The following is a 144,179-nucleotide window of genomic DNA, read 5'->3' as shown; positions in this document are numbered from 1 at the left end:
GTTCCTGTTCTGCTAAATCTTCTGTCACATACTAACTTTATAAAGCATCGGGAAATAAATGCTAAGGTCAGACTTGATGGCTTTTTAGTAAACCCAACCTGGATGGGAGTAACCAGGCACTTTTTTATTGATTATAAGAGCCACTCCATGTGACAGAAACGGTGATATTTTCTATCATATGTGTCACTCAAAAGTAACTAGCTAATTAATTAATTTAAGTAAAATTGAAACACTTTCCTAAACCAAGCCTAGATGAGGAAGTTGTTTCACAGGAGCGGGAAGGACCTGGTTGGGATGGGGACAGGGAGTGGAAGAGGGGGATGTGATCAGGTATTGGTGGGGGGTTATGGAACAGGACTGAAGCCCCGAGGGCCAGCAGACAGAACAGAAACAGGCAACCTTGGGAGGTAGGAAGTAGGGGGACCCTTTAGAATGTTCCAGAGTCCTAGGAGGTGAGAGATCATCAAGACTCCATGGGAGGGACCTTAGATGAGATGCTTTACAGTGGGGAGAGGGATCTTGTGGAGTCCACCTCCAGTAGAAAGACAGGGCATCAAGTGGAGTGATGAGGTTGCCATCCCACAGTCAAAACCTCTAACCCAGAATTGTTCCTGCTGAAAGAACTGCAGGGTAAAAACAGAGAAGAGCCTGAGGGAAAGGAGGTCCAGTGACAGACCAAAATTGGTATCCAGCACAAGGGAAGGCCCCTAGGCCAGAGACTAATACTGATACTATGCTGTGCTTACAAACAGGAGCCTAGCACAGCTGCTCTCCCAAAGGCCTAACAAGCAGCTAAAATAGTCAGATGAAGATATTTGCACCCACCCAATGGAAAGAAGCTAGTGACCCTTGTGGTTGAATTAGGGTAAAGCTAGAAGAAGCTGAGGAAGAGGGTGACCCTGTAGAAAGATCAGCAGTCTCAATTAACCTGGACCAACAAGATTGTTCAGACACTGAGCCACCAACCAGACAGCATACACCAGCTGTTATGAGGCCCCAACACATATACAGAAGAAAGCTGTGTATTCTGGCCTCAGTAAGAGAATCACCTAACCTTCAAGAGACTTGAGGCCCCAGGGAGTGGGGAGATCTAGTGGGGTGTGGGCTAGGGGCTGGGGACATCCTCTTGGAGATGGGTGTTGGGGGAAGAAATATGGGATGAGGAATAGTCAGAGGGTGGACTAGGAGAGGAATTAAAACTGGACTGTAAAAAAAGATTAAAGAATAAAAAAGGAATAAAAGAAAAATATATAAAGAGAATGACCATTGGATGTCCATGAGGGGTGGGGAATAGAGGTTATGTGTGTGGAAGTATAGATGTACCTTGTTCTCTCTAGATGGGGGCCAGAAGGCAACATCACTCATTCTCTACCTTGGTCTTTGAGATGTAGCTGTAGTCTTTCACTGGACCCAGGGCTCAGCTAGGCAGGCCTGCCAGAAATCCACAGAGATCACCTGTCCCTACCTCTCCAGCACTAAGACTGCATGCATGCCACACCATGCCTAGCTGCTTTAGATCAGATCTGGGCAACAAACTCAGGCCCTCATATATGAGTAGCAAACACTTTACCAAGTGAGCTATCTCCTCAGACTCTCTGCTGAAGGTTTTAAAAACAGTAACAGTTCACAATATACTTGTCTTCTAAAATTAAAAATGTTAATATTATAATTTATTCATCAAACCAGAAAATACTACAAGTTTTACATCCATCATTTCCAAATGTGGGAAGTAAGACAGGGATGATCGGGAACAAGACACAAAGAAGCACAGGATGTTCTGTCTCACCACATGCCCAGAGCAATGAAGCCAAGTGGCCATACACTGAAGCCCCTGGAAATAGGAACTGAATCAAATCTTTCTTCCAATCTCCTGAATGTCATTTTAAAGGTACTTTAAGCAATGCGCAGCTAACACAGGAGCCTAGTACCCAGAATTGAGGTTGTTGCTATTATTACACCTGAGCATGAGGTTTTGAAACATTTGGAACATGTGTGTAAGAAGAGTTTGCATGTTGGAGATAGGATAGAAAAGTGTTTAGAACATTGTAGGTAGAGCTTACTATGTGATGTAGGTGATTAAGCTGTGAACACCAAAGACCAGCCTGCCAACAGGAATGTGGACAGTAAAGATTATGTTCAAGAGATTTTTAGATGGAAATAAACAGTCCACTGTGGATTAGACAAGCCTGTTCATGTTACCTGGTGGCAAATAACCCAGTGCCACTTGGGTGTAAACTGTAAAGTGAAAGGAACTAATTAATCTGGTAGAGATTTTGGGACAAACTGTCATCCACAGTCTCAAATATTGCTGGCTGGTTTTAGGTGATTTACAGTGAATTTATGAGCAAACAAAATATAAAGATTTGGGGGGATGTGGAACATCCAAAAAAAGTAAGTGTAAAGTTGTGAAGAAAGGAGAGATTCCTAGATATGCATGCCATTATAACGAAAAGCTAAGTACTTGGCAGAAATACAGTGAAAGAGCTGGCTTGTGGACATCTCAGGAACTGGTCCAACTGTACCCATTTCAAGCTCAAGGATATAAAAGTCCCTTGGAAGACATCAGAAAAGACAGTTTCTGAGTAGCCTTCTTGCACAGGGTCTCCTAGAGATGAGTCTGCCAGTGTGCCCAGCTATAAGAACATTCAAAAGATACCAAAACCACATTTGAAGAAGATCCTGTGACTGCTTGAACCTCAGCCTTTATCTACATGGTGCTGGTTTATGTAGTCACAAAGGCTGGGTTTTGAAGGAAGGTCCATTATCATTCCAGGTAATTAGCAACAGGCTCAGAATACTTAGAAGATGCCCCCCCCCCCGAGAGAGTAATGTATAAAAGCTATGAAGGTGATATCTTTGATACAAAGGAGATTCTAAGAATGTAGATCAAACACTAAAGAAAGAGTACTGCTGTGTGTAGTGAACACATTAAGACTAAAAAGGAGGCTATGTGGAGTGGAGCCAGAAAGACCATGGTGCTACCTAGACTTCTGGAGCTTGGACATAGATATGCAAGATATAATATTTGCCCTGCTGTATGGTAGACCCTTCCCTCAATGAATAAATATTTCAAGGAACCAATCACTGGGCAAGTAGGCGGGACTTTCAGGTCTGAGAGAGGAGGGGAGGCAGGAGAAAGATATTTTTGCATAGGAAAGAGCATGGGGACACAATGTAGGTAGTGACAGGACCCCGGTTTAGGTGGAGGATCCACCGGGATCTGCCATCGGAGGATTTAGAACTTAAAATAGCTTACAAAATTAGGATGCTAGTTTCTCCACCCAGCGATTGTGTTACCTGTAGAATCTAAACTAAGATTGTGTGGTGTTTCAACTGATTTCCAGAGAAAGGCAGCAGGGCACCCCAGCCAGATACGAGAATTTGGAAGCATGGGCTATGTGTGGCAATAGTCCACCATGGGAACTTAGCGAGCTGGGTGAAGAGATTTTGGAGCTCTGAGCCATAGAGTCTACCGTGCTGAGAACAGGCCAGCCTGTCCGCTGGTGCCCTTCTGGTGATAGCATAGACTGCTTCTTAATATTTTACACAACACTACTGTGTTTTACTCTTTAATCATCCTTTTCTGTGTCCCCATCCTCTTCTTTTGAAATGGCAATGCTAATTGTGCTCTTATAACACAGTCCCCATTGTACCAATATAAAATATAGGATTGTATATCCCAATATAATATACAGAATTAAGGCTAAAAGTTTGCCTTGAGTCTCAAGGAAGTTTTAAACTTGAACTTTTGAACAGTGCTAGAGTTTTTGGACCTATGCAGGCTAAGTGCATGTTGAATTTTGAGATGGACATGAGCCAATGGAGGCAAGTAGTGAAATACAACTATTATGATATGCACTACCCCATGTAAAGGCTCGCGTGCTGCAAGCTTGGACCATAACTGGTAGTGCTGATGACATCTGAGTAGATTATGAGAGTCCTAATTTCATCAAATCCATTAATAAGTTCATAGGTGAACTTATCACCCTGTCTCCCACCTATGAACACCAAAGTCATTAAATTTCTAGCCACAGTACTTTATAATGGTTCATATAGTCATAATTTAGCACATGGACTTCTTGGAACTATATTGAAGTGGAAGCTTCAGGTAGTGTCACGTGATGCTGATGTGCTTGGTGTTTTGCTGAGACAAGACCCATAGGGGAACATGTGATGTTTGGAGAGATAGAAATAGGACCCAACAGACAGTGACAGTGTGCTTGTATAGCTAGCTTTGCAACACTTTGTTGGTCTGGCATTTTCATTTTAGCTGATTTTTGCTTTATTGAGAAAGGCATACCAGAGAACTTCTGCTGGTGTTCAGGCTGGTCCTGGTTGCTCCTGCTGTCTCGTGTTGATTTGGCAGAGGCCTGGCTTTTTCTCTGGATCCTGACACTGCTGCTGATTCATGTTTGGTATCCTGACACTACTGAACTGGACTGTTGGTATCCTGACAAATGGAGATTGCAATTGCCTCACATAACTACTTCTAAACAGGTCCACATCCCCTTGTGCTGTTTGCAATCTTTTTTCCCCTACCTTTGGCCAGTGGGGTAGACCTGGGTCAAAGTATTTGTGAACTGTTATTAAAAGTAGGTTTTAGTCCCTGGGAGCTCTGGAGGTACTGGTTAGTTCATATTGTTATTCCTCCTATGGGGCTGGAAACCCCATTCAGCTCCTTGGGTACTTTCTCTAGCTCCTCCATTGGGGACCCTGTGCTCAGCCCAATGGTAGGCTGGAAGGATCCATCTCTGTATTTGTCAGGTTCTAGCAGAGCCTCTCAGGAGAAAACTCTATCAGGCTCCTGTCAGCAAGCACTTGTTGGCATCCACAATTGTGTTTGGGTTTGGTGATTTTATATGGGATAGATCCCCAGGTGAGACAGTCTCTGGATGGTCATTCCTTCAGTCTCTGCTCCATACTTTGTCTCTATCAGTCCTTCCATGGGTATTGTGTTCCCAATTCTAAGAAGGATTGAAGTATTCACACTTTGGTCTTCCTTCTTCTTGAGTTTCATGTGGTTTGTGAATTGTATCTTGGGTATTCTAAGTTTCTGGGCTAATATCCATTTATCAGTAAGTGCATATCATGTGTGTTCTTTTGTGATTGGGTTACCTCACTCAGAATGATATCCTCCAGATACATCCATTTGCCTAAGAATTTCATAAATTCATTGTTTTTTTTTTTTTTTAAAGATTTATTTATTATTATATGTAAGTACACTGTAGCTGTCTTCAGACACACCAGAAGAGGGAGTCAGATCTTGTTACAGATGGTTGTGAGCCACCATGTGGTTGCTGGGATTTGAACTCTGGACCTTCGGAAGAGCAGTCGGGTGCTCTTACCCACTGAGCCATCTCACCAGCCCAAATTCATTGTTTTTAATAGCTGATTAGTACACCGTTGTGTTAATGTACCACATTTTCTGTATCCATTCCCCAGAGCTCCCAGGGACTAGACCACCAACCAAAGAGTACACATGGTGGGACTCATGGCTTGAGCTGCATATGTAGCAGAGAATGGCCTGGTCGGTCATCAATGGGTGGAGAGGCCCTTGGTCCTGTGAAGGCTCTATGCCCCAGTGTAGGGGAATGTCAGGGCCAGGAAGCAAGAGTGGGTGGCTTGGTGAGCAGGGGTAAGGGGGAGTGGATAGGGGTGTTTTGGAGGGGAAACTAGGAAAGGGGATAATATTTGAAATGTAAATAAACAAAATACCCAATTTAAAACTATATATATGGGTTTTTAAAACTCCAATCCTACACTATATTTTAGCCATGTCTAATGCAACATCATAGCAATGGCCATGTTTTAAAGATTTTAGTTCTGGAACAATTTTTCATTCTTTGTGTTTCTGTACTATCTTCAATCTGTAAATATATCTGAGGACGTACACCCCAACAAGTTCTATTTGCTGGTATATGACTGACAATACAGTAATTTTTAGTACTAATTCCCCTTCCTAATCCAGATCACAGTAAATCAAAACACAGTCAGTGGTGTGGATAGTGTATTCATTGTGTAGTTGAGTGGAAAATTGTAGCAATTGCAAGAAAGACTGTAATTTGCTGAAGCGGTGCTTTAGAAAGGTTAATGCTACTAGGTTCTGGAGTTCTGAGGACGATTCAGGAAAGTAGACATTCTGCACGTAAAAGTTATTCAGCAAATCTCAATAATCATTTTAAATATCTTACTACAGAATATTGTAATGTAAAGGGGGAAACTATGGAATAATAAAGTGCACAGACCATAGATGTAGTCAATTCAATATACTTCAGAGGCTTAAATTCATAGACAACTAATACAAACCTTTTGGAATGTACTGTTACACATAGCTGGTCACTTGCTTCGGCTTAGGCTGCAGCTGCGATTGTAGTTACACCAGAAACACAGACCTTCCCATTCTGATGCCATTCACCTACATGATACCCCAACAACGGATTTGCTAAAAGAGTGGGTTTATGACTTTTATTCTGTGACTGCAAAAATTTATGCAACTTTTTCCACATCTAGACTTGTCATTCAAGGTAATCTAAAGTCATATTATGAGTCCATACTCCTCCATATTTGGCTAGGAGTAAGCCATCTTTGGCATAACAGTTGTGTTTGATGTTGACAGAGCAAGAGGCAGCTTTGTACTATAATAAAAAAAATCAACACAAAGATGAAATCTCATAACCTGCACACATAATCCTATCAGGTCCTCCATTAACCTAGAACACATCTGAAGCACTGAACAGTGAACACTAACTTTTCTGCACAAATGTTTCTATATGACTCCCAGGCATATATTTGTACTCTGATATTGTAGACAACTAGCATTACTGGAATGTTTCTAGTCTTTTTTTATTAGATATTTTCTTTATATACATTTCAAATGCTATCCCGAAAGTTCCCTATACTGTCCCTCCACCATGCTCCCCTACCTACCCACTCCTGTTTCTTGGCCCTTGCATTCCCCTGTACTGGAGCATATAAAGTTTGCAATACCAAGGGGCCTCTCTTCCCAGTGATGGCTGACTAGGCTATCTTCTGCTACATATGCAGCTAGAGATAAGAGCTCTGGAGGTACTGGTTAGTTCATATTGTTGTTCCACCTATAGGGTTGCAGACCACTTCAGCTCCTTAGGTGCTTTCTCTAGCTTCTCCATTGACGGCCCTGTGTTCCATCTTATAGATGACTGTGAGCATCTACTTCTGTATTTGCCAGGCACTGGCATAACCTCACAAGAAAGAGCCATGTCAGGGTCCTGTCAGCAAACTCTTTCTGGCATATGCAATAGTGTCTGGATTTGGTGGCTGATAATGGGATGGATCCCCAGGTGGGGTAGTCTCTGGATAGTCCATCCTTTTGCCTTAGCTCCAAATTTTGTCTCTGTAGCTCCTTTCATGGGTATTTTGTTCCCTATTCTAAAGAGGAATGAAATATCGACCCATTGGTCTTCCCTCTTCTTGATTTTCTTGTGTTTTGCAAATTGTATCTTGGGTGTTCTATGTTTCTGGCTAATATCAGTGAGTGCATATATAATGACTTCTTTTGTGATTGGGTTACCTCACTAAGGATGATATCCTCCAGATACATCCATTTGTCCAAGAATTTCATAAATCCATTGTTTTTAATAGCTGAGTAGTACTCCATTGTATAAATGTACCACATTTTCTGTATCTATTTTTCTGTTGAGGGACATCTGGGTTCTTTCCAGCTTCTGGCTATTATAAATAAGGCTGCTATGAACATAGTGGAGCATGTGTTCTTATTACCAGTTTGGAACTTCTTCTGGGTATATGCCCAAGAGAAGTATTGCTGGATCTTCCGGTAGTATTTTGCCCAATTTTCTGAGGAACCTGAAACTGACTTCCAGAGTGGTTGTACAAGCTTGCAATCCCCCCAGCAGTGGAGGAGTGAGTGTTCCTCTTTCTCCACATTTTCGCCAGCATTCGCTGTCACCTGAATTTTTGATCTTAGCCATTCTGACTGGTGTGAGGTGGAATCTCAGGGTTGTTTTGATTTGCATTTCATGTTTCTAGTCTTTAGCCAAAAATACATAATTTAGTCAGAATTAGAACTATATATTATCTAGTTTCTTGACCAGTGTGACTACAAAGATCCACATCTGGACTTGGAAATATAAATTCCCTTGCTCCACTCCAGATGCAATGAATGAGAGTCTCTAGGATGCCATAGTCAGAGACCCAGGAACAAATTCTCAGGGTCATTCTGTCCCATGGTAAAGTTGAGTTAGAAGTGGATAGACTTTCCTGTGTGGGCGTGTGTGTGTGTGTGTGTGTGTGTGTCTGTGTCTGTGTTTCTGTGCTTGTGCATATGTGTGTAAATAATTGTTCTAATGAGACCTAGGCCCAGAGAGACAAATGCCATGTGTTTTTTTTTTCTCATTCCTCAATGTTAGCTTTGAATTTTCAGCTATATGTGTTTCTTTTGGAAGACTCCCAGAGTCAGGGAATAAGTAAGGGGACACCGAAAGAGGTGAGGCCACAGTTCAAGGGTGAGGAGATAGTATACTGTAGTCCAAAGAGCTAAAGAGAGTACTGAAACAGAAAATGTTAAATTAGGTTTGAGAAGGGCATGGTAGATGCAGGGAATTCTCGAAGATTACATCACACTAATGACTTTTTGAAAAAGTCACATAAACCTACCACTGTAGAAGGTAAGCATCTTATAGCTCCCAGTTTATTAAATGAAAGGCTGAGGTCATAAAAATTAAAGTAATTTTCTAAGTGGCAGAAGTAAACTCGGAAGAAATTTTTTTTCATTATTCTCTTTAACATTCCCAAGATCATGTCTTAAAACACTCCCCACCCCAAAGTGCCTTTGGATCAATACTCAGTAGAATTTGGTTCTAAAACATAGTCTGCATTTTTGCAATGTGTCAATTTACCAAAAGCTGTATAATAAAAGGGATTTTAGTAGGTAGTAGTAGGTGGCAATTGAGAAGGAATCTTGGGCAGTATTCTTCTGACCCATCCCTCATCTGTAAGCATGCAGACAGCACAGACTCGCAAACAAGCATACATACAAGAAATCCCCTACAGATGGATGAATCTTGTGACAGGATCCTTTTAGACGATGCTGTGTCTGAGAAAAACATACATCTGTGTCTTGTTCCCACCCTTCCAAAGAAGCAGCAGCTCCATCACCCCAAGTACGACAACATCATCATCTTAGGTTTCTACACACACAATCTTAAAGAATCCGGTTAGATGCAGGGAGGTGTCTGTTCCTTTGGCTGGCTGCCTGCTTTCACTTTTATAGACGGGGTCTCGGGAAGCTTGGCTGACCTCGAGCTCTCAGCCAGACGGAGCTTTTATGCACTGTTGCACTTGGCTTAGAGGAGGCCTGGGTTCCTTCTTTGTCCCTTTTCCCTTCAGGGAAAGATCATAGAATTGTGCCTTTTCTGAGTTCATTGGGGTAAGTTACTTACTTTTTAGCCTACTCTATAGAGCAGGTCTTGATTAGAAGCAAACCATTGCTTCTATGACAACCCCTTTGGTTATTATGCATTATACATTTAAAATATTTTGGGCTCAGTTTTCTATAATGTGCTTGGAATATTTGTATATAAGTTCATTAATACTAACCCATAATTTTTTCCCTTTGGAGCAGTTCTTCTTCTTCTTTTTTTTTTTTTTTCTTTTTTTTTTTGGCAAGGGGTGGGTATTTTCTGTGACCAGTCTTGGTATCAGTTTTTTTTTTTAATGACCACATAAAACAAATTAGAAAATATTTTAGTTTTGTAAAGGCTTCTTTATGTTTGATAATATTTTCTCTTAAACATTTGTATAGTTTAGTAAGTAAGAAAGCTAGCCACAGGTTAACTTATGGGTATTTATGTAATAAAACGTTCATATATAAGAGATAATAAGGATATTCAGACTATCCATTTCTTCTTGAATCAAGATGAGGATGAGGAATATCTTTTATAGAGAAATCTGTCAATGTCCACATTTCGTGGCCTAGAAAGTCTTTTAAGGCATTGAACTACAAAGGTTGTAGACTCACCATTACACTTCTCAGAATAATTACTCTTCCTGAGACAATAAAGATAAGAAATACTTCAGCAATGTCATATTCCACATGGTTTGAATTACGCACACACATCTCTTACAATAATAATTACTCTTAACTTTCACACACTGTGCACACACACACAAACACTTGCCACCCAAGGAATCTACAACTTGTTAGAAACCTAAGGGTTCTACCTAAATCTAGCTGCACAAATATCAACTCCAAACAAATAACTTTTTCCTTCTCTTAATGACTATCAAATTGGGGCAGTTTTAATTAAATTTATTCTAAATATATTGTCCAATGGTTGAGAATGTGATCTGTCCTAGAGTAGTTCTGGATGCCTCAACCTTTTAGAGAGAATGTACTGTTTATCATCTTATGCTTGTTCATAACTGAGTATGCACATGATCAATAATTTGCCATGAGGGAGAACATTCACAATTGAGAAGTAGTGATGTAGTAGGTCAATCAACATAGAAAACCACTTAAACTGATCCCCTTGACAACCAAACTCCTATCTCTTGGACTACATAAAAAGAAGCCCTAAACAGTAGTTGTAGTGCTCAATACCTTCACCAATGCGGCCTGCTGTTATCTTGGCAGTATAGTTGTCATCTGTACCATCATTTTGTTTTGAATAAAGGCTTTTTTCTTACTTTTCATTCTGTATGAGCATTGGTTTTTTTGTTTGGTTGTTTAGTTGTTTGGTTGTTTTTTTCTTGAATAGGAAGCCAAGGATTTAAAAGTACCTGGCCTTGGTCCTAATCATTTGTCAACATCTCTCAGAAACTACTGGTGCTTTATTATATATGCATTTATATGTTGTTTCATATGAAAAGTTAAATACTATCCCTGTTTCTTTTTGTCTTTCTTTTGCTGGTTGGTTGGTTGGTTGGTTGTTGTTGTTGTTGTTTTAAAGAAAGCCTTCTGTTGCCCCAGCCAGTCTTGACATCTTTGCATTGCTAAACTAGTCTTGAACTCTTGATCCTTCTGCCACCAATCCCCAGATTGCTACAAATACAGGTATGTATTACCATGCCTAGCAAACTATTCACTTTCCAACTGTCCCATTTAAAGTTCTGTTCATCTGCTTACATCTACTGAGTTATATTTTTACTCTACTTTATTACTATTATTTATTGTGTATGTATCCATGATTGTATATATAAGATATCATATGTATAAATACATTGTATAATCATATATATATATATGTGTGTGTGTGTGTGTGTGTGTGTGTGTGTGTGTGTGTGTGTGTGTGTGTGTGTATTTTTATACCCAATTTTGGCAGCATTATTTGAAGTTTTAATATATATAAGACATTGGCAATGCAACATTAACCAATATATATTTTTAAATATTTGATGTTGAGGTTCAGTTTTTTGTTTTCTATTGTAATGCTAAATGTGAGTACCCAAGACCTAGTTGTCCCAAAGACAAGAATGTTCACAGGTAGACCTTGCCCCAAGTTATTTCAGATTGGTTAATAAAGATGCCAATAGCCAATAGTTGGGCAGAAGAGACAGAGGTGGGGTTTAGGTTTTTTTGGCTTGGGATCAGAGGAGGACCACAAAGGAAAAAAAGTTCAGTAGGAAGAAGGAGAAGCTGCATTGTCTTAGGAGTCAAGAAAACATGGCCCAGAGGGCTGGTAAACTGAAGTTAAGAGCAACCCAGATGAAATCAAGTAAGTAATAACTTAGGGTTACCAATAGGAAAGGAGAATCTAACAACATAGAGGGTGGGCAGCTGCCCAGCTCTTGTGCTGTTTAAGGTTACTTGTAAATATAAAAGTTGTGTCTGTTTTTATTGAAGAACTAAACAATCATAGGCATGGTAGAAACTCCAGGACAGGATTAAATAATTTCTACAGCAATTTTAGTTATATTTTTATTTTGTGTGTATGAAAGAGGGGATATAGGAGAGAGAGAGGGAGAGGGAAAAGGAGGGGGAGAGAAAGGGACAGTGTGCCATGACACCTGATAGAGGTAAGATGACAACTTGCAGTAATCAGTCTCTCCTCCTTACCATGTGGTTGGAGATTCTCAATTTCAGGTCAACAGGCTTTGTACAAGCAACTGCATCTGCTGAACCATTTCACAGGCTCTAGTGTTGTTTTTAATAGCATCTGTGTAGCCTGAGGGTCCTTGAACGGTTGACTCTCCTTCCTCAGGCTTGTATGCTTGTGTTACAGTCATGTGGCAACACTGGCAGGTTCTGATATTTTTAAGCTCATACACTTCACAAAGACTAGTAAGTTCACATTCCATGCCTTTGCTTTCTCTTATATTTAACTCTCACATTATTCTGTCACATATTTTAACCTACAAACACGTTGAATATCACAGCTAGCATGTTTGCTTCACACAGTTTCTATTTTTAAAGGTAATAAAAAATGCATGTAATAATAATAATACTGTTTGCACTTTTCGGAACTTCCTATTGCTTAGATTAAATCCGAGTTTCCCTCCAGTGATCCTTTCCATCTGCCCAGGAAAGAGTCTTTTATAATTCTTGGTGCACACATCTCCTGGCAAGGAATTCATTTAGCTTTTTTAGTCAGGAAAGAGCTTTATTTTGCTTTGGCATTCGAAACCCAGTTTTACTGACTTACAAATTGTGGGTTGACCATATTCATTTTCTGAGGTTTGATGATATTGCTCCATTCCGTTTTGGATCAAGAAGAGTCTACTGTTACTCTTAACTGTTCTTTGTAGTGTTATTTTTCTCTGATGGTTATTAGGAGTCTCTTTGTTTTTTGTTGCTGTTCTTTTACAGTTGAATTATGACGTGTTTGGACATACTTTGAATGATTTTTATTGATCTTCCTGAATCTTTGTATTTATAACTTTTGTTAAATTTGGTGGGCCATGTTTGTGTTTCTAACACCTCCTCCTTCACTTCTTTCTTCTAAAATGTTAAATGCTTCACTTTAAGTTACTACATATTATGCTACTGGGCACTGACTCCTGATGAACTTTCAAATCATTTTCTGTTTCCTCTCGGCTTTCTTGTAAATCACTTCCATCATTGTCTGTGTGTTTACCAGTTTTCCTTACAAAGTGCCTAATGGTCTTAATCCCATGTAGTGTATTTTTCATCTCACTTGATCACATTTTGCATCTAGAAATCCCACTTCTAACTTACTTGGCATTCCATGGCATGTTCTACCTTCATAAACACATAGGTTGGAGTACTGCATACATCATTACAGATCTTGTCATTGCTATTCTTTCTGGGTTCATTTCTTTTTCTCTTAGTTAAGTCAGGCTTTGTTGTGTGTGATTTTTAAAAGCATGCTTTCTCCTTGCCTGGTGCCACACACTGCTGTTAGCTCTGCTAAATAGCCCAACAACCACCCTTCCTGAGAATGCCTGCATTCCACCGACTGACTGCCTTGGCAGCCTGCTTTTTTCTCCTGCTGCCCTTATCTCCTTCTACCACAATGACTGGGTGAAGAATAGCTTGCCCCATCCTCCTTAGCCTTCGCTGCCTGCAGATGCTACAAACTATCAGTGCCCTGATAGACCTACATGTCTGCTGCTCCTATCTGCTCCACAGCCTCGTCCGAATTCCCTAATCTCTCCGAGTCCCCTTCTCTTCCTCCTGGGATCTAGAAAATCCATCTCTTTCTCTTTGCCCAGAGATTGGCTTCTGCTATCTTTATTGACTCAGTAAAGAAACAATTAGAGAGCCAGGTTTTAGTTATCAGCTCCTCCCCTACAAGGTTTTCCTGAACTTTGTGGTAAAATTTTCATTTTGATCCATAAAAAATATTGTGGGTTGTATAAAATTGACTTTTTCTGTCTCACATTTCTTGAAATTGTGGTAGCTTTGTTCTGGAATGTGACTTGTGTAATATGTAAGCTATAAATTAGTTAAGATTTTGCTATCAGCAGGGTATGTGTATATAGTATAAAATCTATATTTTCAAGTTCTGCCTCTGAGCCTCACACAGTGCCCTAACTGCTACGCAGTCACTTTCCTGTGTTATCATTAGCCAAACTTCTACCAGTGAAAAAAAATTGAGTTTCCCTGACATCACAAACAGCTGTATCCACCCTGTCTTCAACTTAATACATCTTACCTCATTGTCAACCCACAAAATCAAAGTCATCCATCACAACCTGGCTCAGGACCTAATAGACATCCCTCCAGCCTTCCTCTAATAGCAAAGCCTACATCTTACTGTGCCTTTGAGTCTCCTTATCCTCAAGACACCTTTCTGCCATCCCTGACACTCTTTCTTCCTGAAAACTCTTGAAGTAATTCTGGTTATAACACAACATCCTTGGGTTTGTTGTTATTGTTATTGTTGTTGGTTTTTTTTTTTACATTTTTATTGGTACTTTGCAAGTTTTACATCATACAGCCCAAGCCCACTCATCTCCCCTACCCTCATACCAACCCTTATAAGTTCCCCCAAACAGGAGGAAAAACTTCATTGTGGCTGTTGTGTGTCACAGTATAATCCACAGTATTCCCCTTCGTCCACACTTCTTTGCTCACAAATGCTTATTGCAATGATTCAGCCTGGTATGAGGCCTCTGGCTATCACTATCAGTATGGGATCCTCTCTGAGATTCCTCTAAGATATCCTGTTCTTGCTCTATGTCATGAAGATCCTATAGATTTGGATCTGTAGGACCAACATCTGCATATATTTCAGCAGTTTGTGAATGAGGTAGATGTTGTGGTGGACCAATTCAAACCCCTGGATCTGGGCCCAAGAAGTATCTGAGTTGGTCAACCTGCAATCTCTCTGTCTCATCACCCTCAAGGTTGAGGCTCATTTGCAACCCCAGCTGGCAGGCAAGGTGCAGGGCCTGCTCTCCCAGGTGCCTCTGTAGTTGAGGGGAAGGGTTAGCTCTCCTGCTCTTATGAAGCCAAGGCAAGCTCTTCTGTAAGAGGTGAGGGTGAGGGAGGGCATCTCTCCCTCTTTATGCTGCTGCACAGCAGACAAGTTGTGGGGCCAGCTCGCCTACATTCACTCTCTCAGGCATGAGCTATGGTGCCCCTGCCATCAGGGTCAGCTCTACTCTGCTGTCTAGGTGAGGTGCTGGCCCTGCTTCCCAAGTGCTAAAGCAGATGAGGGGCAGGAGCAGCTTCATGGTCTCATAACCCATTTGGAGTCAACTCTCTGTCTGTCACCAGTGGTGGGGGCAAAAGGAGGGGAGGAGACCTCTTCCTTCATGATGCTACAAGACAGGGCAGGCTATTTCACGTTCATGTCCTCAGAGCCAGATCTCCTGCTTGCCCCAGGTATTGAGGAGTAAATAGGGAGAGTGGTGATGCCAGCTCTCCTACACTCATATCCTCAAGGCAGCTTACCAGCAACTCCTGCAACGTGCAGGGCTTCTATCCATAGTACTGCAGCTGGTTAGAAATAGCTGTTTGGAGCTGAGACAAAAGGATGGACCATCTAGAGACTGCCATATCCAGGGATCCATCCCATAATTAGCCTCCAAACGATGACACCATTGCATACACTAGCAAGCATTGGCTGAAAGGACCCTGATATAGCTGTCTCTTGTGAGACTAGGCTGGGGCCTAGCAAACACATAAATGGATGCTCACAGTCAGCTATTGGACGGAGCACAGGGCCCCCAATGGAGGAGCTAGAGAAAGTATCCAAGGAGATAAAGAGATCTGCAACCCTATAGGTGCAACAACATTATGAACAAACCAGTACCCCGGAGCTCTTGACTCTAGCTGCATATGTATCAAAAGATGGCCTAGTCGGCCATCACTGGAAAGAGAGGCCCATTGGACACGCAAACTTTATATGCCCCAGTACAGGGGAATGCCAGGGCCAAAAAATGGGAATGGGTGGGTAGGGAAGTGGAGGCGAGGGTATGGGGGACTTTTGGGATAGCATTCTAAATGTAATTGAGGAAAATATGTAATAATAAAAATAATAAAAAAATAGCTCTCATGCTCCCAGAGTCAACTCTGAAGATGCCCTTGGTGAAGGGTGGGCCAGTTGTGCACAACCCTCAGACATCAATATGTCCCCAAAAAGCAGCCAGACCTTTGGTGGAGACAGACCCCTGCTGCTACAGGTCCATGGACCCAGCAACATTTCGGGCCAGGACCCCACGATGGTCTCAGGTGGCATCACCAACTACTAACATGAGGCTGTTCCTCACTACCCTTAAGTCTCTAGTTCTGTCTCTCTTCATTGTATCCACATCCTTCTGTTTCTCTTTCTCTTCCATCCCTCCATCACTTCTTACTTGCTTCTCTTAGTGGCACTTGGAGTCTTTGAGTGTCTGGGGTCATCTCAGAAGTGGTCTCAGGAGTGCTATGCCCTGTTCATGCATTATAACACTGGTCAGGAGTTATCTTAGGCACAGTCTGCCCACCAGGCCTACAAGGTGCTGGACTGGTGGTTGTCTCAGGCTTGTTTTTTGTGTTTGTTCGTTTGTTCGTTTGTTTGTTTGTTTGTTTGTTTGTTTTTCTCCCCAGGGAATATTAGACTCCTTTTCTTTCTTTTTTTTTTTTTCATTATTAGGTATTTTCCTCGTTTACATTTTCAATGCTATCCCAAAGGTCCCCCATACCCACCCCCCCAATTTTCTACCCACCCACTCCCCCTTTTTGGCCCTGGCGTTCCCCTGTACTGGGGCATATAAAGTTTGCAAGTCCAATGGGCCTCTCTTTGCAGTGATGGCCGACTAGGCCATCTTTTGATACATATGTAGCTAGAGTCAAGAGCTCCGGGATACTGGTTAGTTCATAATGTTGTTCCACCTATAGGGTTGCAGATCCCTTTAACTCCTTGGGTACTTTCTCTAGCTCCTCCATTGGGGGCGGTGTGACCCATCCAATAGCTGACTGTGATCATCCACTTCTGTGTTTGCTAGGCCCCGGCATAGTTTCACAAGAGAGAGCTATATCTGGGTCCTTTCAGCAAAATCTTGCTAGTGTATGCAATGGTGTCAGCATTTGGAAGACTTAATCATTCAGAAGTTCACAAGTCAGAACACTGAGGTAGACATAGCCTCTCCTCTGCCACCTACTGACAAACATGTGATACAGCAGCCACAACTGCAATGCCTCACCCAATACCAGAACAGGTTCCCTTCTATCCTGCACCCCTGACTCCCTCCCCTCCCCCTCCACTTTCTCTCCCGGGTTCTTCCCTCCCTCCCCATTTGTGATTGCTTTCTTCCCCCTCCCAAGTGGGACTGAGGTGCCCTCACTTGAGTCCTTCAGTTTTTTGACATTTTCAGTTCTATGGACTGTATCTTGAGTATTCTGTCCTCCCCCCCCCCCCCCACGTCCCAACATCCACTTATTAGTGAGTACATGCCATGCATGTTCTTTTAGGTCTGAGATACCTCACTCAGGATGATATTTTCTATTCCCATCCTTTTGCCAGCACAATTCAGGATGTCCTCGTTCTTAATAGCTAAATAGTATTCCATTTTGTAAATGAATCACATTCTCAGTATCCATTCTTCTGTCGTGGGACACCTAGGTTTTTTCCAGCTTTTGGCTATCACAAATAAGGCTGCTATGAACATAGTGGAACACTGCCTCTGTGGCATGATGGGGCATCTTTTGGGTATATTCCCAAGAGTGGTATAGCTGGGTCTTCAGGAAGATCTAGTTCCAATTTTCTGAGAAACTCCAGATTGATTTCCAGAGTGGTTGTACCAGTTTGCAATCCCACCAGCAATGAAGGAGTGTTCCTCTTTCTCCTCTTCCTCACCAACATGTGTTGTCACCTGTGGTTTTGATCTTAGCCATTTTGATTGGTGTAAGGTGGAATCTCAGGGTCATTTTAATTTGCATTTCTCTGATCACTAAGGACTTTGAACATTTCTTTAGGTGCTTTTCAGCCATTCAAGATTCCTCAGTTGTGGATTCTCAGTTTAATTCTATACCCCATTTTTTTTATTGTGTTGTTTAGTTTTTTGGTGATAAACTTCCTAAGTTCTTTATATATTTTGGATATTAGCCCTTTATCAGATGTGGAGTCAGTGAAGATTTTTATTGACTATGTTCTTTTCCTTTCAGAAACTTTCCAGTTTCATGAGGTCCCATTTATCATTTCTTGATCTCAGAGCATGAGCCACTGAAGTTCTGTTTAGAAAATTTCCCCCTGTGCCAATGAGTTCAAGGCTCTTTCCCACTTTCTTTTCTATTAGATTCAGTGTATCTGATTTTTATGTTGAGGTCCTTGATCCACTTGGACTTGAGCTTTGTGCAAGGTGACAAAAATGGGTCTATTTTCATTTTTCTACATACAGACAGCCAGTTAGACTAGCACCATTTGTTGAAGATTCTTTTTTTTCCCCACTGTGTATTTTTGATGTTTTTGTCAAAGATCAAGTGTGTATAAGTGTGTGGTTTTATTTCTGTGTCTTCAATTCTATTTCGTTGATCAACCTGTCTGTCTCTGTAACAATGCCATGCACTTTTTCTTACCATTGCTCTTTAGCAGTGCTTGAGGTCAGGGATAGTGATTCTCACAGGTGTGTTCTTTTATTGTTAAGAATTGTTTTTCCGCAGGGCGGTAATAGCTCATGCCTTTAATCCCAGCACTTGGGAGGCAGAGGCAAGCAGATTTCTGAGTTTGAGGCCAGCCTGGTCTACAAAGTGAATTCCAGGACAGCTAGGGCTATACAGAGAAACCCTGTCTAGAAAACACAAAAACAAAACAAAACAAAAAAGAATTGTTTTTCCTATTCTGTTTTTTGTTTTTGTTTTTGCCTTTCCAGATGAATTTGAGAATTGTTCTTTCCATGTCTTTGAAGGATTGTGTTGGGATGTTGATGGGGATTGCATTGAATCTATAGATTGCCTTTGATAAGATGACCATTTTTACTATGTTAATTCTGTCTATCCATGAGAATGGTAGATCTCCCTATTTTTTGAGATCTTTTTCGATTTCATTCTTGAGAGACTTGAAGTTATTGTCATATAGGTCTTTCACTTGTTTTGTTAGAGTTACCCCCAAGATATTTTATATTATTTGTGGCTATTGTGAAGGGAGTTGTTTCCCTAATTTCTTTCTAAGCCTATTTAACATTGGTATAAAGGAAGTCTACTGATTTGTTTGAGTTAATTTTATATCTGGCCACTTTGCTGAAGTTGTTTATCAGCTGGAGAAGTTCTCTGGTAGATTTTTTTTGTTGTTGTTGGTGTTGCTTGTGTCCTATCATATCATCTGCAAATAGTGATACATTTGTTTCTTCTTTGCTAACTTGTATCCACTTAATCTGTTTTTGTTGTCTGGTTGTTCTAGCTAGCTTTTAGAATAGACATGGACATCCTTTTCTTGTCCCTGATTTCAGTGGGATTTCTTCAAGTATGTTACCACTTAACTTGATATTGGCTGTTGGTTTGCATTAAATTGCTTTTATTATTTTTAGGTACAAGCCATGAATTCTTGATCTCTCCAATGCTTTTAACATGAAAGGGTGTTGTATTTTGTCAAGTGCTTTTTCTACATCTAAGGAGATGGTCATGTGATATTTTTTCTTTGAGTTTGTTTATATTATATGTTTATGAATTTTCATATATTAAACAAGCCTTACACCCCTGGGATGAAGCCTACTTGATCGTGGTGAATGATGGTTCTGACGTGTTCTTGGATTTGGTTTGGAAGAATATTCCTAATTGATATTCCTAAGCGAGATTGAGCTGAAGTTCTCTTTTTTGGTGGGGTCCTAGTGCAGTTTAGGTATCAGAGTGATGTGGCTTCATAGAATGAGTTAGGTAGTGTTCCTTCTCTTTCTATTTTTTGAAATAGTTTGAGGAAAATTGGTATTAGGTCTTCTTTGAAGTTCTGATAGGACTCTGCACTAAATCCACCTGGCCCTGTGCTATTTTTGGTTGGGGGATTTTAAATGACTTCTTCTATTTCCTTGTGCAATATGGGTCTGTTTAGATAGTTTATCAGCTCTTGATTTAACTTTGGTATGTGGTCTCTGTCTAGAAAACCATCCATTTAATCCAGATTTCCCAGTTTTGTTGAGTATAGGCTTATAGTAGGATCTGATGATCTTTTGAATTTCCTGTTTCTGTTGTTATGTCTCCGTTTTCATTTCTGATTTTGTTAATTTGGATACTGTCTCTGGACCATTTAGTTAGTTAGTTAGTTTAAGGGTTTATCTATCTTATTGATTCTCTCAAACAACCAGCTTCTGGTTTTGTTTATTCTTTGTATTATTTTCTTTGTTTCTATTTGGTTGATTTCAGCCCTGAGTTTAACTATTTCCTGACTTCTAAGCCTCTTGGGTGAGTTTGCTTCTTTTTGTTCTAGAGTCCTCAGATGTGCTGTTAAGTTGTTAGTGTAAGATCTCTCCAATTTCTTTATCAGGGCATTTAGTGCTATGAACTTTCCTCTTAGCACTGCTTTCATTGTGTCCCATAAGTTTGGGTATGATGTGTCAACATTTTCATTAAATTCCAGGAAGTCTTTAATTTCTTTCGTTATTACTTCCCTGACCAAGTTATCATTGAGTAAAGAGCTGTTTAGTTTCCAAGTGTATGTGGGCTTTCTGTAGTTTTTGCTGTTACTGAAGACCAGCCTTAGACCATGGTGATCTGATAGGATGCATGGTATTTCAATCTTCTTGTATCTGTTGAGAGTTGTTTTGTGACCAATTTTATGGTCGATTTTGGAGAAGGTACCATGAGGTGCTGAAAACAAGGTGTATTCTTTTTGTTTTAGGGTAAAATATTCTGCATATAAATGTTAAATCCATTTGGTTCATAACCTCTGTTAGTTTCACTGTGTCTCTGTTTATTATCTGTTTCAATGACTTACCCATTGGTGAGAGTGGGGTGTTGAAGTCTCCCACTATTATTGTGTGGGGTTCAATGTGTGATTTGAATTTTAGTAAAGTTTCTTTTATGAATGTGGATGCTCTTATACTTGGGGCATAGATATTCAGAATTTAGACCTCTTGATGGAATATGAAGTGTCCTTCTTCATCACGCTTGATTACTTTTGGTTGAAAGTCTACTTTATTAGATATTAGGATGGCAGCTCCTGCTTGTTTCCTGGACCATTTGCTTGAAAGAATTTTTTCCATCCTTTTACTCTGGGATAGTGTCTGTCTTTGTTGTTGAAGTGTGTTTCTTGTATGCAGCAAAATGCTGGATCTTTTTTGCATATCTAGTCTGTTAGCTTATGTCTTTTTATAGGTGAAATGAGTTCATTAATATTCAGAGATATTAAAGAGAGATGAGTGTTGTTTCTTCATATGTTTGTTTTTGTAGGTGGCTTTATGTGCTTGTGGTTCTCTCCTTTTGGCTTTGTTGTGAGATGATTGATATCTTGTCTTTTCTTTGGTTCAGGTACCTTCCTTGTGTTGGAGTTTTCCTTCTAGGATCCTTCGTAGAACTGGATTGATATATAGATACTGTTTGAATTTGGTTTTGTCCTGGAATATTTTGGTTTCTCTATCTATGTTGATTGAGAGTTTTGCTTGGTATAGTAGCCTGGGTGGCATTTGTGTCATGAGTCTTCATGACCTTGGAGCAGGCTCTTCTGGCTTTCATAGTCTCTGTTGAGAAGTCTGGTATAATTCTGATAGATCTACATTTGTATTTTATTTGGCCTTTTTCACTTGCATCTTTTAATTTTCTTTCTTTGTTCTTTGCCTTTTGGGTTTTGATTATTATGCGACAAGAGCATTTTCTTTTCTGTTCCCATTTACTTGGTGTTCTATAGGCTTCTTGTACCTTTATGGCCATCTCTTTCTTTAGGTTGGGAACGTTTTCTTCTATGATTTTGTTGAAGACATTTTCAGATCATTTAAGCTGGGAATCTTTGTTCTTTTCTATTCTGATTATACTTAGATTTGGTCTGTTCATTGTGTCCTGAATTTCTTTGATGCTTTGAGTTAGGAGTTTTTTATATTTTGAATTTTCTTTGACAGTTGTGTCAATCTATTTTAGTGTATCTTCTACACCTGAAAGTCTCTCTTCTATCTCTTGTATTCTGTTACTGATAGTTACATCTGTAATTCCTGACATCTTTCCTAGGCTTTCCATTTCTAGTTTTGCCTCCATTTGTGTTTTCTTTATTGTTTTTACTTCCACTTTTAGGTCTTGGGTCACTTTATTCAATTCCTCCACCTGTTTCCCTGTGTTTTCCTGTATTTCTTTCAGTGAGTTATTGATATCCTCTTTAAAGGACTCTATTATCTTCATGAGATAGGATTTTAGGTCAGCTTTCTGATTTTCAGGCGTGTTGTTATATTCAGGGCTTGCTGTGGTGGGAGAACTGGGTTCTGATGATGCCCACATATATTGGCTTCTGTTGCTTTTGGTCTTGTGCTTGCCTTTCACCATCTAGATATCTCTGGTGTTTATTGGTCTGGGTGACTCTCTAGAGTCTGCCTCTTTTGTCCCTGGGCTGCTTCAGGTCTCCTGGTAGGCCTGCAGCCTTGGCTGTAGCAGATCATTTATGGGGCCTTCCAACTGGGGGCTCTTCACAAGGTCAGAAAAGGTGCTAATCGATTGCCCTGGATACAGTAGATCTCCTGGGAGGCCTTCAGACTTTTGGGTCTTCAGTGGAGCAGTCAAGCTGTTTTCCAACTTCTCTGATTGCAGCTGATGCTCAACTACTCTGAATGTAGTGTATCCTCAACTGCACTGAATTCAGCGGGTCCTCTACTGCTCTGAGAGCAGCAATTCCTCAAGTGCTCTGAGTTTACTGAGTCCTCTAGGATGGGTCACTGTGAATATGATGTCTTCACTGAAACAGACCAGCTAAGAGTCTCTGTTCACCATTATTTACAATAAAGTAAATATGGAAGCTATAGGTCTATCAGAAGTCAAGTCTGGTGTCTTCCTCAACCTCTCCCCCACCTAATTTTTGGAGGCAAGATCATTGAATCTGAAGTTAATAAACTCTTAAACATATCTGTCTCTGCCTCCCCAGTGTTAAAATTGCAGGTACACACTGCCCTCCATGACTTTTACTTATATGCTAGGATATAAACACAGAGCCTGATGCTTATAAAAGTGCTCTACCATCTTTCCTGTCCTAAAATGCTTATTTGTTAAATACAGGCTTTGAAACCTTATAGTCTGTGTCATTTCACCTGGCTCTGTTAAGTTTGGCAAAATCTGTATGTAATTCTTGACAAATTTCCTCAGTTGGGGCTACAACATTCTTGATATCATATAGGAGGCATATAGCTGCAGTCAATTATGACTTTCTAAGAGAGAGAGAATTTTTCTTAGAGATGGTCACCCTACATCAGTGGGTCTCAACCTGTGTGTTGTGACCCCCATTGGGGAGTACATATCGTGTGTGTGTGTGTGTGTGTGTGTGTGTGTGTGTTTCATGAAGTTTCAATCTCCATTTCATTTCATATATGAGCTCAATGAGTTCAAACTAATTACTTTTCTTCCATCTTTGGCAAAAAAATTGTACTTACGTATATTGCTTTATTCTACCACTATTTCAAAACCCTACTGAGGTTTTTCTTATTTTGCAATAGTAATGTGAGCCACAGGCCCAATATTTTAAAACTGAGATATAATTTATATATTATTATTACTGTATATTAATCTTTTTGTAAATTTGCATATTATATTTATGTCATTTCCTTTTCTGTCAACTTCTCTATCCCACACTTCCCTCTAAAATTCACATTCTCTTTTTCTTTGTTATTGTTACACATGTATAAATGAATAAATATATAAATATCACTTGCCAAGTCTACTTAGTGTTGCTTTTATGTATATACTTTTTAGATTTGATCACTTTGTATTGGATAACCTAGGACAGTAGTTCTCAACTTTCCTAATGCTGTGACCCTTTAATACAGTTCCTCCGGTGATGATAGCTCTCAACTTGTTTTGTTGTTACTTCATAACTGAAATTTTGCTAGTGTTGTGAATTGTAATGTAAACATCTGATCCCCAATGGGGTCACACCCCACAGGTTGAGAGCCACTGGTGTAGGGTGATCATCTCCAAGAAAGAATAATTCTTTCTCTCTTAGAAAGTCATAATTGGCCGGGCAGTGGTGGCACATGCCTTTAATCCCAACACTTGGGAGGCAGAGGCAGGTGGATTTCTGAGTTCAAGGCCAGCCTGGTCTACAAAGTGAGTTTCAGGACAGCCAGGGTTACAAAGAGAAACCCTGTCTCAAAAACAAAAACAAAAACAAAAAAGAAAGATAGAAAGAAAGAAAGAAAGAAAGAAAGAAAGAAAGAAAGAAAGAAAGAAAGACAGACAGACAGACAGACAGGAAGGAAGGAAGGAAGGAAGGAAGGAAGGAAGAAAGAAAGAAAGAAAGAAAGAAAGAAAGAAAGAAAGAAAAGAAAGAAAGAAAGTCATAATTCCCTGCAGCTCATCTAGAAGTAGGGAGGTCCTGTGGGATTTCTCCTATTGACATTGACATGTCAATTGGTGTTCTCCTTACTTAAGGCTTGTTCAGGCCACCATACTGTTATGATTTCATGAGTACAGCTTTCAAATACACGGAAGATATAATCCCACAATAGGCATCCTGGTCCTCAGACTTTTATGATCTTCCTTCTCTTTCTTTCTTTCTTTCTTTCTTTCTTTCTTTCTTTCTTTCTTTCTTTCTTTCTTTCTTTTTTTCTTGTTGTTGTTTTTTGAGACAGGATTTCTCTGTATAGCCCTTGCTGTCCTGGAACTCACTCTGTAGACCAGGCTGTCCTCAAACTCAGAAATCTACCTGCCTCTGCCTCCCAAGTGCTGGGATTAAAAGCATGCACCACCACTGCCCAGCTTCTCCTTCTTTCTTAACGTTCCTTGAGCCTTAGGTATAGGAGTTTAATTATAGATGTATCAGGTGGCAGTGGGAAACCCTTGGTTATTTGTTCTCTGCAGTTTTGATCAGTTTTGGCTTCTTACAAAGGTCTCTGCCTAATGCAAAGAGAAAAGAAGCATCTTTGATGAGATGTCAAAACTATACTCATCTGTGGATATAAGAATGATTATTTAGAATGCATTTAGGAATTATACTTGTTTAGAAACTTGATAACAGTAGATTCTCTTATAGGGTTCATGGCTACATGAAGTCTGCATATTTGATTTACAGGACCTGTGTTTAGCTTATTATTTTAAGTTGCCTTGTCATATAGAAATTCTGCTTTAGTAAATAATGTTCCTCATATCTTAATATTCCACTATTTACCAAGTTCTATATTATATATGTTATAGATACACTTTATGAGATGAGTACATAGATATGCCATGTCATTTTTCATTTATGAATAGTTAACTAGATTAAAGACTTTGACAACATCATAACATACTGACTAATAACATTTACTTAATAGCTATACAATGACTAAATTCTATAGAAATTATATCAAATTTTCTTTTTCTTATAATATGAAATGTAAAGTTTAAGCACTTGACATACATAAGCAAAATCTTAACTAATTTTTTTTAAAGTGAAACAGACAGAAGCATAAGACAGATGGGAACTATGAGAAAAACATTCAAAAATATACCATGACTTCCACAAAGTCCCCACAGAGAAATCAAATTATTAAGTACTTTTATAAAAGTAAATAGGTAGAGAGAGAGAGAGAGAGAGAGAGAGAGAGAGAGAGAGAGAGAAGAGAGAAGAGAGAGAGAGAGCAAATGATAAAAAATCAATAGACAGAGATGGAAGGGATGAACAAACTTAACATTGGGCATTCTGTACAGTAAGGAGAATGGAGCCACAGGATTGGACACTACTGAGACAGCTTGTGTTTCCCTGATTCTCAATACTCTTTTGAGAAATGCTGGTTTAAATGCTTTTTAAGATGGATTATAGGACCATTAGCTTGAAAGAAAGAAAGAAACTTCTAAGACCACAGACATAGAGGTAAAGTAATTAAAAGAAAGGAAAAGGGAAAGCTGAGCTCATGGCCCACAGTGTGTTCAACCATTTCTCAGTGCTGAGCTCAGATTCACCAAAGAATGATGAAATAGCAAAATCTCAATACACTTCATTCAGAACTTGGTAGTTAAAGCTGACTGTTTTCAAGGCTTAGAAATGCTTAAACAGACTTTTATTGGTTTATAGAACTAAAGAATTCACCCTCTTTTCAACCTTAAGAAAGACCTTTCCAAAAACTGACTTACTTCTGAGCCAAAAAAGAAGAGTGCAAAAACCTTCCCCAAATAGATATCATATGTTTTAGTTAGGGGTTTATTGCTGTGAAGAGATGCTATGACTAAGGAAACTTTTATAAAGGAAACATTTCATTGAGGCTAGCTTACAGTTTCAGCGGGTTATTTCACTATCATCATGGCATAACGCTTGATGACACACAGGTAGATACAGTGCTAGAGAAGCAGCTGAGAGTTGCCAGAAAGAGACTGTCACACTGAGTGTAGCTTGACTTTAGGAGACCTCAAAGGCCGCCCCTCACAGTGATACATTTCCTCTAAAAAGACGACATCTACTCCAACAATGCCACATCTCCAAATAGGGCTACTCCCTATGGGCCAAGCATCTAAACACATGAGTCTACGGGGGCCATACCTATTCAAACCACCACACCATACATTCCACATTCCATGACTTTGCTATGAGATAAAAGGTTAGCATTGGAAAAGAGACAAGCTGAAAATGCACAAGCAGACCATGATCTGATTACAGATATCTGGACATATAAAGAGCCTATTATTAGAAAAGCTACGAAGGGCTGATAATTATTAAATATTCAGTTATTAACTACACATAAACTGCCTCATGGCAAAATTCACAAAGTACAATTAAGATTAACTTTGCCGAATAATCCAGTCTTAGAATGTCATGTAACAAAGCAAGAACAAGGTAAAGTTGATGGGCTAAACACGCACCAAGAGCTGAAAAGATAGAAAAAAATTCTAGGAAAAAAAGATAATAATAAAACTAAAATCAAATATAAATTAATAGAGAAACAAAACCATAACATAATTAATTAAATGTTTATAAGTTCACAAAACTTAAATATTTGTACGAGTTCTAATGGGATAAAAATAGTAATACAAGTAGGAGGGGAGAGAGAGAAAAAAGAGAGAGAGAGAATTATACTGGAAACTAGGTCTCTTGAGGGTGTTGAATCAGCATCTATATTGGCCTCTGGTTAATATTGTTTATATTTTTCTGTTGCTACTGACTGATTTTTTGGTTTGGTTTGGTTTGGTTTGGTTTGGTTTGGTTTGGTTTGGTTTGGTTTGGTTTTTCAAGACAGGGTTTCTCTGTGTTGTCCTGGACAGCCTCGAACTCAGAAATCTGCCTGCCTCTGCCTCCCAAGTGCTGGGATTACAGGTGTGTGCCACCACTGCCTGCTGGGCAGTGAGTGTGGGGGGAAGAGGGAGTGGAAAGAAAACCCACATCCTGCCAGAGATCCCATGCTCTGGGTGGGCAGATTCGGAAGACTACCACATGCTTTCCATGCAGCCCAGGTGGTGTCTGGCCATAGGAAGCCACTGGACCCCAGCTCGGTAGGTGGTGGACAAGGGGCAGTCTTAGGTACCGGGTTCTCAGCCTTGGGCATCTCAGACACGGTGGAAGATCTGAGAACAGAATGGGGGCACTGGGGGTGGCTTGGTCAGCCCGGGTCAAAGGGAGGAGAGGTTAAGGAGAAAGGGGGGAGCTAGGTAGTTCACACATGGGCAAGAGTCCTTGGTCCAGTCCGGTCCTCCGGTCCGTGGCTGGAGCACAGAAAAGCCTTCCAGCGGGAGGTTAAACAGGGCTCGTTAGGGGAAAGCCTGTCCCATCGTTCAAGCATTGCGGGCCTTGATGAGCAGAGGCAGTCTATGGTTTTAGAGCTTTATTGTAGAAAGACAGGGAGAAAGAGAGGAGGTAGAAAGAGAGAGAGAAAAGCTGGCCATGGCCACATGGAGAGAGGAGGGAAGGGAGAGAGAAAAGGAGGGCTAGAGAGGAGAGTAAGAAAGGTGAGAGCTAAAGAGAGCAAGGCGGGGCCAAGCAGTTCCTTTTATTGTGGGCTGGGCTATCAGGTAACTGTGGGGAGGATCATACCTGACTATAGTCAGGTAACTGTGGGGATGGAGTCTAGTCAGAATGCCAGAAGTTTGGGACATTGTCTGCGTGACTGATAGTCACACACCTCTTCTGTGAGGGTTGTGGGGGTGGTAACTTCGACAGGAGCCCGGGGTCCAGGAGACATGATCTGTCCCATGTAAGTGGAAATCACCACCCATCAGGTTCCCCAGGGTTCTAGAACTTTGCCCACTGCCCCACAACTGCCTGGCCTGACTCTGATTTTTATAACACCTGGTGCCCCTGACCATAAATTGCCTTGTGACATACAGATGATACTTGCCTCTGGTCAGCAGAAATCTGGGCAATGGGAACCAGGCAGACAACATCAAACACATCAAAGAAGAGCTCAAAAGTACATAATGGTAATAAAATTCAAATTATGGGGAACAGTGCAGTAATTGTAAGGGATACTCTCAATGATTATCCATTGAAATGAAGTGAGACAAAATAGACATATATGTCCTTCTCAAATAGACACCACCAAGGATAACAGAACAAGAAATGAATCATGAAGATGGTGATTAGTTTAAAATCTATGTATTTATCAAAACAAAATAACCATGCTCACATGATCTATAAATTTTACCAAATTTTAAATAGGTTCTTAAAGTCTAGATCCCAGCACAAAAGCATCAGTATCAGCTGACTGTATGTTATAAATGAAAACTCTCAAGGTTTAATTTATACTAAATTAGAAGCCCTGAGTGTGAGGCTGATGAATATGCACGAGGATTCATGCTAGAGTCTGAAGATTACTCCATCAAGGATATATCAACTCAAATTTATACAAACTGTTCCAAAGAATAGATCAGCCTAGTGTTGCCTCATTTTATATACATCCATTTCAGAATCAGACATGAAGTACTACAAGTAAGGAAAAATTATAAGCTGATGTTACATGGAATATAAACTTTGTAAAGCAAATGTTAGCAAATTGAGCTTCTCATACTTGATATGTGTTATGTGTCTGCTTGCCTATCTTATCTGTCAGAGTGTAGCATGACTGTTGAAAATACCCCAGAGGCAGTTTATTCATGATCAAATTGGAACTATCTATATGAAAAGGTATTTCTATATCAGAAAATATACTACTGTAACAATAAAAAAAAAAACAAAAAATTTAAAAGGTGATACATGGAGAAAAATGCATGCTACCAAATTTATTGTAAAGACAAAACACTTGAACTGAATAAATGCCTGCCTTCTCAACAATTTTCAAATGTTCCAGCTCATATGTTGCCGTAAAAGCTAGCTGTGTGGCAGCATATCTAATAAGAAGACTATTGCAAGTATTTACTGATGGGGAGTTTGTGAACCAGGGCAAATATGTTATACTCTGAAAAAAGTAAGATTGTGTTCTTGAATTTGCTTTGGTTTTGTTTGTTTGTATTTTATAATTGGGTTCTCCCATCAGACTATAGTCAGGCAAATTGAAGAAATTTGAAAAGCTCTGTCACTCTAGAGCTGATAATTTTATGTTTTGGTAATGAATGACACTATGCTGCAAATATAGCGCAACTTGCCATTTTGTTAAGAGTCATGGGTGACATAATGTCACTGGAGAGATGACTTTTCTAGCACCAACCAAGTCAAACATTTATGCAGAGTAGTAAGAAAATGTTAAAGCAATTTTCTTTGTCTGCTATATGTTGCTGATCCAGTTGCCAATGGGGTTCCAACAACAGTAGATATACATGAAGACTTGTTCAATTCACAGAACAGGAATTCATGCTAGAAGAAATATCACTGCACAGTCAATCGAGAAAATGTATTTTCATGCATGTTAACAGCAGGTGGTACTGTGCAGTCCTCATCAACACTGAAACTTTCTAAGGTTAAAAGATAAAATCTTTGTCAATTCCAGAAGATCCTTGAAAATATTCATGAGGACAATGATGAAATTATTTTCTTTTGAGAAAAAATATGATCTCTGAGCTCTGTGGTACATGTGTTTGTTCACACATTTGTGTGTGTAAATATCGGCATGCCCATGCTGCACTGTGCACGTGGAGGTTAGGAGACAGCCTTAGGTGTCAGTTTGTTTGTAAAACTGGGTTTTTGTTTATTTGCTTGTTTGTTTCTATTGCATCTGCCAACCTAGCTACCCTTTAAGCATCTTGTGATTCTCCTGCCTCCATGTGTTGTGTTACACTGTTCCTGGATAGCTGAGAAAATATATATATACTCATCTGAAATAGGGAGACAGGGTTAGACCAAAGTAGGAATGCTACCAAAGTTCAACTTGGAGAACAAATGAGTTTTATTTGTGTAACCTTCAGAAGTATGGGTAACTATGAGTAAGTAGTTATTACAGGCTACATGATTGGGGGTGTAGGTCACTTCCCTGTTCATTAACAGGGTGGCCCAAGAGGAGATAAGGAGGCCACAAGATAGGAGTGAGTCAGGAATGGTAGTCAGGGGAATTTTGCAGCTCTGACTGTGATAGGTTGCCTCTTTATTTATACAGGTTTTACAAAACAAAAACAGACTAACGACTGCCAAGAAGTACAGATTATATCATGTTGTCTCTGAACATGCGTATTATTTTTCATTACATGTTCAGAGTTACAAATTTAGTCACAATTAGAACATAGGAATAGAACACATTTTATATTTATTATGAGCCCTATAACTCCAATTCAAAGCATCTAAAAATATCTCTAGCAAAGTAAACATTTATTATATGACAGCCTGATTTACAGTCAAGCAAAATATTTCTGAACCAGTATTTTTCTGAATAGCAAATACTAATACCTAACTTCTTCTACTATGTGGTTTTATCATCAACATTATAAGGTAGCAAAGGGTTATTTTAGTTAATTTATCTTATGAACTGAGTTCTATTCCTCCAGGTGTGTACCCTGTACGATCACCTATCTAGAAACTACATTTTCAGAGCACTCTAAGCATGTTGTAGAAGACGTTGAATCTATTACTAATTCTCCTGGTCAGTCAGAGTTATTCAATTATCTCCGTTTACCCTGTGCAAATTATACTGTTTTAGTTGCATAGGAGTAGATATCCCAAAAAGATACCTGGAGTCATGGCCTCATTTAGAAATTCCTAGCTTAGTGATTATCTTGTGCTTAGCTCAATCTCTGTAGCACAAGGAATACTTCCAAATAAGGCCAGATAAAGTTATTCCTCTAAAAGGAGAAGGGATAGTATGACTTTCACTAAAAGACTTAGATACAATTTTTCTCTGGAAAAGACATAAAATGAATCACAGTGCAGAAAGTCCCCAAGAATGCAGCAAGCAGAGACCAAAACCTAAAAGTGAGAGACGGAAAGACAGTGATCACAGAATCCAGCTCAGCTTCTCTGCGATTGTATCAAAAACTTGTGCTGGCTTCAAAACTTTCACCATTTCCAGAGGGTGTGCCTATGCCACCTACCATCCAACACCCTTGTCTAGCTTCCATGGCACTGCATGTCCATGGTTAGCAGACATACTTGGAAACAAAGTATCCATGCATGTAAAAGTAAAATAAAAATAAATCCTTAAACAAGCTAATCACAAGTCTTTAATGTGAAAACCATTATTTATGCAATGTTTAAAGTATTAACAGCAATACAAATAAAACTGTAATTATGTCAAGCCAAAATCAAAATGAACCATCTTGTATATCCCAACAGCAAAACAAATATGTATCATTGCTTTTCTATTTGATGGAAGAATTTTTCAGATTTCTGGAAAAATAATCAGCAATTTTCTATGCTCATGACTGTATTCAGTTAAAATAAAAACATGTTAACTGGAAATTTTCAAATAGGATGTAATGGAATGCTTAGAGCTATAATCTGACATCATCATCATCAACAACAACAATAGCAACAACAAAAGTACTGACTCTTTACTTGACTTTCATAGATGCTATATTCTCAGAGACAAATAGTCCTCACTTTTCAATCATGTGTTATGCCATTGTCCTTTGGCATCAGTTCTACAAGTGAACAAATGTTTTCAAGTTTTCTTGAAAGTAAGTAAATTAGAACCAAATTATAACATATGCATCTTAAGAACTGTGACTACAACAGCCAAGTTGCATATTGGTATATTATTTTTTCAAATGTAAGGTCCAAAATCTCACTGGTTTTATGCTGCTAGCTTTCCTTTTACTTTTACAATAAAAAAAATGCAAGCTAGAAAAGAATATGAGTGAAATGATATCATAGATCAAGTGTTATATTTTGAAGTACATAGTAAAGACACACAAGGCAAGGAAAGAGACCAAAGTCTTATCTCAAGAGATGTCAGTACAGATTACTACACTCAGCAAAACTTTCAGTCACTATAGATGAAGAAAAAGATTCCACAATAAATCAATTTAAGTAGTATATCTCTTCAAATCCTACTCTACAGAAGGCACTAGAAAGAAAAGTTAAACCAGAAGTGCTTACCATACCCAGAAAACACAAGGGTTAAATAATTTCCATACTACCAAATCAAATGAGGAGAGAAAAAGCCCATATTATAACAACAAAATAACAGAAATCAACAAATACTGCTTACTAATAGCTCTCAACATCAATGGCACAATCCACCCCCCCACACACACACACAAAAACATACACATGAAAAGATTAGACTCAGAAAGAGAATCCATCCCTTTGCCCCATCCAAGAAGCACATCTTCATATCGAGGATAGACATCACCTCATGATAAAATGATGGAAAAGGACGCTCCGGTGAATGAACCCTCGAAGCAAGCAGCTGTAGCCATTTTAATAGCTGAACAGCACACAAATAGCACAGGTATTTAGACCAGCAATTAACAAATTGTTGATTTATTATCATGAAATAAATTCCATGAGATTGAAAATGACACCATCTTTCAGAGAAAGCAGAGGGATACAGGATGCAGAAAGGTTTTTACCAAATACACATCCAATAAAAGGTTAAATTCTGAAATATATAAATAACTCAAAAAGTGGACACAGAAATTTAAAACAGGATACAGATCAAATTAGTTCTTAAAAGTTGAGATACAAATGGGTGTAAATACTAAAAGAAATGATTAACATCCTTAGTCATCAGGGAAATGCAAATCAAAACTACTATGAGATTTAATCTTACATCAGTTAGAATGGCCAGTATCAATAAAGCAAATGATATCTTGTGCTGGTAAGGATGTGGGATGTGGGAAATATTCATCCACCATTGGTGGGATTAAGGTCTTGACAGCCTCTATGGGAAGCAGTGTGAGGGCTCCTCAGGAGGCGGCACTATCTTGCATGGCCCACTGGCTCACTCTATCAGATGGAACTTATGCCTCACCCTGCCTAGGTGTCCAAGAACCTGAGACTAGAAAGGCCAGAGGCCTACAGGGACACCAAAGGCTGTTATTATGCTAACGGAACATAGTAATAAAATGACATTCCACTATTTTTGCAGTTCAGTGCCTTCCTCAGCCATTACCGGAGAAGCATCCTCATGTAGCAATTTGAAACAAATACAGCAACCACAGCTGGAAAATGTGCAAAAAGTGAGAAAGCTTGGACCATTCAATCATAGGCAGTATGTCCTCATCAAATATCTTGCCATCAGGGCTCAGGAGATTCTGCCAAAAAAGAGGCAGAAAAACTGTAAGAGCCAGTGAAGACTAAAGACACCAAGGAAACAAGCCCTTCCAAACAGAATTGACACACAGATGAACTCACAGAAGCTGTGGCAGTATGCACAGAGCCTTCACAGGTCTAAGCCAGTAGACATAAGACCCTATCCCTAACCCCAGAAACTATGTCCAGTGGAAAAATAGCTTGCAAGGGAAAAATTTCTACCCCCTCCCCCCCGCAGTGGTGTCTCACTGGGTTTATAAATCACACTCAAGGCCAGACCCCAAGCCCAACACAAAATGAACTCAATGGTATTTTTGAAGGATTTTGTCAAACAGTGCTTTGCTGAGCTTGCTTGCTTTATTAGGTAGTTCGTTAGTTAGTTAGTAACTTAATCTATGTTTCAAACTTACAGATATTTTGCCCATATATGGTTTCTGATTTTGTGTTTATGGTGTGTCTGGTTGCGTATATCTGTGTATCTCAGCATCTGTGTATGTTTCTTGTCCTTTTTCTTCAGCTCCTTTTTCTGTCTGTTTTTTATCTTACTCTTATTGCTGTTATTATTTCCAGATGCCTGTTTATATTCCAGTGGGGGGGGGGGGATTTGGGTGGGTGGACAAGTGGAGAGAAACAGGGAGGAGTTGGAGCAGGGGAAACGGTAACCAAAACATACTTTATGAATAAAATCCACTTTCAATTAAATACATACATGCATACATACATACATACATACATACATACATACATAAAAGAAAAAATTAAGCTTGTCAGCCAGGAGAAATAAAGCAAAAACAATCAGAATTAATTCAATCAAAAGGTCAATGAAATAGACATCTCTCAAAAGAGAAAACACAAATGTCCTCATAAAATACTGTCAGGTTTATTAGCCATATGAGAAATGCAAATTAAACAACACTGACATGCCAATCTTACCCTAGTCAGAAAGGCAGTCATGAAGAAAACAATGAGCCAGAAATGTTAACACTCACCTTCAGTCCCAGCAATCTGGAGGCATAGAGGCTGGTGGATCTCTGTGAGTTCTAAGCCAGCCATTCAGGAATGCACAGTTAGATTATGTCTCAAAACAAACTAATTCAGTACCTAATTAAAACCCTTTAGAGAAAACAAATGATCCTGGTGGGAGAGGTAGCTTACTGATTAAGACGGCATACTTCTCTTACAGAAGACTTGAGAAGGGTTCCTAGCATCCAAAATGGGAAGCTCGCAACTTCTGGTAAATCCAGCTCCGGGGAATCCATTAGAACTGCACTCACCCCAAACCACACATGTGCACATAAGTAAAATAAGAATAAACCTGTCATAGTGGCACACACATTTAATCCTTTCACTTGGGAGGCAGAGACAGGTGGATCTCCATGAGTTCCAGGCCAACCATGGACAATAGTGAGACCTTGTCTAAGGAAATAAAAATAAAATATTAAAAATCAAAACAAAATCTTCAAACAAATAAAAATGATATAGACAAAATAATACATTTATATACTACTGATGGGAATGTAAATTAGTCCAGAAATTATGGAAGTCAGCGTGGAGGTTTCTCATAAAACCAACAATGAATCTTCTATGCTCCCTAGCTATAATTTTTCTTGGATATTTATCTAAAGGATCCGAGTTAACATGTCACAGAGAGACTTGTACGTCAATAAACATTTCAGTACTATGCACCAGAGATAAGTTATGGACCCGACCTAAGTGTCCAATGACAAATGTGATATACAAACAAATGTGGGAAGCTTTTCAAGCATAAAGAAGAATTAACTTGGGTCATTTTTAGGAAAATGCATGCAGCTAGGAATAATCATATACTGAGTAAGTTAAGCCAGGTTCAGAAAAACAAACATATGAGTTCTCTTATTTGTGGCTCCTAGATGAATATAGATACAGAAATTCATTCCCTTTTGTGTACGTGATGTTGAGGCAGAAGCAAAGCTGGGTAGGACAAAAAGGGGATTGATGACCGGCAGGAGCAGCAGAAGGAGGAGGCATGGACAAGATGCTCACTGGTGCTCAGCATGATCGGCACCAGTGTGAGAATGTTCTCATGTGACACAGCACCATGTACACGGAATGTCCATAATGAAAACAGTAAAGCTGTAAGTTATAATCATTTTCAAAGAAGAGGCCATGAACTCGGGAGAGAAGGGGAGGCAGGAAAAGAAGTACTGGGTAGAGAGAGGAGTGGAAATGATGAAAATACAGTTCTTATGTATGAAATTCTCAAAAACAAATTTAAGAAATCAGTTGGGGCCAATGGGTAAAAGGACCATCATAAATCCTGATGATACAAGTTTGATCCCTAGGGACCATATAGTGAAAGGAGAAATCTGACTCTCACAGGTTGTCCTCTGACTGCCACACATATGCTATGCCTAGTGCTTTCTTGTGCGCGCGCGAATACACACACAAATTAACTAACATATTTAATCAATCAAATAAACTTAACAAAAAATAAAATATAAAACCAATAGAAAGTGTCTGCAGAGTAGATCTCTTCAAGGTATGTTTAATCTTTCTAAATCTCTAGGGACTTACATTTAACAAAATTAAACAACATAGCAACTTTGTATACTATAAAACCTAAGAAGAAAGCACAATATATTTTTGAAGATAGTGATTTAATGTTTAATAAATCAGTGACTCTGATTTATTCTAATATTAGAGTTGCCCGATTTGGCAAATAAAAATACAGACACCAGCTAGGGATAGCAGTGCAAGGCTGTGACTCTAGCTCTTGGGAGGTGGTAAGAGGTGTTTGCCATGCACAGAAGGGAAAAGTAGGATCATAGCAAACTCTTCCTCGAAGCCAAAAAGCAATGAAAACCCAATCCAAACAATAAAAAAGACAGCCAGGCAGTGGTGGCTCATGCCTTTAATCCCAGCACTCGGGAGGCAGAGGCAGGCAGATTTCTGAGTTTGAGGCCAGCCTGGTCTACAGAGTGAGTTTCAGGACAGCCAGGGCTATACAGAGAAACACTGTCAAAACAAAAGACAATAACAAACAAACAAACAAACAAAAACCAACAACAACAATGGAAAAGAAAGAAAACAAAAACAGGCAAACATAAATATCAGTTAAAGTTTAACTTCAGGACTGGTGAGATTCAGGGCTAGCTAGTTCAGGCACTTGCCAACAAGCATGATGACAGTACTATTCCTGGTATCTACCCCTATGAAAGAAGGAAAGAACTAACTCTCCCATATTGTCACAGATCTCTACAGGAGCCTAGTGGCATCATCCACAAAAACCACACACACACACACACACACACACACACACACACACACACACACACAAATAAAATAAATGTACTAGCCATTTTAACTGAATTTTAGGTGAACAAGAATAAATTTTTAGTATTTCTACCTCATTCAAATTGAAATATTTCCACCCAGAAGAAGGAAGGAAGCTCATATGAGCCAGAAAGTAAGGTTACTAAAAGAATCAGGAAATTCACCAAACTTATAACTCATGAAACTCAGAAAGTTACATGACTCTCAAAAGCCTTCCCAAGGTTAGGAAGGGTTGATGAGGTAGGTGGGATTCCATTCATTTAGATCTGTCTGCAAGCTAGAGAGGGAACCTGAGGGGCAAATTCTGTAAGCCGTCACCTTTGTGGAGCTGGGTCTTTCAGTGAGTAATCCTTCACCCATGCCCCTATAAATAACCACAGTGGGCATCCTCATTCACCTAGGCAGACTTGGATGGGGCTGTTTCTTAAATTTATTTCTGTTGTGGTACCTGGGGTGAACAGACATTCACCCCTATTGTTCCAGGAAAAGTCACATGACAATAATGTATGATTCTATCTTGGAACAGAAATGAACCTCAGTAACAGGAAATTTGGGGCAATACATATCCCTATTAAAAATACATCCCGGGAAAACTTAGATCAGTTAGGATTGCTTGGGTGTAAATAACAGAATCCAACCTAGCCCATGAAGTGCAAAAGATAGGTAGGACAGAAGAATTCAGATCCCTGTATATGATTAGAGTCATTCTTGAAATCAGAAACTGACATGTTTAGAGGGAAAAAACCAAAGAACAATTATAACAGGCTGTGATAATTAATGCCAACTGCTTTTTATACCATTCTCCACATTCATTGTGAGCTCCAGATTTCAAAGAAAAGCAAGCACGGGATTCATATAGTTTGTCCTATATGTCCATCCCCTGGCTGGAGAAAATGAAAACATCCTGTTTAACAATCCCATGCTTGCATGCCCTAAGGAAGGGGCAGCCTTCCCAATGTGAGTCTGGGGCGCCATTTCAAAGGAAGGGGAAATGAATTTTTGGCAAACATAACCAACAGATGTCCACTGCGTGACTGAAGAACACAGATTATATGAAACGTGCCAATGTACCCACAGTGTTGCGATTGCATGCTTGGTGAGAGATCATTTATTTTTTTTTTAAGTAAAATATTCTGTCAGGATGAGCCATTCTTGGAAATCATTAAAGGTGGCACACAGATGAAGCTGGCCTTCATCTGTATGAGGATGTGGTTGGAGTCAATCTGATAAGACCAGAGTGTTATTTTGAAGCTGGAGCTGTTGGTGGTGGCTGCTAAGATCTCTGTACTAGGCCAGGAGTAACCTAAGTTTTCAGTATCCTTGACTGACTGTTCAGTCTTCTCATGTCAAAGAAGATACCTTTGAGGGAGAGGTCAGTATTTGGTTCACACCTAGACAACTTCCATCCTTCTGAAACGAGATACAAATGTCAAGTACGAAAAACATGTTACAATAATTAAAGTAAAGGTGATTATGAATTTAAAAGAGAATAAAAAGGAGTGGGGTTTGCACGGAGGAAAGGGGAGGGGAGAATTATATAATTATAATCTCCAAAACTAAAAACTACTTTAAAAATGAAAGAAAAAAAAAAAACAAACCCAAAGCAATAAAATGTCATTTGGCCTCCAGATGAAAGAGTTGCTTTGCTCAAAATCCAAGATTTGGTTCTCGAGGGGTGACCACAGCAAGGTCTGTGCCCAGCAAAATAACTGTCACGACAATCGACAGCAAGGACAGCAAATCCCAGGAGCTGGATGACAAAGCTAGAGCAAGAGGCAGCATCCATGCTGTGCTCCGAGAGACTCCCACTCAGGAGTGAAAGTGACCTTACTCCTTCCTCTTCCTTTGCTTACTCTGTAGTAATGGGGCTGGACCTGGGGCTTATGCATTTTAGGCAAGCACTGGGCTCCTGAGCTATATTCCCAATGGCCTTCTGCTGTTCTGAGACAAGGCTTTACGGCTAAATTGGCCGAGCTGGCCTTGAATTCACTATGTGGTTCAGGCAAGTCTCAAACTTGTGCTTCTTCAGCCTCAGCATACTAAGTACTGGGATCGCAGGGGTCGTCCCACCAGGCCTGACGCAATTTAGACAATCTTGTGAAAATAACCAGCACTAGAATACTGAAAGAAGAGCAGAAGCTGAGTTTCCAGCATTCTGGAGCCTGGGGGCACAAGAATTACCCCAGGTGCACAGACTCCATGACAAATAAGAAAAGCCAAAAGAAGCCGGGCGGTGGTAGAGCACACCTTTAATTCCAGCACTTGGGAGGCAGAGGCAGGCGGATTTCTGAGTTCGAGGCCAGCCTGGTCTACAAAGTGAGTTCCAGGACAGCCAGGGCTGTCAGAGAAACCCTGTCTTGGAAAAAAAAAACAAAAACAAAAACAAAAAACAAAAAACAACAAAAAGGAGGAAAACAGTAAGGAAATGTGGTGTTTGCATTGTTTTATTATGTACGCTAAAGCATAGTATAGATTTCACCTGGGAAATACTTGCTACTAGTATTTTTTAGCAGTCTTTAACTCACCTATCAGGTGCAAAACGTCACCACTTTTATTGTGTCGAACATATTATCTTATTCTTCTTAACTGGCTTTGATTGTTTTATGCTTGGAAAAGTATTTCTCTACAGAAGAGCCTACGATTCACTTTCATCTTACTGTTTGTTAACTTATTACAGTGCTGATCATCAAAACCAGGATCTTGGGCCTACTAAGCAAATGCAGTACCACTAAGCAGTGTGCCCTGTTCTCTAATTTACTTTTCCAATTCCTCATATGGAGAATGTGTCATTTTGTATGAGTACTTGGTTTAAAGTTTATATGGGATCTTTAATCTTCATCAGGTCTATGCATACAAAGACTGATCAGTTAGTATTTCAGTTAAAAGGCTTTTGTTATAAAGACTGCAATACTGTAGCTAATTAATCTCTGCTCACTATTAGACACTTTGGAAATTAGTACATGAGTAATATAAATAGGTTTTCTTTTATTAGTGAAATTAATACTTGTATACAATGTGTATACATATGTGCAAGTACATTATATATGTGTAATGCATATATAAGTCGTGTATGCATATGTATATATAGTACACACATTTATATACACACACACACACACATTAAAACCTTCAGAGTTATAAGATACTTCCTGTCTTTGTACAAGTAGTATTCAAGAATCCAGTAGGTCCTATATACATCACCTAGTAAGATTGTCCTGCCTGCTTTCTGGAGGTTCTTATATAGCTGAAATTGTTTAAGAATTGTTCTCTGTAGAGCTAACTAAAAAAGCATATAGGATGAGGCTTTCCCCCAGTTTATAAATCTCCAATCTAAACACTGTTGCTGGAGTTACTGGAAAGGGAATAGGAAGCAAGGAAACTTTCTTTGCAGTGCAAGTTTAAAACAGTGAAGTTCATATATAAGTGTTAACTGTCCCTTGATTTAAAAGATGTCAATGAGCTGGGTGGTGACGGGGCACACCTTTAACCCCAGCACATGGAAGGCAGAGACATGTGGATCTCTGTGAGTTCAAGACCAGCGTGGTCTACAGAGAAATTTCCAGGACAGCCAGGATTACATGGAAAAATCCTGTCTCAAAATACACAAAGAAACAAACAAATAAAAAAGTAAAAATAAATGAAAATAAAAACATTGTCATTAATATTCATCTTCTTCAAAATAGATCAGCAAGAATAATCCCAGAACTGTGTCAGATGACATGATCTCAGGCCGGTTAAATATCTACCTTTAGTGTCTTTTAATTTGTTTACGGTTTATTGTTTTATTTTTTTTAAACCCTTGACTTCCCTGGAACTTTCTGTCTCAGAACTCTACTGGAGGAGAGCTGTTTCCGTGAAGTCATGAGGCAAACTGACAGCAAACAGGCGGTTAGAAAGACTGTGCCGAGTTACAGATCCCCACGGGAGCTGCCCCTCCTGGGCTTGGGCCCGATGCTTCCTTCCGAGAATGAGAGTCCAGGATTGCTACTTCTACTGATTCCCCAGGTCTTCCAAGACTTCTTGAAGCATTTATATTTTGATGTACTCACTTTTGACTTTTAAACACTAGGGAACAAACTATACATTGTAGCTGCGAGCATGACCAGCTTGTCTTGTAACATAAGGGCTACATGTAATGTGCAATTTTCCTCTGTATTTATGATTTTTCTCCAAAATTTTCTGTGGAAAACCTGTAGCCATTAAATAAACAGCCTGAATGTATGTGCTAGGAGCTATACCCATGTTGAGCATCTCCCTTTATTATTTTCATGACAAGCTTATAATACTGAATGCTAAATAATAATTTTTACTATGATTAATTTTTTAACAGTTTAATATCTGAGACAAAATGTATCCGTCTGACTCAAAGCAATATCTCTCCATGGGTTCTGTTTTCCAATGTTGTCATGCCTATGACTATCTGTACATTGGAGGAAATTTTAAAATAATTTTGTTAATCTCCAACAATTATCTTCAATACTTTGATGTGAAATTTTATTTTCTATGCAGTTATTACTAATATGAAAATATGCTCTTATATATTTTTTGTTGATCTGAATACTTTATTTAACTCTCTTCTGATTATAAGAAATTTTAAATTTATTTTTTTAGATTCTATAATTATATAAATTAGTATCTAATTAGTATTTTTTGAGCTATAAAGCATTTTACATAATATGAAGAATTTTCATTCATTGGCAAATTGAATGTGCATAAGTTGTGTCATAGAACTATTTGGAGGTAATTCTATGGTGATTGGATACATGTTTTTCAATTCTAGTTAATTTTGTGTTACTTAAAAATTAATAAACCCAAAACATGTATTGATACCAAAGGTATGCATCTACTTTGTTCACAGAGGAAAGCAGACACATGAAACCCCATTCTCGACCAACCTTCTCTCTTGGAAGGGAAGACAGAAAATAAGCTAAAATTAGTAGAGTACTATCTAAACCTGTCAGCTTCCCAACAGCAACTCTTTTTGCTCACAAATACATTGCTTTCCTAATAAAATTTATCCAAGATGTCCTGATATATTGTACATTTATTTATTTTAAATCTATTTTTTATGACATGTATGTGCACATGTGTCGTAGTGCCATTGTGCTGTGGAGGTCACAGGAAAACCTTTGGGGAGCATTTCTCTCCTTCTGTTGTGTATTTGGGGGATTGATCCCAGGGTCTCAGGTTTGCACAACCAGCTCTTTTAAGGCAGATAAAAACACAGGAGAGAGTTCAGCCTGAGACCCTGTTTGATTATGGCCATGTGTAGCCTCATCCTCCTCTTTGTGTGTGTGTTTGTACATGTGTGTTGTATGTGAGTCTCATCTGTAGCCATGTGTGTGAGTTCACATGCATGTAGGTACATAGAGCTGTGAAGGTCTGAGGCTGATGTGAAGAAGTGTCCCTGATTTCTCTTGTACATTAATCTGACTCACTTGTCTACTGACACCAACTCTGTGACCATACTAGTCTCTGCAGCCAGCATGCTTTGGCTTAACTTTGTTTCTCTCTTCTGCGGCTGGACTCACAAGCAGGTAACCACCCACCCAGTATTTTAATGGGTTCTGAACTTGGATCCTTATAGTTGTACAGCAAGAGCTTAGCCACTTAGCCATCTTCCGAGTCTAGCTCCCCTCTTGCAATTATGCACTCAGCAGCCTAGTTCCTTCACCTACACATACTATGCATTTACTCCCCCAAACAACTCCCCTAGCAATCTCAGAACCCCCACCTTCATGCAGTCACAGCTTTCCCTACCCAATCAAATTTAGACACTTTTTGGTCATGTATATTCCCTGCGTATCTGGTAGGAAGAATGGAAAGACCCATCTGGCTTGGATTAGGTTTTTGTTGTTCTTTTGCAGCAAGGCAAAACCGTGTCCTCAAAGGAACTTTTAGGGAGAATGTTCTACTTACCGTCTTCCGTCTATGCATAATGGACTTGCATATGATTAAAGTGAGGGATGAGACATCTGAAGCAGACAAATAAAAAAAGAAGTATATGGTCTCAATCTATAAATCGATATAGGGAACTACCCAAGCTATGCCCCATTGGCAGCTAAACTCTTTCTCCTAACCACAATACAATGAACCCCGAACAATAACCCGAAGTGGTGAATGCCTCCACTCATGTATCCTGCCGTCAATCACTATTGCATATTCCTCTCAGGTCAGTATTATATCACAGTTCCAAACAAAATTATCATGATGCATTTGCAAATCTGTCTCAGCCACTATTTTTAACTCTATGCATAAGACATGAAGGCCCTGCAAACGCATAGCCCAACCACATGTAACACTTTTACCTGCTGAGCAGTCTCACCAGCCTTGCATCTTTGATTTAAAATCTAGATGAAAGTATTTGGGTTACCAATTCTACTTTGACTTCTATATTTAGTAGGGTTTTGTTCCTCTATTCTTTTTCCTTTGTTTGTTTGTTTGGTTTGGTTTGGTTTGGTTTTTCATGGTCCTTGTTTTTAGCAATAAATTACAACACTATAACATCTTATTTGAGGTTAACTTTTGCTCACATTTGAAAATTGCTAATGCCTTTTGTTCTTGTAATTCTCATTTTACTATAATCCAAAATTATGATATTGATTTGATTGCTGGCTCAGAGTTTGAGTTTAAATTTTGACAGAAATACATTTTTTTCTAATTCAATATTTTGTGATTACTAACTAGTTAAGATGCATTGTGGTCAAAATATATGACCGGACAAACTTGATATGAAAAGTACCTTTGTACATAAATTTCCTCCCTCCCCCTTTTTCTTCTTCCCTCACTCTTCTCTGGATCACTTTTATTTCTGTCTGTTTGGAGTATTTCATGAACATCTAAATATAGATTGTTCTATTGTGAACAGAAATTGAGTCACAAGCCTGCAGATTTAATCCTAACTTGTGCAATTTTTTTCTTATTCTCTTTCTTTCCTATATTATCAAAGACTGAGAGATGCCTCAATTTCTTAAGCAGTCTCCTTCCCCATTTACTTCATATTTCTAACATTTTAGTGGAACTGAGGACATAGGAGAACCAGGGATGTGCTAGTTTGGGTAAGCGTATGGGTTTGTTTGCAGCTGAGTACTGGACATGCACCAGGATGTTCCGTACAGCAAATTCTGCATAAGTGAGCCCAAACTCATGTAAACAACGCCTGGGATGGATTAGCTGGCTTTCCACTAGCATAACAAACTCCAAGAGGGAAAAATCAACTTACAAAGAAAAGCATATTTTGGTTCACAGTTCTGAAGGTTTTGGTCCATGAGTGGTTTCATTCCTTGCCTTTGGGTCTGCAGTAATAGTTATTCTAGAAGAGTATGCTCTTCACGGGGACAGGAATGAAAGAGCGAGTGAGAGAGAGAGAGAGAGAGAGAGAGAGAGAGAGAGGGAGAGAGAGAGAGAGAGAGAGAGAACGAACAATGTCTCTCTGTTCTTTGCAAAGCAGGCCTCCAATGACCTAAATCCTGTCAGCATCTTGCTCTTCTGAAAGATTTTTACAACCTTCCAGTCATACCAACCTAAGGCCTCAGCGTAAGCACATGGAACATTCCAGATATTTCCAGTGAACTATAGTAAAGATGACATGACCTCACGCAATGGTGGCACAGAAAATAAACAGCCTTTAGGCCGCTTTAGTGAGGCCTCCTTCTGTCAGTATGAGTTTCACCTTTCAGCCAGTTTTCCTCATAGTAGAAATATGATTGAGTCAGCTGCAGATATGACACCAATACCAACAGAGAATTTGTATCCTACATTCTCAGTAGAAGTTCTACACTTTTGATGACAGCCTTCCTTTTCTAAAATGCCCATATCTTTTCAGACATTAGCACACTGGTGTACAGTCACTGGCTTATTCCATTTTATATGCTCCATTTACAAAAACAAGTGTTTCCTAGAATTTCAAAGATCATAACAGAAATAAGGAACATGGAGGTCACAGGGTTCTCTGGAGAAAAGAACCAGAGGGATATCTATAGCTACAGAGAAGGAGATATATTGCTAAGCAATGGCTCACGTGCATCTGGGGGCTTTGATGTTCAATAATCTGTCATCAGCTAGCTCGAAACCCAGGACGTTGAGATGGTCTCAACCCCAGTGTGTGAGAACCAGAGTTCATTGGTGGTGACGATACAATGATAATAGCTACCTTCCTGGATAAGTGTTTTGTCAAAATAATGAGTAGTGGTAATAGCTTACCTCTGGTTTATGGCTACACACTGCAGGAGTAAAGTTTGCATATGTTAGTTAAATGAATGAACTGCTCTGCTGTGTTTGTTAATGACAGCTCTGGTCCCAGGACTCTCCATGTCCTTACTGCCTTGTGGTTGACTCATGCACAGTCTTCTCAGCCAGGCTCCCTGAGATGCCCTGGATTCTCCATGAGCTCATATTTATGCACTGGATCCCATGCTGAATTTTGAATATTCTTCATTGAAATTATTATCATAACAATTTCTGTGACGATAAGGAAAAATGCAAAATACAACATCCATTATTATGTTAGGTAAAAGAAAAAGAAAAATATATATACTGGCTAAATATTACTGACAACCTACTTCTACTTAAAGAAGTAAGCACTATTTCATGACAAGAGACATCAAGCCATAGTGTGGGTACCATGCTATGTATCAGTCTGAGAGTAATTCTTCAATTAAAATGGAAAAAATGGTTTTCCAAACTTCCCCTTTGCTTTATTCCTTTTCATCTGCTAGCTCTGATGACTGATGCATTCCTGAATCTGTTTTGTTCTCCTTCCAGACAAATGAGAAAGCCATATCCACAGCTATCAAAGGACTACTTTCATGTGGAAGGAAATCTAGCTCACAATTATTGGTACTTGAATAGATCCAGATTAGCACTCCTTTAAATACTTAAAAATTGCACAAGACCCTAAAGAACTTTTATTTGTATGTCAATATTTACCAAATTAAAAAAATCAAAACTAAGGATGGAATAAAATTTATTAATGCACTTACAATCATGCCATTGCTCTAAGTATATAAATAGCATGCTACAAAAATAAGTTTATTTTCAAAATAATGATAATTGGATGAGAAGAGTGGCACTATTTTACATTTTCCAAATGTCTTTCATGCCTCACCTAATAGAAACAGTTAAATTCTCACATCTGCATCTATTTATTTTTTTTATTATCTACATACATTTATTATTTAGCTCCATCCTATATTTTGTACATGCTGGGAAACACTGGATATTTGAACAAGGCCACTACAGTCTCTGTGTTATTAAGAAAAACTTCCCTTTGTAGATCCTCTGCAAGTGTCAGAAGAGGTTCTAGGGTTCAGTAAAGCTTCTAAAACCATTGCTTTCCACATGCATTCCACTGCAATGTACATAATTTTATCATGCTCATTTTATATGTCTTTGAGAAAATCAATTATTTTTTTATTCTTCAGTTAAACAAGCAATGTATGAAAATCTGACCCTTAGAGCCTTAGAGAGGACGATATCCAGTAGAATGACAACCTGAAGATGTTGGTATCCATGAGAGTCTTTTATGAACTGGCATGAAGAAGTAAATTCCAAACACAGGCTCTTCCTAGAAGCTGGCTGCAACCCCTTTATCTTTAATTCAGTGACACAAACCAGGATGCCAGTACCAGAACATTGTCATGGAAATGTCTTGCATCTGTTAGGGTTTACTTTCATTCTTCAAGTAACTAATCTGAATGCTTCCGCCTTTAATCCTGACTGGGAGGTAAGTCCTTTAAAAATACTCCTGATCATGTTGGAAAAATTGTCATTTTGTATTATGCAAAGGTGGGCATTCATCTGAATGCCTGAAATATCTTTCAGGAAGTGGATGTGTAGTAAATAGTACTTTATAAACTCAGTGATTGTCTGCATCTACAATTACTGACAAAGAATGAGTTCACCTTTTTCTTTTATTATTTTTTATATTTTATTATTCAGCACGTCAATGAGTATATGCATACTTACATACATACATTTTCTTGTGGGCATACTTGTATTCATTGAATCATTTGTTGCTTTTGTGGGAAACTTGTCTAAATAATGGCACCCACTATTCCTGCAATTGTTATATGTATTTGATATTTCTCCTGTTACTGTGATAAAACACCTTAACAAAAATTAACAAAAAAGCTTTTTTTTTTTTTTTTTAGAAAGTTGGTTTTGGCTCACAGTTCTAGGGTATAGTCAGCAGGCTGGGAAGTAACAGTAGCTGGAGCTGAACGTGGCTGATCACATTGTATCCACAAGCAAGAGGCAGATACTGTGACTGCTGGTGCTTGAATCTCTTTGTATTCAGACTAAGCATGACCCTTGCTCATGGAATGGTACTACCCACATTTAGGACAAATCTTCCCACTTTAATTAATCTAATCTAGATAATCCAGATAGGTATGCCCAGAGATTTATTTCCATGTTGATTCAAAATCCCAGGAAGTTGAAAAGATTAACTAACATGCCATACAAATTAGATCACAAAGTCTCACTCTTTTGAGTTCTATGCTTTGGCCCAGAGGAGAATGCAAAGAATTTGGGTGAGTTAAACATAACATCCATTACACTGCTGTACGTATGAGAGAAAATGGAAAGGAGAATAAGAAATGATAGTGAGTGATATGAAAATTTAAAACAGAGGCAGGGAGAGGAATGCAAAGGTATTTGAGCGCGCGCACACACACACATACACACACACACACACACACACACACACACACACACACAGAGAGAGAGAGAGAGAGAGAGAGAGAGAGAGAAGGGGGAGACGGAGAGGGAGAACGCAGAATGCATTATGGGAGTGATCAAAAGAGGGGAACTCTCAGCAAAGAATGTGCAGAGAGTTTGAGTAGGGGTGTTGTAGGAACAGAAAGTGGATTAAGAGGTATGGGAGATCATAAAGTAGGGTGACACACAAAAGGGGGACTTTTGATTTGTCTTTGTGTTGGTAAGCCAAAGGTGGTTGTATATGTGTATTCAGAAGTATGATATGACCTCACTTAGGTTTGGTTTAGAAGTCAGCATAAAACGTAGTAGGATCCTGAGTGTATTTTGAAGATGGAAAGAGGCAGCGAAGAAATTATTTGCAAAGTGTATATGCAGCAAAAGAGGAAGAAACTAAAGATGGGTTGGAACAAAGATACAGAAGCATGTTTTGACATGGTTGTGGGAAAGGGCTGAATCTGAGAGAGAATTTTATTAGGTTTCTGATACTTCATGTCTGTCTCAGGTTTTTCAGTAAGCAGACAAAATAAGACTCCAGGCACTTAGATATTCCGCGCCTCTTATGCACCCAGGGAGACTGAAGGACAACATAAAAAAGCTTTTCCCTAATAGACGTAGGGGCTAGGCAAGATATTTATGATCTGTCTGATTTTTGCTCTCTCAAACAGGACTTTCTTTATGGAAAATTTCCTAACCCAGAAATAAATCTTCATAGAATCTCTACCTGAATTCAAACCCCAGTTGTGTGTTAGATCTGTAAAATGGGAATAGCAAAGGATGACATTGGATTATTGTAGGGAGTAGATGAGCCCTCTCAGAATATTGTATTGGTATTACTGCTATTGTTTCTTCAAACTTGAATCTTGAAGAACAGGTCAAAATTTTGCTATTACTTTGCTACTATTATATACATATATTGTATACCACTGGAATTAAAAATAAAATGACATGATAGGGAACTAAGCTAAGATGGCATGTTTCTCAATATCTGTACATTAATTAAAGTTATAAAAATAGTATTACTTAGAAGAAAATGTATTGAAATAGCTGATACCAAGAGACATTTACACACAGTGTACCTGTTTCCCTAAAGAAGCCACAATTGTGTGGAAGATCCTGTGGACTGAATGGCTGGCTAAACTTTCTAACAGTGGTCCAGGAGAATGCTGCATACAAGAACATATATTTGTGTCCCTCCTCCCCCATAGCCCATAGTTGCCACAGTAACCATTTGCTACAAATTCCTGTATCTTCTGGCCTAACATCTTTGTTACTGTTTGGTATGCACTGTTGAAACCTAGCTAGCCAGTAGCTTCCATCAACATTTTTAATCCCCCCAACCCCTTCCCTCAATGGTACTAGGGATTGAACCCAGATCCTCAAGTAAGGTGAATCAGCCTCCTACCGCTAGATCCCTTTGAAATTAAGAATATTTTAACATCTGAAGCCTATGAAATAGACCCACATGCTTGCTCACATCGACTCACCTATTCAATGTCTTATCCCTTTCAACGTACATTGATGTACAACCTTTTCTCTTCAGGCTATAAAAGTTCATATAATATTTCCTATAACAACTGAATGAATAACCCGAACCCATGCTCTGGATTTACAGCTATTAATGTTAAGCAGATGAGCTCTTCCTTTGGATCAGTGGCCTTGAAACCCTATAAATAGGTGCACAGTACATTTTTCAGTCCTGAATTCAAACAGTGGATGTAACCTCAAAATGCAACATTGTTGCAAGCACAATGCAAACAGTTACAGAATGCGGAAATACTTTCAAAGGTGAAAAGGTTCTCTGGTCCATTTTGTGCAACTTCAAGTAGAGAAAACTGTTCTGAAAAAGATCATGTGCCGGTTAAAATGAACAAGGACTAGATTTTGATGTGTAACACCATATGCTTGCCATAAAACTAACCCATGAAATTTATTCTAGATTCGCGGGACGATTTCTTCTTCTAGCTTCCTATGCTGTTAGGGTTTAAAAGACACCCCAGCACACCCCCTCTCCCATTACATATCTGGCCATTTGTGAGGTGAATAAATTGGAGCATCTCGGGGACCATCCAGTCCACGCCGTGACTTTTCTTGTGCCTTTTTTGTATAAGGAACAAGCGGTAGTCTCTCCAAGGGCACGGCCAAAGGAAACATAGGACTTGACCCAAGGCTGAGTTTTGGAAAGGCTCTTCTTCCTGGTACTGAAGGTCTAGCTTCCTCCCACAAGCCACCTAGATGGACCTCCACCAGTTCAGAACCAGGAGGCCACAAGATGCGCCACGCAGAGGGTGAGGGAGGACCGGAACAGGGACAAGGAGCAGCCCGGTCGCAGCAAGGGACAGAGAAGAGCAGCAGCCAGCGTGGGGACCGCCAGCCAGGGCCGCCGCGCGCGGGATCACGGTGAGGGGGCGTGGCTTCCGCCGGCGCGGCCCCGCCCCTTGAGCGCCGGGCGGTCACGTGACGGCCGCGCGCGTCCCCGTCCGCTGCGGGCTCCGAAGCGGAGGAGAAAAGACTGCGAGGTGGCTGCGGCGGCGGCCGAGAGGTGGGCTCCGGGCCGGACCGGTGAGGAGCGCGGGGGGCCGTGGGCTGCGGGCCTCGGCGGGGCACTGCGGCTTCGTTGGCTGCGAGGCGGCGCTCGGAGTCCGCGGCGGGCGGCGGCGGGTCGGGGGCCGGTAGGACGGGGACGCCCTTGGCCAGCGCGGCCCGGACGGGCGCGCGGAGGGAGGCCGAGCTGGCGCAGCCCGGACTGTGACGGGCGCGGCCCCGGCCATTACTGCGCAGGCAGGCCAGGCTGCGGGCAGCTCCAGCGGGCTCGACCGGGCCTCAGTCGGCCACGGGCTGCATGCTATCTTCCGCCTGCCCTGCCGCCGCCGCCGCCGCCGCGGCTGTGCCTCTGGGTCTTGCCCAGTGCCCGGAGTCGTCCCCTCCTCCTCGCGCTGGCGGAAGCCGCCGAGCGTTCTTGTTTTGATGGCTCCCCAAACCCGAAACCAGCCTGAGGTGTCGGGATACCAGTTGGGCCTCCCAAGCCGGGTGCATCTTGAGAGCTCCGGCAGTCGCTTTGTTCTGCTTGCTGGATGTGGAGTTTTCTCCTTAACCCTCCACCCCATCTGAGAGCGCACGGGATCCCCATTGTTGTCACTGTCTTATTTTCTGGACTTTTTTTTTTTTTTTTTTTTAAAGAGAAAGGGCTATGTGACATTGTTTTTGAGGATGTGGAAATGGAACCGTCCTCTATAATTAGGTAAGATGTTTCCCCACTGTAAGTTAGCACACGCATTCTGACAACTACATTTTATCTGTGTATGTGTGTGTGTGTGTGTGTGTGTTCTTTTGCAAACTAGATGTGCACCTGGAGCTTGGGCATTGAAAGGCACGTATTGTCATAGAAGTTGAATGCGTAGAACATAACAATAAATGATCTGTATCATTAGACTTTTAAAGAACATGGCATATTAAAGAACAAATTAAGAAAACGACCCACACATACTAGCAGAGCGTGAAAAGCGTCTGGGAGCTGTAGAAACACTTGAAAATAGGTGAAGTAAATCTCATTTTAGAGAAAACTCAAGAGTAACTGCTACAGTAAAGATGGAGTTTTGGATATGTTTGCTTGGGTCTTGGATATCATAGAGTTTATTTATGTCTTAATTGGGCGTGTGTAATGGGGAAAGAATGAAAACCCTGTTATTAAACGTTTGAAAGTTTCTGTTTTGTGCTGTTTAAGAACTGAGTCGAATTGTAGTCATGGGGAAATGTCCCAAATAACTGTTCATTAGATAACAGGAATGCAAACATAAATGATTTTTTTTTTTTTGTAGGAGACATGCCATTTAGTAAAAGTGCCACTTTGAAACTGTTGGAGGGTTTGTTTTGTTTTATTTTTTGGATCCAACATGATTCCTTGACTTTGAAGAAGAAAATAATAGGAAGAATTTTTCATATCCATCTGTTTAAAACATATTTTCTGTCAGCCATATATGAGTTTGAAGGACTTATCACATTTCCCTATCAGTATGAGAGATGGAAGATCCGAGTCTTTTCTACCTCCTTGCTTGGTTGCCTTCTTGATCACAGAGTCTGAACTTGGGTAACTGCTGGGTGGATTAGAAACAGTCTTTTTGAGCATACACACTGTTTACACTAGTCTACAGCTTCCTTTGCTTCTTTGTATACTCTCATTTACCTTTCTAGTTAGTTAATACAAAGCCTGTTGTTAAAGGCCTGCTAATTAAAATGTTTGGAGTTGTCCAATTACAGAGGCTGGCTAGAGCAAAGTAACAAAAGCATAGGGATAACTTGGCAAAGGTCACTCACCAGTTAATAAGAGGACTTTCTTATTTATAGAATGTCTGCCAGCCTGAAACATCTGTTAGATGAGAATACATGTATTACATATAAATATAAATTGACATTTGTATCTCATGAGTTAATGAAATCAATACAACGCCCACTTTGCAGAGAAGGAATTTAAAGCCTTACACTTAAGTATAAGGACGGAGACAAAAGTAAATAGAGTCACAGGATGGGGCTTCTTAAGGGCAGTCATACACAAGGCAAGAAGATCCCTCAAAAGTATGGAACCCCACTTAACTGAACTGGGTTTTGACAGAACACTTATTTCCAAGCTTAACTTAGACTTTTAAAACTGATTTGATGATGAAGTATAAAAATTGACACATTGTAACAGTTACATACTTGTGAATTTGGGAATCTTTCTTAAGAAGTTTTAAGATGTGTTTGTTAAATCCCATCTGACCCCTACTCATTTTTCTTGTGTTTATAATAGAGACATATGTAAGTAAACAGATACACATAATAAGGTTTGTAGTCCCCCTATTGATATGTTTTCTATATAGTGTATTCTGTTTGAGTAACTCTTATTTCATTACACCTTAACTTTAAATAGGATAAGCAGAAAATGTCCAACTGTATATAATTTGACATTTATATTTTTATTTCTATTGTGATATGTTCATCTTTTTTCTTTGATTCGCCTTTTTTTTTCCTTAAAGAAACAATATTTTATTCAAGTTTATTATCTAGGGACGGTGGATCTTTAAAAAGTTTGGCTGGCTTAAAATTAATCCTAATTGTTTACATTATCAACCCTAATATTTATATTAGGTATTAATGTAGTCAAGTAATTATGATTTAAATTTCTTCAGTGGTTACAATTTTAAAGTAATAAAATATGACTATTTTTCAGTTTTTTTAATGTAGCTGGATTAATGGACTATTAATCCATTTTGTCTCAACTTAGAAAATTCTGTGAGATATAGAAATTGGAAAAGTCACCATAACCTGCAAGGTTTTAGAGAATATATGCACAATGCCCTCACAGAGACATTGTTTCCATCTTGCTTACATTTGTAAAGTTATCCCCAGATAGCTGCAGTCTGCTTTGTTGATGGAATACTTTGATAAAGTTTGTCTATGAGCACCAAAGATTTTTGTATAACTGGAATAAAACAGTTCTAAGGATGGACTGGTCCAAAATGCAGGTGTTCTTAAAGATTTATATGGGTTATTTCGAAACTTCTTTGTTTCTGTTTGCTTTGATATTTAAGTACAAACCAGTTGTAGAGATTAAATATTTATGGACAAGATAGGTAAGTGAATAGGCAGGAACAGTTGTTATTTATTAAAGAGAAGCAGTACGTAAGTAAATGCATGGAAGAAGGAGAACTAAAAATAGGAACAAAATTTTTTTTCACTGTATTTCAGTGTGAGGAAAAATTGGGTACACATTTCTTATAAAAAGAATTTTATAGGCAAGAACTTTACCTTATTCTTGGGGTTTTATCTGCATTCTGGACAATCCTTAAGTAGTCATTAGCCAGATGGATTTTGTGCTTGCTAAAAGATAGAAAGATGACAGATTCTCAAGCTGTAGCTCTAGTGCTCAGTTACATTGTAGGTTCTTTAAAGGATTCTCTAACTTTATGTATTTGGTAGTTTCCAGAAGAGCGTCTTCCTCTCAGAGGAAACTCAGGTATTTTGTGACGTAAGTATTGTGGTACTTAAACAAAGCAGTTGAAATCAACATAACTCGATTGGCAGTTTACCAGCCATTTAAAGATATAACATTTGTCAGGTCCTCATGATTCTGTGAAAAAAGTCAGTGCATAAATTAATAATGCCAATACTCATTCAATAGTAGAAAAATACATAAAATACAGAAGAGGGAAATAGTTTGAGTGACCATTCCTCTGCAGTGCAGTGAACATCATTGGGCATTTTATAAACTATAAAAGAGGAAGACTTTTAAAGGCAGGAGGATATACAGAATTATCAAGAGCTTTTTGGAGCATTGAGAACTTGGTATACCTTTGGTATAATGTGGAAGGCTGGTTGCCAAGGATAAATAAGAGGGACTTATTTAGATTCAGAGACCTACCTAAAGCCTTCGTTTTCCTGAGGAATTTGCCTTTATTGAATAGACTGGAGAACTTAGGTTTGGCTTCTAGTTTAGGAAGACCATGGTCCATTTTTTCCAATGTATTACTCATTACTCAAAGACTTCACGAATGAACTCAAGGCTGGTCACACAGTAGTCCATAGGAAATTCCCAGTCTGTCCAGTATGCAAGATGACAGTATTTGGTATGGCAGTATGTAGGGCCAGAGAAGTTAGTAATAATGTCTTCTCATTTTCTCTGACCATTAAGTGGCTAAGGCATGGAAACTGAAATGACACATTGCAAGGTTCAGCAGAGGTAGGTGCTTAAAGGAGGTGAAAACAGGGGTTTTGTTAGGGAAGAACTTTCAGATGATTCTAGATTGGCCAGGAAAGGAAATGACATCAGGAACTGTATAAAGGAAGGAAGATGGGGAAGTAGCCAGACGTCTCCATACTAAAGAGCAGGTGTGGGAATGGGAAATGATCTGGAAGGGCCAGCACTTACCGTCTGAGAATGGGATTGGGACTTGTTTTAGATGACAATGCCAAGTGGCACTTTATTGCTGAGAGGAAGTAAAGTGATTTGAATTTGGGAGTTTAGAAGATGAAAATAAAGGGCAGTTTTATGTTTTTTAAGACTTATCAATATCGCTAGCCTAGAATCTACAGTGGGAGGGCCCCAAAATGCATACTTTAAAGAAGTTATGTTCTTGTTTCTAATAAATGAATATTGGAGCATGGTTTAAGGACATCTGAGAAGCCGGGCTATTCATTCTCAGAGACAGTTAAGTAGGTGTGTGGGGCTGCTATAAGATGGCATGAAGAGGATGATATGGAGTGAAATGATGAAGTCAGCACAGCCAGTGGTAGAGTCTCAAAGGAAGCCATGTTGAGACAATAGAATGTTTCCCTCTGACCTGCAGATGGCATTGTGAGAAAATGGGCAGTGTCTGAGTAGGATGTGGGAGGGATTGATAATCCTGTGTGATACAACTGAACTTTTTCCCACCACAAAGACAGAGTATAAAAGCTGTTAGGAAGAATGGAATAGTGGCAGCCATGTTATCTAAAGCCAGAGTAAAGGGAAACACCTTTCCTAGAGGCCTCAGGTGCTGCATTTACTTGTGGCTATCAGAACCTTAGATAATAGGCTAGCCAAAGAGTTGCCAACCTTGAGAGCCTTATGGAACTGAAACAGAATCCACAGCTCTCCTCTCTCAGATTTACTGAGATTTACATTGGTCAGTGCTTTAGTGATCCTGTGCATGATGTTAAGTAAGTTTTACATGGAATGATGTGCCTCTTGAAGTAGGCAAACTGCAGGAAGGAATACTATATGGCAACAACTAGAGGCTGATGGTGCTTTGTGATTCCTTGGACAGGAGGTAGCTTGAGAAAAAGTTGCCATAAAGGTAGTAAAATAAATAACAGCATCCATTAGTTAATGTGCTAATAGCACCTGTGTAGGAAGGCAGTGATGCTCAGTATTAAGAATGGGCTATTGACATTTTGTTGCCACTTTGGGTTCATACAGAACTTGACTATTTTACTTAAAGCATGTGTTGTAGTAGAATTATAAGAAATAAAACATAACTCTTTAACCATTTGTAAATGTACACTCAACATAGCTAATTTTATCAACAATGTTGGAGAGTCATCCTTACTATGTATCTCTGGAAATATTTCATATTCCAGGCAGAAACTATGTACGTCTGAGTGAGGCAGGAGCTCCCTGCTCTCTCTTCTTGCTCTCTGGTCACCCCTTAAGTTGGTCTCTATGAAGTAGTCTATTCATGCAGGCCTAAATATAGTATTTCTCCCTTTGTGTCTGGCTCATGTGACTTTATAAAGATGTTTCCAGGTTGCATCTATATTGGACAAACTTCATTCTTTTGTTCTGAATACTGCAATGCCATGTTTCCTTTACCCATTTATCTGCAGAGACACTTGTATCCCATCTTTCCACTGTAATTCTGTTATGAAGTTTGGTGTATGAAAGTCTGTGAGTACTAGTTTTCTTTTGGTATAGATCTAGAAGTGGAATTGCTTGGGTATATAGCAATTACCAAGGACCCTCAGAGGTGACATTGTATTATACTTGTACTAGCAGTCACGAAAGGTCTGATTTTACTGCATCCTCAGCCACATGCTTATTTTCACTTTGTAAAAAAATATAGCTCTCCTGGTAGATACGTTGCTGTGGGTCTGATTTACATTTTCCTAATGACTACCAAGACTGAATACCTTTTCATGTGCTCATTGGTCATTTTCTTCTAAAAAATGATTTCTCAAGCTTGTTTTTTATTTTTGTTTTTTTCATTGAGTTGTAAGAGTTAAGTAGTCTGAAAATTAAGTCTTGATTTTCAAATCTGTTCTTCCTTTTTATAAGTTGTCAAATGTTCTTTATATTCTGATGAGGTCCAATTTATATATCCCTTTGTTCTCTATGCTATTGGTGTTGTGTATGCCAGTGCTTAAAGAGTTTGCATTCTATTGGCTTCTAACATTTTAAGGATTTGATTATGATAATTTAGTCATTGATCCCTTTGAGTTAATTTTTAGATGTTTTGTGAAGTGTGGCTTGACTTGGTTGCATGTCTAAATCAGGTTATCCCAGTATTTCTTGAGGAAATACTCTTCCCCTATTGAATAGACTTGATACACTTTCCTAAAGATCATTTGAACAGAAATATGTTTATTTCTAAATTTGGTGAAAATATTTATTTACATATTTTTATGAGTATGTGCTTATATAAGTTTATGTATATTGTATACATGTAACAGCCTGTGGAGGCCAAAAGAGGGTATTAGAGTTCATATAACTGACAGACTAGGTAGTTGTGAGCTGTTGTGTGGGTGCTGAGCCCCATCCCAAACCAGGAACCTCTGCAAAAAAACCAGTAGTGCTCTTACCTACTGAGCCATGTGTTTTCTTGGTTCATATTTTTATTTTATGGATGTATTTGTCTATGCATAATTCCATACCAAAGTATCGTCGTATTTCAGTTTTGTAGTAAATTATGACATTGAGAGGTGGCAGTTGTTGAACTTCACTCTTATTTCTCAAGATTCCTTGAATTTAAGGACTAACTTTTCTATTTATGCAAAAAGGATAGTAAGATTTTAATAGGAATTTATTCAGTCTATAGACCAGTCTGAGGAATATTTGTCTTCACTAATATTTTGTTGTTTTTTTTCAGAAGCTTTGGTTAAGTCAGTCCAAAACAAATGTATTACTTTCAATGGTCTTTTTCTTTAATTCCCATTTTGTTGACTGCTATTACTGGTGTGTTTTCTGTTGGGTGATTGCTTGAAGTGCGTGGTGTGTGTGTACGTGTGTGTGACTTACAATCTACAACTTTGTTTAACTTGGTTATTCAACTTCTTCTCCCTATAGAGAAATTGGTTTATTTTCATTTTCTATCAGCAAAGGTGAAAATGTATTTTAAAATCTTATTCTGTTACTTTGTACAGCGCTATCATTTCTTCAGTCTAACTTGTCTGCTAGATCCTCCATTGTGTTAATAGCAGTGGTGAAAGAGAGCAACCTTGTTCCTTGTCTTCAATTTTATTTTAAAATACAAATTGTCAGTATATTTAGTTAAACCGTCATACTTAAGTAATTCTGTTGACCTTAGTGTGTGGAGGGATTGCTAGAGAGACTGTTTGTCTTTTGCAGCACAGAGAATGAACCAGCAGCACGAGAGAGAACACTGCAAATTAGCTGACAGCTGGTGAAGAAGATGCTTTATTCTCGTGACCGGCGCCTGTGGGATCTGTGATGGGAATGTAAGAATAGCCTCTAGAGCATCACAGCTTCGCTGAAGCCAATGGAGTGAGTAGGATAAACGCAGAGAAAATGCTGTGTTTAGTTTTAATTGTGCAAAATGAATTTTTATTGACTTCCCATTGCTTTATAGAGAAAACAGTCCTATGCATACTAAATGATTACAATCAAGATTTCTAAGTTTCCACATAGAGATACTATGATTAGTCTAAAAATCTGGAGGCCTGTGTTTTCTACCTTTGCTTTGCATAGAAATTTACTTAAATAACCAAGGTAAGATATTTCAGATTTTATTAAGATGAGAAAGATTTCTGGAGTTTGGAACTAATCACTAAAAGTTTGTTTCATGAAATTTAAAGATTTTTTTTTCATACTATTACATTTGTGTTTAGATTTAGAAATGACATCATTTTTATTCATATCAATTGGTTTAATTTATATTTTCATTAGTTGTGTTTTTCTGTCATCTAGGCTTTGTGTAATATGCCGTCAGGGGTTCTACAGCCTTGAACCTGATCATATTAAAGTTCATTATAGTCATGAAATATGTCCTACAATCAGCATGGTAGTTTTAGATCATGGGAAATGAAACCTTGTTGCCTTTCAGTCTTGTTCATTACAGGGTTCAGATTCCTGGACCAGAGCAACTTCTGCAGGTACTATTTCATAGTCTCCAAGGTGGACACAAACTAGTTTGTTACCCCCTTTTTCAGTGTAATAACTCTGCCATTAAAAGTATAACTGTATCATTCTAAGTCAGTGTTGAGAATTGGGTAAGAGAAAATGCTGCCATAATTCGCTTTCTTTATATTGGAACCAGTGAATTTTGTGTATTGCATACTCCACACCCAACTCACACCTAAATGGAGATCACATTCGGACCTTGGCCTTTTGCTTGCTAGACAAACTCCCTACAGCTGAGGCAGATGCCTCCTTCCACCTATGTGTGTGCTGTACAGGTAGGGTTAATCTTGTATGTTTGTACACCATTTTCACCAGAGAATTTACTATAGCTTAGTAAATGAGATTTGACAAATATGTTACCAAATAAATGGTAGTACAGGTGCCAATTTGAGATAACAGTCAGATGCTTTTGGAGCTGAGAAGAAGAAATTAATATGTAAAGAACCGAGAGGGAAGAAGACAGGAAAGGGTACAGATGCCTAACGTTCAGGTGCTTCAGAGTATCAAGAACTGATAGAATATATATAAGAGTAAAGACGAAGAAAGAGCCATCAGAGTCAAAAGAATGAATGTTTATTTAATACTTAGTGTATTACCAGGTACCTGGTGTGTATTTTCCTTGGGTTGCTGAATTTAATCATAAAATTGAATTTCAGCAAAGCCTTTGCTATGATTGCACTAATCAGCAGAGGCTGAGAAATTGTTTTGAGACTGTTTGAACCTTGAGGAAATGTTGTCTCCCTGGAAAATCTGCACTTGGTGCTACGTGAGAGCTTGCAGCTGCACAGATCTTAGCCTTATCCTGGCAAACCTGGACTCCTTACTTTTGATTATGGCTAGCCATGGTCAAGAGACTGGGGTTTGTGTGGGTTGTCAGCTCTATTAGGCAGCAAGGGCAAGATAACTTCGGTAGTTGGAACTTTTCCCAGCACTGATAAACTTTGTGTAAGGTTTGAATAAAATGACTGGAGTGAGCTAGCTCGGGTCAGTCTTTTCCAAGAAGGCTGAACCCTCTGCTCCTTTGGGAAATGAAGTCTTAGCATCTTGGAGAGTTTCTCTTTCTACTGTGGCATCTATACCAACATCAGTCAATGGGCACTTATTTAAAAAGACAGACTATTGAACCCAAATCCAAACCCCTGGGCTCAGAAAGAGCATATTAGTTAATTCCTATTGTTAGGCAATTTTGGCAAGTGTTAACATAAAGGAAAATGGTATAACTAAGATTTTAACTGTTTTAGTGCAATTTTATGCTTGGTTCCCAAGCATAAAATTGGATTATGTATATAGGAGGAAACTCTTAAAGGTTGAGAGATGAAAAATAAGCATGACTGAGCAGAGGCGAAACTAGGGAGAGAGAAGACTGAAGTCTATTGGAAGGTTTCTATTTTGTTCAAGAGGTAGGTAGCTAAGGGTCAGGAATTAAGTTTACAGGTTTTGGAATGAAAAGGCAGACTCTTAAGGAGTTGTGGCTAGGGGTTATGTGAGCACTAATAATGGTAATTTATCCAAGGTGGAAAGGGAAAAAAAAATACAGGATTTAGGGAGCAGAAAGTTTGTTTTCAGTCACATTAAAGTTCAAGTGCCTAGAGAATTTTGAGGTGGAATTTTGGAATACTGAATCAGAAATACAGGTCTGAGGTGGAGCATTTCCAGATATAAGGTGCGAGAAGTCACACAGACCCATCAATGAGATACTCAGAATACTGACCAAGCTATAATGTATACAACAGGGAATACCTACAGGGTCTTGAAAGAGTACTGATATTGAGGGGGTAATAGAGAAAAGGGAAAAAAAACTTGGGGTGAATTGAGAATGTGCTAAAATCCAAATGAAAAGCATAAGGTTTTAGAAAAAGAATGGGTTCAATTTATTAAGGTAAAGGAGGTCATTTGAGTTGCTAGTCAGAGTTCTCAAGAAGTTAGAGTGTGGTGCTGATTACAAAATCTAAGGGGTTTTGCAAATGGCTGGCAGAACCCCATCTTGTACTTGAGGCAGAGTGCAAGCACAGCTGTTTTGCCAATGATTCTTTGGCTGTGTAATTGATCAGTGATAACAGTGTTTCGTAACTAAGAGGGGTGAGGAAATCTCATAACCCTCTTTGGGGCAACAGGAGATAAAGATGGCTAAGTTACTGGGAAGAAACTTGGTGATGTCTGGCAGTCAAAGCAGAATCAGTGAGTGGAGCTACGCAGCATAGCTTAGGGGTTTCTGTTTTTACTTGCTTTGCCTGACATCCCTCTTGCCTTTGGTGGGGATGTCTGTTTCCTGTCTTCCTCTGGGCATTTTTGAAATCTCTTACAAGTTGCTTATTATTTGAAGTGTTGGGTAACCCAAGGTTTTGTACCTGTTTTTCCTGCTCTTGCTACTTATTTCCATGTTTTTGAGAACATGTTTATGTGTTGCTGATTTGTAACTTGATGGTTATATATGGAGACCAATTTTAACCTTTTAAATGAGATTCCATCACATTCTTAATACGATTGTGAGCTAAATCTGTTTAAGACCTATTAGCAGTGAGAATAAGTATCTGAACTCATGGAGGGTAATTTTTTGCACACTTCTTACAAAGTACATGTTATACATTTAATGTGTCCCCTCCCTACAAGTAACCTTCTTTGTACTCATGTTCTTGTGCTCAGCTCATAAGTGTTTGCTGTACAAATGTAAGGACCATAGTTCGGTTCCTTGGCACCCACAAAAATGCAGGATGAGTAAGCTTGTAATTCTAGCACTTGGAAGGCAGAGACAACATCTCCAGAGCAAGCTGGCTAGCCAGACAAGCCATAATGGTGAGCTGTAGTTTTGTTCAGAGACACTGCCTCAATGAATAGGTGGATAGCAATTGAAAAAGATGTATGAAGCCAACCTTGTGTCTCTTTGTGCACAAGACCACATGCATGAGTTTACATGTGTGCACACACAAACACGGGAAAAGGAATTTCATTAAAATTAATTTCTTTGATTTGAATTTCAAAGAATGAAGATTTTTCAGACCGTAACAAAAGGTGTGCATGGTCAGTTCATTTGGGTTAGGCAAGGAGAGATAGATGGTGTTGGGTATTGAGAACTTAACAGGTATATGTTTATACTTTTAAACTCCTTTGTTTCAAATTAGATCTTTAAAAGCATGACAAAATAATTTGAAGCTCCTAGACTGAGAAATACATTAAGTTGTATTTGCTTAATTTATTTTGAATGAGTTAAAAGTTATACTTTACTGATTCCTATAGTATAAAATTTCTGGAAAGGGGGCTTGATACTATCATTAAAGGTTGAAAAATAATATATACAATAAGTATCTGCCACTACTCTCCATAGGTACTGTATGTGTCCTTTCCTTTGAGTTCAGTCTAATTTACAAATTAGTATAATTTTGAAAATGTGTCTCTTAAGAAACCAGTGTTAAAGGAAAAAGCAGAGTAATAGGATATAAGATTGAAAGGCAAAGGATCTTTTCTTCCGTTTTGAAAGCCACAGGACCTAGTTTGGAGTGATCTAGGATGAAAAGTACAAGTCCTTATAATAGTTTAGTTTGAAATGGTCTGTGTTTAGCATGGCAGAATGAAATGGGAAAGGCGTCACTCATTTAAATAGCAGTTGATTCGTGATTTCAAATGGGATTGTCAACTCCATTCTTCAGTCTTTTTTCCTGTGGCCAGTCAGCTGTTTTCTTTTTACCTGTGGTTTTCTATCTATGGAATAACAATTAAGTCATGTTTGTTTTCAGGCTGACTTCCATCTCCTTGATGGTTTACTTAATTCAGGACTTTATGTTTGCCTGAAATCTCCACCATCCAGGCCCCCACCTGCCCATCTCAGACTTCCTAACTTATATCTATTTATCTTTGCTCATTGCTTTTACTATCTTAACACGTTTTTTTCCTTTCTTTTTAAACAGGAAAGTTCAGCTTTAATTAATTTCTTCAGGAGTTATATACAGTTGAAGCTTTATACGCTTAAAAAAATACGGAACTCTTCACGATTTTGTCTGTCATCCTTGAGCAGGGGCCATGTTGCTCTTCTCTGTATCATTCCAGTTTTAGTATATGTGCTGCCGAAGTGAGCACTCTTAACACATTTCCAATACATCACGTTTGTGATTTTCTACATGCACATCGATGTGTTCTGTGTTCTGTCTGTCATTAGACTGCAGCAGTGTTAATAATGCACCTGTAGGTGTTAGTAGGCACTTAATAAGGCAAAGGATCTAAGTGTCCAGACTGGAGGGGTTCATGGTTTGCAATCCTTGTAGGGACCAGAGTTCAGTTCCCTGCCTTCACTTCTAGAAGCTCGAAATTAACTCCAGGTCCAAGTGACCAGGAGCCTTCAACTCACCTCTGCGCAGGGGCCTCTGCATGTAACACATACATCTACATAAATCAGAGTTCCAAAATTTTTAATCAGTGTTAAGTTTTAAGTTCCAAGTTGGCAAATCTTTTCCTCCCTCTCTTCAGAGCAAATTTTATATTTATATTTCTACATTAATGTGGAACTTTGATAGAACTGTAGACACTAAATTTAGAAATCATTTTTTTTAACCTGAACTATGTAATTTTCAAGTAAGGAAATTTAAGTTACTGGTTTATCTGAATGACTAACAGACATGTAGTTAATGAAGGACAGTGAGACTTGGGTTTTTGGATTTCATGTTTAGCATTAGTTTCACTGTCCAGTGATGGTATTATTTTCTCTGTGGGTGCTTACAGCCATCCACTATTTGGCTATTTGTTGTGCTTTCTCAGAACTGATATGTACCCTGACAGAACCTTTTCATATTAACAGGGTATATATAAGTACCTTGTATTGAAAAAGTTTTATCTAGATATTGGAGCTTAATCAAAATAGAACTTAAATTTCTGTTTTACAATATGGTATACTCATGGTTTTGCTTTTTAAAAAAGTGTTAGTAAACATTTGTAAGGTCGTGTGGGAATACACAGATCACACTGGAGGAAGTTCAGGGGATATCTCGATGCCTGACAAGAGGAAATCTTGATAGATGAAGTGGTAGCCTGACCATTTAAGGATCCTAAGAGATTCTGGATTATCAGAATCGCCTTTTGAGGAAGGAGTGTGGCTGAATTAAAAGGCATATGTGGTGATTTAGTAATTGATGTGTGATTTGAGAAAGGTGTAATGGGTATTATATGGTTTGGGCACATGCACATAGGAGGATGATAATAATATGACTTATTGGTCTTTTGAATGCATTGAGGCATAAGTGCTGTTTCAGAGCTAAATTACTGGCTTGAGTAAACATCTAGGAATGTCACCTGATTGCTAATTAAAATGAGGGCTGCAAATTGCTGTTGTCTGGAGCTATAATTTGAAGAACCTGTTTTCCCATTCCCCTTCATAGTGATTCTGAAGCCAACGTGTAATAGATTTCATGTTTTTAAATGTTTGCATTTAATTCTGTCTTAGTATTTAAGATGCTATATTTGCTTTGGTTTATTTTTGTTTTTTGTTTTTTTTTTTTGTCTAATAACTATACTTTTCATTGGTTCCTGCATCAACATAGAACTACAAATGTAAAAAGGTTTTTATGTATATCTAGTTTTTGCTGTTTTGTTTCCCTTTCCTACCCTTGTTTTTGCAATAGGAGCATTATATAGCCCAAGCCGGCTTTGAATTTGCTGGTCTCTTCATTTTTTTCTATCTTATATAGCATGTGGTTTGCATGGAATGGCTTACTGAATATTTTCTGGACTAGTAAATTAAAATATAATAAAAGTTTAAATCTGATTTCAATTTTTTTCTTCTCATAGGATGGCCGGCTGTGGTGAAATTGATCACTCAATAAATATGCTTCCTACAAATAAGAAGGCAAATGAGTCCTGTTCCAATACTGCACCTTCTCTGACAGTTCCTGAATGTGCCATTTGTCTACAAACATGTGTTCACCCTGTCAGTCTGCCCTGTAAGCATGTTTTCTGTTATCTGTGTGTAAAGGGTGCTTCATGGCTTGGGAAGCGATGTGCTCTTTGTCGACAAGAGATTCCTGAGGATTTTCTTGACAAGCCAACCTTGTTGTCACCAGAAGAACTTAAGGCTGCAAGCAGAGGAAATGGTGAATATGCGTGGTATTATGAAGGAAGGAATGGGTGGTGGCAGTATGATGAGCGCACTAGTCGGGAGCTAGAAGATGCTTTTTCCAAAGGTAAAAAGAACACGGAAATGTTAATTGCTGGATTTCTGTATGTTGCTGATCTTGAAAACATGGTTCAATATAGGAGAAATGAACATGGACGTCGCAGGAAGATTAAGCGAGATATAATAGATATACCAAAGAAGGGAGTAGCTGGACTTAGGCTGGACTGTGACACCAATACTGTAAATCTAGCAAGAGAGAGTTCTGCTGATGGTGCGGACAGTGGATCAGCACAGACTGGAGCTTCTGTTCAGCTTGCAGTGCCATCTTCTACAAGGCCCCTGACATCAGTTGATGGTCAGTTAACCAGCCCTGTAACACCATCCCCTGATGCAGGCATTTCTTTGGAAGACTCTTTTGCTCATTTACAACTCAGTGGAGACAGCATAGCTGAACGGAGTCACAGAGGTGAAGGAGAAGAAGATCATGAATCGCCATCTTCTGGCAGAGTACCAGATACCTCCGTTGAAGAAACAGAATCAGATGCCAGTAGTGATAGTGAGGATGCCCCTGTGGTAGTTGCACAGCACTCTTTGACCCAACAGAGACCTTTGGTTCCAAATGGAAACCAGACAGTAGCCGACCAGTCAGACCGATCAGGAACTGACCGATCAGTTGCAGGGGGTGGGACCATGAGTGTCAATGTCAGATCCAGAAGGCCTGATGGGCAGTGCACAGTGACAGAGGTTTAAGCAAATGTCTTCCGCACCACACTCAAGGGTAAAATGGATACCTGTAAATTTCTGCCCACGTAACATTATACTCATCCTTAGTAGTGCGTTGTGGGAGTTGGGGGGGAAGGGATATGGGAAAGACAGACCTGAAATTAAAATGTCTAACATGTCTCTGCTGAAATTTATTTAATGTGAGGAACTGGGGTGTTGATAGTTGAGAGCTGTTCAGTATAACACAGTTTTCTTGACATCTGTTTATAGTGTATTTTTTTAAGTTTTTAGTTCTTTTGGCTAGTGTGTCCCTGTGCATTAATGGTCCTCATCTGACTCTTGCACTACTTATTTTTTCTGCATGGATTGGTATAAAATCTTCAATAAAATTTGGCACCTGTGAGATATTTGATATCATTATGAGCAGGAAGCTTGATGTGAATTTGGGATTTTAAAATAGATGATTAACAACTATAGTTGGTCTTCTTGAGATAGAAATGTAAAGCTGCAGCTAATAAGTTTCAGAATCTGTAACGCACTTCATGGTGTTCCCTTCCATAAGATTTGCTGTCTTGTCCTTGTACTTGGAGGTTTCTCTTAGTCTGCATTTTTCTTTTTGATTAAAAAAACTTTATAATTTAATAAATACTAGAGTTTATCAGAAATAATTTGTTTGAGTCTGGAAAAGGGATGGGGACACTTTGGTATTTGTGGCTAAAGAGCTTTTTTAAAGGTGAGGTTTGAATTGATTGCATTCTATTCAAACTGTTCCTTACTCAAGAAGTAAGTCTGATTTCTTCAGAAGAGAATAAGGAAAGAGAAGCTATCAATGGGCGCTGTGTTTGGAATAAACAAATGTGGAAAAAGATCCATAGGTCGTGAGATTTAAATTTCTCAAGCAGCTAATATCATTTATTTACATTTACTTTACCAGGCTCCATCAGTGGTATTTCTGTCTGGGCTACAAGCATAGTGTTATAGAACCAATAAGCCCACTTTATATGGATTGACAAGGGAGGAAATACTGGCGAACACAGAATTGAGAATTTGTCCCGGAGAAAACACATCTGCCTGTGTTTCCTTTAAAAAGTGGGGTCCTGTATTTACACACTTCTAAATTCCCTGTATTCGAATTATCACGTTAACAGAGTGCGAAAACAAACAACAAAAAGGTGATTATTTTGAGTGTCTTTTACCTCTTGTTGAGACTGGTTAGAAGTTAATTCTTATACAGTTTTTATGGAACAAGTAAATTCTGGAATGGACATAAAGTTTGGGTTATGTGTTTCTATTAAATTTAGTTATTAAAAGATAGCCACACAAAAAGTTAGGTATTGCTCAAAAATCTGGTGAAAATGAAAAGGATGCTTCATGAGTCTTTAAATCAATACTACTGCTTTACTATTAACATGAAAATCTCAGAGACCAATGCTCTGCTACTTTGTATAGCCAGTAGAATGGCTTTCACTGTTTAGTAGGTCTTTTGAAATAGAAGACAGATGGTTGAAAAGGCCAACAAAAACTCCCATGACAGAGGGGCCTTTTTTTTCTTTAAATGAAGAACCATTTCACATCAGTATCCTATGTATACAGAACACACACACGAAAATAACTAATATTTCTTACATGCCTCTCTAGTCTCTCCCTGCCTTTTGCTTCCTATGAAGGATATATTAAGTTATTTTAAATTTTGTTTAACTTTGCTTTTGTAAATTATTTCGACTTAAGAAAGACCAAAACAGCCAGAAACAGCAGTATTAACAAGTGTTTGGGAGGCGGTAGCAGGAGTGTCAGGAATTCACGTCTACCCTTGGCGCTACATAGCAAGTTTAAGACCCTCTCTTAAAAGTTAGTATGTTACAAAGCATAAGCCTGGGCTAAGAATTACTACAGGAATGTAGAAATTGGTATATGTTAAATGATAAGAAAGACAACAGAGCACTGAATTACAATATGGAGAAGGCCCCCCGAGCCAACTACGCAGATTAGCAGTCCCCTTTGAATGACTTCCGCAGCTCATTTCTAATCATCTCACCTCCATGCATGTTCCCCTGCAGCTTCACCTGTACTACACTCATTTTAAAGGCTATTTAGTATGCTTTCCTTTCTTAGCAATAGCCTCTAAATTTGCAGGTCCACCCCACAGTGTTTCCAAAACGTCTCGTTCATTCTGTAACGCCTCCTCTATATACAGTTCTCGGGCAGAGCAGACAGATTTTTTTAAACCCCTAATGACTTGTGGAGGCCCACTGACAAATTTCTCCAGCCACTCTTGTGCCTGTTCTAGAGCCGTAGTTTCATCTGAGGGCTGTAAGACCTCATCAGTCAAGCCTATATTTAAAGCTTCCTTGGAATCCAGTTTGAGAGTCCCACTTAACACTTTGAGAGCTTGTCTGCTGCCAATGATTTCAACCAGACGGCTGGTACCACCCCAGCTTGGAACTATACCCATCTCCTTGTGGACAAATCTGATCACACTTTCCTCAGTCATCAACCTGTAAAAACAAAAATAAGAACTGTAACTATCCACATGTACGAGAACCATGGTCTCACAGGAAATCGCTGATCTTTTTAGGCAGACATAAAGTTGTTGGAAAATGTCCCCAGCTAGAATTTAACTTACCATGTACTGTTCAATAAACTCTTGCTTTTAAACGTAACATTTTTGTTTCAACTTTTCCAATCTTTGATAAGAACTCAGCCTCACATTTTAAGAACTTTATGTTAACCAATTCTCAAAGTATCTGTGATATAAATACTCTCATTTCTATGGTTGAAAAAACATGCAATGGAAGCCAAATAGCTCATCCTAAGTCATACAGCTTTAGTAACGCCAGGACTTGACCTCCAGATAGTTGGCTTCAGTGTCTGGATGCTTATTGCACAAATCAAAGCCAGACCAAAGCAGAAGCAAGAGTAACAGTAAGGAAGATGGCAGTAGCTTCGATTGGACTGACAGCAGTAAGTTCCTATAGGAGTTATACCCCAACTAGTGTTTTAATGGATAGGGCAATTCATAAAGAGAATAACCGGTGGATGTAGAAAGAGGCTTCACAGCCGGGCATGGTGGCGCACACCTTTAATCCCAGCACTCGGGAGGCAGAGGCAGGCAGATTTCTGAGTTCGAGGCCAGCCTGGTCTACAGAGTGAGTTCCAGGACAGCAAGAGCTACACAGAGAAACCCTGTCTCGATAAACAAAACAAAAAAGAAGCTTCACATGTAGTTACTTGTGTACTGAGGGTCCTGTGAAGTCCTAAAGTGTACAGTTGTCTTTAGGAAGAGGTACCCGTGCCACGTTTTTGTTGTACGCAGTAATGGAAGGCTTTTTTTTTTTTTAATGTGAAAACCTAATCTAGACTAAATGTCAAGCTGAAATTTTAACATTTTCCTAAGAACAGTCATTTTTAAAAACTACTCAGTAAAAAAGAAGAGCTGAAGTGATCTGCCTTTCCAACACATTGTACATTCAACTGTGGATGACTTAGTTCTCATAGTGCCAAGTGTCTTACACTTCAGCCTGACCTTGAATCGTGAACCATTACAGTGGAGAATTCCTGCAAAAGCCTACTAACCCACTGGGAACCTTTTTCCTCAGAAGATGTGTATCCCCCGGGAATGGGTCACAATGATGAGCAATTGCTTCTACAGTCAAGTATATGGAAATGGCATAGTCAACAGATAGTTTTAAATGGGTGTCAAGCAGAATAATCTTCCTCAAAAGGACCTGAATCTAATCCCATATGAGAATCTGCCAAAAAATTGGGAAGGAATTAAATTTGCAGAAGATAGTATCTAATAGTTGTGGAAATAGAAATATTTGCTACTCTTAAGTAGCATAATTACTTAACTATGCCAGTTTTAAACCAGATTCTGGAAATGACATGTGTTATCCTATATCCTAACTAATGACAACTGAGAAAATGATGATGTAAACAGTAAACTTATTTATAAATGAACTTAAAAATTAGTAAGCATTGGATGTTGGTACAATATAGATATAACACTGCGTGAATCCATTGCTTCTAAGAAATCTAGACAGCCATCCTTATGTATGTTTTGTTTCTTCATTTTACAAGGTCACTTTTGTCAGTTTTTAAAGATTTATCACATTTTTCATAAGTGTGTCAACACAATGCCATGGCATATGTATGGAGGTCAGTTGCTTCTCTCTTTTCAACACGTGAATCTTGCACATGGGACTTGGTTGGGTTGTCAGGCTTGGAGGGAAGTGCGTTCAGTCACCGAGCCAAACGCACTGCCCCAAGTTTGCCCTTTTTGAATCCTATTTTACAACTAGCAGATCCTCAAGAAATTTTTGTAAAAGCATGTACAATAATCTGACATATGTTCTTTATAAATTACATAGCTAGTATGCTTGTATTGATGTACCCTTTAGTATGCATTAAACATAATTTTGAAAATCCACTGGCGATAACAAAAGGTATTTCAACAGTGACAGATATTTCACACTCAGAAGAAAATCTTTTACAAGATTATTAAGTCTCACAAAGTTAAACTTTAAATTTTCAAGTCTTGGAAAATATAATTCAAGAGGAAATCAATGAACCAATAAGATGTACCTCAAAATAGAAAGTGCTTCATCATCTCCCAGGACTCTGCAGTAATTCTAGAGTTCACATGCAGTTACCTAGTACTAACTGAAATTTTTATTGCTAGGGAGAGTCTATGTGTCCATAAAGAATTAGCCCTTATAAAGTCATAATATTCTATTTATAAAACTATTGAATTCCCTTTCATATGAAACTTCTATGTGCCACTGACATATGTTAAAGAAGAGATGAAATTCATCAGGTGTTAGTATGTTTCTTACAGCTATTTAAATGGAACAGTTACAGAAAAACCTACCCACATTGGGCAAACTATTACTTTGTGTGCACACACAAGCCACAGCACACCATGCAGGTCTCAAGACAATGTGAGAGCTTTTGCCACGTGAGACCCAGAGATTGAACCTGGGTGCCTTTACCTCCTGAGCCATCTTTGTGGCCTGATTTGTACTTTTGACAGGGATGCAGACCTAAGGAAAGGCTACTCTGTGTGCTGCTACTACTTTCTGAAGAGTAAACCCCAAGTTTCAGGGTTAGTAAACATCCAAGAACATTTTTAAATGAACGTAACAAACTACTCAACAGAACGTGTTTTATAGCAAGAAAAGCAGTATTTAAAGTGTTCACTGATGAAAGGTATTATGACCTGTGATAAAAGGTGGATATGTACTGAACTAGAAGACTGCAGAGCTTTCTTGTGCAGTTCATGGAGCCACAGCCAGACCCTGGGGCTGGACCTCCTAACACAGTCTCTCTGGCTGCACACTGCACCCCATAGAGTGCAGCCAAGAAACAGGACACATAGAGGAAGAAGAATATCACTATTTAGACCCTAAGAAGTTACTTGCCCGCTCTTGGCCTGAGTTTGCTTGTCTATAAAGCAGTTCTCGTGTCATAGAACATTAGTTATCAAATGTGTTCCTATGTAATGAATATTCAGAATATGTACTTTCCAGTTCTTTATAAATAATATCAGAGGAACTATGTTTTATTTTAAAAATCTATATGACTGTGCTATAATGTACTTTTACTTAGAAATATTAAAGTATGTTTTGTAGCCTCACACATAATAAGCTTTGTGTATTAACTTTTATTATAATTTAGTTGACCCCTTAAACAGATTAGCACAGAAACACTATGTCTGTAGTAATCCTAAATTGTTCCTTGTCATATTATATAAACAACTATCTTTACACTGTGAAACCCAGTATGGTAGTGGGCCATCTTTCAACAATGATTACATTAATGGAGACCATTAGACAGACGTATGTTTTTGTCTTTCCAAATAACAAAAAATAATGTTTTGTTTCTCTAGACATGGAATTGAAGTAGAAGATTCAAACTGATTATGAAAGAAAGAAAAAGCCAGACATTTATGCCTTTAAGGTTTCTTCAAGGAAACTAGGAAATATAGGTAACAACATACATATTTAAAAAATGTATTGCATTGGTATTATGAAGGTTAAGTGGAACAGGACAATACATAACTAGTATATTTGCTTGAAGTAAAATTTGTTAAAAACTAGTATTAACTTGCTAATATTCATTTATCTGGGGTTATTTCCCTAGTCCTCAGCGTTTCTGGTTTTTTTTTTTTTTTTTTTTTTTTTAAGGCTTTCTCTTAGAAAGATTCACATGAAATGTCTGATCCAGGAGAATGTTTCTGGCAGTTGCATACACTGTATTACCAGCTGGTGACTGAGGAGTAGGGGAAGAGCTATTATTTATACTAAGTTATTTCCGTCTTCCTGGAAAGAGAAGAGGTGCCTGAGTGAAAATGTCAGCTGCATGAATTCTAAACAGTTATCAAGGCTAAAAAAGTTAAGTGTGCTAAAATGAGTCAAAATACATATTTGAAATAGTACCTTACCTTTTTAGTCCAGCACTATGAAAGGTTTTTGTGTTTTCAGATAGTCATGTAAATCACTGGATCACAGAGATAACTGGTAAGGCACTGGGAAAAACATCGACTAGCGTGACTTGGACTGCAGCCCCTGTCCTTGTTACTGGAGTGAAGCACACTCAGCCAGCTCCCTTCTGGAGCGCACACTTGTAACACTATAGCTGCTCTTGGGATGTGGAATTAATAGGGCTCAGAAATCCAGGGTGATGATTTTCAAAATTCTATGGTAAGAATCATATTTTTTCTTCACTTAAACAAAAATTGTTTTATTATCTCCCATTTTTCTACAAAAGGTAACACACCTAGTATCAGATCCTTATATAACTTCCCTAAACATATACACCAACAGGAAGGTTGATCTAATGAAATACAGCTAAAAATTAAGACCAGTAATAAAATATATCAACCTTAATTGTATACTGAAATAAGATTCCCAGTATCATTAATCTATAGAAATTATTAAGTAAAGTAGAAATTTCATTGAATATAAGTCCATGTGATACCATGACGGAGGCTCTCTGATAACCTAGATAACTACTAATGACTAATGGGCAGGTGTCAGCACTGCACAGTTCAAAGGGATAGCTCACCTCTAAGCAGACGAAGTTGAATGGCATGAGCTTTCACCAGGCCACTCACAAGAGCATGCAATCTGAATTAGAAAGGATTTACTCCCGTTCCTTTATATTTAATATTTTTAGGTTGTATTTTGACTACAAGTAATTTGTAACAAAAGATGCAAAATTCTGATGTGGGTAATAATTAGCTGTGGGTAAATTCTTTAGCAAATTACAAATACATACTACTAGAAAAAATTTAGAAACCAAAGACATGAATATTTTGTAGATGGCTATATCTGGCTTATAAAGGTGCCTAAAAATGTTGAACTAACTATGCCATCATTTCCATAAAAGTGGCCATGCTTTCACTGGAAAACTTTTAAAAACCTATCAGGTATGTTTCTGCATGTATCTGATAATAAAGATATAATCATGTATATCATAACAAATATTCAGTAAGATCCATAATATGCTAAACTCCAGAATAACACAGTATGTCAATGATTAAGTCTCTGATGGTCTTCTCTGATATTTTTTTCTTTCATTCTAAATCCTAAGTATTCCAAATTATGGAGAGGCAAATTAATATGAAAGATTATACAAAGATCTAGTAAACACTTGAAGAAGAACACCAGATAAAACATCAAAAGATTTTTGTTTTTATCAATGAACCTCTAACGTCTTAACTTGTGGTCCTATGGAAGAGCATTAAGTGTATTAGTACCTGTTTGCATATAGCTTAAAACTCTTTAAATGTTTTATTTTTATATAATTACATATTTGATTTCTATACTCTCTAAATACTTCTATCTCTGGATAAAATAAGGGAAACATCTAATCAAGTTAAAAACAAAGCTTTTCCTATTTAACTTAATTTCACATCACTCAAAGCCATGTGACTTATTTCCTCAAAGAACAAAACAGAGGCCCGTAATGCAGTCTGAAGTCAGAACAGCAGAGGGCGCTAGAGCATGAAATGACCTCTTTTTTCCATTGCATCTATGAATCCATTCCCTTATACTGGTTTTCAAAGAGGTTCAGATCTTGATAAATTGTCTCCTACATCAAAACAACTTTAAAGTTTCTGAGTTAAAAAAAAAAGGCAAAAAAACTGTTAACTGAAACAAGTCCTTAATTATCAAATGAAAAACAAAAATTTTCTTATTCATGAGTTTGCTTATGTCTATCACCCTATGTGAGTAAGCGCATTTTAATGCTGTGTGGAAATGAGAGGTTGTTACTAAAATGGTTAAGTGGGGGCTCCAGTGGTGTTGCCAGGTGCCCACCTTTGGCCGAGTCATGGGTTCCTAGGTTCTGATTGTGTAACAAATGAAACAGGACATTTGTGTTATTAGACTGCCTTATCAAAACTTCATTTCTAAACTAGTGAATAACATTCAACAGAATAAATCTAATGCTAAAGGAATTCCTTGTTAGGGAAGCTTTCATCTTCATTTACGACTTTAAAAAAAATATGTGACAAAAATCCATAGAGTGACTATGTGTAGTCTGTGATAGTTACTCTCCTCATTGACATGTCAAAATTCTAACAAGAAACTAAGGAAGGGAGGGAGGAAGGAGGGAGGGGAAAGAAGGAGGGAGGGAAGGGTTTATTCAGGCTCAGTTTTTGAGGGTACACTTTCTCCTGACAAGGAAGGTTATAACATTGGAAATGGGAGGGCTGCTCTGCACACTCAGAGACACTGAGGAAACAGAAAGCTGTAAGTCCTAGTGTTTCGCACACGTTCCCTTTTTTATACTGACCAGAACCCCAGGCCATGAAATGGTGCCACCCACAGAGAGAATCTGCTCACCTCAATTAATTTAATTTATGTATGCCCAATGATTTGTCTTTTGAAGTATTCTAGATTCTGTCTGGTTGGCAATCAATGTAAATCAACATACTGAAACCAAATATTCATTCTGATGGAAATATAAACAATTGGATGCTAATTTATTTTTATTATATATATGTATATGTATCTATATATATACATACATACACACATACATATATATGTATATATATATAAATATATATAATATTTATATATATATATTTAAATGATTGACTAAAGCAAAAATGTAGCAATGTGGCACTACACTGCATAGAAGCAAAATAAAGATAACATCTAAAGGTCAGGACACAAGAAATACACATAAAGTGTAATATCCCAATATCTTAACTTCAATCAGGTTAGGATTTTGCAGAGGGATGTGACCACTTTAAGATACATGCTGTAATTCAAAAGTAGAAGAAATCTGTCTCTTCCTCCCTCGCTCCCCTGTCAGTGTGTGTGTGTGTTTATGTAGTCAATAGAAGTAAATGGAATTACATAATCTACAATGAGGCAAGAAAGGAACAGTAAGAAAGAACAGACAGAATCAAGCCATTAGAAAAAATATTAAGATGATAGATTGATAGGGCAGGAGAGATAGCTTAGTGATTAAGGGCAGTTTCTGCTTTTGAAGAGAACCCAAGCTCAGGTCCCAGCACTGACTCACAGTGGCTCACAATGCCAATAACTCCAGTGCCAACATTTTATTCTTGAGAGCACCATGTGGTACATGTATACACATATAGCCAAAACACGCATACAAATAAAAATAATTTTAAAGAAGATGGTAGACTAAAATAAAATCAATAGCAACAATGAGTATAAAACAGTCAAATCTACCAATTAAAAGACAGAGGTTGCAATATTGAATAAAAAGTTTACACCCCTAACCTGGCCTGGTATGCAGATCACTAATCCTAGTTTCCTGAAAACCAGAGGCAGAAGTTGGATCAACAACTTCTTAACATTTTCCCCCAATGATTTAGTGAGAACCCATCTCAAAATTAAAGCAACAAAATGTCAGGGGATGCAGCTCTGTGGTAGGCAGATTGCCAACATATCCATGAATTCAGCACCCAGTACCATCAAAAACGGAAAGAAGCATCCTAAGTCACGTGATCTACTAGAATCTATGCTCAAGTTATATAACAAATATATATAAATGCTCAGGTTAAGTGCAAAAGGGTGACGGTGGCTACATCTGTAGCAAGCAAAATGGATTCTTGATCGGATCCCATATCAAAAATAAGGATATTAAAATGGTAACAGAAAAAACCTGAATGACATATACAGATTAGTTAGAAGCATTGCTTCTCTTCATCCAGCACTTACGTGCTTGTCAATAATGCTACAACATGGGTAATACAGGTATCTCTACTTTATGATGACTTAGATCTCAAAAGGTCTATCCACTGGACCAATACATATAACTAGATGGTATGGTAGATCTTTCTGTGTAGGCAAATGCATCTGAACTGGAATTCCTTCCACCTCATCCTCCCACAGGGCTCGATTATAGGCTTTTACCTCTCCACGAGTGGTTACATGGGTGTATGCAGTTGTCAAAATTCCTCTATAATGCACAATTAAAAATGGACGAATTTGATTACATGTAATTTAGATCTCAATATAAGATTATTTTAAAACAAAAGCCTTTGTAACTCTAATCAGCATAACCTAGATTCACAATGACGTCCAGAATGCTACTTACCAAAGCAGAAGGGACGTGTCCTTAGCTTTAGAAATTGGGTCAAAAATTGACTGAAACTTGTCTCTTAGTGTATGTGCCAACATTTGAAAAGATAAAGTCTACACAATGTGTAGAAACTAAGGAGTGAAGTACATTCACACAAAGTGACTTTAGGAGCTGGAGAGATGGTTCAGCAGTTAAGAGCATTTATTCTTCATGTCAGGAACGAGAGTTTGATTCCCAGTACCCACATCACAGTTAAAACCCTTTTAACTCCAGTTCCATGGGATCTGATGCCCTCTTTTGGCTTCCATGAGCACACATGAAAACAGGAAAAATATTCATACAAAAAAAAAAAAACAAGATAAAACAAATCCTTTAAAAAAGTGATTTTTGAAAAATGTATTCTGTGGGGAGGATTTTAGGATCTGAAATTGTGTTCTGTTTAAGATTTTATCAAATTATTGTATAACAGTTATTTAATATATAAACTGTATTGCTATAAAGTACTTTAAGGACATAAAAATAAAGTACTTTGAAAAACGTAAAATGAAATCAAGATTATTAGTGAAAGAATGTCAAACAAAAAAAGTAGTCTTAAAGAACGACAGATAATTATTTATTGACTTTTCTACTAAAAACTATAGTGGTAAAATAAAGTAACTTTAAGACCACTTTAATATTTTGTGTACATTAAGGGTAAGTATTATGTTGAAGTGATGCTTTTGTACACTGTGTGAATGTGTCTGTGTCCTTCCTTGCCTGCCTACAGCACCTTCTGACTTGCTAAAATAAAAAGCCTATGACTTATAAGGCAGGATAGGAAGGTGGTACATCCAGCAGAAAGAGGAACTCTGGGAAAGAGCAAAGCATGGAGCTTCCCTGCCTAGACTCAGAGGAAGCTGTACAAATAAAGCTGAGGAGAGGTAACTAGCCATGTGGCAGACAGAGAATGATACAGATGGATAAATGCAAGTTATAAGCTTCTGAGAACAGGCTTAGCTATGGCCTAGGCATTTAATTAATAATAATAAGTCTTTTGAGTTATTTGGGAACTGGGGCATGGGTGGAAAGGTCACCAATACAGTACACACACACACACACACACACACACACACACACACACACACACACACACACACGTCAGACAGGTAGAAGCAGCAGACAGAGGTGAGGACAGTATATCTGGTGCCAGGCTCAGGCTCTTTGTTGTCCTACCAGTTTAGCTCCTTATAATACAGAACATTTTTTGAACTGGAAAAGGATCCTTAAAAATCAAACATCTAACTTCCTTGAAAACACAATTCTTTGCTATGATTTCAAGCTCTGAGGACTTCTCAAAGCTGTCTACATGGAACAGTTCAATGTGATGCTGTCTTCCCCCGTGTTTACAGACCTCAGGACAAGCATATGAAAGAATACAGAGGTTTCCTCAGAGTTGTTCCTACAGTCTTTGGGACAGCACAAAGAAGCCTGTATAAAGCATCAGATGTTACGGCTTCTGTACTCACACAGCTATGAAATGCTGAGAATTTTAAGGAAAAACAATCAGCTCCCAGAGTTCCTGGCAACCCTGTTCTCCATGTGTTAAGTGGCTATGAACCCCAGACAGTGAAAACATGGCTCTCAGAACCCTCTTGATGAGAACCGCAGCACCACGCTCTTCGTGTCCAGTGGCTTTTCTTCTTGCGTCTTTCAGCTGCTAACTTCTGAATAATTCTCTTGGGTTTAGAGTTTCCTTTGTATGACTTCCATGACTTTCCTTCTTAGGATCATATGGATTTAATTTATGAATAGTCACTGTGTTCTGCTGCTTTTTAAAAGAAATTCATTATAATTGAGTAATAGCAGCTGTACTATTATCTACTTTAATGACTAGTAAAAAGAAAACATTCATTAATTGATTATCTTATTTAAGAATATATGAAATATTGAAATGGTAAAACTAAATCCAAGCATGTGCTAATTATTTTTATGCCTATAGCAATGTAATTTTTATCTTACCTGAAATCACATGCTGTAGTAAGTTCTGCTCCTCCACCCATTGCCCAGCCTTGAACCAGAGCAACACTTATTAACGGTAGTCTGTATATTCAAGGGAAAAATAGATGTGAATAATTCTAAATTTAGTATTCATTTATATACATCATCTTAAAATCTTCAACATTCCTCAATGTTAATAACAGGAAGTATCAAGGGCACCAGCAGAAGAAAAATGGCATGATGCCAAAAAGTAGCCACGCTCGTGCTCCAGGAAGTCAGCAAAGTACCTGCCTGAATCACTGCCTGGCTTTCAGTAAAGCAGACTCACCGTCTTCTAACTGAGGGACCTAGGATAGAACCTTTAGCTCTGCAGGTATCAGCTCAGTCACTGTGAAACTGCTTGCTTTATTTTATGGCTCTACTGTCAAGGTGTAGTTATTATGGTCATATCTGATGGGATAATCTGGCCTAAAACACAGAGCTGAAAAGTCAAGTACTTAAGATTTCCCTCAAAAGACTAAATGGCCATAGGCTGCTCCTATAATATTAACATTACTTATCATTTTAAAAAAAATCCTACTGTTTCTTTTTATAAAGAAACACACACACACACACACACATCTTGCCTTAACTCCTATTTGCTTCCACCACACTAGAACTTACGTTTTTTTCCCCCTATGTTAAAACTCTTTTTTTTTTAACGATTTTATATTTATGAGTGTTTGGCCTGGGTGTTTATATTATGTACTGTATATATGTGTCTAGAGCCTTCAGAGACCAGAGGAAGGCATCAGAAGGGGGGCAGGCATTAGTAAACACCTTCAATCCCAGTACTTGAGAGGCAAATGGATTTCTAAGGGTACAAGGTCAGCCTGGTCTAGTGAGTTTCTGCACAGTTAGAGCTAGAGTTGAAACTTTATCTTAAAAAATAATAATGAAATAAAAATAAACTGTGTCAGAGCACTGTGAGAATACTATTAGATATATTTTCAAAATATGCATTTTTTATTGATTCTAACCAAAATGGAAAGCTATTGGTCTAACCTAAGTATTTCCTTAATATGCCCTACTCCCACATAGAAAGGATTACGTAAATAAGAATAACTTTTAGCCAGATGTGGTGTTACTTGTAATCCTGGAAATGAAAAAAAAAAAAAAAAAAAAAGCAAGGTAAACAGAAGTTTGAGGCCAGGCTCAACTAATAAGTTTCAAACTGAGCTGTGTAATACCCTGTTGATTAATAGATAGATAAATAGATAGACAGACAGACAAGACAGACAGACAGAGAATTAAGAGAATGAAAAAAATAACCTATCTTGAAGAAAGGATATCTTGAAAGAAGGATAGCTTAGTGGCTTAGAGTACTTGCTCTCTTGCAGAGGACATAGTTTGAATTTCCAGCACCCAACATGGTAGCTAATAATTATCCCTAACTCCAGTCCTAGGGGATCTGATGCCTTCCTCTGGTCTCTGAAGGCTCTAGACAACCAGGCAAAACACCCATACATATAAAATAATGTTTAAAACAGGGTTTCAAACTAGAAAAAGCAGTAAATACCTGTGTAGTGGAGTAAACAGGAGCTAAGACAATGATATTTAAAACAGTAATATTATGATTGCATTTTTTCTAGACTCCCAAATGAGTACTAATACAGAAATGTCAAATAAGCATGCTTAAATATGAATATTCTTAGTTTTCATACTTTTAAACTGCTAATATTAAGAATAAAAATAAATCAGAAAGAGTGCTAGAGACATGGCCCAGTAGTTAAGAACACTGACTGTTCTTCCAGAGGACCTGAGTTCAATTCCCAGCAACCACATGGTAACTCAGAACACCTGTAATGGGATCTGATTCTCTCTTTTGGTGTGTCTAAAGAGAGTGACAGTGTACTTACATACATAAAAAATTAATCTTAAAGACAAAATCAGAAAGATTCAAAGCATACCGAGTTTGTAACCTTAAATGCACAGATTTTTTTTCTCCCTTTCCTTTATCTAGATGTAATGTAAACCCACTTTTAACAGAAAGCTTTTCAAAGTATTTGCCTATTCAGTTCTTCTGTCTTGTGGATGCAGTCTGCTCTCCTTGACTTCTCTCCATCCTGAGGAAGTCTTTGCATGTTACCCTGCCTCTCCCCTGGCATCAGACCTTGTCTTTCTCCAGAGCTGTTTCCTGTGGTAGCCAGTTATATAGCCACGGTCTTTTAAACTGTTTTCCTCTTTCGCCTTGTTATTTACAAAACTATTTCTATGTCACTACCATTTCACTCTAATGACTGTTCTCTATGGCATAATAATATTCCATCATCACAATACCCATTAAGCTCAGCTAACGTTTTAAAATGTACAAAGAATGCAATAGTAAGTTGTGAGACCCAGTCTGTTAGAAATGCTATTTTTAAAAGAAAGATACATTACCTCATAAATCTTGTTAACGTGTTTTGCATGAACATAGATAAGGCCACTCCACTCTTTAAATAAAATAAACAAAAAATATGATTATATTACATAAAGAGATACTTTTAAAACTCAGATTTTTAAAAGGAACAAGGCCAAACTTTTTGAAAATCAAAGTTTTCATTTCCAATTCTCTGAGACTGAAGTGTAAATTATGCTGTGATTCTCCCAGATCTTGTGCTCAGGACAGCAACACAAGGGGAGTCAGACTGTAAGCCAAATTAAATATTTTTCTCACTGATGTGGTAAAAGTTCTAAAGACAGATGTTTACAAAAGGAAGGAGGATTTGGTAAAATAGAGTGAGGCAAGCAGTAAGAGTGGCAAGGAAGTCATGGCAGCTGGGAATGTGCTGTCCTCAGTCAGGAGGCAGAGGTGAGTGGATGAGCTCAGTCTGCTTGCTTTCCCTCCGACCAGGACCCAGCCTGTGCAGTATCACCCACATCTATGGTGTTCTTCCAGTCTCAATGAGCTCAGTCTACATAATTCTTCACAAGAATGTCCAAAGCTTTATTTCCAAGGTGACGCTAAATCCCGTCAAATTGACAACCAAGCATGACAATTACAGCTTCCTAGAACAGAGTAGAGTTTCATGCCCAGTCACTTGGGGAAACATAGGATTCTCCCACCTGCTACTGCTAGGAAGGTATGTAAAATAAAGAAGTTAGAATGAGGTTTGTGATTTTGCATTCTACTGCTCTGATTCCTAGATTTTTCATAAAAGCCATACCTTCTTCAACCCAGTATAATCTGGCTTTCAACCTTGTCCCAAAACATTTTAATATTCCATTTGTCAAAATAAATGAGTTTTCCTTACTCCATATCATCTTCTCTTTGACTTAACACCAGTTTCTTGACTCTGGTCTCCTCTCTCTCTCTCTCTCTCTCTCTCTCTCTCTCTCTCTCTCTCTCTCTAAATTTTTATTGGATATTTTCTTTATTTACATTTTAAATGTTATCCCCTTTCCTGGTCCTGACACGCCCCCCCCAGAACCACCTATTCCATCCCCCTCTCCTGCTTCGATGAGGGTGCTCCCCCACCCACCCACTCACTCCCGCCTCCCCATCCTGGCATTCCCCTACACTGGAGCATGGAGCCTTCACAGAACCAAGGGCCTCTCCTCTGATACCCCACAAGGCCATCCTCTGCTACATATGCAGCTGGAGCCACCATGTGTACTCCTTGGTTGGTGGTTTAATCCCTGGGTGCTCTGGGAAGCTCTGGTTGGTTGATATTAGTGTTCTTCCTATAGGGTTACAGACCTCTTCAGCTCTTTGGGTCCTTTCTCTAACTCCTCCATTGGGGACCCCATTGGAGACCCCATGATCAGTCCAATGGTTGGCAGCAAGCATCAGCCTCTGTATTGGTCAGGATCTGGCAGAGCCTCTCAGGATACAACTGTATCAGGCTCCTGTCAGCATGCACTTCTTGGCATCCACAATAGTGTCTGGTGACTGTATATGGGATGGGACAGTCTTTGGATGGCCTTTCCTTCAGTCTTTGCTCCACACATCTCTGTATTTGCTCCCATGAATATTTTGTTCCCCTTTCTAAGAAGGAATGAAGCACCCACACTTTGTTCTTCCTACTTCTTGAGATTCATGTGGTCTGGGAATTGTATCTTGGGTATTATGAGTATCTGGGCTAATATCGACTTATCAGTGAGTGCATACCATTTGTGCTCTTTTGTGATTGGGTTACCTCACTCACAATATTTTCTAGTTCCATCCATTTGCATAAGAATTTCACAAGTTCATTTTTAAAAAAAAATTTTAATAAGGTATTTTCTTATTTTACATTTCTTTTTTTTTTTTTTTCTTCTCAACAGCCTTTATTGCAGGAACGCCTCGATGCTGCTACAGAGACCTTATTTTACATTTCTAATGCTATCCCAAAAGTCCCCCATAACCCCCACTCCCCTACCCACCCACTCCCACTTCTTGGCCCTGGTGTTCCCCTGTACTGAGGCTTATAAAGTTTGCAAGACCAAGGGGCCTCTCTTCCAAATGATGGCCAACTAGGCCATCTTCTGCTAACCAGGGGTACTAGTTAGTTCATATTGTTGTTCCACCTATAGGGTTGCATATCCCTTTAGCTCTTTGGGTGCTTTCTCTAGCTTCTCCATTGGGGGCCCTGTGTTCCATCCAATAGCTGACTGTGAGCATCCACTTCTGTGTTTGACAGGCACCGGCATAGCCTCACAAGAGACAGCTATATCATTTATATATTTTATATATAAAATCTTGCTGGCATATGCAATGGTGTCTGCGTTTGGAGGCTGATTATGGGATGGCCCCCAGTGTGGAAGTCTCTAGATGGTCCATCCTTTCGTCTCAGCTCCAAACTTTGTCTCTGTAACTCCTTCCATGGGTGTTTTGTTCCCAATTCTAAGAAGGGGCAAAGTGACCACAATTTGGTCTTCGTTTTTCTTGAGTTTCATGTGTTTTGCAACTTGTATCTTGGGTATTCTAAATTTCTGGGCTAATATCCACTTATCAGTAAGTACATATCATGTGAGTTCTTTTGTGATTGGGTTAACTCACTCAGGATGATGCCCTCCAGGTCCACCCATTTGCCTAGGAATTTCATAAATTCATTGTTTTTAAGAGCTGAGTAGTACCCCATTCTGTAAATGTACCACATTTTCTGTATCCATTCCTCTGTTGATGGACATCTGGGTTCTTTCCAGCTTCTGGCTATTATATATAAGGCTGCTATGAACATAGTGGACCATGTGACCTTGTTATATGTTGGAGAATCTTTGGGGTATATGCCCAGGAGTGGTATAGCTGGATTCTCAGGATCCTATGTCCAATTTTGTGAGGACCCGCCAGACTGATTTCCAGAATGGTTGCACCATTTTGCAATCCTACCAACAATGGAGAAGTGTTCCTCTTTCTCCACATCCTCACCATCATCTGCTGTCACCTGAGTTTTTGATCTTAGTCATTCTGATTGGTGTGACGTGGAATCTCAGTGTTGTTTTGATTTGCAACTCCCTGATGACTAAGGATGTTGAACATCCTTAGGTGCTTCTCAGCCATTTGGTATTCCTTAGCTGAGAATTCTTTGTTTAGCTCTAACTCTTGAGTTCTTTGTATATATTGGATATTAGCCATCTACAGATGTAGGATTGGTAAAGATCTTTTTCCAATCTGTTGGTAGCTGTTTTGTCCTTACTCAAAAAGAAATTAGGGAAACAACATCCTCCCAATAGTCACAAGTAATATAAAATACCTTGGAGTGACTCTCACCAAGCAAGTGAAAGATCTGTATAACAAGAACTTCAAGTCTCTGAAGAAAGAAATCGAAGATGATCTCAGAAGATGGAAAGATCTCCCATGCTCATGGATTGGCAGGATTAATATAGTCAAAATGGCTATCTTGCCAAAGTAATCTAGAGTTTCAATGGTTCTCTCTTTCTAAGAATATGTTCTACTCCTGCCTATTAGCCTGCTGGGTGACTGCTTCTTTGCAGTCTTCTCCCTTGAGTCCTCCTATTCAGCCAATCCATCCCCTAAATGCCTGGACTCTCCCAAACCCAAGGCATCGCTCTTTTTCTCTTGTTTTCATTCGCTTTCTTTTCTTTGAAAGCTTCAGCCACTCCTACTGCTGGTTTTATGTGAAGCAGTGGACTCTTGTAGCTATTTCCACTTTCTGCCAGTAGTTCCTTAGGCTTAGCATTGTTAAACTTACCAGGAGTAAAAGCACACTCTGGGTTCTAGTTCTGCCACTTAGCAAAACTATGCCCTTGAGCAAATCATGACTATGAGCTCATTTCCTCATTGACAGGAATGACGATAGATGCAGAAATTGTAGCTTTCAGTACAATGGGAAAGACAAAGACCTATACATTCTGTAAGTTCCACACACAGGCTGCTTAGCTACTAGAAGAGTTAACCATGGGCAGTAGGTTCAGAATGGTGATGCTATTACCAATTCCTCTAGCTCACAAAATCCTCATTATCAGAACCTAGCTGTGCCTCCTCAGTTCCTCTTTTGAATTATTGCCAATATTTACTTTCTTTCTTCATTTCTGTTCCAAATAAACTAGTCTGGACCTGTTCATCAGTTTATGGGTTTATAAGTTAAAAAAAAAACAAAACACTTTACCATTTCTTAGAAATGGGGACAAAACACCCATGGAAGGAGTTACAGAGACAAAATTTGGAGCTGTGACGAAAGGATGGACCATCTAGTGATTGCCATATGCAGGGATCCATTCCATAATCAGCTTCCAAATGCTGACACCATTGCATACACTAGCAAGATTTTGCTGAAAGGACCCAAATATAGCTCTCTCTTATGAGACTATGCCGGGGCCTAGCAAACACAGAAGTGGATGATCACAGTCAGCGATTGGATGGATCACAGGGCCCCCAATGGAGGAGCTAGAGAAATTACCCAAGGAGCTAAAGGGAACTGCAACCCTATAGGTGGAACAACAATATGAACTAACCAGCACCCCGGAGCTCTTGTCTCTAGCTGCATATGTATCAAAAGATGGCCTAGTCGGCCATCACTGCAAAGAGAGGCCCATTGGACTTGCAAACTTTATATGCCCCAGTACAGGGGAACGCCAGGGCCAAAAAGGGGGAGTGGGTGGGTAGGGGATTAGGGGGTGGGTAGGGGATTAGGGGGGTGGGTATGGGGGACCTTTGGGATAGCATTGAAAATGTAAAAGAGGAAAATACCTAAAAAAAAAAAAAAAAAAAAAAAAAAAGCTTTACTTCCTAAACAATTTTTCTTCTATTTAACTTCTTCTTAGATATAATTTCCATCCTACTTCCTGGTAATGCTTCCTGTAGGATAGTAATTTCTGGTCACTAGCAGAATAAATTCTAAGATCTTGAAAATACCAAATTGCACATTATCCCAAAGTACATTACCAACATCATTATTAACTCCTACCCTCTTCAACCAATAATCTTAAGTTCAAATATCTGGCAATCCTCTAAATACCATATGTATACCATTATATAGCATCTATAACAACATATAACACAGAGAGACAAACATGCATACACATATGTACTTATACTCTGTTTTGTTCATACCAGCCCATATCACTCACACACACACACACACACACACACACACATTCTCACATTCTCTCTCCCTCTCCCTCCCTCCCTCTCTCCCTCCCTCCTTCCCTCCTTCCCTCCCCCTCTCTCTCTCTCTCCCTCTCTCTCTGTTTTACTCTCACAAGCCTATCATTTACAAAGCTGTAGTGCCTTGTTCTTGTTCTATCTCCAGGAATGACCAGGTCAAATAATGTGATTAAATCACAACTTTCTAAATGCCACAATAGTTTCCTCTTTTGTGCTTTAAGGTACTTTTGTTTTCAATTTTTTACACCTTAACTATACTACTTATAAACTGTTTTATATGAACTGTATATTTGAATTAATTATTTGACATATTGTTTTTACAAAATAGAAGTTAAGGAATATAATAATTAAGTCCTCAATAATCTTAATGGAACAACCATTAAGGTACCATGTTCTCCCCCTGCCCACATTCTTTCATACTTGAAGTAACCAAGAAGAGTGCCAATGAAGAAACAACTAAACTCAATTGAGATACAGAGATGTGGGGCAACCCGACACAGGAGAAGAGGCAACAGAAAATGCTAGGCTTACACAATAAGTTACTTGAAGCTGACGGTATACTACCAATACTAATAAAGATCTCACAATGTAATGAGTGTGTGTTGGCTATAAATGTATTATAAAATAGGAAATTAATACTGGCCCCAAAGACCTAGGACTGAGATTTAATTTGGTCAGGCATGGTGACACACACCTTAATCCCCAACACTTGGGAGGCAGAGACAGGAGAATCTTTCTAAGGTCCAGGCCAGCCTGGACTATACTGAAAGAAATGAAGAAGCAGAACAGGAGGAGGAAGAAAATGAGGAAATATTATTAATTCTTCACCCAAAGCTACAGGTCAAATACTCATTTATTTTTAAGAGTTAAAGGAAGAAAGAGGTCAGGGGTCTAGAGATACAGCCCAGCAGTTAAGAGCACTAGCTAGTCCTCCAGGGACTCACAGTATGTATAACTCCCATTCAGGGGACTGACTGCCCTGTTCTGCCCTTCCTGAGCATGAAAGTGATACACAGGCACACATGTAGGCACACCACCCATAAACATTTTCAAAGAGTTAAAGAAAAGAAGTCAGCAACAGCAAACACTATGAGCCAAGCAGAGGACGGTACTATGGAGTAATTCCAAAAAACAAAGGCAGCAGTGAAGTGCTCGGGTACAGGCATCTGGGAAGCACTGGAGAAGGGAGTGGAGAGCTACAACAGATGTGGTTTTATTTGTCTGTATCCTGAGAGGTAGTTTCACCTTTCCAGGTCATCCCAGTAACAACTATGAGAAAACCCGTACAATCCTCAGTGTGTGTAAGCAAACAAGGAGCATCAACCCCCCTCCGCACTTGCATGCATCGTGAGTATAAAAACTCCCATCTTGCAAAGTATCTTATTCCATGACCATAAGTACCTGTTTTGTGGGATAAGGAATGCCTTCCAAATACACTGAGATATTTTTGGAAAATAAATAACTTGTCTATCTATATCTATGGCTAAAATGAAATTGTACCAGAGTAGCAACAAAATTAAAGCATTTATACAGAAGGCTGGGGGCTGCTGTAGGCATTTAAGCCACAAAGACCTAGGCAGTAATTTGGCAGAAGGGCACCAGGAGGCCAGGGAGAAAGGAGAGCACTCTGCTCCTTCTGGGTTAAGGCTGTGAAGCTTCCTAAGCATTACGTCTTTTCCTTGACACATCACACCTACTTGCTGCAAAGTAAGCAATTTTATATCTTCCTATACACTTACGTTTACAACTGTGGACTTTGATTCCTTCAGATCTCTAAAGAGATTTCTCAAGGTTTCTAGACCATCTGTGCCACAGAACCATAATCTTACAAATGAATAATATTTACACTTTTCCCCCTATGGTTTGCTTTACTCCTTTTCCTATCTCTTCAGGGCTAACCCTTCTGTGGCATTAGTCCATCTCTTGGTTTCCATAGCTTCAATTAACTGCCATATCCGGGGATCCATCCCATAATCAGCCTCCAAACACCGACACCATTGCGTACACTAGCAAGATTTTGCTGAAAGGACCCAGATATAGCTGTCTCTTATGAGACTATGCCGGGGCCTAGCAAACACAGAAGTGGATGATCACAGTCAGCTAGTGGATGGATCACAGGGCCCCCAATGGAGGAGCTAGAAAAAGTACCCAAGGAGCTAAAGGGATCTGCAACCCTATAGGTGGAACAACAATATGAACTACCCAGTACCCCGCCTCCCGCAGAGCTCGTGTCTCTAGCTGCATATGAATCAGAAGATGGCCTAGTCGGCCATTAGTAGAAAGAGAGGCCCATTGGTCGTGCAAACTTTATGGACTTTGTTTTTTCTCTTTTCTTTCATACCACTCTGACATGTAAAAATAAATACATATCTAATGTGTACCACTTGAGTTAATAAATATCACCAATTCAACGATCAACCCCCACTCAGATTACAGGTAAACCCCCCAATTAAAGTATTTTCTTCCCTCCATTTTATCATGACTGTAGGGTGTGTGTATAAGAACATTGATAGATATACTCTAGCACTGCTCATTACAGACACCATGGTATAGCACTAATTTGCCATGTGTAATGGAAACTAAATTTCCCATATTCTACCCTTAGTATCTGCGACATCACCATTCTACTCGTGCTCCAAAAATTTCTACAATTTAGAATTTTCTTAAAAAATGTTTAATCAAATTACACAAGAATGGCTGAGAAGCACCTGAAAAAATGTTCAGCATCCTTAATCATCAGGGAAATGCAAATCAAAACAACCCTGAGATTCCACCTCACATCAGCCAGAATGGCTAAGATCAAAAATTCAGGTGACAGCAGATGCTGGCAAGGATGTGGAGAAAGAGGAACATTCCTCCATTGTTGGTGGGATTGCAAGCTTATACAACCACTCTAAAAATTAGTCTGGCGGTTCCTCAGAAAATTGGACATAGTACTAACAGAGGATCCCGCAATACCTCTCCTGGGCATATATCCAGAAGATGTTCTAACTGGTAAGAAGGACACATGCTCAACTATGTTCATAGCAGCCTTATTTATACTAGCCAGAAGCTGGAAAGAACCCAGATGCCCCTCAACAGAGGAATGGATACAGAAAATATGGTACATTTACACAATGGAGTACTACTCAGCTATTAAAAAGAATGAATTTATGAAATTCCTAGGCAAATGGATGGACCTGGAGGGCATCATCCTAAGTGAGGTAACACAATCACAAAGGAACTCACACAATATGTACTCACTGGTAAGTGGATATTAGCCCCAAACCTAGGATACCCAAGATATAAGATACAATTTGCAAAACACATGAAACTCAAGAAGAACGAAGACGAAAGTGTGGACACTTTGCTCCTTCGTAGAACTGGGATCAAAACCCCCCTGGAAGGAGGTACAGAGACAAAGACTGGAGCTGAGACGAAAGGATGGACCATCTAGAGACTGTCATATGGGGATTCATCCCGTAATCAGCCTCCAAACGCTGACACCATTGCACAAACTAGCAAGATTTTGCTGAAAGGACCCCATTATAGCTGTCTCTTGCGAGGCTATGCCGGGGCCTAGCAAACACCGAAGTGGATGCTCACAGTCAGCTATTGGATGGATCACAGGGCCCCCAATGGAGGAGCTAGAGAAAGTACACAAGGAGCTAAAGGGGTCTGCAACCTTATAGGTGGAACAACAATATGAACTAACCAGTATCCCCCAGAGCTCATGTCTCTAGCTGCATATGTATCAGAAGATGATCTAGTCGGCCATCAGTGGAAAGGGAGGCCCATTGGTCGTGCAAACTTTATATGCCTCAGTACAGGGGAACGCCAGGGCCAAGAAGTGGGGCGGGGGAGGGTTTGGGGGACATTCGGGTAGCATTGGAAATGTAAATGAAGAAAATACCAAGTTAAAAAAATACTGCAAGAAATACTACATGAAAAAAAAATTACAAAAGAAGAGGTGGAGGAGGTACTGCTGGAAGGAGAGAGCAATACTGAAAGCCAGTGATACTCATTCTCCAAAACACAAGCACATCCAAAATTGCTCTGCTTGGACCACAAAGATGAGTTATCTCAGCATGCCAACCAAAATGCCTTTTATAGATACCCTGTAGGGAAGACCCTAACATTTCCTTCTTTTCCTTACAAATTCTTATTATTACCCTTATAAATCTTTATACTTTCTCACAAAACACAATAAACCAAATCAAACAAAAATTTCTTTTTGAAGAGTTATAGTACTAAGCACACAGGTAAGACGACTTTCTCAGGCATATCTGTTGTGAGCACCCGTGAGGACACAGGCTATGTACTTACTTCTGGAGTGGAGAGTGCCTTCACAGCATTCAGATCAGATCCTGAGCAGAAAGTATTTTTTGCTCCATGGATAATGAGGCCTTTCCCTTCTGTCCAATTTTCTAATTCAATTACCCTTTCCAAAAGTTGTAGCATCATGACACCTATTAGATGAGAGAGGAAAAACACAAACACATTTGAGAGATGATAAAAACAGATACAGTAAAGTGCTAAGCAAGAGTGCGAAGACAGATACTTTATAAATATTTACTGTAGATTTACCAAATGTTTATTGTTTTGATGTTTTGATATAATGGATTATACAAACAAGGTATATAAAACAGGCTCTGCTTTAAAATTTTAAATTCACAGAAATCAGACAAACGTATTTAGGTAGAAAAATAGGAATATATCATACATGTCCTAGGAATAGAAAAATTGGAATATATTATAGTGGATACAGTGATAAGGAAAAATTACTTCTTATGGTAAAGAGAGCAAATATATTCTGTCTCAGTGAACAAGGTCAATGGGCTCTATGAGCATAACACGACTGTGAGATATTATGATACACGAGATACAAAAAGTCTACAACAAAGTGAAATTCTAACCATCTCCTCAGCGGGACTACTGATTGTTCAGTTAAGTCTGGAAAGGGCTAATAAACACATAAATTAAGGTCATGGTTGCAAAACTGACACACCTGAGGTACAATATAAAATTGCTTTACAGGTCTACCAGCAGTAAAGCTGATGAATTACACATTAGATCGTTATCATATGGAAACAGCAGAAGTGTCATTTCAAGTTCTAATAAATAACCTGTATCTGTGCATATCATGGGTCATAATATATGCAGATATGATTAATGGGATTTTACAACATTTTTCATGGGACTTTGTTTTGGAAAAAAAAATCCTACAAGGTCAATAATTACTATTCTGCCATAACCAATAGTAATAGGGGCTACAGTTAGATGTTAGATCAATGTTATGAATTCACAAATAACTAACAAAATCATCCTTTCTAAGTACTACCTACTTAAAATAAAAGCTTCTCAAGAATGTCCTGCACACTTGAAAATATTCTTGCATGCAAATTATTTACAGTTTGGGAAACAAAAATAATCCATATATTTAGGGTAAGAATAAATCTATATAGACAAATCTATACCTTCAATCACAAATGATATTTAAACCTAAACAATAATGGTGACCATGAATATAAAAATTGTACCACTAGTTCATTTTAAACTCTCTCTTTTGACTTAGTACAGCAAACTTTAAGAGTTGGGGGGTATATTAAAAACTCAGAGCCTTAGAATATCTGCTTTGATGATATCTAAGCAAAGGCACTGGGGCTCATCGGCCCACGCATGTTAACAAAACACCATTACTTAAAGCATCTCTGCTTGTACTTGTTTTTCACATTATGCATTAAATTAATATACCCCCTACATAATTGAATCTATGGAGATAGTACCATTAATTACATGCAAATTTTGAACACCTCAAATGTGGGTGGTCACCTGAAGTATGTTCTAAATGTAATAACAGATTTCAAAGACATAGAATGAAAAGAGAAAGAAAAGTATTGTACATGAAATTTTTATAATCTTTACTTCAATAAAAATATTTTTATTAGATATTTTCTTTATTTACATTTCAAATGTTATCCCCTTTCCCGGTTTTCCCTCCGAAAGCCCCCTTATCTCCTCCCCCTGGTAAAAATATTTTAAATAAAGGAAGTTAAACGGACTATATTATTATAATTAATATTACCTATTTGGTTTTGCTATCTAAATGATAGCTGCTAGAATATTTAACATTATACATGAATCTCATTGTGTCTGTCATTCTATTTGTGTTGGCCAGCATTGCTGTAATCAAGACGGTCTCAATTCCTGAAGCAGAATGAAAGTAGCCTTTCCATAAAGGCCCAGTGCTGGAAACTCATAGTCTACAGTTGATTGAATTATGTGTAAATACATAAAACGTTGTAAAATACTTCTGAGCCTAACAATTTAAATGCTAAAAGTAAAAATGCAAGCTGGTTCAACCATTCTGGAAATCAGTACGAACATTCCTCAAAAACTAAAAATAAACCTACTGTGACTCAGCTATAGTACTCCTTGACATATACGCAAAGAACTCTAAATTCTACTCTAGATCCTTGCTCAGCCATGTACACTACCACCCAGTTCACAATAGATAGAAAACAAGAAAAGCAAAAACAAAACAAACAAACCAACAAAAAACCTAAATGCCCTTCAAGAGATGATGGGTAATGAAAATACTTTTCAGCTGTAAATATAAATAAAATTACAAAATATGCAAGTAACTGGGTAGACTTAGAAATTATTATACTCAGTCTTCCCAGACTGAGAAAGACAAATGTCACTTCTACATCTAAATCTTCAAATCAGAGTATACAACAAGGAGAAACCACAGCAATCAGAAAGTATGAAGGAATGAGGTGGGGTGATACAAATAGGAATAGGAACTAGGGAGGCTGGAGGGAGGTCAATATAAAAGAGAGAAAGGAGGAAGGACAAAGAACACCTAGGTCGTTTGATAAAACTTCAAGGAATCTTATTATTCTTTACTTATCTGAAAATATACACTATACATATAAGTGTATGCACACGCACACACACACACATATATACAGAGATACATAAACACACACACAAAGTAAATTATGTCTCTTGGGCTAATAATGCTTTCCATAAGAATCACAAACTAACAAAATGCCCAGTACCAGTCTTGAGAAATCTTTAAATGGCTAGTCAACATCATCCAAGTGACTCCCCAAACAACATAGACTATTGCTGTTCCTCTTACTTGACTTTCAAAGGTTGAAGGTAAACCTCTAATGCTGAAAACACTGGACACAGGACTTGGACTATTTGAGCTGGGTCTAACATGAAAGCCCTTTTCCTGTGGTCTAATATCCATGGGACCAAAAAACACTATGAAAGCTACCAAGGGAAGACAACAGTCAATAGTTCTATGCCAAGGTGACATCTGTGAGCCAAAACAACAGGCATGGCCAGCCAACCTTCTTATATGTACAGACAGTGGCACTCACATATTCGTATTTCTCAGAAACTATCCACTTGAACTGAAGGTCCACTCAACACGAGAAATCATGCCTGGTACTAGAAACTGAGCCAACTTCCTGGTGGTAGTGAAGTAGGTCATGAACCCCAAAATAAAAATCTACTATCATTATTTTGCTACGCCAGAATAATTCCTCACTATATTCTAAATGTTATCCTTATACTCACAGACAAATGTAGATACTATCTCTCATCAAACAGAACCAAACCAAACCAAACCAAAGAAAAGTCTCTTTGCTGTCAATGGAGGCCATCACAGAAAACCACAAGTGAACAAATTCAATTCAGAGATCAATGGACTGCAGTGATCTGAGTCACTGTGGATACATCATAGCTCCTGCACATCCCATTCAAGGGACACCAAGTAAGAGGGGTGGACAGCTTGTCAGAGAGAAAATACCAGGATGACTGCTGGGACACAGTGTTTCCTAGAAATGGTTGTATAAACAAGACCTGAAAAATGGCAGTACCAATAGACATGTAAAGTCCTACACAGTCTCACCCCTAACCAAAGACTATAGTCAACCAATTGCAGCCGAGCGAGAATTAGCTTCTGGGGTGGGACCAATACAAAGTGGTCAGTGTTGAAGCCATATAAATACAAACAACAAAAACACACTCAGCAGTTAGTTTGTACTTATATATCTCTCTCTCTCTCACTCTCTCTCTCTCTCTGTGTGTGTGTGTGTGTGTATGCGTGTGTGTGTGTGTGTGTGTGTGTGTGTGTGTGTGTGTGTGTGTAAACACAATAATAATTAAAGAAAATGATTCTATCAACCTGAGAGTGAGGGATACTGAAAACCACAACCAATCAAAATGCACAGTTGTATAGCCCAGTTCTAACTGTTATACCTACAACACCAACTCCTGCACCTAAGGCTTAACAAACATTGTAGAAGAGGGGAGGGGGAGATGCTAAAAGCCAGGAGAAGAGGGAGTTTGCTTTATGGTTATATCTTCTAGAAATATCAGAATATATGAAGTCTCACCAACATGACTGTCTAAATTTGACCTGAAGAAGGATGACACCAATAGCTATGCCAATGTGAATGTGGACAAGAGAAAGTTCATGAGGACTCAACCCTATACAAAGAACTACAGGTAATTAAGGAATGTTGGAAATGGAAGAAAAATCTTTCCCAGGGAAGAAAGTGTCTTTGGTTATCCATAACCAAGTGGTCAGTTCTGAAAACATAAACAGACAAGTGACTGAGTAGGTTACACTTATGTATTCAGGGATATAATACACACATGCACATACACAGAGAGAGAGAGAGAGAGAGAGACAGAGACAGAGACAAACAATGAACTTGAGAGAGAACAAGGCAGGGTGTATATGGGGGAGCATAAAAACATATTGACTTAACAGTGTCCATTTTTATCAAGATTTGTACTCATGACTTAAAAATTAACTTGTGCATAATTATAAAAATATTTCTGGTTCACATTATTAGAAAATGATATCAGTGTGCATATATTCTACAAAGAATACCAAGACTTTCAAACAAAATTTTCACTGGGAAAGACTAGAAAAGCTGCGATAGCAGACTATGACTTAGTGTCATTCTCTGTGTGAAGAAGGCAGACCTCTCCTACCTGAGAAGGCATTCATTTTATTGGGGTTGTTTAGCGTCAGAATGCCAATGCCGTTCTGCTTCTTTAGGAGGTCAATGGATCCACCAGGAAACTGCTCCAGTATCTTCTTCACTTCCTCCTCGTGGAAGCCATGACTCGTATTATAAAGCGACACTCCTGTTTGTAAGAGTTTTGTTCTTACAGACAGAGATGAAGTCAAAAGACATTTTGCCATTTCTAGAAAAGAAAAAAAAGGATACAGTTATCCCAATAAAAAGAGACATATTATTTTTATACTGTTGTGTTGGATATAATAAAAAGCTTTTCTCTTGAACTGTGAAAACCTTGCCAATGAAGGTAAGCTCCAGTTAAGTAGACTAGGCTAGCCTACAACTCGTTTTTCTTCAAGGTTCCATCTTTCGGGAGGGTTTATCCATGCTGGGCTGGGCTTTTAGTGATGCAACTAGCTTTGAGTCATCACTGCCCCTGTAGGTAGCTCAATCAGTCCACTAGTCCATCAAGCTGGCCTTCAGTGGAGTGATACTTTGGTGTCTTATCAGTTCTTTGGACTGAACCCACACTTGTGGTGTTGTATCCACCCCCCAGAACAGTATCTCATTAACAGTGTATGTGTGTTTGCATTTTTTATTGTGTTTGCATTTTTTTTATTTACTGTTACAGATGTTTCATTTAATTGCCCACAGTTACTTAAATTCTGTGAGAAACAAATCTTATATTCCTGGCCCTGATTCAGGCCTTACTGATACCTGGATGTCCCTATAATCCAATTGGGACATTCTGAAATTGACCCTATTTTTAATGCCTCTTTACTAACAAATGAATCATGTCTCCTTCATTTGGCCTTTACTTAAAATTTGCCTTTCTTCTCTCAAGATTCACCCTACATATACATACTCTCTCACACACACACACATAATATGGACACAAATAACCAGAGTCTTACAAATATAACATGCTATATTACTTCCTTCTTAAAATATTTTTTCTCCTTTTTCTGATCTGGTACATCAATAACAGAATTTCTAAGTTTCCACCCAGAAGTGATTATTAACATCATCCAATGTTAATATGTTACACATATCAGTATTTTTCTTTTCCTCTCACAAGGCTAATGGATGTTATGGATTAGGACTAATATATTCTTTCAGAGCTATAAGTAATTTACCAGTAAATACAAAAAAATTATTAGCAACCATAATTGAGAAGAGCAGTTTGACTGGTGTCGTCCTACTCATTTCCAGAGAAAGACTGAAATGTGAACTCTCTGTAGGAGGCAACAAGTGTGTCTGCTTTTACTGGTGTTGCTATTTTGACTTACTCAATTCTATTCTCCTTCATTTCCTCTCCGCTGTCAGTCTTATTCCTCACACAGCACCCTTCATGTTTTGAGAAAAGACACTTGGAGCTACTTTTACCCTCTCACCTTAAGAAGGGCACACAGAGTAGGTGTCACAGTTCTGCTGAGTCTACTTCTGGGCTAGGAAAACATAAGTTCTCAAGATCAAGGATTCATATTGAAAACTTGAGTCGCCTACATTTCCAGAAATAAGCCTAATGAGTTCAGTGCGCTTACCAAATATATAAATACACACATATACATATACATACATATATACACACACATACACATACATATATATACATATACATACACATACATATATATACACACACATATATATACACACATATATACATACATATATATATATATATATATGGCTATGTGTGCTCTGCAAATTGTTTGGTTTGCTCATGAGTATGTTTCAGTAGAGAGATAACTCAAATAGGAGATTAATTTGAAGCAAAAGTTCTTATCTTTCCCACACTGGTTACAACATCAAACGAAAATGCTACAAAAACCTGATTATGATTTAGATGGCTATTTAAAGAATATTAATTTGTCTGTATTTTTATAATGCTTTGTTTAGGAAAATAACAGGAAATTAAAGTATAAAATATAGAGTTAAGGCTCAGAAATCATTGGCATTTTAACAGTTATTATAGGTTAGTAGAATCTATATCCATATATTTGCATACATACACCTATATATACATATATGTATCTATGGTAAGGGGGTCTACCTATTTTACCTAGATATATTGTCTAGCATCCATCATTGAGTATGATTAGTATAAATGGTATCGGATCATGACCCTTCACCCTTAAACCACTGAACACTTATTTATGTAATGCATTGCTTTGCATCATTAGAAATAGACACTTTTCCAAGAAAGGCTTCTATTATGACATGTGCCCATTTTTCTATTAATTTCCCATTTTTTCTCTTCTTCCTTTGTTCTGTATCTCTCTTTCAACACTGAACCTTCTTTTCTGCTCTTCTTTCAGATTCCTTTCTGTACCAGTGTAATTCAAAGAACAGCTCAAGCCTGCTATTGGAAATCCAACTGTAACAATGTGCTAATAGTTTGTTGTGCATACTTTCATCTCAATTTTAAATACACAAACTCAATGGTTAAAATCATTTACTACTGATCCAGAGAACCTGAGTTTGGTTTCCAGCTAGTAACTCCAGCTCTAGGAGACCCAGATTTCTTCTGACCTCCCATTCTTGTGCATATAACCTGCCCACCGCACCCCTATATACATAATTAAAAATAACTTTTTAAAAGATACATGATGGCTAGGGTGTTAAGAGGATAAGAATGTTAGATATTGGTGAATTAGTGTAGTATCTGAAAATATAAGTAGAGTTTAAGATTTCAATGTTGTCTTAGAGCAGACACACATAAACAGATTATATTTGCTATATTCCTGGGAACACAAGGTAATGAAAATGGCTGAGTTACAATGTTAGAAACATTTCTTCAGGACAAAAATCCTAAATTTTGTCATGTGGTAGGACAGCAAAGCAGCTGTTCTATCAGGAAACAGACCATTCCAGGTGAACATGCTCACTGCCAAGCCACTGCAAAGCACCTCTGGCCATCTGGGACCAAAGGTTTCCCTCTCCAATTCTACATGCTAGTTCTTCCATTAAAAGTCCTTAAATTATACTAGAAAACTAACATAATTCCATATTTAAAACAATTAGCATAAGTAAACAAAGAAAAATCATAAGGTACTTTTGAATGAAATATATAACCTGTTTCTCAAGTTTTCACATTACACACCACCTACACCTCTCCCCACACAAACCAAAGAAAAGAACTTTTATTTCCTCAAATATTGATTTTTGTCATCCCAAATCTTAGCACATATACTGTTACAGGGTTGTTTTTTGTTTTTTTTTTTTTTCCTGACAGTAATTTCAAGTTATCTTCTCTAAGTTCCCAGACTACATAAAATCCATCTCCACTACCAACAGCTGTGGTCACATCAAACACTATCATTAACTTCTAGTTCTGACAAGTCGTCCTAGTAAATTTAGTTTCCAAGAAGGCATCCGAAGTGTTGAGAACAGTCCCTGGCAAACGGGGATTTCCAAGATTTTTCTTAAAACACATGGCTAGTTCACCATCTAGCTGGTTTCTTCTAATTCACTTTGTTGCACATCCTCTTTGCGCCTCAGCTAGCTGTCAACTAATTGGTTTTCAAGTCAAAAAGACAAACAAAACAAGCCTGTCTTGTTGCCATCTTCCTCTTCCCTCCCCAAGATTTCACTTTTTTTTTTTTTTTTTTAACCTGTCAGGCTCCTATGAGGGAGCTATTTCTTCAAACTAACTCTTTGATCAGTCTTGGTCACATCTCTAGCACGGAGAACAAGAAACAATAACAAGTTAGAGAATCCGATGTGGAAGTTAGGAAATTAAGAAATGCTAACGTGTGGTGATGTCCTTAGTGAGGTGTTCATAACTCCTTGAGATTTGATAAAAGTGGAGACAGAATAGGATAACTTTAATTGCTCCCATCAAAGTTGGGTTGCTCTTCTTGTTGAAAAAGTTGGCTTCACGAAACAAAGATGTAGGAAAAGTTTGAAATAAGCAAGATCATTTAGCTCACAGGTAGAGATCCCACGGAACATTACCTCGGTTCTCACAAGGGATTCCAAAATATTCAGAAATCGGCTTAGAATTGACCTCACACCTTCTCATCCTTTGAAACTGCCAATTTAGCGGATTTTCCCACGTTCTCTGCAACGCCTCAGGATTTCCCAGAGACCTGCAGGAACTCACGAGCCCACCTGCGCGGCGGCGCCTGCGCTGCGGTGCAGAGCCAGCAGAGGGCAGTGCGCCTGCGCGGTGAGCGTGTGCGCAGCCGCGCGCCCCCTCGCTCTGCATTGGCCCGCAAAGGCGCGCCACCCAATCACGCCACAGCGCGCTGGCCAGGGTGCGGGGGGCGAGGGGGCGAGGGGGAGGGGACATCTCCGCGGCCTGTCACTTGGCCGCAGCCTTACCGCCGGCCCGCAGCCCCTGGCTCTGACTTGCGCTTCCGTGTCCTGAGACCCTCTTCCCGCACCCCACCTTCCGCTGCGCGCGAGCCTCTTCCGGCTTCCACACCGCTCCGGGCCTGTTTCCGCTCCTGGTATGCTCCCCGGGATCCTTTGGCCAGAGCTCCTGAGTTAGCTGAAGGAACTCTGGCGACCCGGAAGTCCCGCCCCTCCCCATCAGACTCTTCATGTCTGGAACTTTCACCTCAACTGCTGTAAGCTAGAGCAGGGAGCTCAGGTTTTTTTCCGTGGTTGACATCTCCTTGGTTTAGGGTTCAGACAAGGGAAAGGAGGCCACCCAAATACTTCGTACCCCAATTGGCTGCAAATGAAAAAAGGGAACGATAAGACAAGAAGGCGAGAGAAAGTTAAAGAGCGCTGAGCCTTCTTGGATTTAAGAGCTGCTGGGGGCAGTATTTTATCGTTTGTCAAAAAATACTTAGCAGGTTTTGTGACACGACTATGTCATGTGCTCTTTAAAGACTCGAAGCAAAATGTTTTTGTTTTTAAAAACGGAAGGAAAGGGGAGAAAAGAAAGATGGGTGTCCAGAGGGGGTCAGTTTTGTCAGCTCTGTACCTTGCTTTGGATGGCACTCTGGTGTTCATAGACTTCTGCAGTTATCATACATAATGATCAAAGAAATAAAAACATGTTTTCTGGTGGGATGGATATAATGTGGCAAAGCAGTAGGGCAGAAATGGTGACCAGTTTATAATACAAAGGTGTGTTTAATAAGGAAGAATTAATAAGCCTAGGTTAGCTGAACTGGTAGGAAGAAATCGTTACTAGAAGTGTTTAATTCTAGTATTTTTCAAAAGGCAGAGAGTTTATTCTAAAGCCAAATATAAGTGAGGTTTGGGTTATCCCCAGTTCTTTGTTCCAATATGAAGGTGTTAGGGTAACAGACCAACAAAAATTATTTTCCAAATACACTGATGGGAATGTGAAAGCATGGGGTGAAAGGAACAAGGAGATTTTAAGTCTCAGATCTTAGGTCTCAGAATCTGTAGCTCTCAAATTATAGTTGACCGCATCCTTAGCAGTTCTACTGGTGGAAGCTATTAGTTTGTCTGTTCCAAAAGACTTACCCAGGGACCATTAAATTGTTAGGTCACAGAGAGGTGGTAGCAAATGACTATTAAGCTAATGATGGTCCAAGATAAATTATCATGTGACCCTGGACCTGTCACATTCCAGCCTCTACACAAACACTGAAGGCTTTAATCAGGCAACTGGCCTTGCAGACTCGTCAGTGTTCCCTGTGGTTGTTTCCAGAGACTTTTGTCCCAGTTCTCCCTGTTGAACTTCCTCAGTCGAGAAGCCACACACTAATTTTTATTTGTTGCTAGGAAGGCTTATTTCTAAAATCTGATGTAAATGGGTTGAGTAATAACCAGGAAATCAGGCTTTAGGAGAAAGGAGTATCTAGTAAAGCCACTAAGGCAAAACTCCAGGATCCTATTGCCAGAATATACCGGACATTATGATTTAGATCTTTTCAGTTTTTCTTTTGGCCAGCCTGATTTTCTTTCTTATGTAGTAAGCAGTATACACTGTTAGAGTGTTAAACAGAAAAACCTCTTGACAATAGTGACTTGACAGAAGTCATTTGCCACTTTTCTCCTTGATTGGATGTGTTTATTGTGTCCTGGGCAGCTGTCCAGTATTGGAAGCCTTTGTTCTTCTTGTGTAACTGTTTGCTACTCTCTTTACTAAGTCGACTCCTATGTAATCTAGATATTATACTACCCTGTCCTTTGTCAATTTTCCAAGTATTTCATGAGTTGCCACTTCTCAAACAATTTACCAGCAAGTTGAAATGGAATGGGTAAAATGGAGAAAAAGTTAAAAAGAATTTAAAAGCATCTTAGGAATTTGGGATAGAGAAAAAAAACTGAACACTTGGTGAACTGAAGTAGCCAAATCATTGTTTATATTTCATATACAGTCCCCTCTGTATGCATATATATGATTTAATCATTGTATTAATCAGAGTTCTTTGGAGTCATAGAATTTATGGAATATACACACATATATGGAACATATATATATATATGAATATACGTATATGGAACACACACATATATATGGAACACACATACATACATGGAACATATATGTATATATAAAGGGAATTTATTGGAATGACTTACAGGCTGCAGTCCAACTAACCCAACAATGGCCAGGTGTGAATAGAAAATCCAAGATTCTAATAGCTTCTCAGTCCCACGAGGCTGTGTGTCTCAGCTGGTCTTTTGTATATGTTGGAGTCCCAAAGAAGAAAGCTTCAGTGCCACTGAAGAAATAGATATACTAGCAAGGCAAAGGCAAGCAGGCAAAGACAGTTTCCTTCTTCTGTGTCCTTATATAGGCTTCTAGCAGGAGGTGTGACCCAGTTTAAGGTGTTCTGCTTCAAGATCTGGATCAAAAGGTTGTGCCTTTCTACCTTAAAGGATGGACTCACTTCAAACCAAGCAGACTATTTCTCACACATGTGCCTTCCTTTTTTAGATTGTAGTTTATTCCAGATTTAGTCAAGGTAACAACCAAGTATAACTATCACAGGATTTTCTTGAGTAAATTGGAATAAACTTTTAGACTAACCCACATAAAATGAATTTTTAAGTGCTTTGAGAAAACAGGAAGGTGACAGATATGTAGATTGACCCCAGATAGTTAGTTTGTACTCTCTGCAACCTTGTAGAAAGCCAGAAAGCTTGTTTCTATATACAGCATATCATTGTAGATGTACATCTTAGGGTGAAGACAGCTTCTATTGTAACTTTTGTGCTAAACAAGCAAATAGTAGGGAGGGCCTGGGAGACACTTCACTTAGTCCAAGTTCTTAGCTCATAAGCATGACAACCTAAATTTGATCCCCAGAAATCACATAAAAATACTTTGCATGGTGTTGTGTGCTCATAATCTCATCACTGAACAGGTTTGCTGGCCAGCCAGCCTGTCTTAATGAAACACCCTGTTTCAAAGGAGTGAGAAGTGTTCCAGAGAATAACATTTGGCTTCCATGTGCCTGTGTACCTGCACACTTGAACATTTATACTACACACATGCATAAAAATAACTTTCAGGGTTAATGAGCTATTTTATTATCAAGTCAACAACTGATCGCATATTAACACTTGACTCAATTGGCAATTAAATTGTTTCAGTTTTCATAAACACAGACTCAATTGCAACTGATATGCCCATCTCTTGACACTGTTAAACTTGTCCCCCTACCCCCTTGCCTTCCTGCATTTTTATAGTCAGAATTTTATTTTTTTTCCAAAACTGAAATTTCATGCCAGGGTTTCACATATGCTCAGCAAAGATTGTATCACTAGCTACACTCCAAATCATATATGCAGAGTTTTTCAGTAGCTACTTTCCTTAAGAGACTGACTCAAACAGTGTTGAATCATGTGGCTTGAAACTTTGTTACAGTGTGCCTATTTACTTTCTTGTGCTTTTCCTTAGCTTATCTTCCTCTTGACCATCTCTTCCTTTCTGTGGTAATAGAAGGCCCTTGCTAGTTTCTTTAGCTATTGTAAGAAGCACATGATTCTCCGCTGCTTTACTTCTCTGTTTAAAATAGAGAATGGCACTAGTAATAGTAGCTAAATTATAGAATTAGCAGAGATGTTTGTCAGCACATGAATGAACTGTGTAGATACACAATGAAGTCTTATTCACCTATAACAAAGAATGATATTGTGTCATTTGAATAAAGAAACATTCTCTGTAAAATATTTTACACACACCACAGAGGAACATTTTCTTTCTTTATGTGTTAGAGGAGACAAAGACATGAAACAGAAAGGGGACAATTTGGAGGTGAGAAGGAAGGTTAAGAATGAGTGACAGGTGAATGTAATGAAGACATGTCATCTGAACATATGGAGTCATCAAGAAATCTCTTCCTGTATATACTTAATATATGCAAATAAAAGAGAAAGTTTAAAAACAATACAAAGCATAATGCAACAGTAGCCACTAATGCTTATGTATTTTTAATGTAGTTCTAAGTATTCACTCCATAGCAATCTACACACCTATATAAAATCTTTATTCCTCTCTTTGCCACCTGTCTGCCATTGCATGATCAGCTCTGCCTTACCATGCTCTTATTCCATCATGTATTGCCTAACTACAGGCCAAGAAACATGGAGCCAAGCAACTATGGACTGCTATGAGCACAATCAATCCTTTGCTTTGCTCTGTGTCAGTTGAAAAGCTAAGGACAAAAACTGAAATTATACCTCCTTGTGCCTGTTCTTGGGCAGGAGACAGTCACATAGCTGGGGTTGGAGGAAGTGGGCTTTCAGGCATCTTTACATCATTATGTGGATTTGAGAGTCTTCTCCTGTAAAATGGCTACTAGAGAGACAATGAAGACTTTATTTTAAAATGTTATGTGAAATGACCAGAGTTAGTAAGGATCCAAAAAGTTCTACTACTCTTGAGACTAAACAGGTTGCTTGGGCCAGCCATGTGGCAAAACCAGACAAATGCTAAATCTTAATTCCACTGTAGGGAGTTTAACCATCTTATCGAAATGGAAGTTCACCAAAATATTGTGCATAAAAATGGTCACTAGTTAGTTAATTTTACCATCATTGGAGTTCAGATTTTTTTTGGTTTTGATTTTGTTTTTGTTTTTTTCTGACTGTTTAGTCTTCTGAAACAGTGTGTCATGTGACACAGGCTATCAAGAATCCACTCTGAAGACAAAGGTTTTTCAGGATCCTTGAAAATTTGGTTTTTTGTTTTTGTCTCTTGGATCTTTATGTGTTGATTTTGTTTTTCAGGCTATGTTGGGGTAATTTCATAAGAGTTCATCAAACCAACAGATCCATTGCAAACACTTAACTCAGACTTTTACCTGACAGTCTTTTCAGATGTTCTAAAAATAAACTCAGAAGGTTTAGATTGCTCTCATTAGGTATATTAATAAATGTTAGTAAAGAGTCTGACTTGAGACTCTCAACCCTAGCACCAGTTCCAGCAAGAATTGGGAAACCAGATTAGCAAGAATCTTGGAAAACCAGAGATAGCAGTTCCTAGAGGAGAGGAGGACCTGGATATTGTTGACTGTATAGAAAGAACAGTTGGCAAATGAAGATAGTTCCTAAGCAGCATATTTTACCCACTTGAGAAAGAAAAGAATCTTCTCACATCAAAAGTGGAAATTAATTCAGTATGGGTAAAAATAAGGCATATAACCATAAGACTACTAGAACACAAGAATGCAAACAGGTTCTTCACATTGACCTAGTAATTTTTATTATTCCCAAAGTGTAGGCAACTCAAGAAGGAAAGTAGATAGGATCATCAAGCTGAAAAGTCTCTTCACCACAAAGAGTTAAAAGAAGAGGTCTACAAGTGAGAGATCTTTGTGAACAATACTCAGACATTCAAAGTCCAAGTCCTACTTAACTTAATAGAACTGTCCTTATATTTTAAGAAAAAAAAAAGGTGAATTGTGTTCTTGAACACACACTTTCCAAAAGAATGTATACAGTTGGGCATGATCATGAATGCCTATAGCCCTAGTACTCAGGTTGTGAAGGCAGAAGGATCACCCAGCCTCTGCTACATATGCAACTAGAGACACAGTTCTGGGGGCTACTGGTTAGTTTTTACTGTTGTTTCTCCTATACGGTTGCAGACCCCTTTAGCTCTTTGGGTACTTTCTTTATGCCCCAATACAGGGAAATGCCAGGGCCAGGAAGCAGGAGTAGGTGGGTTGGGGAGCAGGGTAGGGAGATGGTATAGGGGGCTTTGGGGATAGCATTTGAAATGTAAATGAAGAAAATATCTAATAAAAAAAAACAATAAAAAAAGAAGGATCACCCATCAGGTTTGAAGCCAGCATGCACTACACAGAGAGACTGTGCCAGCAAAGAACAAAAACAGAACAAAGCCCACAAGCAAAATGAACACATACAAATACAAAAAAATATATAAAAAATGTTAAGCTCCACTAATTTCCCAAAGGCTAATTAAAACCCAACAAAACTAACACATCACATTTGTTTCAAATTGACTGAGGCAACAGGTTTTCAAAAGGAAGTGAAGGTAGAGAGAATTGCTGAACAATGTTTGTAGAAATTGAAGTCGTGTGACTGTGTGGAAAATAGCATAAAGTACCTTAGATCTATTGTATGACACACAACTTGTATGTCTGGGTTTTTAAACAAAAATCTCTTGTAGATACACAGAAGAAAATGAAATGTGTACATTGAATAGCTGCCTCTCTATTTCACTGAAGCACTCTTTGTAGCAGCTAAGATACAGAATCTGAATGTCCAGTGCAGGATCAATACCTAAAGAAAACTTATGAAAATTTTAATGTATGACTTTAATTCTTGGACTCGTTATGTATTCAGAGTGGCCATGAAATAACCCTGCCTCTGGTTCTTGTGTGCTGAGCTTACAGAGGTATCATACCATATCCAGTTTTAATGGGCAGTTTAAAATAGCAGTTATTTCAGTAAATAACAATTGAATCCCCATGTTCAAAAGAATTAATGTGTGCTACTTGATTGCTATACACAAAATAAACTCAAAATTAACTGTATCTTTGTATGACAGAAAAGCCACTCAAAAAAGATATGAATGAGTTGTTTTGAGTTGGTTATGAAATTACCTAGTATGATATATGAATATTAAAGTTTTACTTTTAAATTAGCTTTTTGCAGGTATTCTATTACATTTTTAAACTATCCAAAAATTTCCTGTTAAAAATTAGGGCTTTATTTAAAGTTTTAAATTTTTTCATAATTGTGGATAAGTTCCTTGTCAGATATATAACTTAATGTTATATTTGTGTTATGTTTATGTATGTTTTATGTATATACACACATATATATGTATATATATACACACACATATATTAAAAATAAAAATACCTTTGAGACCAGTGATATGGCTCCAAGAGTTAAAAACACTTGCCACAAAAAAGAAAAAAAAAAAAGTGGCCTGATTTTAATCCCTGGAACCAGTGATGGATAGGGAGAACTAATTCCCAAAAGAGGTTCTCTGACTTCTGTGCACCTTTCATAATATGCACCTCTCCCCACTTTCTCATGCTCTTGCTCCCTCTCTCTCTCTCTCACCCCCCTCCTACCTTGTAAGCTCTCACTCGCTCTCAATCTCTCTCTCCCTCCCTCCCCCTTCCCTCTCCCCTCCCCTTTTTCTTCTCCCTCACACACACCTTACTACAATAACAGTAAATAAAAAATGTAAAATATCAAAAACATTTTTTCTATAAAAAAGCAACTACAAAATATTTTTTAAAATACATACAAATGCAAATAATGAGTGAGTTCCTACCCTATGGTGCTTGCTATTATTTGCTTGCTTATTTGTTTGGTTATGAAAGATTTAGTGCAAAGCCTTTATTATTGCTTTTTAGAGTAGCTAACTTGTGTGCCATCAGATATCTGTATTATTCACTAAACACCTGGGGTAAAAAGAGGAAAGATTTATTATTTTGTCTTGTGCTGTTAAGGGTGTTAGTCCGTTATCACTTGACTGATGTTTCTGGACTTACAGTGAAGCAGAACTCCATGCAGCATTCAGAGAGTATGTTGGGAGTAGCTACTACTTGCAGGACAACAAAGGAGAAAGAGGGGAATAGGGGATGGGGTGAAAAGGGGAAAGGAGAGGAAAGGAGAGAAACCTGTTAAATAATTACAGCAATAGTAATATGGCTACAGCTTTATATACAACTATTTTCTGTACAAAGTTCACTTTTTCTAATCTCTCTACTTTGCTTTTTGTTCATGCTTCCCCTGTAAATATGACGAGAGGCAGTCAAGGGATAAAACCAATATCTCAGCCTGTATTTGAGGTGGCAAATCTTTTAAATTCAGATTCCATTTTAGAAAACATGATCTAAGTTTAAACAGGCTGGTACCTAGCATTAGTTTCCAAGTTACCCCTGGAAAAAACTGGAGCCTAGCTCCAGTCTCTAGGCTAATCCCCAACAAGTCCAGAGTCTCCAGGTTACAATCTCAACACAAGACCAGTGTTTCTAGGTTATTCCCCCAACAAACCTGTATGCCCAGGTTACAAGCCCACCCCATTCCTAATGACCACCAATGCAGAGGAGAACAAAAATTAAGTTTATGATATGACTCCCAGCACCAGCCAATTATGTTAAAGGTCACAGTAGCTTTCCAATTAGATGCTTGCACACATACTCCCTGCTTGCTGCTTACTATAAAGCCTTGCCGCAAAAGACATTCAGGGCTCCACCACCACCAAAACCATCCTGTATGATGGTGGTGCATGGGGGAAGGGGGAGCTATCTTGAATAAAATAAAGACCCTACTGTGAGTTGCTTCAGATTGGATCCTGTCTGTATTCGTGGGGATCACTAACATTTCCCTGGCACTACATATTGTGGGATCTCTTGAAATTTCTTTCACTGGGTTGATGATATTGGCACCTTTAATTTCCCCACAGTTCTTACAACCTGAAGAAAATGCAAACAGTTCTTTGTCAAAATTGATCATGCAAGACCTCTAATTTCTAATAAAATGGGCTGTAACAGAATACCCACAATAGAATTCTTAAAGAAGAATATGCTCAAGGTGCTGTTGCACACTACCTTAATCTGGTCTATATAATGGCTTCCAGGTCAGCCAGGGCTATGTACAGAGATCCAGTCTCAACAAAAAGAGGAAGAGAAGAAAGAAAAGAAGAAGGTAGAAGTAGTTGTTACCTTGCATTTCAGAGGTCTCTGTTAGAATATGCGGCACAATCCTGGAAAAATCACACCAGCTGCAGGTCTCACATGGGAGGATTTATTGACAGAGGTGGTCTCTGAGGGGATGTGAGAAGAAGAAGGAGAAAGAGAGGGAGAAGGAGGAGGGGCTGTGAGATGAGTATTTTATCCAGGCCAAGAAGCATCTACAAAGGGATGTATTGGGAGTGTCATGGCAGTGGACGCAGGAGTGGCTTTTCATCGCTTCTGGCTGTCCATAGATGTACCTCTGATTTTCTAAGAGAGGGGCCAGGAATAGGGTCATCAGAGGATCTCTTAGATTGCTTCTTGCTGTCATCAGTTTTGACCCTTACCATTGGGGCTCATTGGATAGTCATTCTCATCAGGTTCCTCTGTGGGCACTGCTTGGCAATCCCGTAAAGGGAACTAAGTACTTGTTTGGTTAGAATTTTTTTTTTTTTAATGTGGAGGAATGTGGATGAGGAGCAACAAGGTTAATGAGGCAGTGAGCAAATAGTAAAGCCAGAAAAATGAGAAGTGGGTTTAGGAAAGGCAGTATGCTCTTCCATTATAGGGTTTTCAAAAACCCAGGAATTAGAGGCATTATACTCTTTCCTATGTTCTTTGATGTCTGCTTGTAGCTGATAGATTTTATTTCTCACTATTCCGGACTCATTGACGTAGAAGCAGCATTCTTCTGGGAGGAAAAGGCAAAGACCATTTTCTTTCCCTGTAAGACCATTGGTTCTGAAGCACCACTGCTGCCAGGGGATCAATCTGTCTTTGGAAGGAGAACATGTCCTGAAGACATCTGGATGTGAATAGTAATTACTGGGGACCCAGATTGATTTTTTATGGTAGAGCTTACCAACAACACCTGTTTCCCACCTGGGATTCCATGGGTCTTGAATATAGAAGAAGAGGGTCTTGCATTGTTGGTAGAAGAAATGACTGTTCTGTGATCCTAACATATGTATTGAAAGAAAGATGAAATTTCAAGGCCTGTAAGTCATATAAAGTACTCAGAAATTGCTGGTTGTTTGTGAGCCTAGAGGCTGCCTGGGGCTGAGACAAAAGAAAAACAAACCTGGGTATGTCCCGTAGTTAAAACATTCCGGGAACAGCTTAACCTTAAAGATAAAGAGGAATGTGAGGACATAACAGGGCTATCTAAACTGAGTCAACAACTCACAGAACTCTGACACCCTGCACGTACATGTAATTTTTCTGCTGATGTTTGAATAAGCCAATAGTGTGTCACTATGCTAAATTCCACACCCCTAAGCCCCTTACCCCATAAAAACCCTTAGCTTTCGAGCCTCGTGGCCGACATCTGTTATCTCCTGTGTGGGATGCAAGTCGGTCTGGAGCTCCATAATTAAACGACCTCATGTAATTACATCAAGATGGTCCTTCATGAATTTTTGGGTGCACACCGAATCGGGAATTGAGTGGGGGTTTCCCCAGGTCAAGGCAGAAGCAAACAAAGAGGTCATATATTTAGGTGGGATGGTGGAGGTAGGGATGACAACAATTTGCATCAGGTCCTGGCATCCAGGTCTGGAGCAGTTTACCGACCTATTTGACTGTTATCAGTGGGGGTTTCTTGAACCTTGAATCTCCAGGTGTAAGAGCTACCCTGGATGAGAAACCCATATATAATTCAGCAGGGTTGAGTACAGCTGCTGGAGTGGAGTCTCATTTTTCTGGGATTGGTGGAGGGGTGAAAGATTTGAGACAGGTGGATACAATAAGAGAGTTCCTCAAGCTTAGCAGCTGTACGAGTCATTAGAATTACCTTAAAAGTGCCCTGCCATTTTGGAGAGAATGGTGAGGGTGGATGGTCTGGAGGGGATAGAAGGACTTGGTCTCCAGTGTTGGCTGGCAGTGGACAGGAGACTGTGTGTGGCCTTGGTAGACAGTGGTCATCAAAGTCCCATAGGAGAGAGCAGAGGTGGCAGAGTAATGGGCTGAGTAGATGATCCGGGAGGGGAGAGCATTTAGGTGAAAGACCAGGAGTTATGACTGGACGTCTACACATGAGTTTGAAAGGTGAGGCGAAAAGAGGTAACTTGGGAAGAGCCTAAAAAAAAGCCAGAGGTAGGAGTTTTACCCAATCAAGGTGAACTTTGTCTTAGAAGTAGTTGGAAGATTGCCCTGATCCCCTGATCCAGAAGTACTTCACTGATACTATCTTGTCCTCTTGGGCCAAGCTGCTGTAAGTCCTAACTTGTTGTCTTTCACTGCCTACAAACACCTGCATTGTTTTAAGGCCACCCTTGGCTATAATTCTCCAACACTTCATTTCAAATAAAGTTAATTCTTTGGTAGAGAACTTCAGCCGTCTCTGCTCCACTCTTTCTAGGGAAAAGGAATGGGCATTTTCCTGTGGGTTTATATCTCTATCCTTTAGATGGAGCATCTAAAGATGGGAGGAGATAGTAACCTACAGTTCTGGCTTGCTCTCCAGAGCACAATCTTCATCCCATGAATGTAATCTAGGCTTAAGCAACTACACACCTCCATTATGCCTGTCCACTGAGTAGATAGATGAAAGAAAGAATAAATAGGGGTATACCGGCTAATTTGGCAGCTGGAATTTTTCCTTTATAAAAACCTAGCCTAGCCAGGTGTGGTGGTGCACGCCTTTAATTCCAGCACTCGGGAGGCAGAGGCAGACAGATTTCTGAGTTCAAGGTCAGCCTGGTCTACAAAGTGAGTTCCAGGACAGCCAGGGCTATACAGAGAAACCCTGTTCCAAAAAACAAACAAACAAACAAACACCCTAGCCAAAGTATCTGAAAAAATGGCAGTATCTGGCACCTCACCTGGCAGCTAAAGGGAATGAAATGGAGACATGGGAAACATGTTCTTAGCTGTATTTGTTCAGAATGAAATCACCCCTGTGCTGAGCTAGCAGAAAGCAGCTGAGAAGGAGATTGTGATTCAAATGCCCCCTAAACCTCATTGTTCTTACTGAATTACAGTGATTTTTCTCTAACAATGTTAAAAAAAAAAAGGGTTGTCGATTCTCTTACATCAATTTCCAAACACAGTTGGTTATGTTTTTTCTGAATAATTTCCCAAGTATGCTTGTTGTTTACCAATTATGGGGTAGGCCTATTGCCATTACTTCAGAAGCGAACTCTTTAAATATGCCACTTTTGAGAAAGTAGCTTCAATCAAGGTGAAAAGAGTACAAATGATTAATAAGTACAAAGAGGGCTAGTAAGATGGCTTAGTGATTAAGAGTACTTGCTACTCTTCCAGAAGACCTGAGTTTATTTCCCAGCACTCATGCCTTTTAGAACACAACTATCTATAATTCCAGTTCCTGGGGATCCAATGCCTTTTGGCCTTCCAGAGCACTCTAAAACAGTTGATATAATTGATTAAATACTTGAGAAAGTATTGAGAAACATTGAGAAAGAAGGATAAAGTAGTATTTTTAGCTTATATTTGTTTATTTGCTTATCAGTTAAACTGATGAAAATTTATTAATGAGGTTAGGGTAATACTATGAATTATTTTTAGATGTTATTGTACAAACTAACAGTAAAATAAATTAAAAAAAAACTTTTAAAGAGAAAATAAAGAGGGAGAAAGTTAAATGAAGTCACTGTGAGTTTTGTTTTTGAGACTGGGTCTCAATCTGGTCTTGACCTTGGCTGTTGCACAGGCTAGGAAGGGTGTCAAGGGTAGATGTTACGGGTGTGTCTCACACGATTGTCCACAGTGCAGTTTCTGATTATGGAAAAGGTAGGACAACATTTACTAGCAGAGGAGCAATAAAAGACAAGGGTCAGTTCAAGCTGGACTTGCAGTCTTGCTGAACTACTGATCCCCAGCAGTATGTCTGGGGAAGTTATGTGTTAGAATGCTCTGGTTGTCTTCTGCTCTAGCTCTAGATCTCATTGCTGTGACTCAGTTGCCTTGATTGACATTTTGTAGGAACGTGCCTCAGGTGATCCTACAGAGGCAAAAAGCCACATAAAATTGCTAGAATTCCCAACCCCAATAAGCTCGTATAAAAAACCCACAATCCAATTATCATAATTGTAAGCTATTTGCCTAGATTGGGCAGATCTAACACTACACTAGCCTATTCCCCAGCTATAAGACCCCTTGCTACTTGCAGTTTCTCCTGGCCACGTGGTTCAGATCATTCACTGCTTCCTCCTCCTCTTCTGTCCTCTCTATTTCTCTCTTTCTGTCCTCTTTTCCTCTCCACTTGCCCCAATCTCAGACCTCCAGTCCCACATTTCACCCCTACTCCCCAATCACAGGTTCTAGCTTTTACTGATCAGTTAAAATGGGGAGAAGGTCCACATGAGATCACTTGAGTTTGGGATGGACTGCTCGTCAGAAACAACCTGTCTTGAAGAAACAGAATCAGTCAGAATACAAACATCATCAGGACAACCCACAACAACATAATATAGGCAAATGGAATCTGACACCACTTTCAGGTCTATGAAGTCATGTAGAACGTGCAAAGCATATTATCAAGGCAGTTAGTTTTCCACAGCAGGACATTGTGTAAGGTATTGTGACTAGGGGCTGTCAACATGCATGCACAGATAGCCTGTTGTGCTAAATTCCAAGAGTGGCTCAGTGACAAAGATGACTATGAGAAATCATGCTGCCATGTGTGGACATTATGGCTCTTAGGAGCACATTGCCAGTACCTGCTTCTGAAGAGAGGCTTATCAACAAAGAAACCAGCTTGGATCTTGCTCTTCTCCCCAACCTTCATCTCAAGCTATGGTTATTCTTGCTTATTGGACTGTAAAAAAGATGGAATATATCCATAAGGAAGTGTTTTGATAGCAAACAATTTCAGTTTTTTAGTTAGAGACTATGGAAGTTAGATGAAGAACCTAAAACAGGTTACCATGGAACTAGGAGTCAAAGGGGGAAGACAAAAGTAAAGTCAATGTCTCTTTGGCAAGAAGAAACAGTAAATAAATGTTGAAGTAAGAAATTACCAGAGCCTTACAAGATTAAATCAGGACCATCGTGATCCACATAATAAATACTGGCCATTCTGAGGAAAAGCAAAGATTATGAGCATGGCACCTATTAGACTTCAAGAGATGATTTGGGCAGTTTTGGAGATAAGGAATAAGATTCCAAAGGTGCTAGAAAGGAAAAACATGGGAATAGGTGCTCGGAGGGTTTTGCTGAACACATAAACTAAGGAGGAGCTAGTGTGTTACAGGGACAAATGCAGATTAAAGAAACCCAAGAACACTCGAGGATGAGGCAGTGACCTGTAATGGGAAAAAAGGAACAAGAAAAAAGAGATTAGGTGCAGAAGGAAGGAGACTTAGAAGTCATTCTTAAAACTGAACAGTATAGAGCTATCAGATTGAGATGAAATAGAAAGCAAAGGTCTTGAAGAAAATTGAACTTACACAATGCTGACTAGACTCCTGACAGTTGATAACAAGATGAAAAAAAATGTCTGGCATTAGTATGGAACACAAAAATAGCACAGTGGTCTGTATACAAAGATGTTGTCTCTTTGTGGTCCTGGCATTTGGAAAAGCTCTGTGTCTGCCTATACTTATAACTTCCAGTATGTTTATGGCATTCAGACTGTTATGGGTCTGAAGTCATTCAGAGATTTATCAGTCTGACCATAAAGAAATTTTAATAACAGGCTTATTAATACTGGCCAGAATAATGGATACTGGACAGCTCCATACCTAACATACCCAAGAGTATGACCCGGAATTACATTAATGAGGAACTTATAAAGGCAAACCTTAAGGTTATGTACTTTCTGCCTTTGTGTAAACAGTTCAATGTCAATATTTTACTTTGTTTCTTATTTTTTCAAAGAGGCCTTAAAGTTTAATTTTTCCTCATCTTTTGTCTCTCAGTTCCACAGAGAGACATAAAGGTAAAACTCACAAGGCTATGTAATTATTGCCTGCTTGTAATCAAGAACATATTCTGTGTATATGGCAAGCCAGCTTGTTTGCAGAAGCAACAACAGGCATGTTTGTTATCTGAAATGAAAAACACCCCCAGCATTCCAGGAAGTTATCTGTACTTGGGCAAATGGGGTTTACAGGTTAGAGGCATATTTTTCATAAGCACATCAATTTAAACTGAAATCATTAACCGTCACGCAGACCAGGAAGCAAATGGTTCAAAAAGAACAAAATAACTAAACTATGGTTAGGCACCAATGTAAAAAATAATATACTTACACACTGAAAATTTTACTCTACACATGAGCTGTGATTTCTTTCTAAAGAAAAAAATTATATCCTAAGACTTAAGTAAAGTGCATTTATTTCGTGGTGGTGGTGGTGGTGATGGTGATTGTGTGTGTGTGTGTGTGTGTGTGTGTGTGTGTGTGTGTGTGTGTGGTATGTGTATGTGTATGTGACATCCAATGATCCAATGGAGCTAGCTGTTTTCACTTTTACATTTGCAGAGATACCTATATGAAGATCCAAAGTATAAAGAAGAAAAAGAAATGACAGTACTGTTCTTCCCTCAGCACCAATGATCTTCCGCTTTTCTGATTTTTCATATTTAGTAACACCAAGGAGTCATAGTGAGATGCATTAATAACGCTGGCAGGTTTATATAGTAGTCTCTGAAGGCAGAAAATAAAAGGGGTATAGCAAGCATTTTTAAGTCAGGCCAGGGAAAACGTTTCAAATTTTTATCTGAAATATTTAGACAGTGCTTTCTAATGTACTCCTAACTATAGCAAATATTAATTTCCATTCACAAAACCCATGAAACCCATGATTTGATCTGCTTCTGGGGAGGGTGACAGGATTGGCTTGAGTTTACTTTGGCATCTTTGGCTTGCCAGCAAATTGTGGGAGCTTGGCTTCATTTTAATGGTGTGTATGCCTTTATATACACACACTTTTGACTGTGTACCAAGTCTCATAACTGCTGTACAAACAGTATGTGTGGAGTCCAAGGGAATTCAGCGGTGCTGGGTAAGTCATAAGCCTGGAGACAGAGCAGTTGGGCCCAGTACTTAATTATTTAAAGTCCAGAAAATAAGGCTCTGATCTTCAGACCTCCAGCATACAGTATTATAAACACACATAGCTCACAACATGTATTTTTTATAAGTGAAATAGAAATGAATTATGTGGTGATTCATGCAATCATGAATACCGTGAAATCTCTAAGATGAGAAAAATATTCTATACTAATACTAGTATTTGAAATTCAATGTACTTGACCCCAGAAGCTGAATTCTTCATATATACTGCAAATGTCTTCTGCCTGCTTAAATAGGTTAAAACTTTTTTGTATGAGTATTTTGCTTACATTTAGCTCAATATGTGCAGCATGAAAGTGCAGGATATCTGCAGAGGTCAGGAGAGGGCGTCAAATTGCCTGGAACAGGAGTGACAGGAAGTGGTGAGCTTCAGCGTGAATGCTAGGATCTGAAGCTGGTCCTTAACAAGAACAGATGTGTTCTTCACCACAGCCCCATCTTCGGCCTCTTCAACAGGTTTAACCCTTATGCTTTCTTGTTCAGCTCATGTTTAGATAGCTTATGTTGGCAAGACTTTATGGGTGTAGCTTCGGCCATTGCTAGGAGATATAATATCACAATAAACTCATGGATCCTCTGGCTCTAATGGTCTTTCTGTTCCCTCTTCTGCAATGTTCCCTGTGCCTGAGGTACAGGAATTGTATTGTAGATGTATCCATTGACTGAGCTCCACAAGTCAATGATTGGGTCACCAGGTTGTTGCAGGAAATACTAAAAAGATCATCAAGTTCCCATGCTATGCCAGGCACTGGTGGGCCACGTGGCTCCAGCCAAGTGTTCTCATCTTGGCAGACTCTCTGGCCCAGAGCTCCCGAAATGTCTCTGCCCAACTAGAGACCCTTGCCGGGTCTCTGCCATGACAGACACATTCAATAACTTCCCACCTCAAGGTTAGTTGTCACAATTCCCAGTAATGCAGTAAAATCAAAATTCTAGAAGCTTATAATTAACCAGTCATATTTATATACCAATAAATTCTCAATTCACAAGATGCTCACATAATTTCAGAGCCAATTGATAATGATACAAGCTGCCCACCTAGATTAGACCAGTTATCCCAAGTATTCTATCCTCTATGATATTTATAGCTGCCTTGGCTATTTTAAAGCCATGTGGAATCTGTATCATCTTCCTCTTATTCCATCTTTCCTCCTTTCTCTTTCTCCTATATCTCCCTCTCTGCAACTCATCACACTGCCCACCCTTTCCCTATCCAATAACAGGCTTCTTCTTGTATTAATAATCAAACTAATTAGGGGAAATCCTGTTACATATCACTCTGTCCAAATTAAAAAAAAAAAAACCCTTTGCTCTCAAGTATAAATTGAGCACAACATTACCATTTTTTTAATTTATAAGGTACAAGATAGACCGAATACCCAATCTATCATTTTTGTCAATAAAAATAGAACACTCTGTCATCTGTCCTAACTTAAAAGACTTATAATTCTATACATGACTTATGTCCTGGCTTAGATTGTATGCCATCAGAAAACCATCCTCTCAAATCTGTTCAATATTAAATAGCCTGGGTTGGCTATGAAATTATAAGTAGTCTATCAACTCGATCAGAAATCTGAGAATGACCAACATATCTGAAGATAAAGGAAGCCTAACACAGCTTCCAGAACTGAGAAAAGTTGTAGAGACAGCTGCCTACCCATATAGCCCCAGTAAGTCAGGAAGTTTGAGCATCAGTCTTCAGCCTTCTGGCCCGGGATCATCTGACAGACCTTTGAAAAACAGGAATTGTTAAGGACTAGCCTAGTCTGTCTCAGCAGAACTAAGCTGTCCTAACCTCTAACTTGTGTCCTCTCAAGAAAGGTATATGTCTGCAGGAGAGATAGGCAATTTCTGTCCAGTGACTACCTAGCCAAAATATATCACCTCACCTGGAGGTATAGATGCTCAGCTGCTTATTTAAATCCACAAATGGGAAGCTGTTAGGAACAGATTTGTCTCAACAACAAGTGAATAAATAACATTAAATGTCACATTCTGTGGATTTTTGAAGTTTTTTTGAAAACCAACTATCTATGTAATCTTGACTGTTGTCCATCAATTACCCTTTAATTAGCTATTTCTAATTAAAACCTCTGAAAACACCCTAGCAATAAACTCAGAGCCATGAATTCATTATTTGTCCCTTAACTCATAGGCTTACACATCTCAGATCAGTTTATAATGGCATTTATAGAAGGACTGGTTCCAAGCTTTGTACTTACAAAATTTTGTATCAACACAAGAAGTTTATACCAATGAAACTTTCATTCTGTATTAAAATAAATTCTATACCAAAATAAGAAATTATGACTTCAACTTAGTAACAATTATAAAGATTTCTACCAAGTGAGATCATGGCTATACAATCAATTCTAGCTATTTCCTCCCTGTTCCAATTATGACAATTTCTAAATTCCCCAGAAAGACAACTAAGATAACCACCTCCAGCCCGAAAGCCCAGGGAAATGGGACAACAACTCTTCATAACTTCTTGAAGCGCAATATGGGTGTTGAGATATTTTTGAAGGAGGGAAAGGTAGAGAAAATGAGGGAGTTGGTTGGTCTTAAGAAGGCCATACCAATGATTGTATTAGTGTCTGATGTCTGTGTCCTGACTGGATCTGGATGAAAAACCAAGACATCAGGAGTTCAAGCAGATCAGTTCAGCATGTCTGACTGTGAGACTCACCAAGGCTGTATATTCTGTAATATACAAATCTCAAAACAAAATTCTAGTATCATCAAGATGACTTTTTTGTTTGATTCTCTGGAATCTAGTTCTCTGGGGGTCTCCCTCTGTCAAATCTGATCTATATTACTCTGGAAGGTGGATAGACACTAATCACCTTTTCTAAAAACGCAAAGACAAAACCTTTCTCCCAAACGAGCATAACTTTGAGCCAGTAACCAGAAAAACCTTTATATTGACCTTTCTCCCAGAGGAATAATATAGCCACAAAACTCAAAATCACACCCATTTTGAAAATTAAAACAATACAAAACAAATGAAGTAAACTAAAATACTGTATAAGACTATTCTTAGACCTTTTCTATTTTGCCATGTAGGATAATAACCCAAGATTCTCATGGAGCCCACGTTAGACAGATTTTGAGTATCCCGTAAGGCATATTAGAGCAATATATCTCTATACCATCTTTCTTTCAGCTCTCTGCCTAGAGCAGCCATCTTGTTATACCATCTATCTGTTTGCCTATCTGCCTGGAGCCACAGACATTATTAATGAATACCTGTTTATAATTATTACTGTCCTCTCTACTTGGAGTCAGTGACTAATTTTCCCTCTCCTAGTACTGAACCCAAGCAAAAATCCACATGTGATTTGGAAAAATCTGTATGTTAATCTTTCCTAAAAGAAAATAATCCCAATTTTATAAATTCACAGTTCAATCAACCTCTGCCCTAAGAAGTAGGCAACTTCCATCCTCCTTCTGACTCAGAGCAGCTTGCAGTCCCCACAGCAGGGGACCTCAGAACCTGCTTTCTTTGTTTCAGTTCCTATGCTTGAGTCCAAGTGACTTGATACCCAGCTACTCACTTAAAATAAAATAAAATAAAACTCTCAGGATAATAATATTACATTTCTAGTGGATTCTTGCCCAACACGTTGGTTCACCACCTGCTTCAAAAAATATTTTAAAAAAAGAGTATGGCATTTTCCCATGCTACTAACCCTTTCATATCCAGGGGATGATACATATAAGAACATGAGTCAACCATATTTGTTTATACATTGGAGCAAATTAAACCTTCAAACGGTCTCTACATTGTATAGAGCATTTCCAATAAAAAAATCTTTTTAGAAAAAGTGAGATCTCTTCCTTTCTACAATCATATCACAGTCCATACATTGAAATGTTATTTTTGAATGGCCAGAAATCTTCATTGAAGGAGTGCTGTATTAAAACACACACACACACACACACACACACACACACACACACACACACACACACACAAAACAATGAAATAAAATAAATTCCTCATCAAATGCCATAATCTGAACTGTTTCTCAAAGAGAAGTGCTTGACATCTGTTCCCCAGATTGTGGTGTTATTGGGTGGTAGTGTATTTGTTAATTGGTGAGGCCACTGGGGGCCTTAAATCATAGTGTGTTCTCTCAGAGAGAATTATGGGAATCTTATGTCTCTGATTACTTCCAACCATCAGGAGGTGAGCAGCTTGCTCCATTCATGTACACTGCCCTACAAAACTAGTCTTTGTTCCAGAAGGAATAGAGCTAACTGGTCCTGGACTATAGTCTCCAGAAACATGTACCAGAATAAACTTGCGTTGCTATAGGTTGAGTTATTTCAAATTTCATCACAAGAGTCAAAATCTCACTGATGTCAGTGAGAAGGGCTCTAATTTCACGGGTACATTACATCTTGACAGACATATTAGCTCGATAATCAATAAACAAAGGTATTTCCCTTTCCTGTCGTCATTATTCATATTTTAGATATGCTTCTTTTGACAATGTTGGAAGCTGGGTTTCAGGAAAGAAGAGACTTTCGATGGGGAAGAAGCTGTATTTGTAAGGAAAACATGGCTGTGCCATCTTAACACCAGCCAACAAGTGTTTATGAGGTAAATTTAGTAACACAGAATACATCAAGACAAACCAGCACTTTCACCTCTACTGAAAATTAAATAAAATACCTTCCTCAGCTATTACTCAGAAGTGTCATTCTGAAGTTTACGGAGCATTGTTAATCTAGTGCTGGGGCATAATTATGGTTTGGGCTGAGAGTTGACCTCCCTCATCACTGCACTGCCTGCCCCCTGTCTGTATTCCCTCCCCGTGCCTGGTTTGTGATAGTTCAGATACTTGTAAATGAGCTTCCATCCCAAGAAGGCTCATTTCCCATAATGAAATAAGGTGCCACATCTACCCACTAATGACACTTACAGAACGATGTTTCGCTTGATATGTGCTCAGAAATGAACTCTCAGGCTTGCTTGCATACATTACATCAACTGTAACTTTAGAACTTCATTTGAATTGCCTAATATGTATGTGGTGCTGGAAGCTAAATCCTGAAATTTGCCCATTTCAAATGAGAACTATACTGACTGAACCAAACCTCATACCTAGGTATTTTAATTTATGATCTAAATCTGTACTGCTTTGAAATTGTCTTTTACTACATTATTAAATTTCATAAACTACACTACAAATCTGGATATCTTAGACCTTTAATAAGTATTTTTTTGATCTAGTTTTGATCTTGAAATACCCTGCCCCTGCAATGGTCAATGTGTTTCAAGCTTGGTCTGAAGGATGTCACTGCTGCGAGATGGTAGACCCTTTATGAAATGAGCTCAGTCACTGAGAGGCTCTTAGGCCACTGAAAGCATTCTTTTAAGGAGATGGTAACACCCTGGTCATTTTCTCCTTGTTTAATTCTTAATCATGAGATGAAGATACAGGAAAGTCTAGCTCACTATGGGTGATATCACCCCTGTGTTGATGGTCCTTAATTCTATAAGAAAGCAAGCTGAGCAAGCCATAAGGAGCAAGCCAGTAAGCAGCACCCCTCCATGACCCCCACATCAGCTCCTGATTTCAAGTTCCAATTCTTCTTGAGTTACTGCCCTGACTTCCTGTGCTGATTTTTTTTTTCTTGGTAGAATTGTAAGGAAATAAAACCTTTCCTCCCCATGTGGCCTGTGGCCATGATGTTCTATCACAGCAATAGAAACCCTAACTCAGACAGTACCCTGAAAAGACAGAACCGATCATAATTCCATCAGGAAGCCACTGAAGAGTGAAACTGCAAGTGTCAGAGTCAACTTTGTATCCCCGGGTGGATGTTGGCTTCTGAAACAAGCAATTCAAGGCCCAACTAAACTGATCATCATTTTTGATGTAACTAAATTCAAGACTACCATCTTAATTAGACTTTATAATACATGCTCTGTCTACTGCATGAAAGTACCTGAAACTCTCTAAGCATTGAACAAAACACACTATAAAAGTGATAGAGAAAAGGAAGAGTGAAGATGAGACAAAGGCAGATTTCCATTTTGTGACATGCTATTCGTTACCTCAAAGCAAAGAGCATAGTACTTGGAAAATAGCAGCAATTGCTTCCTTGTGCTGCATTTAGACACCAACACTCAGAAAAATAGTAATGGTACCATGTTTCTGTCATCTACTTACCATTTCATGGAACATATCATGCAAGCTACGAGCCAGCTCTAAAGAATTTAAAATGTAAGCTTTAGTATTGCTCTTAATGTATCTGTGAAAAAAAATTGTAAGTAGGCAGGTAAAAGATACATGCAACAATTGTATATATAGCTAGTTAGGCCTAGCAGTCAAATCCAGGATTAGTCAACTCTAAGTTTCAAAGCCATTTAATAATGCCATTAAGTAATTTGTCAAAATAGTATCTCATATTCTTTGTATAAGGAATATCTGAGAGACAGATAAAGGCTACTATATTGTATCTCTTTTCAAAATGTATAGTACAGAAGCTAGAGACATTACCCAGTGGTTAAGAGCATCTATTACCCTTGTAGAGGCCTTGTACACGGGCCCACAGCCATCAGTATCTCCAGTTTGAGATACCCACTCTTTTCTTCTGACTTCCACAGGCATCAGCATGCACATGGTGCATATACATACCTGCAGGCAGAGCAGTCACACACAGAATAAAATAAATAAATCTAAAAGTATTTATATGGATAGATTTAAAATTATTTGATTACAGCAGAATGAAATTTAACAGAGCCCAGATAGACAGTTTTAGTGAACATGAGCAGCACAGCTGGAAAGAGAATGGAGACAGGAGGAGTTCTCTGAGTTGGAGTTTGAACAGTGCTCAGCATGTGTATTCTTTTTTTTCCTATTTATTTATTTATTTATTTATTTATTTATTTAGGTATTTTCCTCGTTTACATTTTCTTTTTTTCCCCATTTTTATTAGGTATTTAGCTCATTTACATTTCCAATGCTATACCAAAAGTCCCCCATACCCACCCACCCCCACTCCCCTACCCACCCACTCCCCCTTTTTGGCCCTGGGGTTTCCCTGTACTGGGGCATATAAAGTTTGCGTGTCCAATGGGCCTCTCTTTGCAGTGATGGCCGACTAGGAGAAACTGTCTTCTGTAGGCATTCAGGAGTAGGGTCTCTCTTCTGCAGTGGGTAAAGCTTGATTATAGGACTTCGAAGTCTATCCTCACAGTGATAAACTTCCTCCAACAAGGCCACACCTCTTAATAGTGCCACTTCCCATGGACCAAGCATCTTCATATTTCTTCAGCAGGTAAGCATCTTACAACTGAGCTACATCTCCAGCCACAATTTATCATTCTTATATTAGTGTTGTTTCAGGGAGTTTACCAGAGATGACCATTCAAACACAGTTTATAGCCAATCGATAATCTTTGTTCCAGTCATCTGAGACCATACCCAAGTGTTTGGAAACCTGATGTAGAACACAGTGTTTTTAAAGGTAGAAACCATGTCCTGGCATCTTGCTCATCAACTAGAGGGAGCTTTGTAGAAGCAAGCAGTTTAATAGAAGCAGTTAGCTGGAGGAAGAAGTTTGCACAAAAAAAAAAAAAAAAAAAAAAAAAAAGACCAAAAAAAACAAAAAAAACAAAAAAAAAAACCCAACAACAACAACAAAAAAAAAACAAGACAAAACAAAACACTTTAAAGAAGCTAATTTATATTAGGTAGGACGTCCTGACCTTGTGTTCTGAATGGGGTTTGGTTGTTTTCCATGGGATTCTCTGTCAAGGAATTTAAATTCTAAATAGATAAATCTTAAATGACCTCAGCAATGATTCAAGATGGAGGAACCTTTGCCTTGTTGTGGGAAGCCAACTCCAAGACGGTGCCCGGGCGCCGTTTTCCAGTTGCTGTTGTCATAAACAACACCACTGTGCAGGCGTCAATTCTAATTTGGCACCAACCCCTCCCGAGTGGGTGCATGCAAATTGGGTGCCGGCAGACTGACCAATCCCAGGGGGCCACGGAACCTTTTCCTGTGCTGGGGTGCATATAAGCAGGGCTCCCTGGGCACCCAGGGTCCCCGTAGAAGCATAGACGCGTTCCTGCAATAAAGGCTGTTGAGAAGAATCCGACTGTGTCATGTCGTTCTTGCTTGTCGAGAGCAGACACGACATAATGTGGCCCGTACGGGGACACGAGGATCTCGTGGATTCAGAACTCTTCAGCCAGGGAATGGCGGTACCAGTAAGTCTCCCAAATTGATCCCTGGGTTTAAGGGAAATATGTTTTTCTCGCCCATAGACCCAGTGTGGGTAGCTCTTATCCTTGTTTCGTTTTCTGTAATTTGTGGCCTCTGCTTTTGTTTGACAGAAACAGTTAAGACAGGTCAGAAAATTCTTACAGAACAACAAGAACACATGTCAGAAGAGGACAAAGAGCGTATGAGCAAGAGAAAGAAAAAGGGTGAGAAAGAAAAAGGAAAAGAAAAGGGAGGAAAAATAAAAGGAATCGGTGATAAAGAAAAGGAAATAGTGAAGAGATATCTCTCTTTAAAGGATTTAAGTTTATCAAGCTCTGCTTCCAGTGACTCGGAGCTTAACAAAGATGATGAAGCTGACCTAGAGGAAGAGTCAGCTCGGTATGAGAGGGAAAGGTATGACCTGGATTGGTCATATAGAACCAAGCCAATGAAAAGGGGAGCATTGGCTAATAAAAGAACAAAACCAAAAGTGCCGACAGCTTCACCTTACAACCCTGATTACACAGGAGAAAAGAAGTCCGCTAGGGCTGTTAGACCAGGTACCTCCTTCTGCCCAGAGGTGTGGAAAGAAATAGGATTAACCTTTCCGGTTTTTGTTAATGGACAAGGGCAGCAGTATCACGAGCCAGTGGATTTTAAAACTATTAAGCAACTGGCTGAGTCAGTCCGTACCTACGGGGTGAGTGCAGCCTTTGTAGTTGCACAGGTCGAGGCACTTGCTAGATATTGCCTCACCCCGGGGGACTGGAACAATATAGCTCGGGCGTGCCTATTTAGATTAGTCAGTATTTAGATTGGAGGTCTTTGTCATATGAACATTCAAACAGTCAGGCAGCAGCAAATTTAGCCACAGGACAAGATCCCCAGAGACATTGAGATGCAGATATGCTCCTGGGTCTGGGGCGCTTTGCTTTAGATCAGACAAATTATCCTAAAAGAACAGGTTGAAGAATTGTATAAAGTTGTCCAAATGTCCTGTGTCTCATCTCTTAAAGGTTTTTGTTACTCCTCTACAAGCTAATTTCTCTCAGTCTCTTGAACAGAGTCGCCTCTTATCTGACTACCTTAAAAGAAATTGGTCGGCTAAGCGGAGCAGTTGTCCAGAAAGCTGCTCCTCCAGATTGCCAAACTCAACAGCACTTGACTGGACCCCGTCACCTTGGGGGACTTCACCTCCTGGATCACCATTGCCTTCTCATTTTTTATTTTTTAAGGAATGGGCGAGAATGTTGGCCTGGGGGGGGCAGTGGTCCTCCTGGGTTGTGTCTTCTCATCTGGCTATTGTGTCAGCTAAAAAGAGAGCATGCACAACATAAAGCAGTGGTGTACCAAGCTCTGTTGGCAATTGAAGATGGCGCATCTCCCAATATTTGGCTGGCCTCTTTGAAAAACTAAGAGTTCGCCCTAAGTCATTTGGCAATTGTAGTCACGGTATCCAGAGATGGGCAACTTTCCTTGTGCACAAACCAACCTAAGACACGGGGCATGGAGGCGATAGGGCAACCCTATGATGGGTAAGGCTGTGACACTAGAAGATTGACCTAAAACAGGAGCCGTAGCCAATGGACAGATTTGCCGAGACCTAGTCCAGCATCATTAAACAAAAAAGGGGGAGATGAGGGAAGCCAACTCCAAGATGGCGCCGGTTTCTGGTTGCCGTTGTCATAAACAACACCACTGTGCAGGCGTCAGTTCGAATTTGGCACCAACCCCTCCCGAGCGGGTGCATGCAAATTGGGTGCCGGCAGACTGACCAATCCTCGGGAGCCACGGAGCCTTCTCCTGTGCTGGGGTGCATATAAGCAGGGCTCCCTGGGTGCCCTGGGTCCCCGTAGAAGCATCGAGGCATTCCTGCAATAAAGGCTGTTGAGAAGAATTCGACTGTGTCGCGTCGATCTTGCTTTTTGAGAGCAGACTCCACACCTTGTCTTACTTTGTCACAGTGTGAAGATCTCTCAATAGAAGAATCTAATTTGCTTTTGTATTTTCACATTTTAAGCATTTCTTACATAATAGTTACTAAAAGTATCCAGAATAAATGGCAAATAGTTATTGTTGTGTTTCTTGACCTTCTTAGAAAGGTTGACAAAGTTTGTTTTCATGTTTCCAGGACAACCTGAATATAAAAACTACAATATTATACTTACCAAAGTTTTGTTGTTTTGATACTTTTAACTGATGGTAAATTTTCTTTCACTCATTTCACAAGGTACTTTATAAATATTAAAATTTAACAAATAAATATAAGTTTACATGGCATTAATTATTGAAGCCAAACTTTAAATGAACTGTGGTATATGATAACCACTTGGTGAGAAGAACAGATGGTGTACTGGAGTTTATTCATGCCATTTAATTAGAATCAACTAAAAATGTTTTGGGATTTTGTGAACTGGTGAACATCACATTTGTGCCTTGATAGAAACATGTCGACCATGGAAACTGTCAAATACTACCACTAGATTTTTTGTTTATTGCTTTTGTTTTGTCTTCCTTTTCCAGAAAGCCAGTTGTGAAACACTTCAAAAGTATCCCATCACCAGAAAGACCTGCCGTTAGGTTAGATGTTTACTTATGTTGCATCATTAAAAACATCAAGGCACTCAAAGCAGGGTCCAGCTGTGTACAGTTGTCTCAACACAGACCCAGATCATCTGCCTCACCAGCTCACTCCTTTTTGCCAAGTTCAGAATGTGAGATTTCAGATTCTAATGCTTTGCAAACTGAATTAGCTACACTAAATGCCTTCCAAGAGAAAGTTGATTTTCCACTGACTCAGGGATTCACAGGGTATATGATTCTCTCTTATGCTAATTAGAGGACAAGACCAGAAAGAGGAATGTGGGGGGCTCAGTAGTTTGTTTCCTTCCAAGCTACTTCACTGGTTGATTTTGTTTCTGTCAGTCTGCCCTTCACTTTCAGTTTTCATAGGTGACTCTCAATTGCTGAATGAAGCTCTGGTCTTATGTCTGCATCAAAAGTACTGAATAAACTTATTCTTTAAAACAAATAAATAAACCCAGACCAAAGATTTAGTATGAGAAGAAAACGTGTAAGGTAATATAAATGAAAATCCCCAATTAAAAAGAAAATGCTATTAGTTTTGTTCTAGAAAAATAAAGAACATTATTCTATTTTTCTAAAGTACCATAGTATGTCTATGTCATTAATTAATGCCCCTTGTGGGGTTGAGGTGGGAGACAGGATCATTGGCACTGTCTAGGATCACAGTCTGGCCTTAACTCAGCCTGGACTATAAAAGGTTTCCTGGCAGATAGATGAACTAGCAGAAACCTGTGAAACAGGTTAGCCTGCCAAGAATCCACTCCCCTCTCTTCTTACTTACTACCTGAAATGTGGAGCATCAGGTTACAAATCAGAGTCATATAGAAACCTCCCAGCTCCTGAGTTCCCAATCTCAGAGCCCATGTGCACTTCTGGCTTGATTCCTGTCCTGTACCTGACCGCCACCCCACCTCACTCCATCTGTTTCCTCTCACTGCAGCTACCCAGTTTTCTTTCAACAAAACAAAACAAAACAAAACAAAACAAAACAAAACAAAACAAAACAAAAACAAAGCAAAGCAAAACAAAACAAAGTAAAATGAACTAGCAACCTTTTCTCCCATGCTGCAGTTCTTCCAGCCTCTGAGACAGAGCCATCTCAGCTTTGGACTACTCCTGATACCTCTGCCTCTTCTCTCTCCACAAGGCACTTTATAGGTAGCCTTTCTCCTTCATAGCCATGGAGCAGTCTGTGATTTCACTGTGTCCTCCTTTTTCCATATCTTAGTTACTTTTCCTGCATCTGTAATAACATACTCGGACACGGTACTCAGAAGAACAAGTGTGCTTATGTGGAGTCGAGTTTATTCGTCTCATAAGGAAGTCCTGGTCTGAGAAATTTAGGTCAGGAAGTAAAGAACACAATACTTGTGCTCCACTCTGTCCTCTTTGTATCCAGTGTAGGATTCCAACCCACTGAATGTTACAACCTGCAGTATGTGGGTCATTTACTTTGATTAACAATTACTATAAGCCCACAGACTTGCCCAGAGGTGCCTCCCACAGGTGACCCTACATCACAACCATTTCACAATTGAAAGTAACCATCACAACTGGTAAGCTTGCTGAATGCCAGCCTTTATACTCCGTGAGCATAGTTTGGAAATATTTCTGTTTTTTATGAAGCTTATAGTAGTGAGAGCTCCAAGAGTGAGACAAAGTCTCTGATGGAGCAGTGCATAACTAGTGCTTCTGCTATCCACTCAAACCAGAGTGTGCTGGCCCTGCCATATAACCACCTTGAAAAGTGATCTTAACTTCAGGTAATCTCAATTTTAAAAACATGCTTGCTTGCTTGCTTTCCTCCTTTCCTTCTTTCTTTCTTTCTTTCTTTCTTTCTTTCTTTCTTTCTTTCTTTCTTTCTTTCTTTCTTTTTCTCTTTCTTTCTTTCTTCCTTCCTTCCTTCCTTCCTTCCTTCCTTCCTTCCTTCCTTTCTTTCTTTCTTTCTTTCTTTCTTTCTTTCTTTCTTTCTTTCTTTCTTTCTTTCTTTCTTTCTTTTTCTCTTTCTATCTTCCTTCCTTCCTTTCTTTCTTTCTTTCTTTCTTTCTTTCTTTCTTTCTTTCCTTCTTTCTTTCTTTCTAGAGCAGTTCTGTGAGAACAACTTTTTATACAACATGAAACCAGGGAATTTGTTGGAAGACTATAGATAGATTGCAGAAGTAACACACACGCTCAGACACGTAATTATTTATGCATTCACTCATATACACACTCACACATAAACTTGTTCGCACACACACAAATGCACAAACACACTCATAGATACACAGACATACATGCACACAAACTCACATGCATGCACACACAAATGCATAGACACAGCCACACACAGACATATGCACACACAGTTGCTCAGACTTACACACATGCATTTATACATAACTACTCTCATACATACACACATTCACACACTCATATGCACACACACACACACACACGAAAGCACATACTCACACAGTCACACCCATGTGCACACTCTTTCCGTCATTCCCAGTCTCACATACAGATAGACATTAACTCATGCAAACACACACACACACACACACACATACACACACACACAAGCCTGAACATGAGGAAGAGAACGACAGCTCTGGGAACAGTACATTGAGATCGTGTTTGTCAAAGTCTCCCAGTCACTCATCTCAAGTAACTCTTACGGAGCTTTTGCCCTCTTCTGATCAACTAGGTCACCATTAGTAGGAGCACAAATAACTTTATATTGTTATATTATTCTTTGAGAGTTTTGAATTCTTACATGTTTTGATCATATTCACTATCCTTTCCCAACATTTCCAGATCTAATCCCCCTTCTCTGTCCACTCAACATTGTTTCTTAAAGAGATTGGGGTGGGAGGGGAGGAACTTCAAGAACAGTTTGTTCAGTCTTGCAAAATGGTCAACTTAGCAGAGGACAGACACACTCTGAGAGAAAACTATCTCTTCAATTCTCAGCAGCTAACCATTGTTTTTTGCTTCTCCTATAGGCATATGGCTTTGCAGGCAACTCCTCTCTCCACTTTGGAATTTGGTCTAGAATGAATGTGCATATGTTTTGTGCCTGTTGTCACAATTGCTATGAATCCATATGTGCAGCTGCCCTGCTGTGTCCAGATGATGTTTCCTAGTAGTCCTCCACCACATCCCACTTACTATGCAATGATCCCTGATCTTTGGGAGGGTGTGGGTGAATCTGTGTTCCTCTTAGGGATGAGCATTGTGCTTCTTCTCTTCACTTCAGCTAAACACTGTCTTCTAAAGTAGAAGCTTCTCCGATGGGAACTGAGAGGTGCAGGTATCTGTTGGTGTATGATAGGTCATTCAACGTCAGTGTACTGACTACTAGCTACCGATTATTAGCTCATGACAACAGTAAGCTCTTCCCTAGGACCTTACTGATTGCTAAATTTCCTGTGGGATTTCTGTTCTAATAGTGCAGGTAGGTAATTGAACAATGTTGCCCAAAGGAACGTCACAGAATGAGCACACAGCAGGCTTGGGGAGTGTTAACCACAGCCCTTAGAGTAAAAAATGTTGAGTTCCCAGAATCTGAAGCCACAGTTCCTCCAAGTCCACTCAACCTCTGCCAAGCATGGACCTAGTTTTAGATAATGACCTACATTCTTCCCCATACACGAGGGCTTCAGAAGAAGCCTGGGATCAATCTACTCTTCAACAGAGTCTTCTGTCATCCACTTTCTTCATTTCATTGAAATTAAAAAATGTTTTATACTTCTAAAGATTGTGCATGTCTATAATGTATGTATTTTGAAATGTCTCTCTTTCATAAGATGAGTCCAATGAGCTAATTAACCCATTATGATATTATGACAATTTTATGATGAGGACACTTAAAATCCATTTCCTTGGTGATTTCCAAGAACAGATTAAATGATGACTGCAGGGGACCATCCTTCCTGACAGAGCAGTTGACGATGGAGCTCTTGGACTGAGCACTGCCCTGGTATGTAGTTCTACCTCAGGGATATTACTGCATGTGGATGGGCTACAATTGAAAGAATAACATACAGCAGAGAAGATGTTTGCTTTTAACAAGAAAAAAACACTGTGGTAGAGAGTTTGCTGTGTTTGTAAAGCTAAGCCACCCACCTTTCAATTCCCTGATATTCAGTATTATGAAAAGGGCCCCGAGAGCTGTTTGAAGTTGTATGAGGCTCTACATCTACAGTTCATGTCCTACTTGTGAAAAGATGAAAGTGAGGTCAGAGCATTGATTCAGCCAGGTAAGATGCATGCTACCCAGCCTGACAACCTGAATAGGAGGTTGGTGGAAGTACACACCTGATTCCCAGAGGTGGTTCTCTGACTGCCATGAGAATGCCTGCTTTATCTCTACATACAAAATAAATACATAAAATGAAATAATTTCTTTTTAAAGATGGAAGATACAAGATCAAAATAAAAACAACCAAAATGAACCCTTAAGTAAACAAACAGAAACAAATTGTTGAAATAACATAAAAGGCAGACTCCAATCTACAAACTAAACTGAGATCAAAGAAACGTAAGGCACCCTCTAGAAACAGACTCAGGAACATCTGGCAGGTAATTTGTAGAAGGGACAGAAACATGACACTTCTGTGGCTTGCAGTAGTATCTCCCCTGTCCCTTTGGCAAAGTCACCAGTCAGATGGCAGTTCAGATGCATAGACTAACTCTGACTCTCATAGAGGACCAGTTTTTCCTTTTAAAATCTTACATGCTCCAAGAGGCAGAAAATAAGTTTTGAGTGCTCCTTTAAGGGCCAAGAGAGGAGGCTGTTGGGAAATCAACACTAAGCTGTTCTGTCCAGCTGCCAAAAGCTAGAGGATCAAGGGCCCAGACTGGAAAAGAACAACAAAAAACACATTAATTCATACAAAGATGACAAAGTAATAACACTCTTAACTGTAACTCTGATACCTGATCTTCTGCCTAAACATATTTTCTGGATGTGTTCTGAGTAAGCTATTTCTTCCTCGTCCTGCACTATCTTACAACAAAAAAGGGAATGTGCAGAATCCTTAGAAGGCGAGGTATTTCATAGGAAATCTGAATTCTGTTGAAAAGGGTTCTCTTAAGTCTTCCTTTAAAAGTCTAATGCATGAAATCAGATGGGTTTTAGAGGACAAAAAGAGAAGTTGTGTAATAATCATTACTCTTTTAATATTGAGAAGTAGTAAGTAGTAGCAGGCAGTGTTGTAGGGTTTCTACTACTGTGACAAAACACCGTGACCAAAAAGCAAGTTGGGAAGGAAAGGGTTTATTCAGCTTACAGTTACACATTGTTGTTTATCACTGAAGGTATTCAAGATAGGAACCCAAACAAGACAAGGATCCTAGAAGCAGAGGTCAAGAAAGAATATGTTTACTGGTTTGCTCAACCTGCTTTCTCATAGAACACAGAACTATTAGCCAAGGGATGCCACAGCCCAGTAGTCCCTCCCCCATCAATCACTAATTGAAAAAATGCCTTACAAGTGTATTTCATGGATACTTTTTCTCAAATGAGGATACCGCATCTCTGCTGACCCTCTCTTATGTAAAGATGACACACAAAACCAGCCAGTACAGGCAGTATTCTCTTTATCCTTATTTTCCTTATGATAATAATTTATAACTCAGTAAGATGACATGCCCCTAAATATAGTTAATAGTTCCTGAAATGTTAAGATCTTGCCAAGGTTCTATTAATTAATACTTCTCCTACTAACTGTTGACAAGGCAAGTTAAGCTTTCTGGTTCAAGTACCTTTCAGGAATAAGTAAAATTTGAACACATGGGTAGCCTATTCTTTATATTATTGTTTTATAAAGAATTTTCATTTTTATGAAACTTCTCGACCTTTGGGAAAATGGTGAATCTGTGGGACAGGTGAGATCCTATAGAATTAGTAGCAAAGACTTACCACATGGTACAGAATACTTGGAGTTAAAATTACAAAGGTATCCACACAGCATGAGTCTTCCAGATGACACACATGGAAGGCTAACACTTCTCAGGGCAAAGTTCTGAGAAGGTTTACCAGTGGAATCAGTAACTGGCCTTGTGTACCATCACTGCAGTCTTCATTAGAATCAGCACAATATGAGTTCAACCCTGGATAATCTCAGTGAAACTCTGTGGAAGTCTTAGCAATGAGGCATGCACATCTTGACCTACTAGGTTTTTACAAACTCTAAAGTAAAACCGACTAGAAGAGCTGCATGGTAATTATTCAGATCAGTTTCATTGGCCTTCTCTTCCTTGTGCTTTCTGGAGATCAAGGGACACTGAAGGTGAGCTCTTTAACTCTTCATTAAAACTATTTCACTCAGGGCTGGATAGAAGACTTGGACATCCAGAGTACACACTGCTCTAGTAGAAGACACAAGTTTGATTCCCTGCACCCATGGCTCCAGCTTCAGAGGATCCAAAGGAGCCTCTGGGCTCCACAGGCATCTACACTCACATGCACATGCATAGACATATGCACAGACTTTTAAAAACTATTTTCATTTTAACTCAAACCATTCTACTCCAAATCCCTCTTCTAAAATCTGGGTGAAGGGAGATAACATCAGCTCTTAGAATGAGACTATAATACCTGCCGGTATAATAATATGACCTAGGGCTTATTTTTCAAAAATTTAAAAATTAAATAGTATCATGCTAAGCAGTAAATCACTTTGAATGTATATCCTATAGTTAGTGTGTGCATTATATTTTAGATTTCTTCCTTTCAGGGAAAGCACTATTGCTACAAGCATCTATATACAGATGATACACAGTGAGTTGGGTCAACTAATCAGTGGCCTTCAATGTGTATTTTAAGAATCCAACCAAAATCTTCCTAGCAAGTTACTTTAAAATGCTTTGCAACGTGTGTGACAGGGCAAGATAGTACAAAGGTTGTTCTATCTTTTGTTTCGACTGAGATCAAACTAGACTAAATTCTGCTGACTAGAATTTGATCTCTTTAATGAGAAACACCACAGAAAATGATACATCTCTAACCTAGGAACCCAAGGTCAAGATGCCCAGCCAGCTTACTTTAACTTCTGTTAAACCACCGGCTTATGCAGAACTCCCTCTAAATAAATATTTATCTTCACTTCTATAAAACTGCAACTGCTGGAGATGCCAGGATGTATTTTTAAGAAGTTAACTCCAGAGAACCAAATAATCCTAGTAAAAAAAAAATGGGTACAACCACTGTGGAAATTAGTGGTTTCTAAGAAAATTTGACCTGAGGATCCAGCTATATCACTCCTGGCATATACCCCAAAGATTCTCCAACATATAGCAAGGATACATGCCCCACTATGTTCAGAGCAGTCTTATATATAATAGACAGAAGCTGGAAAGAATACAGATGTCTTTCAACAGAGAAATGGATACAGAAAATGTGTTACATTTACACAATGGAGTACTGCTCAGCTATTAAAAGCAATGACTTCATGAAATTCTTAGGAAAATAGATGGAACTAGAAAATATCATTGTGAGTGAGGTAATCCAGTCACAAAAGAAAACACATGGTATGTAAACACTGATAAGTGGATATTAGCCCAAAAGCTCATAATACCGAAGGTACAATCCACAGACTACATGAAGCTCAAGAAGAAGGAAGACCAAAGTGTGGATGCTTCAGTTCTTCTTAGAAAAGGGAACAAAATACCCATGGGAGGAGATACAAAGTGTGGAGCAAATACTGAAGGAAAGGCCATCCAGAGACTGTCCCACCTGGGGATCCATCCCATATACAGTTACCAAATTTAGACACTATTGTGGATGCCAAGAAGTGCATGCTGACAGGAGCCTGATATAGCTGTCTCCTGATAGGCTTTGCCAGAACCTTACAAATACAGAGGTGGATGCTCACAGCCAACTATGGGACTGAACAAGGGGTCCCCAATGGAGGAGTTTGTAGCCCCATAGGAGGAACAACAATATGAACCAACCATAGCCACCAGAGCTTCCAGGGTCTAAACCACCAACTCAGGAGTACCCATGGAGTACCATGGCTCCAGCCACATATGTAGCATAGAATGGCCTTGTCAGATATCAGTGGGAGGAGAGTCCCTTGGTCCTGTGAAGGCTTGATGCCCCAGTGTAGGGAAATGCCAGGATGGAGAAACGGAAGTGGGTGGATGGGTGGGGGAGCACCCTCATAGAATCAGGGGGAAAGGATATGGGATAGGATGTTTCCAGAGGGGAAAAAAGAAAAGGGGATAACATTTGAAATGTAAATGAAGAAAATATGTAATAAAAAATTCACACACACACACACACACACACACACACACACACACACACACTCCATGCTGTGGATGCTCAGTGCTACACATGGGTCCCTAGAAAAGTAGAGAGTGATTTTAATGGACAGACATAAGTAATGCTGTTCTGAAAGGGACTCATTAGCAATAGCAGGGCTTGGTGGCAGATGACTGTAATCTTGGATACTCCCGAAGCAACAACAAAAGCATGGTACCACATGTATTATAGGAGGATAAACACTTCAAGTGTGCACTGTGTTATGTGCAGGTTGACACCAAGAACAGACAGGTTGTGTTACTGTAATGAGAGGCATGGAATGGAGTTCCAGCTCCTAGGTAGGGCTTGCCCGGGATACATGAGAACTGAAGTTGCTTCAGTGGCAAGCATCATGAAACAGCAACAACAGCAACAAAGAACTCTGAATTTTAAAGGAGTGAGAAGAAGAAAAATGGAAAGAGGGATAGAGGACAGACAGCAGCGTGTGTACAAGTAGTGAGCAGCAGTGTTGATAGGGGTGTGGTATGTGAAGACAGACCCCGCCCTGCATTGTTGTAAGTTACTGCACTTTATATAAAACAGGAGCCTGTCAGGCTGTGCCTTGTTTCAGAGGATTTCATCTTCCAAAGCAGGAGTCCATTTCATTTTGTGTACAAATTTGAGGCAGAATAAATCTGCATCCTATCTGTGAAGCCAGCAGTCACCACCAACCAGCATTAATCATGAGACTCAGACTGATAGTAACTGTGATATATATAACATCACCTCTTACAGAGTTACCAACTTAGGTCAAGAACATGTGGACACCTGGGCATCTCAAAGCCATATGAGAAACACTAGCCATATAAAATCATATGCAGATAGTTAAATACAAAAACAAACAAACAAACAAAACTCTCATCAGGATCCTATATGAGGAAGGAAAACTCTTGGTAATGCATGGCAATACCATTGATACCACATGCATTATGGGATTGACAGGCAGGCTCTAAACCTCTTGACTATCCATGATTTCAGGTCAGCAAGGTACCCACTGCTTGGAGTGACCCACTCAAGTAATCAACTGGCCCTACTCCTCACCTTGAGTAGTAGTCCTCAGATTGAAATCATCTATGCTGCTGCAAAATGGTTGCCTTCTTTGGGAGCTACAGTGACTGTTTGGCTCTCTGCCTTTTAGTTGTGTATCTGATGATAGCACATAATCTGAGGGTGAACATCACTAATTAATATTGAAGTTAAAGAGACTATGATTGTCCTTCACCACAATTTTGAAGAAAAACTAGTACTACATGGTACATTACAGGAACAAAATTGTCCTGGCATATAAATTTGTTGGTATTCAATACATTCTGACATTGTGCAAAAATACAAACATATATATTTACATTTCTGACATAGCATTTTCAAAAATAGTTCTAATAGAGATTAGTTTCATCATTTTTAATTTTTTTTTCTATTTTCTGAGGTTGAGATATAATTACATCATTTCTTCTATTCCCTTTATTCCTTCCATGTCTTCTTATATACCCCATCCCAGCTCTCTTCCAAAATCATGGTCATTGTCAATGTGTGTGTGTGTGTGTGTGTGTTTGTGTGTGTGTGTGTGTGTGTGTGTGTGTGTGTGTGTGTGTGTGTGTGTGTGTGTCTTTACTTGAGGGGCACAGAGGCCTTGCTTGGATTCAGCCATCTTTTACTATACCTGATGTAGAAATAGGTCTGAAACAGAGGTTTTGCTCAATTTACTGGATGTAGCTATGTAGCTATGGTTTATATCTCCTGAAGCTAGTTTCCTCATTAAAGGAAGTGAACCCACAGTTTATATTCTGTTCCATTCTTTTACACTTATTTATATACTGTAGCAGTTCAAGAATATTTATATGTGTCTTAGTTAGGGTTTTGCTGCTGTGAACAGACACCATGACCAAGGCAAGTCTTATAAAAACAACATTTAATTGGGGCTGGCTTGCAGGTTCAGAGGTTCAGTCCATTATCATCAAGGTGGGAGCATGGCAGCATCCAGGCAAGCATGGTGCAGGAGGAGCTGAGAGTTCTATGTCTTCATCCAACGGCTGCTAGTGGAAGATTGACTTCTAGGCAACTAGGGTGAGGATCTTTTTTTTTTTTTAATATTTTCTATTATTACGTATTTTCCTCAATTACATTTAGAATGCTAACCCAAAAGCCCCCCATACCCTCCCCTCCCACTTCCCTACTCACCCAAATCCCATTTTTTGGCCCTGGCATTCCCCTGTACTGGGGCATATAAAGTTTGCGTGTCCAATGGGCCTCTCTAAGCCCACACCCACAGAGGCACACCTACTCCAACCAGGTCACACCTCCAAATGGTGCCACTCCCTGGCCCAAGAATATACAAACCATCACAATAGGTTTAATATGACTTCTATGAATATGAGAAAATTCTAAGTAGAATTGATCTTTTAAATCTAGCTTGAAAGCCCCATGAACTAGAGGCAGCAGAGGCTGCAGGGAAAGGATGGTCTGGAAATCACAAGGAATTTGAATATTAGACTTTCTATCCACTAGTTATATTGTATTATGGGCCAAACTGAACAGACAAGACCCAGAGTTCATATTGATAAAACAGAATAAAGTTGAAATTATGTTACATTAATTAATATAATGATTTATTTTACTATTCTTAATATTAAAGTGTATACTTTAATTTGTGATGTTTTAATGATTGTCTCTAAAGATTTATTAGCACTATAGGAAAGACCAATGAGAGGAAACCTGAAATTTAGGGAGTATATTGCAATAACCAAAACAATATTTTGCTATAATTAGTGAAGGTATGATCCTGATATTTACATTATTTAATAACCAAGAATATCACGATGTTCCAATTTAGAGAAACTTTTAAATTTATGTGGCTTGTCCTAAATGCAAAGAATTTGGACATATAAACCCATAAGAGAAAGTAAATATATCTAGAAGGAAAAAACCTCTATAATCACTATAAATTATAAATGTTTTAAATAGTCAACAATTGCTGTTCTCTGAGTTGTATTGCTCTGGGACCTAGAGAGATGGCTTACTAATTAAGAGCATAGGCTGCTTTCTCAGGCAACACAGGTTTGATTCCCAGAGGACCTGGATTTTATTTCCAGAATCCACTTGTTAGAACACAACCAGCTGTCCAGTTCCAAGACATGCAGTGTTTTTGTCTGGCCTCCATGAGAACCAGGCATGTAAGTGGTGCACAAAAACATATATGCAGGTAAACCAGAATACAAATTCACCTATGTATATGTGTGAATCTGTGTGCATAATATATTTGTGTGCTTGTGTGTATGTGCATGTGAGTATGTGTGTGTGTGTGTGTGTGTGTGTGTGTGTGTGTGTGTGTGTGTGTAGAGAATTGTACATGCATGTGGAGGCCAGAGTACTACCTCAAATGTGGTCTACCTGTGTTTTTCCTTTGCACAGTGACTGCACTCACCATAAGGCTAGGGTAGCCAGTGAGTTGCATGGATCCACTAGCTTTTACCTCCCCAGCATGGGTATGACAAATACATACCATGATGCTGGCCTCTATTACAGGAGTTCTAGAAACCAAAGTAGGTCTTCAGGCTTGAACAGAAGGAAAGCCAGCGCAGGGGTTCAAGCAATTGACCCAAATGAACTGTGTTCCCAGTTGTTTCTCATATATAATTTTTCCTCTTCCACACAAAAACATATTCTCAATTTTCCCTTCACTGTTATAATTAACAGGGATTAAATTTATCCTTTATTATGAAGATTTAAAACCTTGATTATTCTGAAAGAAAATAAACAATGAATAAGGCTATGCTTGATAGTTTTAGTCAACTTGACAACAAATCTAGATGTGTGTGGTAAGAAGAATTTTAATTCATGAATTTTGTCCATCATATTTGCCTGTGAAGAAATTTTATGATTGCCAATTCACACATGTGGACATAATCCAATCTAGACAGTACTATCCCTGAGCAGGTAGTCTTGAGTTATACAGGAAAGTCAGACAAATAAAAGGAAGTACGCCAGTTAAACACTGTTCCTCCATGGTCTCTGCTCTGGTTCCTGCCTCCAGATTCTTGCTTGAACACCTGCCCTTGCTTTCCTTCATTGCAGACTATAATTTGTGACCTGAAACAAATGGCTTCTTTCCTAAGTTGCTTTTGGACGTGATTTTTATTGAATCAGTGGGGAAAAAAATCAAACTAAAACAAAGACAAAAAATATTTACTTACCTGTGTACAAAGGCACTAGTGGGATACTCCAAGGATGGGGCATGGGCAGCCCACAACAGGTGACTCCTTCTGCCCACAGTTTCCAGTACTTTCTGTCAGACTCCAGCATACTTAGCACCTGCTGTTCCCACTTCTGAGCTGCCCACGCCCTCCATGTGCCCCTACAAAACCTGATCATCTTTTGCAGCTCTCGCTGTCCTCCACTGACTGAAGTAGCCAGAAAGGTTTTGTTGTTGTTGTTATTGCTGCTTTTATTGTTTTGAAGCTGGTCTTTCTTGCTGCACCTGCTTTCAGTCCCATATACCAGGACTCTTCTGAGAGTCTGTCCTGCTTTCAGAGGTGTGACTGTGTCTTCCAGGCAACTCGTCTTCAGCTTCTCTCTCCTTCTTTCTCTGTGTATTCTTATCGCTATCAATTGAATAGCCTCCTGCTCCACATTCTCCTACTGCCAAGAAAGTCTAATTATAGATCCAGAATCTATGAATCTAAGCCTCGTTGACTGCAATCTCAGAACACGTTACTCAAAATGAAGTTTTCTTCCCTTAAGGTGTTCATGGTCGCAGCTGCGCAGAAGTAACCACTAACTAACAAAATCTTTTTAAGAAAATGTATGCTGTAAATTGCTTAAAAATTGAAAGCACCAGAGACCTATACTTCACTAAAATGAAGAAAGGATAGTCATGTAGAAATGGGATTGAAAATAAAGACCTGTGGTGTAGTAATGTTGATGAGTGTTGGAGGAATCCACAAGGTCTCTTTACACATATGTTTATTGTGTTTGCCATGTGGCTTCGTTTTCTTCCACGTACAGTGCACAGCTTTCCCTGAGTGTGGACCTTCTGACTTCCTTTCAGGTGAGGTATGTCAGATGATTCCCTCTTGGCCAGCTCTCACGAGAAACTCCTGACATCCAGAATCAGTGACCTCTCCATCAGCAGCTTGTACAGTTGTCAAGGTGCCACATTTGAAGCACCATGTTGTAACCCAGATAGCTATGTCCAAGCAACAGTACCCCCATTGTATTTTGCCTTGGCTTATCATTGTCTCCCAGGAAATTCCTCTATGGCCAGGGGTAGTGGTCATGTACTCATATCCTGCTCTGTCCAAAGGGGCATAATTCATGTAGCACATTATAGAAAGTACACTGTCACCCTTACGAGTGCATACACAATGATGTGCTGAGAGACAGCCATTGTTTAAAGGTCATGATAAAATATGCCTCACTGACTACACGTATATTTCAGCATTACTTTGAGTGTCTCTAGACAAATGATTATCAGAAATTGCTATCTATCAGCAACACTGTTTCTGGTTTTCTTAGTATTTGGGGGCATCTCTCTAAGGGAGGTCTACATGTGAAATATTTTGAAATGACCTTTTAAAAAACATAATGTTGTGTATCTGTGTATATTGTACACACACACACACACACACACACACACACACTCACACAATGTATGTGTGTGTTTTGTTCTCTGGTTCACCAGTTCCCACTTCTTTTTCCTCCCACTAAGTCCCCATCTCACATTTCTCATTGTGTGTGTGTGTGTGTGTGTGTGTGTGTGTGTGTGTGTGTGTGTGTGTGTGTGTGTGTGTTTCACCATGCCAATTGTATAGGCATGGGTGTGAAGCTATCCACTGGAGGATGGGTAACTCACCAGTGGATAGGTCTCTGAAAACAATTAATTCTCCACTCTTAGCAGCCCTACTAAACCTAACTCATCCCTTTGATTGAGAGGGGCCCCATAAGCTCCTCCACATCTGTGTCAATGTTTGTGTCTTGTGCAGACCCTTCACAGATAACCGCAATTGTGGGTTTATGAGCACCACAGTCACATCATGTCCAAAAGATAGCGTTTCATAGACCTCTCCTTATTTCCTAGCTCTCACATTATTTCCAACTTCTCTTCCATAGTGTTCTCTTACATGGCATATGTGATATAGTTATCCTGTTCAAAGTTCAGCATTTGGTTACTATTTGTTCCCAAAATATTAATCAACCATGGGTGTCTGTATTAATTGAAAATCATTCCAAAAGAAGCTACTTTAATTAAGTTTGAAAACAGAACTAGTCTTGGGAATGGACATAACTAATTATGAGGCAGTTTGACAGCATGTCCACTTGGTCTCTCTAGACCTTTAAAGTGATCCACAGTTTCTTTTTTTTTAAATTTTATTGATATTTTCTTCATTTACATTCCAAATGCTATCCCAGAAGTCAGCTATACCCTCCCCCTGCCCTGCTCCCCCACCCACCCACTTTCACTTCCTGGCCTTGGCATTCCCCTTTACTGGGGAATATAATCTTCACAAGACAAAAAGCCTTTTCTCCCATTGATGGCCAAATAGGCTATCCTCTGCTACATATGCAACTAGAGACACAAGTTCTGGGGTTACTGGTTAGTTCATATTGTTCCTCCTATAGAGTTGCAGACCCCTTTAGCTTCTTGGGTACTTTCTCTAGCTCCTTCATCAGGGGCCCTGTGTTCCATCCAATAGATGGCTGTGAGCATCCACTTCTGTATTTGTCAGGCACTGGCATAGCCTCACAAGAGACAGCTATATCAGGCTCCTGTCAGCAAAATCATGCTGGTGTATGCAATAGTGTCTGAGTTTGGTGTTGATTATGGTATGGATCCCCAGGTGGGGCAGTCACTGGATGGTCGTCCCTTCCATTTCAGCTCTGAACTTTGTCTCTGTTAACTCATTCCATGGGTATTTTGTTCCACATTCTAAGAAAGAACGAAGTATCCACACTTTGATCTTCCTTCTTCTTGAGTTTCATGTGTTTTGCAAATTATATCTTGGATAATCTAAGTTTCTGGGCTAATATATACTTATCAGTGAGTGCATATCATGTGTGTTCTTTTGTGATTGGGTTACCTCACTCAGGATGATATCCTCCAGATTCATCCATTTGCCTAAGAATTTCATAAATTCATTGTTTTTAATAGCTGAGTAGTACTCCATTGTGAAAATGTATCATATTTCCTGTATCCATTCTCTGTTGAGGGACATCTGGATTCTCTCCATCTTCTGACTATTATAAATAAGGCTACTATGAACATAGTGGAACATGTGTCCTTATTACAAGTTGGAACATTTTCTGGGTATATGCCCAGGAGATGTATTGCTGGATCTTCTGGTAGTACTATGTCCAGTTTTCTTAGGAACCAACAGGCTGATTTCCAGACTGGTTGTACCAGTTTGCAATCCCACCAGCAATGGAGGAGTGTCCCTCTTTCTCCACATCCTTGCCAGCATTTGATCTTAGCCATTCTGTCTGGTTACCCCCTTCTAAGTAGGACTGAAGTATCCACAGTGTGGTCTTTCTTCTTCTTGAGCTTCATATGGTCTGTGAGTTGTATCATGGGTATTCCAAGCTTTTTCCCTAATGTCCACTTATCAGTGAGTACATACTTTGTGTGTTTTCTTGTGACTGTGTTACATCACTTAGGATGATATTTTATCGGACCATCCATTTTCTTGCAAATTTCATCAAGTCATTGTTTCTAATAGCTGACTAGTACTCCATTGTGTAAATATACCACATATTCTGTATCCATTCCTCTGTTGAGAGATATCTGCATTCTTCCCAGCTTTTGGCTATTATAAATAAGGCTGCTATGAACATGTTTCCTTGTTATATGTTGGAGAATCTTTTGGGTATATGCCTAGGAGTGATATAGCTGGGTCCTTAGGAAGTACTATGCCCAATTTTCAAAGGAACTGACCAAACTGATTTCCAGAAAGGTTACCAGCTTGCAATCCTACCAGCAATCGGGGAGTGTTCCTCTTTCTCCATATCCTTGACAGCATCTGCTGTCACCTGAGGTTTTGATCTTAGATATTCTGATAGGTATGAGGTGGAATCTCCAGGTCTTCTTGATATGCATGTCCCTGATAACTAAGTATGTTGAACAATTCTTTAGGTGCTTCTCAGCCATCTGGTATTTCTCAGTTGTGAATTCTTTGTTTAGTTCTGTACCCCGTTTTTAAATAGGGTTATTTGGTTCTCTGGAGTCTAACTTCTTTCGTTCTTAATATAAATTGGCTATTAGCCCTCTATCAAATGTAGGATTGGTAAAGATCATTTCCCAATCTGTAGGTTGCTGTTTTCTCATAATGACTCTGTCCTTTGCCTTACAGAAGCTTTCAATTTTATGAGATCCCATTTGTCAATAGTTGATCTTACAACCTAGGCCATTGGTGTTCTGTTCAAGGAGTTTCCCCCTGTGTCTATGCATTTGAGGCTCTTTCTTACTTTCTCTTCTAATAAATTCAGTGTATCTGGTTTTATATGAAGGTCCTTGATCTGAATGGAGTTGAGCTTTGTACAGGGAGATAAGAATGGTCAATTTGCATTCTTCTATATTCTGAATGACACTTAAGCCAGCACCAATTTTTTTGAATATGCTGTCTTTTTTCCACTGCATGGTCTTACCTTTTTTTGTCACAGATCAAGTGACCATAGCTGTGTGGTTTCATTTCTGGGTCTTGATCTACCTGCCTGTCACTGTACCAATACCGTGCAGTTTTTAATCACTATTGCTCTGTAGTACAGCTTGAGGTCAGGGATTGTGATTCTCCCAGAAGTTCTCTTATTGTTGAGAATAGTTTCTGCTATCCTGAGTTTTTTATTGTTTCAAATGAATTTGAGAATTGGTTTTTCTATCTCTGTGAAGAATTGAGTTGTAATTTTGGTGGGGATTGCATTGAATCTGTAGACTGTTTTTGGTAGGATGGCCATTTTTACTATGTTAATCCTGCCAATCCATGAGCATGAGAGATCTTTCCTTCTTCTGAGATCTTTGATTTCTTTCTTCAGAGATGTTAAGTTTTTTTTTTTTTTTTCATATAGATCATTCCGCGTGTAAGACACTTGCTCGGTTAGAGTAACACCAAGGTATTTTATATTGTTTGTGACTATTGTGAAGGGTGTCATTTCTCTAATTTCTTTCTCTGTTCATTTATCCTTTGAGTAGAGGAAGGCTACTGATTTGTTTGAGTTAATTTTATATCTAGCCATGTTACTAAAGTTGTTTATCAGGTGAATAAGTTCTCTGATGGAATTTTGGGTCATTTAAATATATTATCATATCATCTGGAAATAGTGATGTTTTGACTTCTTCTTTCCCAATTTATGTCCCTTTGACCTCCTTTTGTTGTCTTATTGCTCTAACTAGGATATCGAGTACTATATTGAATAGATAGGAAGAGAGTGGGCAGCCTTGTGTAGTCCGTGATTTTAGTGAGATTGCTTCAAATTTTTCACCATTTAGTTTGATGTTGACTACTGGTTTGCTGTATATTGCTTTTACTATTTTTAGGTATGGGCCTTGAATTCCTGATCTTCCCAAGACATGAAGGGGTGTTGAATTTTCTCAAATGCTTTTTGAGCATCTACTGTGTTTTATTTTATTTTGAGTTTGTTTATATAGTGGATTATGTTGATGGATTTCTGTATATTGAACCATTCCTGCATCCCTGGAATGAAGCCTACTTGATCATCGTGAATGATTGTTTTGATGTGTTCTTAGATTTGCTTTTTTATTGAGTGTTTTTGCATCAGTATTTATAAGGGAAATTGGTTGGAAGTTCTCATTCTTTGTTAGATCTTTGTGTGGTTCTGTTATCAGCATAACTGTGGCTTCATAGAATGAATTAAGAAGTGTTCCTTCTGTTTCAATTTTGTGGAATAGTTTAAAGAGTATGAGGTCTGCATGGTACTGATGGACAGACAAATCAATGGAATAGAATTGAAGACCCAGAAATGAACCCACACACCTATGGCCACTTGATCATTGACAAAGGAGCTAAAGCCATCCAGTGGAAAAGAAGAGAGCATTTTCAACAAATTGTAGAGGGAAAAGTCAAGCAAGTTGTTATTTACTATGAAGACTCATACAAAATGTCCTTTAATATATGTAACTTAAGCTGGGTGTGGTGGCGCACAATAAATAAAGTAGTCTATCCATGACTTCATAGGATAGATAAGGGAAAATTAGATAACCAAGAGACTACAAATTTCCATATAATACATATAAAGAGACAAGCTGTTTTAATAAGAACAGACTTCAGTCTCAAGGACAAGCAAAGGCAATGTGGGTGATATGTGAAGGAAGTGTAGCATCGATCATTCTGATAGTCGCTGTCTGACAGGACGGGAACTGGGCTTCCAGGAATGTACATAATAGCATGTCAAAGACTCGGTAGGAAGAGATGAGGAGGAGAGGAAAAAGGGGGAGACAAGATCAGGTATGGGAGGAGATGGGGTTGATGTACATGGTCAGGA

General features: G+C 39.0%; 3 protein-coding genes, 3 long non-coding RNA genes and 2 other non-coding genes across 14 annotated transcripts; 3 read left to right on the top strand and 5 right to left on the bottom strand.

The window, feature by feature from the left end:
- Positions 1-16,971: 16,971 nt before the first annotated feature.
- Positions 16,972-17,099, bottom strand: Gm24286. Its single transcript, XR_003949120.1, has one exon. It is a non-coding gene; the product is annotated as a small nucleolar RNA SNORA17 (small nucleolar RNA).
- A 19,506-nt stretch (positions 17,100-36,605) lies between these two features.
- On the bottom strand, positions 36,606-44,525 carry Gm40621. The gene is made up of 3 exons (XR_871566.2): positions 44,116-44,525; positions 42,813-42,868; positions 36,606-38,303 (listed from the first exon to the last, which is right to left on the bottom strand). It is a non-coding gene; the product is annotated as a predicted gene, 40621 (long non-coding RNA).
- A 4,986-nt stretch (positions 44,526-49,511) lies between these two features.
- On the bottom strand, positions 49,512-50,739 carry Gm30698 (predicted gene, 30698). The gene is made up of 2 exons (XM_030245425.1): positions 50,466-50,739; positions 49,512-50,431 (listed from the first exon to the last, which is right to left on the bottom strand). The coding sequence occupies exons 1-2, from the start codon at positions 50,737-50,739 to the stop codon at positions 49,626-49,628; spliced, it is 1,080 nt and encodes a 359-aa protein (XP_030101285.1). The 3' UTR covers positions 49,512-49,625.
- Positions 49,693-67,959, top strand: Rnf146 (ring finger protein 146). 5 transcript variants are annotated; one of them, NM_001110198.1, is made up of 4 exons: positions 49,693-50,151; positions 50,790-50,850; positions 57,688-57,843; positions 64,252-67,959. In NM_001110198.1, exons 3-4 carry the CDS (start codon positions 57,839-57,841, stop codon positions 65,324-65,326), a joined length of 1,080 nt encoding a protein of 359 aa, NP_001103668.1. In that variant the 5' UTR covers positions 49,693-50,151; positions 50,790-50,850; positions 57,688-57,838; the 3' UTR covers positions 65,327-67,959. The 5 variants fall into 5 exon arrangements, with proteins under 5 accessions (NP_001103668.1, NP_001103667.1, NP_080794.2 ...); NM_001110197.1 differs by having other exon boundaries at positions 49,693-50,171; NM_026518.4 differs by lacking the exon at positions 50,790-50,850.
- Positions 62,444-62,550, bottom strand: Gm25596. Its single transcript, XR_003949157.1, has one exon. It is a non-coding gene; the product is annotated as a U6 spliceosomal RNA (small nuclear RNA).
- Positions 65,474-113,991, bottom strand: Echdc1 (enoyl Coenzyme A hydratase domain containing 1). Of its 3 annotated transcripts, none has more exons than NM_001110195.1 (6): positions 98,838-98,969; positions 94,413-94,628; positions 89,718-89,860; positions 80,264-80,316; positions 77,864-77,944; positions 65,474-67,794 (listed from the first exon to the last, which is right to left on the bottom strand). In NM_001110195.1, the coding sequence occupies exons 2-6, from the start codon at positions 94,624-94,626 to the stop codon at positions 67,386-67,388; spliced, it is 900 nt and encodes a 299-aa protein (NP_001103665.1). In that variant the 5' UTR covers positions 94,627-94,628; positions 98,838-98,969; the 3' UTR covers positions 65,474-67,385. The 3 variants fall into 3 exon arrangements, with proteins under 3 accessions (NP_001103665.1, NP_080131.4, XP_006512860.1); NM_025855.4 differs by lacking the exon at positions 98,838-98,969 and adding an exon at positions 98,402-98,635; XM_006512797.4 differs by having other exon boundaries at positions 66,184-67,794; positions 98,771-113,991.
- Positions 98,718-115,164, top strand: Gm46218. Its single transcript, XR_001779751.2, has 2 exons — positions 98,718-98,898; positions 113,990-115,164. It is a non-coding gene; the product is annotated as a predicted gene, 46218 (long non-coding RNA).
- Positions 115,165-121,637: 6,473 nt separating this feature from the next.
- On the top strand, positions 121,638-124,888 carry Gm40620. The gene is made up of 2 exons (XR_871565.1): positions 121,638-121,882; positions 123,868-124,888. It is a non-coding gene; the product is annotated as a predicted gene, 40620 (long non-coding RNA).
- The last annotated feature ends 19,291 nt before the right edge of the window (positions 124,889-144,179 follow it).

This window comes from Mus musculus, chromosome 10 (assembly GCF_000001635.26).
Source record: "Mus musculus strain C57BL/6J chromosome 10, GRCm38.p6 C57BL/6J".
NCBI lineage: Eukaryota > Metazoa > Chordata > Mammalia > Rodentia > Muridae > Mus > Mus musculus.
The sequence above is the reverse complement of the archived record's forward strand: the minus strand, read 5'-3'. Positions and strand labels throughout refer to the sequence as shown.

Coding starts and splice junctions, on each gene's coding strand:
- Echdc1 (XM_006512797.4), bottom strand. CDS start 98,993: ATGAAGAGTCTGATGGGGAGGGGCGGGACTTCCGGGTCGCCAGAGTTC. Junction 77,945..80,263: donor ACGTTAACAAGATTTATGAG/GTAATGTATCTT, acceptor TTGAATATACAG/ACTACCGTTAATAAGTGTTG. Junction 67,795..77,863: donor ACTACAGCATGTGATTTCAG/GTAAGATAAAAA, acceptor TTGTTTTTACAG/GTTGATGACTGAGGAAAGTG.
- Gm30698 (XM_030245425.1), bottom strand. CDS start 50,739: ATGGGGATCCCGTGCGCTCTCAGATGGGGTGGAGGGTTAAGGAGAAAA. Junction 50,432..50,465: donor CGGCGGCGGCGGCAGGGCAG/GCGGAAGATAGC, acceptor TGGCCGACTGAG/GCCCGGTCGAGCCCGCTGGA.